General features: G+C 38.8%; 2 protein-coding genes across 6 annotated transcripts; both read left to right on the top strand.

Moving 5' to 3' along the window:
- The first annotated feature begins 12,367 nt into the window (after positions 1-12,367).
- cdk5rap1.L (CDK5 regulatory subunit associated protein 1 L homeolog) lies at positions 12,368-34,341 on the top strand. 4 transcript variants are annotated; one of them, XM_018234660.2, is made up of 14 exons: positions 12,368-12,467; positions 17,313-17,580; positions 18,211-18,314; positions 19,742-19,776; positions 22,931-23,028; positions 24,160-24,370; positions 25,155-25,275; positions 27,265-27,495; positions 29,427-29,524; positions 29,932-29,987; positions 30,842-30,972; positions 33,193-33,342; positions 33,556-33,690; positions 34,042-34,341. In XM_018234660.2, exons 2-14 carry the CDS (start codon positions 17,334-17,336, stop codon positions 34,120-34,122), a joined length of 1,698 nt encoding a protein of 565 aa, XP_018090149.1. In that variant the 5' UTR covers positions 12,368-12,467; positions 17,313-17,333; the 3' UTR covers positions 34,123-34,341.
- An 11,154-nt stretch (positions 34,342-45,495) lies between these two features.
- Positions 45,496-130,554, top strand: mmd.L (monocyte to macrophage differentiation-associated L homeolog). 2 transcript variants are annotated; one of them, XM_041576057.1, is made up of 7 exons: positions 45,496-45,904; positions 113,086-113,167; positions 122,729-122,889; positions 124,010-124,084; positions 125,076-125,177; positions 126,699-126,768; positions 130,228-130,554. In XM_041576057.1, the coding sequence occupies exons 1-7, from the start codon at positions 45,771-45,773 to the stop codon at positions 130,429-130,431; spliced, it is 828 nt and encodes a 275-aa protein (XP_041431991.1). In that variant the 5' UTR covers positions 45,496-45,770; the 3' UTR covers positions 130,432-130,554. The 2 variants fall into 2 exon arrangements, with proteins under 2 accessions (XP_041431991.1, XP_018090616.1); XM_018235127.2 differs by lacking the exon at positions 45,496-45,904 and adding an exon at positions 95,090-95,292.
- The last annotated feature ends 13,625 nt before the right edge of the window (positions 130,555-144,179 follow it).

Raw genomic sequence — 144,179 nt, 5'->3', positions numbered from 1 at the left:
AAAACAATTAGCTGGCTTGCTGTTAGGTGCAAATACATATATTACAATGTACAAATCTCAGAGTGTTAATTAAGGTTCCCATATCGAACTGTTCATACAATAAACAATATCAATTAAGTTTCCTGTATACCCACTCCTTTCCTCCCACACTTAAAGAAAGATTGTGTATATAACTGCACCACCCTCTATGTGGGAGTTCAATATTTAGAAGTAGATTCCTACTAAAACGTAACTTTTATATAAAGTAATTGAAAATATTGATTATGGGGTTCGCCAGTTGCAGTGGTATATTTCGGATCTCTCATCCTGTAACACTGCCAGGCTAAATGATCCTGAACAGAAGAACAGAAAGTAATAATAAACCCCTACGAGATTCACTGCATCAATGTCATTGACTGGATAGAGATTCTCAGGTCACTATAGGCAGAATACCAGCAGGGTTATAGTAAAGCTAAAGGTCTTTAGCAGTAGTCAGGCAAACCATGCTGCAACTTGTGAGGGCCCTACCTATGTTTGGTCATAAACCATCAGACTTTGACCTAAAAGGGAATGGGTGGTTTTCAGCAAAGTATAGCCATGACAATTTCTGCCCTCTGATCAGCCTACTTAAACCTATTGCTTCCTAAGTATAATGCCCATAGAAGTCTCATCCACCTAGCATCAATTAAAGAATAAAAACAGTGACACGTTTCACCCGCAATGCATGGGCCTTTCACAATAAAATGTTTCAATAAACACAATAAAAACATATTTGCAGTGCTGGATTCTTGTAAACTACCAACGAGAAGCGAAGACTTCGGAAAACGAATCGCTCAGAGTTCCATCCTGTCGGCAATTTACATTCTAGCCTGCGGGAAAGCAGGGGAAGGCAGTTCGTGGGAGATTAGTCCCCCCAAAGAAGGGGAGTTTTGTCGACGGACTACTAATCTGCCCGAATCTGACCGTGTCTCTGCCTTTAAAGGAGAAGGAAAGTCTATTTGCACTTGGGAGTGCCAAATGTTAGGCACCCCCAAGTGATTGCATTGACTTATCTGAAACCCCAGGCTGGTGCTCCTATTGGCAGAAAACTGCACCGGCTCGGGGTTATACCAGTGAGCAGGGGCGCTCCGCCAATGAGGCGAGCTGAGCCGCTCGCCTCAGGCGGCAGCGCCAGACAGGATTCCAGGGGCGGCAAAAAGCCGCTCCTGCACCTTTAAGAGCCGAATTTCCGGTTTTTAAACCGGAAATTCGGCTGCGCTATTGCTAGAGAGCGCAATTGCGCTCTCCGCAATCGTGTTCCTGCCTCCCCTCGCCGACAGGTAAGTCGGTGCGGGGGCGGCAATGCAGGAGCCAGAAACGGCGCTGCCAGTGAGCACCACAGAGAGATCTCCTTCCTGCTTCCTCTTTCTTTGCGCGGTTGTGTATGAGCAGTAGAACGAAAAGCTGAACTATTTCGTTCTACTGCGCATGCGTTTGCCCGCAGAAATTTGAAGAAGGAAGATGATCGCCCAGTCTGCTAGAGTGAAATTCCGCCACTCTTCATTCATTTCTATGGGATTTTGAAAGGATGAACTTTCACTTTCGCATATTGAAAAAAAAAAATTCAATTTTAAAAATCCCATAGAAAAGAATGGAGAGGGGCGGAATTTCACTCTAGCTGACTGGGCAATCTCTAACTTTACTCTGATAAATATGCCCTTCTGAGTCTTATTTTTGCTTGATTTGTTGCTGCCCCTTTTGCCTGTTTAATCTATGTGTCTTCTGATACAATCCCCGGCCTGTTATTGAGTGACTGCTGCCTGTATCGACCTCAGCAGGTTTCCTGATTACATCTTTGTGCGTCCAAATAAAGACCCCAGTTTATAGAGGAGGAGCTTTTCCTTCCTTGTCTTTGGAATTTTTCCTCTGTTGTCAGTGATGTTAGTGCATATGTGCACTAACATAAAGGTAGGAGCACTATATGGCTACTAATTTTAATAGCCTGGTTTAGTCTAATACCAAATATATATGGTAGTTAACTATAGGACTGTCTCTTTACCTACTTAACCCAGCTGGTTACATAGGAGAAAGCGAGCAGATAACATACTTCAATTGAGTAATTTAACTAAAATGTGCAGTATAGATGAGATCCAAAATTAGGAATAACTTTAAATGTGAGGTTTCAAGTTTCTTTGAGTCTGAATTAAAACCAGATTTTTGCAATTTCAACTAAGTTGAAACAAATGTAGGAGGTATCAGAACACTGACTATAATCCAAGTCTGATCCCCCAACAACAGTGTCCAACCTAACCAATGCTCTTGGTGGCTGGGTGAAAAAAAAAAACAGCCACAAATATTCTAGTGGAAACACTTCACAAAAGAGTAGAGCCTATTATAGCAGCAAAAGGAGAAGTTTGAGAATGAGATGTCTGCATTCTTTTGATTAGATAGTACATTTAACTAAGAGTTTTATAATTAGACAAGCAGGAAAGGGGATGGTAACAGGATAGTGCCCAGTTTTATGTGCACTTTTAAATGTATGTACACTGTTTGTTATATTTGAACTACAACTTGCCTGGTAAGATATTTTCAGTAATAGGTAGAAAAATGTGCAGCCATGAACTACCAGAGCTGTAACATGTTTGCCTGTTAAAGGGAAATAATGCTCCATGTTTTTATTCATTTGTGCTTTAATAAATGAGGATTCTTAAAAAGTAAGTTAATTTGTGCTAGAAGAAACTCTAAAACCACACAAATCCACTTTTTGATAAACAGGACTTCCTGGCTACTAAAGTAAAATTTGCCCCCCAAAGTTACCGCACTACTACAGGACGTCGATTGCAGCTCTAGCAGAAGAGAAGGAATGAGCCGCAGACTGAAAACCATTTTAAATGTTTTATGAATTTTATAGATGAATTTAAAATATATAGTAAAAATTAAGAAAATAAGATTGTGATACTGCTACTTTTTAAACACTTATTATTTACTCATGGCCATTTCATATAATACAACTGACAAACAGCATTTTCTGCCTTAGTTGCTTGTTCTTGCTTATTCAGATCAAATTTTCATAGACTCAGTTCAACAATTTGGGCCAAGTTAAAAGTGATTTATGAAATAAAGATATCATCTTGGCTCCGTTAGCAGCCCTAACCATACAAATTAAATGAACTCTGTTGGAGCCATCTAAAGAGCTTTTATGGGATAAAAGTAAGTAACTTGAACTGTCTCCTAAGGATAACAGTCAGGGTTTGAGCAGCACGGTCATGTTTTCTTCTGTGATTTTATAAAGCCATGGCAGTTTATCAGATTTCAAACAATGTTCAGTGTTGTTTTTGTATGTGATGTTTGCAAAAGATTCTGGATGTGGCCAAAAACATGTTGCACGTGTTACAAGGACACATTCTGCAAAATTCTGATTCAAGAGTCTCTTTTTTCTATCCCTTTTGTTCTAGTTCTATATTTTGTTTTTTCCATAACCAAATAAAATACAATTCTATACAACTTTCAAATATACATTCATTAAAAATATTCAATGTTTATTTGTAAATATGAAAGCAGTATTTGGTTATCCCTTTCTGTTCTCTGGGTCTGATTCTTCACTCTACTGTATGTAACAAGAGTCAGTTCTCCTATAGGGTATTTAATCAGCCTGATTATGTCCTGCACCATTATTATTGCGGGTGCATTCTTTGGGGCAAATTCACTAACTTTGGGGCTAATTCACTCAAATCCAAAGTTGCGTCCAGGGCGCCAAACTCTGGTGAAGTTGCGCTAGCGTTACTGCGCCAAACGAAGCAAAGTTGCGCTACCTTTGGCTAATTTGCATACGGCGGGAAGTTAAAGTTGAATGGATGTATATGTTGCAGCAAATACATTACACTACACAAGCCCAGAAAACTTTAATAAAATAAAGTTGTTATATTGCCCTACACATGAGCCCAGTGTATAGTTTATGTGCCATATGTTAGGAAATGTAGGGGGGAGCCCGGGTACACAAAAAAAATGTTTGCAGCCTATCACCCTGAAAAAGTAAAATACGCTAGCGTTTTTTGGGACTTAAAAAATTTTTCAACTAAAAATTGAAGAAACCCTATACATTCCATTGCACTTCGTCTGGCCTGAGCTGGAGAAGGCAAGTCTGGCAAAACAGGTAAAGTTGAGTAAAAGGCACATCTTAGTGAATTTGCGAATTAACGCTCTGTCTTATTTTATTTGCTGTTGTACTGGCAAATAAAATAAGACAGCTTCAAGAAAACGTTGGATGCCTTTTAAGAAAAAAAAGTTACTGAAATTAAATTGTACTATAAAGTTGATCCAGGGACTGGTCCGAAAGCTATCTTGGAATTAAGAAAGAAATTTATTCCTCCTTTAGATACAAATTGGAGAGGCCTTACAGAAAAGAACTTTACATTTTCAACCTGAATTTGTTATTCCATAATCTGAATTTATGCAATACTGTATAAACAACTGTCTCTTCTATCAAGTGCAAGGTACTGTTTTATTATTACAGAGAAAAAGGAAATCATTTTTAAAAATTGGGATTATTTTTATCATGATGGAATCTATGAGAGACGCCCTTTCCATAATTCTGAGCTTTCTAGATAACGGGTTTCCGGATAACGGATCCTATTGAATGGATGTTATCCTTTATTTAGATGTACATAGAATGTAAATCAGTATCAGGGATGTGGCACTTCTATAAAAGATGTGACTTTTGGGTATTGGATTAAACCTTTTATAACTAGGTAGCCGTTAACTAGCAAGTCATTACCACCACATAATCCTACATGTGTAATAAAAGATACTAAGCATGCCCAGGAGCAGAAGGAAACATCTTATTGTTTACTTCTGGGCAAACAGAGTGTCCTTTTAACATATGGGGGCATGTCACTGTTCAAATCTGGTAAATTATAATCATAAATAATTGTATTACCTTATATAAAACATGTATTTGAAAAAACATTAATAAAGCAGTATAAAAATAAATAATGCATTATGTAATAAGAGGCACTATGTTTGCACAGAAGCAGTAACCCAATCAGAGCAAACAACTTAGTGCCTTTTATTATAAGAGGGACTGAGAGGAACACCAAATATATATAAGACATAATTTTGTTAACTACAAGGCTTATCAGTTACAAGTACCAAAACAATTACAAAAGCTATTTAGAAAGAAACTGCTGTCTGTTCTCTGCCAGTTGTGATTACGTGATACCAACAATTGTTATCAGCCTGGCCAGGATGTTGAAAGGAGAAGGACGGAAGGTTTTTACTGGACATTGATATAGCCCAATAAAAATAAAGAACCTATTGAGAAATGCAGCTTACATGCATAGTTTAAGACAGTAAAAATGTGTTTGTCCTGTAGAACATTGTCCTTGGGCAAGGAAATTGGAAGTTTGGTAAGCATTTGTAAATATCCTCTTAGATTGCCTGTTAATGATGTGTACTTCAGCAACACCACCCAACCCCAAAGTTATGGGACAGGCTGGCACCAATGCTGTGCTGGGAAAAAAGATCGGCTGTGAGATAAAAAAGAAAAAGAGGACGTTCCAGACACAGAATATCTGAAGCAAGTATTAAGCATTTTAAAGGGTGTGAATATGACAATGGGTTATTGACAGCAAAGCGTCACACTGGCAGGAAAAGGGTTTTCCTCTGTCTGCATTAGAATCCTTTCTTTTGCCATAGAAATGCACAATGAAAATTGTACTACAGACGTCAGAGCATAAAGGAAAGGGATTTTTTTTTGTAGAGATTAAAAGTATTGTATTGAGAAGTACAGCACTGCACACATTTTTGGTGCCATTTCCCAACTGACAAATTACCTCAGGTGTTTTGCACGAATATTTTTATGCACAAAAAAAAGTTCCCAACATGTTTTCTATTTTTATATGTATGTGCCTTTCCATGCTGAATGTGTACACCATAAAGAATACCTCTATTAGGGTTTGGGATCTGTGTTACAAATAGAGATGTTTAGATTCATTAAAACCATTAAATTGAAAATGTTAATTATAGATAAAAACAAAAAGGTATAGCTATGTGACAGGAGTGATATAGTATACAGCAAGGGGCCCATTTACTAACAATCAAATGTCATTTTTATAACAAATTGTGGTTTTCCTATTTTTTTTTTTTTTAAAAGCTCTAAAAATTCTAGATTTATTAAAACCTCAAAAACCTCTAATACAAAACGTGCCAGCAGTGGTGTAACTAAAGTGCACTGGGCCCCCCTGCAAAAATATCTTCAGAAGGGCTGGCGCACTCCGATCTCCAGCCTCACGCCCACTTCCTGCCCCGCCTGCATCCCACCCATGTCCCACCTCCAGCCTGTCCACTACCCACCCCAACTCCACCCACTCCTACCGACTTGCCTCTCAGGTAAGAGAGCTGCGGGAAAGGAGGGTTTTTTTTATTCGCTATAGAGGAAGCAGACCCGACAGTCCGGGCCCCGCTGTCCCCGGGCTCCCCCTGTGACTGCAGCCTCTATAGTTACGCTACTGTCTGCAAGTTGTCAAGGTCCTACAGAAGTCAGTGGTAGCTGTGCTGATCCTGTTGGATTGTTTTAAATCAAATCAGAATTTTAGAGGTTTTCGGATTTTTTTTCCATTAGGAATAGTCCGAAAAACCTTTTAGAGGTATTCATAATTTTAGCGCATTGTTCAGAGTAATTTTACATTTGTACTTTTTTTATTCGGATCTTTTAATAAATGTTATGACATTCTGTAATAAAAACTTACCCCGGTGGGGGTCGGCGGGCACCCCCGCCATGATGTTCTGTGCCGGTTCCTAGGGCGCACGCGGTGCGCCTCCTTGCATCTTAAAGGCGCAGGCGCGCTGACGTACGACATCAGCGCGCAATGGCACGAAATTTAAAAGTACTTAAAGGTACATTTTCTTTTATCACATTGCCGTTATAGGAGTTTGTTCCTGGTGCTTCCTGAGCTTTTGCTATTCCTGTTTTGAACCTGTTTGTTTCCTACCGAGGCCAAAGGCGGTCACACTACAGGTGAAGCGCGAGCCGAGACCAGGGTGCTTGGCATTTGTTCTGGTGTTGGGTGCCGACCGTTACACATTCGTAGTTTTAGAGAAAGTGAGTTTAGTCGTGGTTTGAAAAACCTCTAAAACCACTAAAATCTTACCGATCCGTTCTTATAATCCAATGTTTTACAATTCTCCCCTTGACACTTTTTCTATATTTCAATATTTTTATTGTTTTACAACACTTAGAAATGCAATGCAAAACAGTTATGATATTATCCATATAGTATAAGAAAACACAAATGGAAAATTAATATACAGATCATTTTCCGTATAAATCCAATCATAACAGTATTACAATAAACAATTTACAACCAACCGTTTCATTAATTGTTTCATAACAATGAAACGTTCACTCAAAACCTAGTATTGATACTATAGGGTTCATACACTAGAAGAGTAACACAGTAGAGTAGTACTTAAATGCTCAAAAAGGCTATTGGATAATCCGCCCCATGCCTATATTCTAGCCAAGGAGTCCAAACTCATAGAACATTTTGGTGGGAGTCCAATAAGATACTGGACAGTTTCTCTTGACCCATAATCCAGCCCTTGACACTTTTTCTAATATGAACTTAACGGTTATCAAAAAGGGCTTAACGCCTTATATAGTACCAAAAATGAATTATATCAATGTGAGAGAAAGAGAGGCGAATATACAATCTGCAGAATGCTAATGAAATTATAATTCAGAAATCTGACAAGGGAGAAAGTTTTGTGGTGCTAAATAAAGGTAATTATATGAAGGAAGCACTGAGGCAGCTGTCTAATGTGGATCATTATTGTAAAATTGTACATTAAAAAATGATATAAAACTATTTTTGGAAGATGCATGCCTATCAGCAGTAACTACTCCTGAAATCTAGGAACTCCTACATAAAGAAAGCTCAAGGGACTATTTATGAAGCCTCAATTTTTCTGGTTTAGTTTTTGAGGAGGAAAACTCAAATTTTTAGAGGAAAGAAAAACTCGAATTTTTAGAGGAATGAAAAACTCGGATTTTTAGAGGTTTATTATACCCTGAAGCTGCTAAAAATCCATACTACTTCAGCCAAAAACTTTCGAGGTCATGTAGAGTCAATGGCAAGATATCCTTTTTACAATTTGAAAATCTTTCTTCACATCATGATCTGTGCTGGATAATCCGAAAAAGTTGAGTTTTTTGGGGCGACAACTTAAAATATTGATTGATTAGGGCATAAAATTTGAAAACGTTTTATGATTTGAATTTTTCACATGATTTTGTCGAGACTTTTCCAGCACCAAATTTTTCAAGCTAAATGAGTTAAATTTGTGGATAGGCGTTAGGTCGACTATCGGATAAATACGATAAATACTCCCACAAGAGTTCAAATTTTCTACTTGTTACCTAAGGTTCATAAAACTATAATACATCTTCCAGGTAGACTGAATGTTTCAGTTGTTAATTCATTACTTCATCCATTGGCTGTATATGCAGATACTTACCTACAAGAGATTTTACATAAACTGGATGCATGCCAAAGGGTTACCACTCAAAACAAATCTTTAAAAACTGTAATGTGAATACACGATCCCCCATACTTTTTACCATTGATAGTAAGAACCTATACACATTCATGATTAAGGGATTGAATGTACCTGGGAATATTTAACTAAAGAAAAATTGCCAACACATGAGATTAGTTTCCTATGTGATTGCCTTGAATTTGTGCTAAACCGTCTTTATTTCTGTTTTGACTTTTGATTTGGACAGGTTTCAATGAATTATTGTTCCAGTTTTACACATACTCATAATAGACTTCATGAAATTATAAAATTTACAAGTGTGGGCCCTTTAAGTGTTAACTACATTGTTGTACAGGTAGGGGCAGATTTACTAAGGGTCGAATATCGAGGTCGAACGATTTAGCGCTAATCCTACGATCGAACGATTATTCGTTCGATCGAACGATTAAATCCTTCGAATTGAACGATTCGAAGGATTTTAATACAACGATCGAAGGAATATCCTTCGATCAAAAAAGCACAGGCAAGCCTATGGGGACCTTCCCCATAGGCTAACATTGAGTTCGGTAGCTTTTAGCTGCCGAACTAGGGGGTCGAAGTTAGTCGAACGATTTTTAGTTCGAATCGTTCGATTCGAAGTCGAAGTAGTAGTCGAAGGTCAAACTAGCCCATTCGATGGTCGAAGTAGCCCAAAAAACACTTCGAAATTCGAAGTTTTTTTAATTCGAGTCCTTCACTCGAGCTTTGTAAATGTGCCCCGTAAAGTTTGCAGAGGATAGTTTCATCACAGATCTTTATATGGTCTTGTACTGATGGGCGTTTCACCCTGCATTCGCTAAGGCTTACAGTCAGTTTTCTTGCGTGCCACAGCAGGGTAGCGCAGGACCAAACACAGTCTGTATTTCCCTATAATGCTGTGCATCCAAGTGCAGGGCGAGTACAAGCCTAAAAAGGCAACTGATAGAAATACTATATTATGTAAAGGCAGCTTTCATCCAGCAGGGATCAATAGGAGTTTTCCCAAGAGACAATTTATAAGAACTACAAGGATCACATCATCTGATTTTTGAAAAAAATAGACTGATTATTTAATTTACAAATTCACAGAGTGAGGTTATAACAAAGCACACTTACAAGTAAAGGTATGTGATCTGTTATCCGGAAACCCTTTATCTGGAAAGCTCAAAATTACGGGAAGGCTGTAAAATGATTAAAATTATTTATTTTTTCTCTATAATATTAATAAAACAATATCCCAACTTAAATATAATTCATCCTTACTGGAGACAGAACAAACCTATTGGGTTTAATAAAGCTTCAAATTATTTTTTAGTAGTGTCTTTAAACTTAATTTCTACCCACACTGCACTACATGTGATTACTGTTGATTTTCTGAGCAACACCTAATCATGAGATTTTTATGCCATTATTTCTAGATTTCAGAGCATCCACAACTATTTTCTAATCTATCACAGATTCTCTTCTTTAAATTACGTGTTTACTACTTTCCAAACCTATGGATATTTATATCCCAACCAAGGCCCGTTTAAATCATGTTTCCTCTACATATTCCCCAGTCTAGCCATTACGAAGGAGTGGTTGCACTCCTCTTGCTTAAAGGAACAGTAACACCAAAAATTGAAAGTGTTTTAAAGTAATGAAAATATCAGGTATTGTTGCCTCGCACTGGTAAAACTGATGTGTTTGCTTCAGAAACACTACTATAGTTCATATAACCAAGCTGCTGTGTAGCAATGGCGGAAATTGAAAAAAGGCTATATAGCACAGGTTAAATAGTGGATAACAGATAACACCATTATGTTCTACATAGTTTATCTGCTGTGTAACCTGAGCCATTTCTCCTTAGAATGGCTGCCCCAACTGCTACACAGCAGCTGATTTACATAAACAATAGCAGTGAAATGCTGCATTATATTTTCATTCCTTTAAAAAACTCATTTTTTGATGTTACTGTTCCTTTAACTGCGGCGAATTTACCCCACCCACCCTAACCTGTGTCAGTCCAACACTCCCTTGTCACCCCAGCAGTTCCATTAAGTGTATATTGCGGTGCCCTTACCCCCTCTCCCTCCCACCCAGACCTGTCTAAGTTCAACACTCCCTTGTCACTCAACCCATTCCTTTAAACATATATTGTGGCACACTCAGCACCGCCTCCCCAAGAATCTATTTCAGTCCAACAGTTCTTTGTCACCCCAGCCATTCTATAAGGCTACTCTACAAAATGGTTACCCTCTGGACCATCCCCTTATAAAAGCTAAGAGAGCCACAAACACAAAGTCACATTTTCCCACCCACAAATTATGACAGCCAATCTCAGCTCAGTAGCAGCAATGTTCCGTTCACCTTTGGCAGCACCTGATGTACCACCGCCAGTGGGGTAACTACCGGGGGAGCAGGGGTGCGATTGGGCAAGGGCCGGCACCCTCTCAGAGCCCCCCGGCAGCTTGTGCGCAATGAATCCCGTGCAGTTCCAGCCGTACGGAGGGGGGCCCGGCAGCGCGTCCTGCGCCAGGGCCCGCCCCCCTCTAGTTACATTATTGACCGCCGCTCTCAAGAGAAGAGATTGGCTGATATGGTTTGTGTACACGACTAATAGACACATAGCAGGTGGGGAGTAGCACTGCAGGCACGTGTTGCGGTTGAATAGGGACAGTGCATGGTTTAATTAGGTCTCAATTATCTGCAGGGTTAGATCAATAATAACCAATATATACAGTAGTTTAGAAACTGTCTCGTGATTTGAAATCATTAGAAGAAGGATAAAGGATAAAGTTTCACTCCCTGGTATAAACTGCTCAGAACTGTGTTAATAGAACACACATTATAAATAATATCTCTCAGCTCTTTGCATGAGTTTCTTGTCTCATAAAGAAAGCATGGAAAAACAATATGAAAACATCTGTGCCCACCTCTCCCCTGGGCACGTACGCAGTCACAGGGTCTGCTGTATGCTAGTTACACCACTGTCTTGGATCAGACTGGTGGAAGTTTGGACTACCCTGCCATTAGGGTTGCCACCTGGCCAGTATTTTACTGGCCTGACCAGTGAAAATGATGCTTGACCCCAATGTTATTAACAGGGAAAAAATCTAAATATATAGGAAGGGCGGTATTTTTTTCCAACCCTACCTGTCATAGAATTACAATTATAATAAGTGGAGGTGGCACCTAAACATGTACAGCACCCCCTTGCCCAGTGCTTTGCAGCCTCTGAGGAGATCCCTGAGAAGAAGCGGCAGTGTTCCTCACACCATCAATCCATTAGTCTGCCATAAAAGTGCAGAGGAGCGATGCTTTTATTCATACCTCCCAACTGTCCCTTTTTCAGAGGGACAGTCCCTCTTTTGACAACTCAACCCGCAGTCCCTCATTTGTACTGGAAAGTCCCTCTTTTCTCTGCACTGAACAGCCAGAAAAAGAAACAAAGTTTCTCACTTAATTGGCTTTTAGCAGAGAGCCCAGAACAGCTAACAGGTGCAAATAAGATACTTTGTCACAATTCTGAGACACAAAAACACAGTTTAGATAAGGAGAAATATTTTCAAACTTTCATAACCTGCCAAATTTTGTAAAACAAACATGGTAATTAGGGGTGTGGCCACAGAAAGGGGTGTGGTCAAAAAAATTGCTGCGCTACGTGCGGGAAAAAATTTTTTGTCCCTCTTTTTACTTCCAAAATGTTGGGAGGTATGTTTTATTTAGTGGAAATGCAAGTGTGCCTGACATGTCCGGTAAGAGCTTAAAGCAGCACTTTTAGCCCAGGGTTACTCCACACAAAGCTCCTCTGCCATGTTTCAAGTGAGGCAGCAGAGGGAGCAGCTTTTATTTTTCATGCGGTGTCTCCCCCTCCTCCTCCCCCTTCTTCTTCTCAGCAGCAGCAGGAACAGGAAGAGCAGCCTGTTGTTTCCAGAGTGCCGGCACAGGGAGAGCACAGGCAGCCACTGCAGCAAGTAGGTATTAGCCCTTCATAACAAATGTGTTTGTTTTCACAGATGTGATGAATTAGCTATAAGAGTTCTCCATTTATACAAGTACCCTGGGTGCCAGCAATTGTTATCTTTTATGTTTAAACATCTGCTTATTGCACTTGAGGCATACGAGTTACACAGAAGCAAAACATGGTTTGTGTATGAGGGGAAGCTTTAGGCAGGAACTTGTATTTCATATCCTAGTATTGTATACCCTTGCTCTAAATCTATAGGCTTGCTATTGTCCCACAGGAAGTGATCATAACTGTGAGACAAACTCTGCAGTAGCAACCCAAGTCCCACCCCCTGCATCTCTTTACTGCCCATCATAACAAACCAGACAGGTGGCAAGCCCACTGCCAGTGCACATACATTTTTCCTTTATAAAAATTATGCATTGTACTGCTGAAAATGGAGAGCAGCAGATTAGATTTTCTAGAAATGCAGAGGAGAAAGCCTTGGTCAAACTGCAACTTTACCCCCAATCTGTAAAGTTTTACTGTCCATACCTCCCAACATTTTGAAAGTAAAAAGAGGGACAAAAATTTTTTTCGCACGTAGCGCAGTGAAATGTGTTGACCACACCCCTTTCTGTGGCCACACCCCCTGATTACCATGTTCATTTTACAAAATTTGGCAGGTTATTAAAGTTTGAAAATAATTTTCATTTTCTAAACTATTTTTTTGTTTCAAAATTGTTACAAAGTATCTTATCTGCACCTATTAGGAGTTCTGTGCTCTCTGCCAAAAGCCAATTAAGTTAGTTCAGTGCAGAGAAAATAGGGACTTTCCAGTACAAATGAGGGACTGTGGGTTGAGCTGTCAAAAGAGGGACTGTCCCTCCAAAAAAGGGACAGTTGGGAGGTATGCTGTGCCCCATTATCAGCTGTTCTATCTTATTCCCAACACTTCGGTTATTTGTGTATGTGTTGTTTAAATGACACATTTATGCAGCACTTCATGGAACTTATACATACCACACATACTCTAATTGCCTGCCCCAGTAGAACTCTCAGTTGAAGGACCCTTTCATATTCACACAGGGTAGGGTTGCCACCTGGTCGGTAAAAATGATGATTATTAATAGGGGAAAAAGATAAATATATAGGAAGGCCAGTATTTTTTGCAGAAAAAGTGGCAACCCTAACACAGGGTAAGGACATCTTTATCAGGAGCCAATTAACCTGCCTGTACAGGGTTGGACCGGTCCCAGACCCACTCCTGTTCCTGCCGCCAGGAATCTCACAACCCGCTCCCTACGCAAATCCTTTTCCTGGCCGGTCGCGGCAAGAGCACACTACATGAAAGTGCAGCAGCGGGTTGGTTAACAACGATTACGCCCAGCGGTGCGCCATAAGACAGCAGCCCTTCGACCCTGTGCCTGTATGTTTTTTTCAAGTGTGGGAGGAAACCAGAGTAACCAAAGGAAACCAACACAGAAATGGGGACAACAACAACATACCAACTACTTGCAGATAGGGTTGCCATCTGGCAAGTGTTTTACCGGCTAAAAAGAATTAATATAGAAAAAAAAAATATATCAAGCCTGGTATTTTTTTCCAGAAAAGGTGGCAACCCTACTTGAAGATGGCGCCCAAGCTGGAATTGACTTCAGGATCTTCACCCCTAAACAGTCCTAAAAAAGTCCCTTTTAAACAAAACAGGGATTGCTTGTCCATATATTACAATATATTCAAGCTGGCCAACTATCATTCCTGATGTGGCCCGCCCTATACTCACTTTCATCTGATTCAGTAAATAATCAATATTTCATTAGGCCCTTCTATAAGGACTAAATTTTACCTGCAACTCTCTTTCCAAGGTTAAAACTGCCAAACGATTGTTCCTTTTATTGGAAACCACAGGAATCACCTGACAGAAGTTCAGAATTTTCTGTCAGGTGATCCTTGTGATGTCCAATAATAAGGGCAATTATATGGGAGTTTTAGGGCTCTTAAAGATGAGCATTTTTACCTGCGCTCCCCTACATTCCTGTTTCATGCATTCAGCCGCAGGGGAGCGCAGGAGTAGACGCACTAATTTATTTTCAATGGGGCTTTAGTCACAGACGCACAGAACGCAGGAAAAATGCAACATGCTGCGCCCCAACCGGTGTTCGGCACTTACATGCGTCTGTATGAGTACAGCCACATTGAAAAGAATTCAGTGCGTCTACTCCTGTGCTCTCTTGGGGCTGAACGCATGAAACCAGAACGCAGGGGAGCTGAGGTAATAACGCTCATCATTAAACGTAACAGAGTATAATGATGCTGCCCTTCTCCGATTTGCAGGTGACTGGCTCCACCATAGAAACGTTTTCACCACTATTTCCTTAGATGATACACTCTCAGAAGGAATCTCACTTAACTGTCTATTACATACACCTCTCAAAGATATCCCAAAAAACATGAAAGATAATCCACTATTTATCCACACATACAACACCTGGCACAAAATTCGGAAAAAAATCAACATCTCTCAATTCAACTCCATACACTTGACCTGGATGGGGAATAAAAACTTTGCTCCTGGTCGCTCCAATACTGTCTTTAACATATGGCAAACGCATGGCCTACAAAACATAAAAGATATGGTCACGGACAAATTCACCTTACTAACTACCTCTAACCTAATACAAAAATACCCATTCCTACAACCCCATCAATTCGCATTGCTACAAATAACCCACTTCGCTACTCAGCACCTGAACAAACTCACTGAAAACGACAAAAATAACCCCCTAGACTCCCTTTGGCTGAGACAAGACGCAGTTAAATCAACATCCCAAATCTACAGACAAATCAGGACGACCCTAGATATTGCCAAATCCGCTTTCAACTTTACAAAATGGAAAACGGTAATCCCACAAGCAGAAAATGAAGACATCTTAAACTACCACACACACGTCATGAAAAGTCTGCCCGCCAGCACATACCAAGAGATGGCACTACAAATATTACATCAAACTTATCTCACACCTGTAAAGAGGTTCCACATCGGAACTGCCACCTCGGACAGATGCTTAAAATGTGGTGCTGACAGAGCAGATTTAATTCATTGTTTATGGTCTTGTCCACAAATCAAAATATTCTGGGAGGAAATCGCCAGCTATTGGGAAACTATATCCGGGAAAAAGATGCCCATCACAGCCGCATGGGCCATATTCAGCAAATTCCCGTCAGACATACAATCCCCCAAACCAGGAAAAATCCTAGCTGAACGCTTAGCCGCAGCAGCCAGAAAGGCCATACTCCACAACTGGCTCTCTCAATCCCCCCCACCCATGTCTCTAGTTTTACAAAAGCTGCAACACATTTTCCATATGGATTGGATTGAAACCCTCACGGACAAAGAAAAACACACAGAAAAATTTATTAACACGTGGTCAACATACATAGACACACTACCACCAACCACCAGACAACTAACAATACAGACTTTTCAACACACTACCTGGTACGAAACTGAACTGCTATGCGGATCTGCATCTGTCCAGGAGGCTGAACAACTGTTCATCACCTCAGTAAGTCAAAGCTTAACGGAACCCCCCAGGAGTCACCGTCTCAATAGAATATTATCGAGTCAACCATCAAACCTGCAAAATACCGATTTATGATTTAGCACTGCCACCTGCATGAAAGAAGACTACGGTTGTATGATATGATTGAATAAGGGAACCAAAGATACAATTGTTGGTCGTTTTGGTGATACTTAATATCTTTACCTAATCATGACTCGTGAAGTCACAACTCTACTACCTCACTTGACTTTTATTTTGTTATACTTGTGTGTTTTTTTTTTTTTTTTTTTTCTTTTGTTTGTTTTGTTGTTATTTACATTATTGTACCTGCAATATGCCATTTAACATGTAACGCATATAAATAAATAAAAACATTATTGAAAAAAAAAAAAAAACGCTCATCATTAAGAGCCCTAAAACTCCCATATAATTGCCCTTATTATTGGACATCACAAGGATCACCTGACAGAAAATTCTGAACTTCTGTCAGGTGTTTCCTGTGGTGTCCAATAAAAGGAACAATTGTTTGGGAGTTTCTGGAGGTCTGTAAGAGCCCTTACCTTGGAAAGCAAGTTGCAGGTAAAATGAAGCTTAAGAATATTGCCCTGTGCTAAGTCTATAAATATATCTATATATATATCTATATATATATATGTTATATATGTTATATGCATTTCACATGTATAAATTGCTATAACATTGTGCATACTGTGTTTAAAACAACACCCTAAAATTAATCCTTGCTGGTGTGGTATTTGGTTTACTTGTATAGCACAATTTTGTAATGTATTCAAATTGATAAATCGTGTGCTCATGAATATGAGCCCTAGTGAAGCAGCACATGTAAGAGGGAAGAGAAGTACATAAGGGATGGGAAGAAAGGGCAGCACACAGAAGGAGGAAAGTGCTGAATAAAAGGAGAGGGGCATGAAGGACAGAGACACAGGGAAAAGGTGAACAAACATAACATTTGAGGCAGCTGGAGTAGAGAAAAAAAAATGAGTGAGGAGAAAAAGGGGATTTGTAGGGAAGGAGGGAGCAAGGAGTCACTGTGCCATTTTATATTGGGGGGGGGGGGGCATTGTTGATGTAACAAGACCGAACATGTACAAAACTATCTGCTTTATATATTAAACCCACACACAAGTGCTGAAACCATAAGGGGCATATTAATGCCATCAAATTTCTACACAAGACTGGATCGCTTCTAAATAAGCAAGTACAGGGCTGCATTTAACCCACGGTGCTCTGCATCTTGCAGGATTCAGTCTCCATTACTAACACTCCTGTGTATGTTTTAAATGTAGGTTTTTGGACTCACCGAGCCAATGAAGTACTTCAGGCTATTTTCCAGAGCTAGGCTTTGGCCGTGCCATAGGTGTGTTTTTTCTACTGCTTCCGGTACTAGAGAAACGCTAAAGAAAAAAGAGGAATTAATTTCAAGATTATCAACTGGGCCACAACTGAAAGACTTTTTCGTCAACACCAAACCTGCTAAAACAGTATCCCCAGCTGACGATGATGATCCTCCTCCTTATATTACACCTTTATATCCACCGTCACAGAATAACAAAAGTATGTGTGCTGCTTTACCTCTGTATGAAAGCTAGCTGAACTGAACTTCCAAAAATAAATTGAATTTTGTTTCTTACACAGATATACTGGGACTTACTGGTCCCTCTTATTTCCAGGGAATCTCTGCACCACCCAATATGGAAGGCAGAGGGACTTCAAGTTCCAGAATCTATCACAATACAATGGAACAAAGTGAGGTAGGGATTGGATGACTCCATAAACCTACCTGGGGGTGGGGAAATAGTTTCTGCGTTTGTTATATTTTAATCTCTGGAATCAGGTTTTTCAGTTTAAAAAAAATTATGTATTTCTTTTTGGAAGTTCAGATCAGTTTATGCATCTTTCTACATAAGTCCAACTGAATTAACTTATTAAACAAAGGGATTGTATAGTTTCCCTTTGACTGTTAGCAGGTTGCTAGGGTAAATAAGCCCTAACAACTAGAAGGCAGTTAAAATGACAGAGCTGTAAAAGAAAAAAGCAAATGAAAAATGCTACAGCAAATTGATATCTGCATCATATTAACAGTTAATTTTAAGATGGTCTTCCTTTGTGTTATTAACCTTTTAATGTCCCTTGATATTTTGCTTTGCTTGTTATTGTAAGAAGCATTTGTTTATATTTCCCCAGTATATTTGGAGACCTATGGCTGCCAGATGAATGTTAATGATACAGAGATTGCCTGGTCCATTTTGCAACAGAACGGTTATGTCCGAACACACATAGAGACCGAGGTAACTGGAGTTAAAATCATGAACGATTACATTGGTGTTGTCATCATTCTATGCTGAGCCCTATAAATTAGCAAAAATATAATACCCCTTATTATAACCTTTTTGTTTGGTATTCTGCTTTCCAGAGTGGGACATCTCTGGTGCACTGCCTGTAAATTTTTTTTTTATGGCATGTATCCAATGGTGCCTTTATTTTATATACTGTACATCATTATAACTTTAACACACTTTAAGGGTAGGGGCAGACGGGCAGATTCGGGGAGATTTAGTTGCTGAAAGGATAGTCTATAGATTATCAGAATCAAAAATAATCACCTTGCAAAGTGGAAAAATGGTCAGAGATAGAAACTGCTGCCTTCAACAAGAAGAATGACAAGTTTGGACAATATGCAAATGCTTCCAGCAGCAGCAGAATCATTTAAACACAGTTGGGCAAGTAACTATACAGGTGCGCTTCATTTTCCAAAGTCGCCGGAATAAAGCGCTCCGAGTGCCATCCCACCGATTTACATTCTAGTCGCCCTGAAGAAGAGGAGATTAGTCACCGGGCGACTAGTCTCCCTGAATCAGAGCGCGTGTCTCTGCCTTTAGGGTAGGGGCAGACACTCTTCTTCGGAGCGTCAATCTCCCCGAACTGCCTTCTTCCTGCCTTCCGCCTGCTTGAATGAGAAAGCACCAGCGCAATGCACTCGTGGAGCGAAACTTCTGGCGATTTCATTCAAGCAGGCTGAAAGCTAGAATGTAAATAGCCGGTGGGATGGCACTCTGAGCGCTTAGTTTTCCGATGTCGCCCGAACTTTACTTTGGGCGACTTTGGAAAACGAAGCGCACCTGTATAGTTACTTGCCCAACTGTGTTTAAATGATTCTGATAACCTATAGACTATCATTTCTGCTCTATATTGTGTATTATGCTAAAAACCCATAATGATATAATAACCTATTTATCAAAGGTCAAATTTTAGAGCTCTCTGAGTTTTTTTTAGACCTCCAATGGACTGGAATGGTTTCTAATTTTAGAAAAAACTTGAATGTAAAAAAAACCCGAATCTGTGTGGCCGGGGTAAAAATCTTGGGAAAAAAACTTGAATTGAGTTGCCAAAACCCACCAAAAAAACTTGACCATCGTAAAGGTTATTAACCTTGAACCATTGACTTCTACATGACCTCAACAGGTTTTAGATGGTGTATTTTCAGGTTTGAGCTATTTTCAGCTTCGGGGTATAATCAATCTTGAAAAATATGAGGTTTTTTTTTAACCCAAAAATTTGAGTTTTGACGGAAAAATACCTTGGAAACGCGAATTTTTGGTGGGAAAAAACAACTCTACCTTTAATAAATTTGCCCCTTAATGTATAATGACAACCAAAATGACATGTTGGATCCACATTAAAAGTAATGATCTTTCTTTTGCTATTCTCTTTTTAGGCTGATGTGATCTTCTTGGTTACTTGCTCAGTCAGGTAAACACCAGCCATTGTTTTGTTCTCTGAGCAGATTTGTTATTCCAAAATACAGTTTTTACTGTGAACCAAGGGACCAGATGTGTCATTATTTTAATATATAGGCAGTAATGTACCTGTGCTGTTATCAGGATATATACCGGACTGAGAATTAAAATAGGCCCTGGCATTTCCAATCAGCCCACACAGAGGTCCAAACAGCCTCCACCAGCCCACTAAATACTGACTTTCTATGGAACCTTATAGCAGCCCCTCTGGCATTTGCCAGAACCCACAGATTGCCAGTCCGGGTCTGGATATAAGACTTTACCCAGGATTGTTGTGATCTTATAAATGCATGAAAATAATAAGTTTCATAACCATATAAATGCACAAGGACACAGGCTTTGATATACAAGCAGTGTTGCTCACATAAGGTATAATGTCTACATATTGTAAGTAATAAAGCTCTTACAAGTCACTGAAGAGGGTCATGGCGATATAAAGACACAAGCCATATAGTTTTATAAAGATTATGGAACTGCATAGAAACTTCTAATATCCTTATAGATGATACAGGCATGGGATCAGTTATCCGGAAACCCATCACCCAGAAAGCTCCGAATTACTGACAGGTCATCTCCTACAGACTCGATTTTATCCAAATAATCCAATTTTTTTCTGTACCTTGTACTTGATTCCAACTAGTATATAATTAATCCTTATTGGAAGCAAAACCAGCCTATATGCTTTATTTCATATTTCCATGATTTCTAGTAGACTTAAGGTGTGAAGATCTGAATTATGAAAAGATCCCTTATCCGGAAAACCCCAGGTACCGAGCATTCTGAGAACGGGTCCTATACCTGTACTTTGTCTCTAGTACAGGTATAGGATACGTTTTCCGGAAACTTTTTAACCAGAACGCTCTGATTTATGGGAAGGTCATCTCTCACAGATTACATTTTTTAAAATTGCCTTTTTCTCTGTAATAGATAAGACAGTAACTTGTATTTTATCCCAACTAAGATATAATGCATCCTTACTGGAGGGAAAGCAATGATTTTTAGTAGACTAAATATTGAGACCCCTTATCCTGAAAACCCCTGGTCCTGAGCATTCTGGATAACAGGTCCAATGACCTGTTTAGGTCATGTAGTGCAAGACAGGTGAGTTTACTAAAAGTCGTCAAACACCAAGGTAACTTCTAAAAGGCTCATCATTTTAAATTGGTGGTTACATTTATTTTTTTATTATACATACGTTTTAATGAGTTAGATGACACACGTGCCATAACTAAGCTCCAACTGTTCAATACTATAAACACCATGTATTGGGATATGGTATACAGGACCATGAATAACCTGTAAAATATAGCCTCATAAACATTATATAATTGGTGCTCTTCGTGCTGCTCATTTCATTTCCGGTTTTAACGTTACTTTATGTGGTTATGGAACTCACTGGTGACTACCAATATCCTTAATATATGGTATCATATTCCTATGCTATGATATAATATGTGGTATTTAGAATAATTAGCTCTGTGCACATTACCAATATAGAGCTTTTTATACTATATTACTCAGCAAAACTAAATTATTTCTAAAACAATTAACTATCTAGTATAATTTTTATTTTGAAGCTGACTCACTGAAATGATCACATGACCCCCGCTCTCATAGTCCTGCACCTGTATGGTTTCCTATGACTGCACAGACCTATTCCATAGTCACTCAGCCACAATTGTTATAGGAATTATAGTTATACCTTTTCTATTTCTCAGACATCCATATATGTGGGTTCATTTTATACAGCACCAAACTCATTAGAATATTGGAAATATATGATTTCAACCATACAATTGGGGACAGCACTTTATTACATGTGTACAAATATCTGGATGAAGAATCTATACATATAACAGGACTTACTGTGCAGCTATCGCCACATCGACATGCCCTGTGGGAGGCAGTTTAAGCAGGTAGTGCCACAATCTAGTGAAGATTCCCTTGGTTTGCCAGTACAGTTTGTCGATGACTCCCATTAGCTCATAAAAATAGACAAACCGAAAAGATCCACTTATACTGCCATTGATACATGCCATTTGGTAAAATCATAGATATCAGCCAATCAGTCAGATGCTCTAATGCGCAATTGGCACATGGCGGAAACTCACATTTACTCCTGAAAGTCCACCATTAAAGGGGTGGTTCACCCTAAGTTAGTACATTATAGAATGGTCAATTCTAAGCAACTTTCCTATCGGTCTTCATTATTTATTTTTTATAGTTTTACCGACTCTTTCCAGCTTTCAAATGGGGGTCACTGACCCCATCTAAAAAAACTAAAGCTGGCCATAGACGCAAAGATCTGATCGTACGAATCTTCGTTTCGTACGTTTTTCGGACCGTGTGTGGAGAATCCCGACATTTTGCGTCCGGCGGAGATCGGTCATTTGGTCGATCGGACAGGTTAGAAAATTTCTGTCGGCTGACAATAATATCTCTGCGTGTATTGCCGATCGTACGATTTTCAGAGGGAGACTGTCACCATCTTTGTCAGATATAACTTTCATATGATTGCTGTCAGGGGCAGGACATCGGCTGATCTGTTCTTTTACTACTTTATTTGATCTGAATGGTTAGACTTTGATCTTAATGGTTAGTGGCAGGTTGGGAGATGGGAAAGTCCGATCATACGTTGATTCGTACGTTCTGATCTTTGCGTCTGTGGCCAGCTTAATGCTCTGTGAGGCTGCAAACATATTGTTATTGCTACTTTTTATTACTCCTCTTTCTATTCAGGCCTCTCATATTCATATTCCAGTCTCTTATTCAAATCAATGCATAGTTGCTGAAATTGCAAACTGGAGAGCTGCGGAATAAAAAGCTAAATAACTCAAAAACAACAAATAATAAAAAATAAATACCAATTGCAAATTGTCTCCAAATATCCCTCTCTACATCATATTAAAAGTTCACTCAAATGTGGACAACCCCTTCAAGTAAGAACTGAATGCCCAACCAGTGACCAAGTAAATAGTTTCTATACAATTTCCAAATCTACCAACAGCCTGACTGAGAGTTGTAGGTCAGCTACAGTGGAAGAGATAAAATTTGTACAGTTAGGTAATAGTTTTCAATCTAAACATGACCCAGGTTTTTAATTGTAGGGAAAAGGCAGAGCAGACAATATGGAACAGACTACAGCAGTTTGCCACGCTAAAGCGAAAAAGGAGCAAAGACAACAGGATGAGGATTGGAATATTAGGTAAGATGCCTATCTGATCTTTGACTGACCCACAGAGGTCTGTCGGGATTTTTATTTTAAATATCTATATTATATTAAAGGGTAAGTCAAGCTGTTTACTATAATTATAGCATGTTTTAAAGTGCCATCCCACTCCCCAACTGTATTATAAAAAATTCCCAACACCATGTCTTCAGTTTCTTGTGGATTGTGGCAACAGTATTGTAAACCCACGCAGTGATGACTTGCAGGCTACCCATGGCACCCTTGGGACACCATTTAAGCAAAGCTGCAAAGGAAGCCTGGCAATGAAGCACTGCACATGGGCTAGGGACCAAAAGGAAGGGACAAAAGGAGCTGGGAAATGGCAGTCCCTGCTGCAGCAGAAAGTACAGGCTTCCACAAGCTTTATGAAGACAAGGAAGCATAGAAGTATGGGAATGATTCTTTACTGGTAGTACAAATAGGATTTTAACAATTGTTTTGAAAAAATGTGGGTGTTTACTTATTCTATGTTGCAGTGTTCCAAATTGGGGCAACTGCCCAGGGCCTCTGATTAAAATTAGAATTGTTCTATTTTTTTTTTTTTTAACGATGTATTTGTTGTGGCTTGTTAAAGGGATGGTTCACCTTCAAGTTAACTTTTCTTGTGTTATAGAAAAGGCTATTCTATATTCTAAGCAACTTTTCAATTGGTCTTCATTGTTTATTTTTTATCGTTTTTGAATGAATTGCCTTATTCTTCTGACTCTCTCCAGCTTTGAAACGGGGCTCACTGACCCCATTTAAACAACAAATGCTCTGAAAGGCTACAAATATATTGTTACTGCTAATTTTTATTACTCATCGTTCTGTTCAGGCCTCTCCTATTCATATTCCACACTCTAATTCAAATCAATGCATAGTTGCTAGGGTAATTTAGAGCCTTGACATTGCAAACTGGAGAGCTGCTGAATAAAAAGCTAAATAACTCAATTGCAAATTGTCTCTGAATATCAGTCTCTACATCAAACTAAAAGTTAGATTTAAAGGCGAACAACCCCCTTTAAAAAGTCATTGAATAAAATGGAGAACAACTCTTTTTAAGGAACGTTAGTTAAAATAAGAAACGTTGGTAACATTCACTGCCCCCATCCCTGTGTGTTTCTATAGGTTGCATGGCAGAAAGGTTGAAACAAGAGATTTTGGAAAGAGAAAATCTTGTGGACATAGTTGCTGGCCCAGATGCCTACCGAGATCTCCCGAGACTACTTGCAGTGGCAGAAAGTGGACAGCAGGTGGCTAATGTGCTCCTTTCTGTGGATGAAACCTATGCAGACATCATGCCAGTTCATACATCAGCCAGCAGCAAATCTGCCTTTGTGTAAGTTCAGCAAATCTGCCCCTGTTGCTACTGGACTACATGTATATTGACCAGTTCCGGTATTGCAGGACATATTGACGTTCACACTAGATACATGTACTAATAGGTATTACAGTGTGTAGACCTAAGGTTAAAGGGGTGGTTAACCTTAAAGTTAACTTTTAGTATGTTATCGAATGACCAATTCTAATCAAGTTTTTTAATTGGTCAGCATTATGTATTCTTTATATTTTTTAAATTATTTATTCTGACTCTTTCCAGCTTTCAAATGGGGGTCATTGACCCCATCCAAAAACAAATGATCTGTAAGGCTACAAATGTATTGTTATTGCTACTTTTCATTACACATCTTTCTATTCAGACCCTCTCCTATTCATATTCCAGTCTTTTATTCAAATCAGTGCATGGTTGCTAGTGTAATTTGGCCCCTAGCAACCAGACTGGTAAAATTGCAAACTAGAGAGCTGCTTGAATAAAAAGATAAATCACTCAAAACCACAGATAATAAAAAATGAAAACCAATTGCACATTGTCTCAGAATATCACTCTCTACGTCATATTAAAAGTAAATTTAAAGGTGAACAATCATTTTTATAATGTTTGACATTAAAGGTTATGACTTTGCTGTATCATTGAGAAAACACATCACAGTAATTTAAGACAATTACAACTACTGTATTGCCAAATGAGCGGTTCTGTCGTTCTACAGAAACAGGTCAGGTCAGAAAAATATAATTGATAGTTGTTAAAATTGTCTTTTCTCTTTTTCTTTTTTTTAAAATAGCTCCATCATGCGGGGCTGTGACAACATGTGCACCTACTGTATCGTTCCATTCACCCGTGGGCGTGAGAGGAGTCGCCCTTTGCATTCCATCATAGAAGAAGTCCGAATGCTTTCTAGCCAGGTGAGTGGCTTCTTAAAATTCATTTAATATTGCCTTTGGTTGCATTCAGGCTTCAGCTTAAAATTCTCTGAATTTATTTTTTTAATGGAACTCTGTCTCCCATGACTTTTTTTTTTATTTTCTATTTATTTTTATATATATTTTATATATATTTATATATATTTTTTTATTAGAAAGGTTAGATTATGTCAGATTTCTTTCCTATAACTGACAGGTGAATTTTGTCTAGGAGCCAAAATACCTCAGTAATGGCTCACATTAGAGTAATAATGCAGGAAAAAATGAAGGCTCCTTCTGCTGTTGCACCAAGCTGCAGAAATGTTTTTAAACTTGGCAAGATTGTAGTTTGACCAAGTACATCTCCAAGTACTGGGTCTCTTTCTCCTATCAGAGGTTTCTTGTAACTATTCAGGCACCTGAGCAGCCGTTATGATCTGATGTTGAAGATGGCAAACGCTGCAGTAAAATGTTATCTAAGATGGACTAAAGGACAACCAAATGCTTGGCAAAAACATAAAAAGGAACTATCGCAAAAATTTAAATATAATATAAGCTTCAGCATACAGTAATAAGAAGTTTTCTAAATATAATCAGTTAAAAATTCTGTACCGTTTCTGAAATAATCAAGTTTATCTTCACTATCCCTAGCTCAGAATCTGTTTCTCTTCATTCTGTATTAATTTAGGAGATGGGTGTCAGATATTGATTGACAGTTAGATCCGATATATTTTGTAGGGGGCTCCTTTTGCCTAGAAGATGTATTAGAGCTCACTCTATTAAAATCACCAGACATCGTGTCTCTCTACATGCAGGATTTGTGCCCAATGCAGTTATTTTGTTAGATTTTGTTTGTACTGAAATCATTGATTTGAGTGAGCTCTAATTCATCTGCTAGGACACCCAACTCATGCATGAAGACAGAAAGAAGAGAAACAGATGCTGAGAGAGAAATAGTGAACATAAACTTGATTATTTCAGAAACAATGCAGTATATTTAATTGATTATATTTAGAAAGTTTCTTATTTCAGTATGATGAAGCTTATATTAAATATTTATTTTCCCTATAGTTCCCCCTTTAAAAATGCTGAAAGTCCTTCTGAAATTTACTTACATTTTTTGAAAGTTGTGGGACACTGCTATATATATATATATTTTATTATAAAGATTTGAACTGATACAAAACATTTTTCTTCGAAGTTACTCCACTGTCTTTGCAAAGTAGATAATTACCAATATACATCTCCCAATCTTCCCCCGGTTGTGACTATTTTGTTCTGAGGCAACTGCTATGCTTGGGGATTGATGGTGCACTGATAATCTAATTATCTACCATGCAAGAACCAAACATGGAATCATTTTAATTCCCCTGTTTAGATTAAAGGAGAAGGAAAGGTTAAAACTAAGTAAGCCTTATCAGAAAGGTCCATCTAAATATACCAGTAAAACCCCAAAGTAGTGCTGCTCTGAGTCCCCTGTCAAAAGAAAAACTGCATTTCTTTCCTTCTATTGTGTACACATGGGCTTCTCTATCAGACTTCCTGCCTTCAGCTTAAACCTCATTGCCCTGGGCAAGAGCATGCTCAGTTTGCTCCTCTTCCCCCGCCCCCTCCCTTCTCTACTGTAATCTGAGCCCAGAGCAGGGAGAGACTCAGGCAGGAAGTGATGTCACACCACGTTAATACTGCAGCTCTTAGCCTAAACAAACAGAGAGTTTATAGAGCTGTTTACTCAGGTATGGTAAAACATTCTACAGAATAAATATAGCATTCTAGCTTGCACTATTGCAGCTAATCTATTGGCAATAAAATGCCTCCGTAGCTTTCCTTCTCCTTTAAGAAATGCCAAAAACCATAGATTTGTGGTGATTAAAACAGCAGGCAAAAAGTATTTTCAGCATAAGCTCTATTCATTGAGCTTGTGTTGAAAAAGTTGGTATAGTGGGTTCTAAATAAATTTCATGGTAACTTACCAATGTAATAATTTTTCAGGGTGTAAAGGAAGTCACTTTACTCGGTCAAAACGTCAATAGTTATTGTGACAGTTCCTCAGTCCAATTCCCTAATGTTGGGAGCCCTTCCCTCAGCCGTGGCTTCAGCACAATATACAAGCATAAAAAAGGTGGCCTGAGGTTTGTAGATCTCCTGGATAAAGTCTCTCAGATTGACCCTGAAATGAGAATTCGTTTTACTTCTCCCCATCCCAAAGATTTTCCAGACGAGGTAAGAATGTATTTATGTTTTATCTTCCTCTTATTACTTTCTTGCATCCTGCTGAGCAGTAATATTGGTTTTTGTTTACTTTTCATATGCACTCAGCTCATGAGAGCTTTATACATGTCAAGCTGGAACTGATAGTTTCACCACAACATGTTATTACTATATTAGGGATGCACTGAATCCAGTATTTAGGATTTCTCTTCCAATCTTTGCTGGATTTGATCAATTCGTAACTGCCTAGCTGAGCCATGTCCAAACCCTTCAAGTTTTGTGATTGCTGGAAAACTCTTAGGGTAGTGACACATGGGGAGATAAAAATCGTGTTTGGCGATAAGCCATTCGTCTTTTTGCAAGCAAGGATTTCAGGCAACTTCAGCTTCCAAGCGATTTGCATCCCATAGTGCACCACGGTGCTTTCTCTGCCCACACGGGCTGGACTTTCTTCAACAATATAAATGAGCCAATCTGTGTCAAAGAAATGCTTTAAAAAATGAATTTTCTGCATCGAATTGTAGCATGAGTATTGTGCGTATCTTCATGTGAGAATGAGGAGTTAACATGTGGTCGCTGGAACAAAGAATGCGAAATTGCTGCCCTAGAAATTATGTCCATATGCTCTTACCTACTTACGACATACAAAAAAAATTGCATAGTATTGTGGCTACTAATCTTCTTGTGTGTTTTGTTAGCGCAGATTTTTTACTACTTCTGAATAGCCGTGCTATTTCTGATAAATCGCTCTAAAAAGGGTCTCTGTGCGTTTTGGGACTACAGTCGATTTCAAATAGCATTGTGTGTTTAGTCGCTGGCAATTTACATTTTTCTCTATGGCTAGACAAAACAAAAGACTTGTCTCCGAAACTTGCTTTTAAAAAACACGGACGACAAATCTCCCCATGTGTCACTACCATTAAGAACTCTTAAAAACCTTTTTTTGAATATGCAAAATAATGTTCAGATTATTTTAGGTGTTTAGCTAGTTGTTTGGTAAAGGTTTTTTTTTTTATCTGCCCCATACCTTTAGTGGAGGATTTGTCTAAATTAAAAAAAATATGGATTTGGTGCATCTATCGAAATATATACAGTATAAACCAAAAATAAATGGACTCTATTAATGATGAAAAAAAAACATCCTAGGAATCTGCCACTGGGTTGTGTTTTATTTCTTATTTTCTGTTTTAAGTGTGGGGAAATGTTTACCTGTTTGTCCTTTAGCTTAAAAGCAGCTTCTTATTGCACCTACCACTTGGCAGTCTCTGCTGAGGAATCAGGGGTTGTAGCGACTAGGTAAATTTAGGGGCAGATTTATCAAGGGTTGAATTTCGAGGGTTAAAAAACCCTCGAAGTAAAATCCTTCGAATATCGAATTTGAAGGATTTTATCGCAAAAGGTTCGATCAAATAAAAATCAAATGATTCAGACGATTTTAATCGATCAAATGATTTTTATTTGATCATAAAAAGTGCCCAAAACCTATCTACAATGTCCCCATAGGCTAACATTCAACTCGGTAGCTTTTATTTGGCGAAGTATTGAGTCGAAGGATTTTTTAACGAGACAGTACTTCGATTATCGAATGGCCGGACGATTTTTACTTCGAATCATTCGATTCGATCGAATTTGACTAATTCGATGGTCGAAGTACCCAAAAAAATACTTAGAATTTCAAATATTTTTGCATTCGAACTATTCACTCGAGCTTAGTAAATCTGCCCCTAAAAGTATGAATGAAAGAATATTCAGCTGCAAAGTTAAAGTAACAAGATAAAGTGTAGTAGTTTCTATAAATCTCTGTCACAAAGGCAAAAAGTCTCAAAAAAGACTCAAAAAGTCTTTGAGTGGTAGTGTGTGCAAATAAAACATCTGTGTATACATCACACATTCATGATTGCATATTTTTTGGGCTATCATAAGTAGTATACATTCTATTACAGGTTCTCCAGCTAATTGCTGAACGTCACAACATTTGCAAACAAATCCACATCCCGGCTCAGAGTGGAAGTAATAGAGTTCTGGAGAGCATGAGAAGAGGGTACGTTTACTTTAAGGGTGGTGGCACACGAGGCTACTGGGGGAGATTAATCAGACAGTGACAAATCGCCTCTTCTTCAGGCGACTAATCTCCCCTAAATTCCTTCACGCTGGCTAGAATGTAAATCGCCCGGGGGGATGGTACTCGGATCGCTTCTGCTTTCAGAAGTCGCCCAAAGTTTCCTCGTGAGGACGAAGTTTTCCGAGTACATTCTAGCCAGCGGGAAGGCATTTAGGGGAGATTAGTCGCCCGAAGAAGAGGCGATTTGTCGCTAGCAGACTAATCCTTCTGAGTAGCCACGTCTGCCACCACCCTAAATCGCCAGTTTAAGTCACCTGCAAGCAGATTTCAAGATTATAGTTTGCTGTCCCACTGTTAACTGTTTTTCATTGGTTTGTTCCACATAGGTACAGCAAAGAAGCTTATCTGGATCTGATTCAGAATATTCGGGAATCCATTCCAGGTCAGTAGCAATAATTTGTTAAATAATAGCCAAAATGGGTTGTGTTATTCTCTGTTAAATTAACATAGTAACATAGTAAGTTAGGTTGAAAAAAGACACACGTCCATCAAGTTCAACCTTTTGAGTCTATATATAACCTGTCAGTTGATCCAGAGGAAGGCAAAAAAAAAACATTTGAAGCCTCTCCAATTTGCCCCAGAGGGGGAAAAATTCCTTCAGGACTCCAAAATGGCAATGAGCTAGTAAGAATAGAAGTTATTTTATGGCAGCCATAGGAATTCTATGTAAAGAGTAGAATATCAGTTGTAACTGAGAAGAGTTTGGAGGATAGAAGCCATGATTGTCACAAACATTACACAGAGATATTAATAACATTTGTTGCAGCTTTTAGCTACAGCTTCCTCTTGTGGGATTAGTCAAAACAATGTACACATATTATTTTGGGGTTAGCCAGCCAGAATCTTTGGATGTTGTTGCATGTTCTAGCCGATTGTTCAAAAAATTCCTTGTCAAATATATGCTCCAATACAATAAGTTCATGGGTGAGTTTCTTATCTCTTGCATTCAGAACTATTGCCATACACTGGTTGAAAAAACTTACATGAAACTTTAGATTTGGGATTATTGTACTTTTTTTTTATAATTGTTGTTGCTATTCTGATTCACATAAAGTCTGCCCCAGTAAGAACAAACTGTGCTAGACCAGTAAAAGTCGACTGCTAATTGGGTGCTTCCGCTATTAGGACTAGGGCCAATTTTCAAGTGTCTGCGTTATTTTAACATGTCATTTTGTACATTATAGTAGCACATTTAGTAACTGAGAATGTAGAAGTTATTGATGAAATCATTTCTAGGTGTGAGTCTCAGCAGTGATTTCATTACGGGCTTCTGCCAGGAGACAGAGGAGGATCATCAGCAAACTTTGTCGCTCTTACGGGAGGTTTCCTATAATGCAGCCTATCTGTTCGCCTACAGCATGAGAAAGGTAACAACGCAAAGTACCGTTTTAAAAGTGATATAAGTCCAAAACTGAATTAATGTAACCTTATTTAGAGTGGTCCTCTGAGATTCCATTAAAGGAAAACTATATCACCAAAATGAACACTTAAGCAACAGATAGTTTATATCAAATTAAATGGCATATTAAAGAATCTTACCAAACTGGTCTATATATTTAGGTAAATATTGCCATTTTACATCTCTTGCCTTGACCCACCATTTTGTGATGGTCTCTGTGCTGCCTCAGAGATCACCTGACCAGAAATACTACAACTCTAACTGTAACAGGAAAATATGTGGAAGCAAAAGACAGAACTCTGTCTGTTAATTGGCTCATGTGACCTTACATGTATGGTTTGTTTGATGTGTTTGTGTGCAGAGTGAATCGTATGATCCCAGGGGGCGGCCCTTATTCTTTAAAATGGCAATTTTCTATTGAGGATTACCCAATGGCAAATGCTACTAAAAACGTTATTACGTTAAAACTTATTATGAAAATGGTTTATTTACATGAAGCAGGGTTTTACGCAATAGCTTTTTATAGAGACCTACAGTACATAGTTTGGGGGGTATAGTTTTCCTTTAATGGTGTGTTTCTGTTTTTAGGACTAGGGCCAATTTGCCATTGTCTGTATTATAGTCTTTTTTGGTAAATATGTTACTGAGATTCCATTAGTGTAAACAATAATAGAAAGGGAGCCATTGCTAACATGTGTTTCTTAAATAGTCTGTTACCCTTAAACGGGTTGTTTGCCTTTAAATTAACTTTAAGTATAATGTAGGGAGTAAAATTTTGTGATAAATTTCAATTGGTTTTCCTTTTTTAATTATTTGTGGTTTTTGGGTTATTTATCTTTTTATTCAGCTTCTCTCCAGTTTGCAGTTTTGGCAATCTTGTTGCCAGGGCCCAAATTACTCTAGCAACCATGCACTTGAATAAGAGACAGAAATATGAATAGGCAAGGCCTGAATAGAAAGTTGAGTAATAAAAAGCAGCAATAATAATACATTTGTTTGCTTTTTAGATGGAGTCAGTGACCCCCCCCCCCATTTGAAAGACGGAAATAATCAGAAAGCAAATAATTCAAAAATGATAAATAAATAATGAAGACCAATTGAAAAGTTGCTAAGAATTAGCCATTCTATAACAAACTAAAAGTAACTGGATGTTATAGTAAAAGGATGGTGACTTTCAGAGAGATGGTTTAAGTCGAAATCCTGGTATTAGCAAAAGAGAAGTAGTCTGAGAAAGTTTCCATCAATTACTTTGTCCCAATCAAAATAATGGATCCTAAAAGCATATGACAGGCAGAAGCCACGAGCAGAAGGGATGTAGCTGTTTGAAACAAAGCTAAACATAACAAGTAGGGATGCACCGAATCCACTATTCGGGATTTGACCAAATCCTTTGTTAAAGATACGGCCAAATACCGAACCGAATCTTAAATTGCATATGCATGCCTGGAAAAACAATCTGAATCCTAATTAGCATATGCATGCCTGGAAAAACTGAATCTGAATCCTAATTAGCATATGCATGCCTGGAAAAACTGAATATGAATCCTAATTAGCATATGCATGCCTGGAAAAACTGAATCTGATTCCGAATTAGCATATGCATGCCTGGAAAAATGAATCTGATTCTGAATTAGCATATGCATGCTTGGAAAAAACTGAATCTGAATCCTAATTAGCATATGCATGCCAGGAAAAATGAATCTGAATCCTAATTTGCATATACATGCCTGGAAAAACTAATCTGAATCCTAATTTGCATATGCATGCCTGGAAAAACTGAATATGAATCATAATTAGCATATGCATGCCTGGAAAAACTGAATCTGAATCCTAATTGACATGTGCAAATTTGTGTCAGGAAAGGAAAAAGTGGAGAAAATTTCTTTACTTCCTTGTTTTGTGACGAAAAGTCACATGATGTCCTTTCCCGCCCTTATTTACATATGCAAATTAGGATTTTTGGATTCAGTTCTGACAGGCACAGGGATTCTGCCAAATCAGAATCCTGCTGAAAAAGGCAGAATCTTGGTCGAATCCTGGATTTAGTGCATCCCTAATATTGAGAGACAAGCATCTTCCCCCAGTGAATCTACTGCCTTTGGTTGAAATGTTTAAAATAAATTAGTATGCTAGCATTCGGTGCATACAGTATTTAAGAAGCAAAAATATGTCTAATCCTTCTTCCTAGAAAACAAGGGCATATCATAGACTGCAGGATGATGTTCCCCCAGAGGTAAAACAACGGCGGTTGGAGGAGCTCATTTCTGTCTTCAGAGAGGAGGCTGAAAGAGTGAATAAGAGAACTGTGGAAAGTACCCAACTGGTGCTGGTAGAAGGGGTATGTATGTCTGCTTTACTTGGAGTGAAAGGAATGAACAACGGGTGGGTTTATTACTAAATCAGCTGTTCCAAACCTTCTAATGGTAGGTTACAAGATGGCAGACAAGACAAATCAAATCGGTTTTTTATTAGATTTATTGAACGTTTACTATTGGTTTCCTCAAACGCCTTTCCTAACTGTGTGTATTTTTTTTATTGCTTTCTTTCATAGCCAAGTAAACGTTCTCCAGCAGAACTGTGTGGCAGGAACGATGGAAATACTAAAGTAATATTCTCTGAAACACCAAAAGCAGATAATTTAGCACTGGAGAATAAAATCCAACCTGGAGATTATGTCTTGGTGAAGGTACATAAAACCGTGCCAGATACTGTCAATTCTCTTTAATACTCAATTAAACAAAGCGTGTTGTACTTTTTTACTGTGCCAATACAATAGCCCCACAACACATCACCACAATTATAAACCTCCACAACTGACAAACAATAAATGCTAATAATAGGAAGGTGGAGCACTTTGACCATTCACTTATCAGTCAATCAGATGAGACGTTGGCCAAACACTCACCAATTAGCCCTACTTACAGTTTACAAATCTACCAGTAGTTCCACCTGGGAGCAAGTTTTTTTTTAGTGAAATTTACTTTACTCCTAATGTTCTTGTGTGCTGCTAATCATAACTTCTGGATTTCTTTTCTAGATAACATCTTCCAGCTCCCAGAGTTTAAAAGGGACTCTGCTCGGCCTGACCACCCTCCAGAAGTCTCCTGCTTACAGCTGATTATAGATGTGCAATGGAAGCTGATTACTGTGCCGCTCAATGAGCAAAACAAAGACTTGTTTGTATTTATTTATTATTTAGCCTGTCACAATGTTACATAAATATTTATTAGCAGAGCAAGGAGCCAGATTCTGTAATTTTTCTGCTATCTCAATCTTTCAAATAAATTTATTTTTACAAACAGCAAATTATTCACAAATAAAGACCCCCTAACTATAATATTTGGCACTGTTGAAGTCTCTGTGGCATATTTACTAAAGATAAAGAAGATATGGTACAATAAACTGGTATAAACTTCATGATCGTTGTTTGGGGGGGCTGCGGTTTTTACATTTTGATAACTATGCCCCTCATACTCTAAGGTCTTATTTAATCTAACACATAAAATAAAAGCCCATGTAACATGCCAGGAAACAGTGCATTTTTCGGGCCAGGGCAGCTCTGTGACATTTGCTGCTAGCCAATTTTACCTTGTATGTTTAAGGGACACTGTCTAATGTAAACTTACCCTGCTTTATTGTATTTAGTATGTTGAACAGATGTTCCATGACCATCAAGTTTAGGTTGTTATACACCCATTTACAAAAGTCCTGCTAGCGTTTTGTATAGCCTTTTGTCGCCGGGGCGACTGAATCCCCCCGATTCTCCACGTTTGTCTCTGCCCTTAAAGTTTACACATGGCAAGCAGACACAGCAGGCAGACTTGCATGTGGGGGCCACACAAGGGGGTCTGAAAAAAAGGCGCTTGCGAGGGGACATGATTACACACACTTTACAAGTACATTAGAGGACATTATAGACAAATAACAGGGGACCTTTTTACCCATAAAGTACCAGAGGCCATCCCTTCAGACTAGAATAAAAGAAATTTTATTTGAAGCAACATAGGTGTTGTTCACAGCCAGGACAGTGAGGTTGTGGAATGCACTGCCGGGTGATGTTGTGATGGCTGATTCAGTTAATGCCTTTAAGAATGGCTTCGGTGATTTCTTGGACAGACATAATACCAAAGGCTATTGTGATACTAAACTTTATAGTTAGTATAGATATGGGTAATTGGGTATATATAATTTATGTGAAAGTAGGGAGGAGTGTGTGTGTGTGTATGGATGCTGGGTTTTCATTTGGAGGGGTTGAACTTGATGGACTTTGTCTTTTTTCAACCCAATTTAACTATGTAACTATATGTAGTACATCTTAGAGTGGTCCTGATAGGTGTCCTATGCTCTGTTCTGCTTCCCTATGCTTCCTGTGTGTGTCATACTCGGTCTGCACTATGCTCCCCTGTGTGTCATACTCTGCCTGCCCTATGGTCCCTGTGTGTGCCATACTCTGTATGTCCTATGCTCCCTGTGTGTGCCATACTCTGCCTGCCCTATGCTCCCTGTGTGTGCCATACTCAGCCTTTGCTATGCTCCCTGTGTGGGAAACAACCCGAAATGGGAAACAAATCCCCATTCCAAATTTAAAACAAAACCAGCTGTTAGCAGTCACACCACCCATGTGTACAGCCTGAATGTTAGCAAACCATTACCCCCTACTGAAATATATTTGGACAGTACACAAGTATAAGTTGTCAGTACAAAAATGTAAACTACTAAACTTCAAAGCTCTGTTTTTTACGTTACACACTTATCTACCAAATGCCATTTAGGTACCAAAGTTAAACATTCTAAATGTAAATGGCAGGAGTTTTTGAACAGTTTGATGGCCAATATGCAAAGGATTTTTTCCAGATGCACTGTTGGTGTTTAGAAGAGTACAGAGAGGTCCAGTCATATGTAATCAGTAGATAAACACTATACTTAAAGGATGCAAGAAGCTATTTGACTTCTGAGTATTTTTGCATACCATTATCGCCAGAGTCGGACTGGGGTCTGGTCTTACCCCTGAATTTCTGTCCCCTCTTGAAATAGTGACTGAAAATGCAGAGTGAGGGCAGCGGAACTCACAGGCACCATCTTCTTCTCTGCGGTAATCTTCGTGTCTTGCCTCCCCTTCGGCAATTTCTGTCTCTTTCTGCGCATGCGCAGTTGTCACGAACCGGAAGATTGCTCCAACTGCTCATGCGCCAATATGCCGCTCACTTCACTAAGATTACCGAAGAGACGAAGATGGCGTCCGTGAGCTTTGTTGCGCTCACTATGCATGTGAAACCACTATTTCAAGAGGAGAAAGAATTCTGGGGTAAGACTGTGCAGGGGGGCAGGAAGGGGGGGCAACAGAGGGGGCCAGTGGGGACTTAACATTATGGGGGGCTTAGTTCTCCTTTAAAGGAGAAGGAAAGGCCTATTTACTTGGGGGTGCCAAAAGTTGAGCACCCCCAAGTGATCGAAACCCTGGGCCGGTGCTCCTATCAGCAGAAAACTGCACCTGTCAGGGGGTTCTTCCAGTGAGCACCACGGAGCGACTGGCTTCCTGCTTCTTCTTCCTTTGCATGGGCGGGCATGCACAGTAGCGCAAAAAGCCCAACTTTAACAAAGAAGTTGGCTATATCGTTCTACTGTGCATGCGCCTGCCCTGGGAAATTTGAAGAAAGAAAAAGAAGGAAGCTGATTGCTTCATGGTGCTCGCTAGAAGAACCCCCTGACAGGTGCAGTTTTCTACTGATAGGAGCACCGGCCTGGGGTTTCAATCACTTGGGGGTGCCTACATTTTGAAATGTAACTACAGCCCTTCCTTCTCCTTTAAACCAGAGAACGTCTTGTTGGATAACAATGGTCATGTGAAGATCGTCGATTTCAGCCTTGTCTGCACCAGCGTTTTCTGATATATGGCCCCAGAGGTGAAAATCCTAGTTTCATACAGTTACACAGTCTCTAATGTCTAAGCAGCATGTTGAATTGTTCCTATATAACATGGTCTGCTAAAGCTCAGGGCCTAAGGGACTGTCTCAGTCACCTTGTTCTTGATCCCATCTTAGATAAATTACATTTATTCATTTACTTTGTTGGTCTTCATTTACCCATGTGCATTTTCACCTTACCATTTTCAACCGCTAAGGAAGGAACAGGAGCTAAGGAACAGGCAGAAAGTATTATGAATGGAGAGACTAATTATGCAGAGTCCCTTTCTGTTGAATTGCGTGACCTCATACAGCAGGTTAGTAAAATGGGAATGAGATTTTCACAGAAGATTTACTGAATGGTCACAAGGTAGAAACGTTTACTGATACCTGTTATCCAGAAAGCTCCAAATTACACAAAGCCCGTCTCCCATTGACTCCATTTTATCCAAATAATCACATTTTTTAACAAATGATTTCATTTTTCTCTGTAATAATATACCAGCACCTTGTACTTGATCCAAAATAAGATATAATTAGTCCATATTGGAAGCAAAACCAGCCTATTTGGTTTATTTAATGTTCACATGATTTTCTAGTAGACTTAAGGTATAAAGATCCAAATTACAGAAAGATCCATTATCCAGAAAACCCCAGGTCCAGAGCATTCTGGATAGCAGATACCATACTTGTATCATATATATATATATATATATATATATATATATATATATATATATATATATATATATATATATATATATATATATATATATATACATACTAAATAGAATGTAGCAACTTCTATGCAATACTTTAAATAACTATTAAATAACTACCGGTATATAATATGCTTTAACACTTGAAGAAAAAGGCAGGCAAACGCCTCGGGATATATACCATGTCTGGGACAACCCAATTTTATTCCACAATTGATTGGATGGCAGTGAAGAGAAAAGAATTGCTGCCCCCTGTACAGCCAACTCCAGTAAGTTCATAACTATAATATGATACCGCTGAGCATTCACCCTGAAGTGAAATAATACTTTCTCATCCCTTCAGTGATTCAGTCTGACAGAATGAAACATGAGCTCTTTGCCCCATTCTGGCTTTACCCTACACTCATGCCAATTTATAATGATAAATATCACCATGGCTGGAGGGGATAATTATATATATATATATATATATATATATATATATATATATATATTATATATATATATATATATATATATATATATATATTGTATAACCATGCTTCTTTTTATTTGCTACAGATCTCAACTAAGGGACACAGCAGGTCAGTGTTGGACTGGACTGGCGGGGGCCCACCGGGTTTTTTCCCCGTGTCCTGCCGGGCCATTCCGACACTGACCTGCTGTGTCCCTTAGTTGATTTCTGTAGCAACCCTTCTCCAGATATTTAGAATTTCAAACCTACTTCCCCATTTCCCCTTGTTAACCTACCTTCCCATTTTGCTCTATTAACATCTTTCCCTCTTAAAGGAGAAACAAACCATTAATTAAAAAAACCCCACCCCCCTACCCTACATTGACTTCCCTCCCCCCAGCCTAGCTGCCCCCCCAGGCAAATGCCCCTAACTCTTTACTTACCCCTCCGTGCAGATTCTGTCCAGCGCAGTTCACGGGCGCCATCTTCAGCCATTTCGGTAATCGTCAGAATGAGACTGGCGCTTCGGCAATTTTCATGTCTCATTCCGAAGATTACCGAAGAGAAGAAGATGGCTGCCGTGAACTCAGCTGGAGAGAACATTAGATGTAAAAGAACATTAGATGCAAAAAAAATAGATGTAAATTAAGAGCAGCCACAATGCTTCGTTTGTACCCGCTGATCTGCTAAGGGAGCAACGAGAGAACAGGGCTATTGCAAAGCCATATAAAACAATAAATCAATGACTTGAAAAAAATCAAATATTCTTTCATTTTAAATAAACCAACCATTTAGCTTTACAAAAGAAAATCACATTTAAGTGTATCAATGTTGAAAAAACTATACATTTTTAAATACGCTCCAAAATACCTGATTGTCTAGCAAAGCAGTATTTCTGGCATAGATTTGGTCTACACTGTGTTAATAATGGGAAGCTGGCCTGGTTAAAAACATCTCAGGAGGATTCTTTCCTCTGTTGTGGCCTTGGATGAAAGCCACTAAGGGATCCCTGGAATTACTGGCCGGTCCAGGCTTCTGAAAGATGTGGGTTTTCTTTGTGCCTGTGCACACTTCCCTCAAATTCAACATTGTTGCTAACTAACTACTAGTTGATCCAGAGGAAGGCGAAAAAAAAACCTGAAGCTTCTCCAATTTGCCTGAGGTGGAAGACATTCCTTCCTGACTCCCAAGAGGACCAGTCCTTATACTAAGAGTTAATTTTTAGTATTTTTTCTCTTGTCATTCTAGCAGTTATTCACATGAGGGCAGTAGTCTATATCTCTTGCTGTTTCTTCCACATTGCAAACTAATCGTTTTTAATTACAATAACCTATAAATTGTCTTTCCTCCTGTTTAATTTATATATTTTTTATAAAACCCTATTAGTAACAAATGTGTCAAACCCACATTAAATTTAATGATTTTGCATTTCATATTCTCTTTTCAGGCTGATGGGATTTTCTTGGTTATTTGCTCAGTCAGGCAAAATCTGCCCTTAGCAAATTGGGTAGTTATTCCAATTACTATAATTGAAAGGGCTTACCCTAGAATAAAGGAGGGTAGCTCGTATTAGGGCTCATTTAGGCCTGCAAGTGCATAACACAGCTACATGTAATGTTTCTATGCATGGAGAAAGAACAGTCCCCCCCAAGCTGCTTCATAAAATGGTTGCAATAACCCATTACAACCAATCAGCATTAGGGACATAATTATTAAATAACCGGTAACACAAAAAAATGGTAAAAATTGTAACCAAAATATAGTTTATATAAATTGAGCTGTTGTGTTTACACATCAGATAACAGAAAAAAAACTGTGTACAACACAATGGTTTTAGGTCTTAAATAGAAATATACACAAGGGTAAATAATGAATATCTTGTTGCCAAGAAATACTTTATTTTGGGAGGTTCTCAATCAACAGGCATTACTGGCCCTTTAACATTCAGATTTCTTCCCCTTTATTAGCTTTATATTTTCCAATTTCTCCAAAACAATGTATTTTTTATGTGAAACTGGAAGAAAAACTGACATTTTCTAAGGGGATTAACTGATTTTATATATATTTTCCATTTACTACAATGGAATTAAAACAAGTCTGAGCTGGAGATCAACCTGAGGTAGAAAAGTAGTTCCAACTTTCACAGCTTCAGACAATTATTTGGAAAACAAAAGATCATTAAAAAACACAATGGAAATGAAATAAATGTTGCTTAGAGTGAGTGAAAATGAGAATTTAGGTTTTATTATACAGGTATATGATCCCTTATCCGGAAACCCAATATCCAGAAAGCTCAGAACTACGTAATGGTCTCCCATAGACTCCATTGTATCCAAATAATCCAAATTTTTTAAAATGATTTCCTTTTTCTCTGTAATAACAAAACAGTAGCTTGTACTTGATCCCAACTAAGATATAATTAATCCTTATTTAAAGCAAAACCAGCCTAATGGGTTTATTTAACGTTTAAATGAATTTCTAGTAGACTTTAGGCATGAAGAACCAAATTATGGAAAGATCCGTTATCCGGAAAACCTCAGGTCCTGAGCATTCTGGATAACGGGTCCCGAGCAATCTGGATAACAGGTCCCATACCTGTACTTTATGGAGCACTGACATATTCCTAAACGCTTTACAAATGTTAAATATCCTTCACATCAGTCCCTGCCCCAGTGGAGCTTACAATCTAAGTCTGTATCATATTTATCGTATCTGGTAAATAGACCCCCTTGGAGATTATCAGCCTGGCAGTTAAAGGGTCAGTCCACACAAGCAGATTCAGGGAGATTTAGTGCCTCACGAGTAAAGTTCGGGCGACTTCGGAAAAAGAAGGGCCGCGTGTGCTTTAGCGCAGGCGACTTTTCATTATAGCAGACAGGAAGACACGGGAAGGCAGTTCAGGGAGATTGGCGCCCAGAAGAAGAAGCGATTAGTCGCCAGGCGACTAAATCTCCCCGAATCTGCTCGTGTGGACTGACCCTTAGAATAATGACAGGCCACAGTTTGAGAATAGGTTGAAATGGAAACATGCCTTGTTGGCTTTCATGATGCAGGATAATGAGTCGGGACACTATTCTTCTTTCCAGCACCCACCGAAATGGCAGATAATGTCTCAGAAGAAGATAATGGAGTGAAATGCAGGACATACTGCATAAGGAATCATTGCAAATTGCCTTCAGCACACATGACTCACAACGGCACTAATATACCCGTTGCTACGGAGCGTAGCTACACTTTCCAGTTAATAAGTCTTCATTATGAGCATTCTGATTATTGTGACATATTAGCTAACAGCTCTGTGACCAGCCATAGGAAGTAAAAGAGAAGCATGCCTTCATAAGAGCTCATAGAACAAGACTGCTACAGTTTATATAGATAAACAAATACAGGTATGGGATCCGTTATTGGACACCCGTTATCCATAAAGCTCTGAATTACAGAATGACCGTCTCCCATAGACTCCATTTTATCCAAATAATCCAATTTTTTTCCTTTTTCTCTGTATTAAATAAAACAGTACCTTGTACTTGATCCCAACTAAGATATAATTAATCCTTATTTGAAGCAAAACCAATTTATTGGGTTTATTTAATATTTACATGATTTTTTAATAGACTTAATGTATGAAGATCCAAATTATGGAAAGATCCATTATCCGGAAAAACCCAGGTCCCGAGCATTCTGGAGAACAGTTCCCATTCCTATATACCACACTTAGGTTACCATCTAGATGAAAAATGTCCCATAAGGAACCTCAGAGGCATAAACCCAAAATATAAGTAGATGTCCAGCTCTTTGTAAGTGTACTTCCATAGACAGCATATTGGACAGTCTTGAACTGGGAGAACAGTAGTGCAGGGATTAAATTCGTTAGCATAGAACGAAAAAAAAAAACACAAAGACGAATTAAACGTTTAAATCTTTAAGTCTTTATTAAGACTCCTCTTGTGCTCCTCTTCAGAAAAGGTGACACGGCGACTAACCATCATGCAGAAAAATCGAGCACCGCATAATGGATCGCCGGATCGCCTTTCCTGAAGAGGAGCGCAAGCGGAGTTTCGGTAAGTTATTTCTTTAAAAAGACTTCTTGATTTAAAAGTTTAATATGTCTTTGTGTTTTTTTTTTTGTTCTATACTAACGATTTTTTTTCAACAAAAAATTAATGTTACTGGTCATTTAATATGTAAGGGTATACACCTGGATGTAAAACGTTGCAAATTACTTATGGGTAGGACTACACGAACGATTCTGGCGCGATCCAACACACTGCGACAAAACGCAAGCGACAAAAATAAGGTAAGAGATAGAATTGTTGCATGGTGTCGCAGCGTTGGTCCGAAGCGACACAACTTGTCGGATGCAGCGGGCAACGTCTGCCTCCGACAGTCGTGTCACGTCTGATCACCGCTGCGACACCATGCGAGAATTCTATCTCTTACCTTATTTTCGGAATCGTTCGTGTAGTCCTACCCTATTACCTGACTGTATTAGGCAAATCCATATTGGTGAAGGACCTTGGGGTACTTGTAAATAATAAACTTGGCTGTAGCAAGTGATGGCAGTCAACAGCTGCAAGGGCAAACAAGGTCTTGTCCCAAGGGAAGGCTGGTCAAGTAGAGATTGTTTACATGGCAGAAGAGGCACTTAGGGCAAAGCCAGACGTTGCGTTTTTAAAAAAGAACGGCCAGGCGTAAATACGCCACTGAAACCACACGCGACAGTCAACATGCACTTTTCAGCACGTAGGTTTCTTTTCCCAACATGCACTTCTCATTGAGAATCTGGACGCCATATTTAAAATATGCTGCGTATTTACGCAAATTGTCGTTTCAAACGTGCAGATCTCATAGAGTACTGATTTGGTAGTTTCTTGACTGAAAAACGCCAATACTGGCGTCCTGTGGCGGATTTCGGCTTGCAAGCGCCCTTTGTGAATTGCCATAGTGCGTTTTCCATTAGTTTCAGTGGTAGTGCAGTTTGTGCGTATATACGCCTGGCAGAGCTTTTTTAAAAACGCAACGTATAAACGCCACGTCTGGCCTTGCCCTTAAGGGGGGGGATATAACTATGTATAGATATAGATGGGAATCCTATAACTCTCTAATACATGTATCACATATAGTGAATAAAGTACCCCCTCTTGTAAAATATCAGGATATTATAAGTTACCGAGGAGTTTCATGACCATGTTTTTATACAGGTCATGGAACTCCGAGGTAACTTCTAATATCCTCATATTTTGCAGCTGGGGGTACTTTATTTATTATAATACACAAATTTCAGTGAGTCACGTGACAGAAATGACATCAGAACTCACCGTTTATAACTGATGACATCAGAACTCACCGTTTATAACTGATGACATCAGAACTCACCGTTTATAAGGATATAATTTACAAGATATTCATGGCTTTTGTGTATTATATACCAATACAGTCCCTGACTTTTTAAAGGGGTGGTTCACCTTTAAGGTAACGTTTAGTATGTTATACTAAGAATTGCTTAGAATTCTAAGCAACTTTTCAATTGGTTTTCATTATTTATTTTGTATAGTTGTATAGTTATTTGCCTTTTTCTTCAGACTCTTTGCAGCTTTCAAATGGGCGTCGCTGACTCCCTTCTAAAAAAAACAAATGCTCTGTATGGCTACAAATGTATTGTTACTTTTTATTACTGATCCTTATATTCAGGCCCTCTCCTATTCATTTTGCAGTCTGTTATTCAAATCATTGCATGGTTGCTAGGGTAATTTGGACCCTAGTTACCAGATTGCTTAAAATGCAAATTGAAGAGCTTCTGAATAAAAAGCTAAATAACTCAAAAACCTTCAATAATAAAAAATGAAAACAAATTGCAAATTGTCACTCTCTATATCATACTGAAAGTTGCCTCAAAGATGAACTACCCCTTTAATAGGGGTGGTTCACCTTTAAATTATCTTTAAGGGGCACATTTACTTTGCTCGAGTGAAGGAATAGAATAAAAAAAAACTTCGAATTTCGAATGTTTTTTTTGGCTACTTTGACCTTCGACTACGACTTTGACTTCGAATCGAACGATTCGAACTAGAAATCGTTCGAATATTCGACCATTCGATAGTTGAAGTACTGTCTCTTTAAAAAAAACTTCGACCCCCTTCTTCGCCACCTAAAACCTAACGAGGTGCAATTTTAGCCTATGGGGAAGGTCCCCATAGGCTTTCTAACAATTTTTTGGTTGAATAAAAATCGTACAATCGATGGATTAAAATCCTTTGAATCAAACGATATTCGAAGTCAAAGGATTTACATTCGGCAGTCGAATATCGAGGGTTAATTAACCCTCGATATTCGACCATATGTAAATCTGCCCCTAAGTGTGATGAGTGATATCCTGATACAATTTACAATTGTTTTTAATTGCCTAATATTTGTGTTTCAGCAGCTCTCCAGCTTGCAATCTGAGCAATATGGTTGCTAGCAGGCCCGGACTGGCAATCTGTGGGTTCTGGCAAATGCCAGAGGGGCTGCTATAAGGTCCCATAGAAAGTCAGTATTTAGTGGGCTGGTGGGGGCTGTTTGGGCCTCTGTGTGGGCTGATTGGGCCTCTGTGTACCTGAAATGCCAGGGCCTTAGTCCGGACCTGGTTGCTAGGGTCTAAATTACCCTAGCAACCATGCATTGATTTGAATTAGAGACTGGAATATGAATATTAACAATAATAATATATTTGTAGCATTACAGGGCCTTGCGTTTTAGAAGGGGTCAGTGACCCTTTTTTTAAAGCTGGGAAGAGTTAGACAAAGAAGGCAAATCATTAAAAAACTATTAAAAAAAACAAAACAAACGAAGGCTAGTTTTTGTTTTGAAATAGCCAGTCTATATCATACCAAAAGTTAAGTTAACGGTGAACCGCCCCTTTAACATGTATTAGGATTTGGCCAAACCTTTTGTGGAGCATTTCGACCTACGGGCAAATTAAAGAATCGTCATTTTTAGCTCAGTGTTAGTCTGTCTGGGAAAGTCTTCCACAGTGATAAATAAAGTATCTTAAAGGAAATATCACTTTCCTACATGAATTACTTGCAATAAGGCGCCCAGGTTAATTAACAGTGGTAACACCCCAAAGCAAACTTTGTTCGTGTTATAACATCCCCTCCCCCCCAAATATTATTTGCAAAACCCGGTTTCCATCATTAAACTAAAAGCAGTGCCAGTCTTAATGTTTAATCGCATCTGACCAAGAAAGCTGCATATTGTTTCCCTTCAAATAGACAACTGCATCTCCTATGTGATTTTCATAGAAGGGGATTAATGTATTAAACTGAGCAGCTTTAATCATGCAGCCTAGAAATGAGTGGAGAGGATTAGATGTATTTTTACCGCACAGCCTGTCCATGTATTAAAGTCTATTGACCATTTCCTACCATCTCCCCAGTGACTCAGTAGGGTCAGGAACTCTTTCTGTACCATCGTCTTGTAACATGGGCCAGGATGGAGTTTTACCTGGAAATTGATCCGGTCACTCTGAATTTAATCATTTTAGTGGCTAGTTATGTCATTCTGCTGTTGGTATTCCTGGTATCCTGTGTACTTTATGACTGCCGGGGGAAAGACCCCAGCAAGCAATATGCTCCAGAGACTGTTTCAGAGAACAGGTCTCCCATCCGCTTGGTGGTGATGCAACAAAGTGCGACTTGGGGGAAGCAGTATGAAAAGAATTCTGATGTTCTGGAGAAAAGAATCACTGTTGTCTGAAGACCAGTCTCTCTTAGCAACGCTCAGGAGCAGCCTGGCTGCCACAAGGATGCCTGCTTTCAGTTTGCAGAAGACGAAATTCGCTAAGTAAGTGGATTCATGTTCCTTTTTTATAACAGGAATATTTCAAAATGTACGTTTTTATCATTTTTTTTTTTTAAATGCAGGTGCAGAATAGAAGGGGTAGGAAAGAAGGAAAAATAAATGAACTTTCATAATAGATATATGTCAAGAGCATGGAAACAGGGACAGTTTTAGGGTAAAGCCGTGATCCCCAACGTCAGAATGGGTTGCCTTAGAAAGGTGCATTCTTATCGTTGTAGTTCAACTAATTACAGAATGGGCATCACAGAAATCTTTATTTTATTTTGTTCTTTTGTTAAGGAAATAATGACCTGCCCAAATACAAATTTGTAACCCAAAGCATAGGGAATGCCTAAAAGTGTCCTTTTGATGTTTGAAATATGTGTCCCAGATATGTTCTAAGACTATATACTGTTCTGCTATATTCTGTACATATTTTCTGATAAGATAAATGGCACTATACACATATTGAATGTTCTGTTGTTGATGCTCAGCATAGCCGTCAGTGCCAAAGCCTTTCATCTCTCTATATACACGCACGTAAGCAACAGATTGCTTTGAAGGATACAGTTCCCCTTAGAAAACCGAGCAGCAAGATGATACAAGTGTGTTTGCTATTGCTAGGCGTCAAAGCAGATTCATGGACTTGTTTCACAGTGTTCTTTTTTTCCTATATTTCATTGCTGGGGATATGGCAGGTGGAACTGCAAACACTGGAAAAGCTGACAATGGCTAGCATATTTAGCTTCCATTACAGAGTACATGCTAAATATGAATTCTGTCTAATCCTCTCGCATGTGAAATGGATGAAAAAAAACAGTGTTACTCTTTCAGGAAAGACAGAAACCAGCACCACATTACATAAGGAGAAGGGGCAGACAGCTTTCTCTCGGCTAATTTGTTTATGTAACCATAGCAACTCCAGTTAAAATCTGCTTCGGATTTATTTGGAGGCAGCGCGTAGGCTGATTGATTGCCAGGCCTGTGTTTGTTGCAGTATATTGCCAAAGAGGGTTCAGATTATCAAGGCTCTTCTATTATTCAACAATAAAGCAGCAGCCTATTCTGCAGCAATATAAGAGGAAATAATAATAAAAAGATCACAAAGGAGCAGAAGGAGTGCTTTGTACAGATGAAATAGCTGTGTGATACAGAAGGTATAAATGGCCTTCCTTCTTAAAGTCTTGAAACTGAATTCAATAGCAAGATCTGTTGCACAGGGAGTTTGGAACGGGACCTTACTAATTTTTACTAATTTGTAGGGATGCACCGAATTCAGGATTCGGTTCGGGATTCGACCTTTTTCAGCAGGATTTAGATTCAGCCGAATCCTTGTGCCTGGCCAACCAAATCCAAATCCTAATTTGTTTATGTAAATTAGGGGCGGGTAGGGAAATCACATGACTTTTCATCACAAAAGAAGTTTTTTTCTACTTTTTAATTTCCTGCCCCTATTTTGAATATGCCAATTAGGTTTTGGTTCGGTATTCGGTCGAATCTTTCACCAAGGATTCGGGATTCTGCCGAATCCTGAATAGTGGATTCGGTGCATCCCTACTAATTTGTATTTGCAGTTGGTCTGGCAGTTTGCCTGAACGTGGTGACACTTTCCTCACCACCAAGCATGTATGGCAAATCTGGTTGGGCATTGTCAATAGACCATCACAACAAAGTCAAACTAAAAATAGCCCTTCTTGTGCCTGGGCCATCAATAGATATGGAAGTGAGAGGGGCTGGACTACGGAAACAATGGTATTTGCCCATACCCTAGGATGGCCAAATCACATTCTATCCATCTATTTGGCCCTACTTCATGTATCTGAGCAAATTACCTGTTATTCCCATGGCATCCAATGAGCAGAATACCCATATCCAGCACCTAAAGGGCCTGAAAGCAAAATCATTTTAGGGCTCTCAAATCTTCAGTACAAGAACCATTTTGGCAAGCATATATTGAAACTGCTTTTTAGACAAGGTTGCATTTTCAGGGTCACCTGTATTAATGTTTCTTCCACCTCATTAGTCCTCCTCATAGGATCATACAGTATATAACTAAAGGAGAACTCCAGAGTCCCTTCCATGTACAAGATATTAATAAAGAACCATACAGAACGCAATATAGAGGAGGCTTCCAAAACGGAGAAACCTGCAACGCAAAAAATATTGGGGAATTTATGATCTGCAAAGGAAGTGGGTCACCACTGTAATCATTTCTGGAAATCACATCCTTTATAAGCAGAAAAGTTAAAAAACAGAGAAGCACACTAGTCAAATAATGTACCCAGCTAAAGAAGAAATATACCTTCAGATAACAGATACAAATGACTTTCAGATGGGACATGGTTCCCCCTTATTCCGGATCCCAGTAGCAAAGTACAGTTGTGAAGGTCACCATAGATATTACTCATTTTACAAACATGTAGAGCTGAATCGTCAGATATACAGGTAGAAGCAATAGAATTTTACCTGTATCTGATGATTTAGCACTAACAATGGGTGATGTGCAGGTGTGTTCAAAGGCGCCCAATCAAAATTTTATCAGTCGCTCGTCTCCCACCATAATGAATATCGTGCATAGATTTGTTTTGTATGATATTATCAGTGCATCTATGGCCACCTGAAGAGGCATCATCATTTATTTATATAGTGCCAGAAAGTTACACAGCACCACATCGACCAACCAACAGTGGTCTTGCAGTAATTTAACAAACAAGGGTTACAGAGTAAACAATTGGATCAGAGGATTCCAGATATATGATTCAAGGTAGCCTAATGCACTATTTGCTGATACTGGATTCCTAGTGACCGCACGGCTGTGACTGAATCAACAATGATATAAAAATATAGTAAAATATATAAAAAATTCCAGATTTGTACTACACAGCATGCTCAAGAAGCAAAATCTTCAGCATCCATGTAGCACGTGAGTCCTATAGCTCTTTGGGTTTTTAAGAAATAGGTCTGGATCCCAGCAGCCCCAGGGAACAGAATGAAGTGTTACTTAAGTCACTGTAACTGCATAATAATCACACTTTGTACCTTCCATGAAAAAAAGCCATGAAAAGAATGTCCTTAAAAATCATAATTCATCTTTAAAATGGCCATTAATTCAACTGATGATGAAACTCTGTGGTTCAAATTCAGCCAAACAGTGTAAAAGCTGTGTAAAATAAATGGTGAATAAATTGGTGAATAAATTTGTTTTATTTTACTCCATGCGAACGCCAGATTTTCCAATGTTATTTTAAATTGCTTCCCGCAGAAGTCACGCGCAAAAAAGTTTTTTTTTTTTTTACACATCTAATCCTGGTAATATGTGGTGTATTATCCTGCTGTTTTTTACACCACATAATAAATATGCCCCTAAATGTATAAACATTCCCAGATATGTCAAGAAAATGTGCTTTTAACTTTAAAATATTTTAAAGTTATTTGTAAATGCAGTTACCATTGAAGCAGTATCTGTTTGCCCTCTGTTATTCTCGTCACTGCTGGTGCTGACTACATGTACCACTGAAAAACTGTAAGAGGCGTCAGCTCTCATCTAGGCAAGACTCCTTACAAGACTAACAGATCTGTAAATAAGGAGATTCACAGCTAGTTCTATGTACTGAATATAAATGTCCAAAGTGCACAATATACAAATAGCCCATTTTTGTTAAACATAACCTGCCCTTTGTACAGTATGTAAGTTGCCATTAAAGTGATACCACCAAATTAGAATCATTCTCCATCTCATACAAATGTTAAAAAAAAAACAATTCACGCACCAATTATTCAACAGCTTCAAAAATCTCTCAAAGGGCTCTTACAAACAAGAGGTTTTATCTGCGCTCCCCTGTGTTGTGCTTTCTTCCGTTCAGGAGTAGACGCACTGAATTATTGTCAATGGGGCTGTACTCACACAGACGCATGTATGCGCCAAACACAGGTAGAATGCAACGTGCTGCGTCCCAATCTGAGTTTGGCGCTTACATGCGTCTGTGTGAGTACAGTCCCATTGACAATAATTCAGTGCTTCTACTCCTGCGCTCCCCTGCGGCTGAACGGAAAAAAGTGCTACACAGGGGAGCCCAGGTAAAAACCGCTCGTCTGTAAGAGCCCAAAAGGAGACATAAAGGAAATATAACCCCCCCCCAATCTTATAGGCAATAATGAATAATACATGCCACTGGTTTTACTTTGGGCTAAAAGTTAACACTAGCTTTAAAATACCCCCTTTATTGGAGCTCCCTATTGCTCTGCTATGGTCCCTGTTTGTGCTTCCAAAACGTTGTGTTTCACCAGGTTTACACAATCAAATTAACAAACCCTTACAAATTGTCATAAAGATACAGAAGTGATTATTGCTTTGATCTGTTCCACTGGACAACCAATGCTTTGTTTCAATGTTCTTTTCAATGTTGCAAGTATAATTCATTGCTGACAGCAGTAGCAGTAGGAAATAGACCCTGTGGTTGCAGGGGGTCAGTCTGCGTCCTCTAAAGCTGAAAATAATACCCCCTCCCCAGCTGCTTTCTTTCTTGGAGAAGGTGGCCAGGAGACTCCAGCGTAGGCTGGGAGCAGACAAAAGTGGGTCTGGGAGTGGGCAGACATGGTGCTGGGAGTGGGCGGACATGGGGTGGGGAGTGAGCGGGCGGGCAGGAGGGCAGTTGGGGATCACATGGTCAAATTCTACAGTCTTATGTGCGTTCATGGCCAGACCTTAAGACCAGAGAGTGGGACAAAACAAGGCAAGAAGCAGGGCTTCTCTAAAGAATTTTTTTTTGCAGGGGTTGTTACTCCATTGGCTGACAGTGACAACTTTTCAGATTGACAAGTAATTATTCGTCTTGTTTTGTCCCACTCTCTGATTTCATGGTCTGGCCATGAACGTACACAAGGCTGCAGGATTTGGCCATGGAAGAAGAAAGCAGGGGACAATACTTTAGAAAGTAATTAGAAGCTTCATAATTTTCCTCTCCACTTTATAATGCATATTTGCTACATACCCACAACCCTTGAGCCTTTAGGCTCTTGCATGGTTTCTTCCTTTTAGTACCCAAAGTTTTGCATATCTGGAGGCACCAGAAATTGCTTGTAGTCTACTAAGGTAAATACAAATTAGTGTACCTTATATAAATACATCAAGCACAAATTGTGTTTTTCTGTAATCAGAGTGGGTGACTCCATTGCCAAAAATGCTATTAGCATGTGATTCATTAGGTGCAAGCTAGTTGCGTGTTTAAGTGCAACATGCAAAAGGAGGACATATACCTTCTAAAGGCAGGTGTTCATTCCAGTCTGCATGCCCTATTGTTTGCACCTAGCACTTAAATCAGAAAAGCAGGGTTTTTAAACTAGGAGTAGGCATAGCAATAATTAGATTTGGAAAAAGCACCATTCTGCAGCTGTTCTACCAGGGAGCTTACAGCAACAGCTATCGATTTGAAGGTTGTCTGTCTTGGAATATGTGATCCTTGCCCTTCATGATTTCCCAGTTTACCCCACACTAGTAACAAGTTCACTCTGTGCTATTGTTGGATTAATAACATCCTGAATTCTCTCCAAGCCTGAACATGTGTTAAAGTTGGGAGTTCCCTGAGGGCAAGCGGATATCTGCCATTTATGTGCAAGGGGTTATGATTCATGGAACAGCTGTGATTCTGAAGATACAGATTCAGTGTGATCTTTAAGCTACCACCAAGGGTGTTTATGCTGGATTGCGAAAATGTTTATTATGTTAAAGGTGAAACCACCAAAAATCCAAATATTAACAAAGGGATGTTGACTATTCAGGAATGTTGGAAGGAAGCTACTGTTCACATTTAATACAAATAAAAAACCCTAGAATTCTGTTAATTATCTGAAAGTTACCAGGTCCAACATCAAAATCCTTTTTTTTGAGGAGCTTCCTGACCCACACATCCACATTGAAATTACACAAAGCGATTCCCAACATCCCCTCGAAACTCTCTGGTCCCCAGTAGCCCCTAGATCTCACTGTATATTGTCTCTATTGTTATTCCTATAATAGTGATGCTCAAACATTAACCCTCATTATTTATTAAAGGAGTTGTTCACCTTTAAATTAACTTTTAGTACAACGCAGACAGCAATATTCTGATACAATTTGCAATTTTTTATTATTTGTGTTTTTTGTGTTTTAGTTATTTATTCAGCAACTCTCTTGTTCACTAGTTCAGCAATCTGGTTGCTAGGGTCCAAAGTACCCTAGCAGCCATGCATTGATTTGAATATGAGACTGGAATATGAATAGGAGAGGACCTAAATAGAAAGATGAGTAATAAAAAGTAGCAATAACAGTAGCCTTACAGAACATTTGTTGTTTTTTTGATGGGGTCAGTGACCCCAGTCTGAAAGCTGGGAAGAGTCAAAAGAAAAAGGCAAATAATCAAAAAACTATAAAAAGAAAAAAAAAGAAAAATGAAGAATTCAAATGCTGCTTAGCGTTGTCCATTCTATAATATTCTAAAGGTAAAAAAACACTTTAAGGAGTGATATGTCCAAGATTCAATTAAAAAAGGGGACTATAGTTCTGCTTCTGGCTTTTGTGCTGGTGTGGCTTTCAAAATGAAAATCAATAATACTGGTTTATTACAGAGCTTATGATATGCCATAATTGTGGGTTCCTTAAATACATATTTATTATTCTAATTATTAAATTTCATATAATGTGACAGGCCACTATACCTTTATTTTTATAAATATTCCCCCCTATGGGTTTGAGATGTCCATTTCGAAAAGCGGGATTTGTATCTTTTTGTTTCTTTTGTTTCATTACTTCTAAGCTTCTATGAGGGTATCACTGACTCAACTGGTATGTTAAGCCATGGCTAAGAAGCCATTGTCTCCTGCAGGTTAGCCGTATGTTTCACCTACAATGGCTTGTAAAGAAATATACCATATTTTTGTCTGCATTGATATACCTACTGTATATTTAGGATATAGAAAGTCAATAACACAGTTCAATTGTACCATAATGCTGCTTTTGGAATTTTCATCCAAGGCGGCAACTCCAGAATGCCAATGAGCTGATTTTGGCACACTACCTCCCCATTACATGAGACTAACTTAATGGAATATTGTTTATGGCATTTCCTAGAAGCATAGATTATTCAAATGAAACAAGCTCAGACTGGAAACATTAATGCGTATTATTCAGAGCATCAGGGGAAAATACACCAGATTGTTTTTACTTGGGTCTACAGAAACAAAGGTTTTTCACACTTAAACCAATGCACGAGATGCAATTCAGTTCAGAAAAACGTATCTCATGGCTTATCATGTGAAAACTCTATTGAAGTCTATGAAAAAAGCTGGAACTGACTTTGGAGAAAAGTTTTGTTTTTTCCTCAAATTGAATCTCGTCCATGTGTTGTCACGCGATAAACCGTAAGATAACTTTTTCTCACTGAATTGAACCTGGCCCATACTGTTCTAAAAAAAACAGAAGCAAAAATGCAGCCATCACCATCTATATAGTCAGGTAGATTGTAATTGAAAGGGTAAAAGAGTGAGTTAGTTTGTATGTTATGCGGATACCAGTGTACCACTTTAAGTGTGCACATGTGTAAAATTGTGTATTGCACTGTGGTTGTTCTCATAGTCTTGTTATGAAAGATAAAAATGCAATGTAGACCCGCCCTTTAGCAGGTTCTTAGCACCACGTTATAAAGGACACATTGGGTCATTTAATAACACTGGGCAAATGTGCCCATGGGCAGTAACCCATGGCAACCAATCAGATTACTACTTTCCTTGTTTTACTTGCAGCTGGCTTTAAAAAGCTAATCACTTATAGGTTGCTATATGTAACTGCCCATGGGCAAATTTGCCCAGTGTTGATAAATGAGGCCCATTGTGTCATAACCAGTAGCCCAAACCCCACATTGGAATGGCTAGAAGGGCCACTGGGTCAATATTTAAAGTATAACTAGGAGGGAGTAGACTGGTAAGGAGACTAGAAGGATGCTTGCAGAAAAAGAGTTGATTTAGCCAACATAAAGTAAATGAGTTCCTTATTACTGAAACAGGCAGGTTAATGAAAAGAACAAACTTACTGGCTCAGGAGTTCAAAGTTAAACAAAAGGAACAGGCATACATTAGACAAAAGGGAAACAAGAACCAGGAATATCAGCATGGGAGAGAGTCCTGGAACAGGGTCAGACTGGAACTAGGAAATCAGGAACGTAAGAACATAGACCGGGTGTCCAGCAGGCAACAAGAACTATGGCCGGGAGATGATTCCTTATACATGGCATGGCAGACACAGAGGGCATTATTGGAGTCCTTCAACCTTGCCATTATAATACAATCTGTAATCCCTCATACTAAGGAGCTGATTTTTCAAAAGTTGCGTTTCTTTTTTACCTTGAAACTCAAATGGTATCTTATTTGAGTACGCAAGCCAAAAACTTGAATTGATCTTGTTTTCCGCGAAAAAAAAAAAACTCGAATGGCTCGAATCGAATGGCTCGAGTTTCCTCTGAAAAAATCTCAAACATCAAGCATGCTCTTCAAATGGTTCAAGGGACCTCTGCCATTGACTTCTACAGAACTCGATCGATTCAAGTTTTTTTTATCCTGAAAATGTGAGTTTTGAGCAAATTATGCAACTTAAATTCTCATGGAAAAAGCAACTTGAACCTTAATAAATCTGCCCCTAAATGCATTGGCACTTGGGTCCAGAAGCTTTAATGACCAGGGCAGTGTGACCATATTGTTGGCTGACCATTGCTGCACATATACACTCCTCTGGAGTTGTTTTCATTTGCCACCCTCCAAATCCTTCAAGTTACATCCAGACTCAACAAATAAATTTAGGTTTCATTTACATCAACAAGTGCAGTGTGCAACTTGCTCTTTTCCCCACAGTGAATTGTGCCCATGGGGTGTAACTACAGAGTAAGCAGACCCTGCGGCTGCAGGGGGTCCAGGAGTTATAGGGCCCCATGAGGCCCTAATTCATATTCAGTTTCAATAAATATTGGTAAAACCCTTGGACATTTGGGGGGCCTGATGGAGGGAAATCCTGCAAAAAATGATTGAACTCTAAATTGCACTTTGCTTACTGCGTTTAGGTAGATAATCTATTGTTGATTTTCTTAGAAGTGATACGTGACAAACTCACTCATTTTACTTCTGAAGTTAATGTTTCCTTGAAGAATGGTGTTTGGAGATGAGGAATTCCTTTGCTGACATAGTTTTATGATAAAACCCAGGGAGTTGTCTCTGCTATGAAGAGTTCCATTAGTTGCTGAATTCAGTTTGCTACACCCCTAGTAATACTATACAATGGCCCCTGGGGAATAAGGCCACACTCCCTTCTGGATCTTGTTAGGGGATGACACAATAGAAAAGCTATGGGAAGTATTCTTGAAGTTTGTGTTCAACCAGCCTGTCAGCTGAAGCATGGTAGGACTATTAAAAGGTATGAAGGTTCAAATTACGGAAAGACGAGTTATCCAGAAAACCCCAGGTCCTGAGCATTCTGGATAACAGATCCTAAGATCCCATACCTGTATCTTGAGAATATCTTTAGTGTATGCACATACAAAGGACAATTGTTAAATGATTCACAATGCAGAACATTTGGACAAGGCCAACATTTGTTTTTATATCTACACAGTACATTGTACAGTTAACCATAGCAGATTTGTTTCAAGAATATGGGATTCTAACAGATGCCAGTGCCTGAAGTTTCCATGGAAACTGCTGGGAAAACTCTGGACCTAACACTTTAAGTGTCTGTTTTAGCTGCTCTCATGTCATGGTGTTATATAGAGAATAATAATAATACCCCCTGAATAAAGGTGCCAACTGAAAGATAGATAGACGATTGATAGATGACAAATGAATTGATAGATAGATAGATGATAGATGATAGATAAATGATAGATAGATAGATAGATAGATAGATAGATAGATAGATAGATAGATAGATAGATAGATAGATAGATAGATAGATAGATAGATACATAGATGCAGACAAGCCAATAGACTCGCACAAGCAGGTAGATACACACACCTAAACATAACCTGTCCTGCTTTTGCTTTGGATGGATTGGTTGCCATGTGAACATACAGGTAGACTAATAGAAAGAGTGGCTGCAATAGCCAAACACTTGACACTTTCCTGATATACCCATCTTGAGCTGAGCAATACTGAATCTTTCGTAAGTAATAGTGAATCTTTCGTAAGTAAATGCAGGTCGTTGGTCGAGAACTGAATCAATTGGGGGTCATTTATAAACACTGGGCAAATTTGTACCTGGACAGTAACCCATGGCAACCAATCAGATGATTGCATTCATTGTTCAACCTGCAGCTGGCTGATAAAAGCTAATCATCGTTGCTATGGGTTACTGCCCAGGTGCAAATTTGCCCAGTGTTTATAAATGACCCTTAATGAGTTGATATGGTCCTGGCCCAATGGGAAAATCAAACCTGCCTAAATTCGATTACATGCCATTAACCTGCCAACTAAGTCCAGAAGGACCGAGTCATCAGCCCATGTATGGCTCTTTTACACCCTTCTTGTGGATTACAACAAGCTTTAACAGCAATGTTACATAGTTACATAGTTACATAGTTAAATTGGGTTGAAAAAAGACAAAGTCCATCAAGTTCAACCCCTCCAAATGAAAACCCATCATCCATACACACACCCCTCCCTACTTTTAATTAAAATTCTATATACCCATACCTATACTAACTATAGAGTTTAGTATCACAATAGCCTTGGATATTATGTCTGTCCAAAAAATCATCCAAGCCATTCTTAAAGGCATTAACTGAATCAGCCATCACAACATCACCCGGCAGTGCATTCCACAACCTCACTGTCCTGACTGTGAAGAACCCTCTACGTTGCTTCAAATGAAAGTTCTTTTCTTCTAGTCTAAAGGAGAGGCCTCTGGTACGGTGATCCACTTTATGGGTAAAAAGGTCCCCTGCCATTTGTCTATAATGTCCTCTAATGTACTTGTAAAGTGTAATCATGTCCCCTCGCAAGCGCCTTTTTTCCAGAGAAAACAACCCCAACCTTGACAGTCTACCCTCATAATTTAAGTCTTCCGTCCCTCTAACCAATTTAGTTGCACGTCTCTGCACTCTCTCCAGCTCATTTATACCCCTCTTAAGGACTGGAGTCCAAAACTGCACTGCATACTCCAGATGAGGCCTTACCAGGGACCTATAAAGAGGCATAATTATGTTTTCATCCCTTGAGTTAATGCCCTTTTTTTTTTTTTTTTGTGCTATTGCCCTAAGGTTTATTAAGCCTTTTGGAGGTGGTTTACAGTGAAGGCCAGTAGTTTAACTGTATAATCACTTAGTAATTCAACCCTCTTCAGGCTTTACTAAATATTTTTTGTATATACCAAAAAGAAATGGCTCAGTAAGGGTGGCTCACATTTTCCTACTGGTTCATTATACACCTATAACAAGAGGATGGCGACGCTGGAGTTGGTCATGGTCAAGGTTTGATCATTTCTTTACTATTCACAATCCTTATATGCAATTCTTCTCCCAAACATAAAACTGCCACAACACAATAACACAAATTCAATAAACCCAGAAGAAATACAGAGGGTGATTCTGTGAATAGAAGAAGTTGGCTGTTAGCAAGAGGCTGAAAAGAAACAATAGTAAAACTGCAATACAAAACTTGCTGAAACATATTTGGCTTCAAAAAAGCTCTTTATTTAGTAGAACATTAGGTGCTGTGTCCCGAAGGGTTAAAGGAGAAGGAAAAGTAAAAAAAACATATATATACTTTATCTGAAAGGTCTATATAAATACACCAGTAATGCTGATCTGAGTCAAACAAAACACATTTCTTTCCTTTTTTGGTGTACACATGGGCTTCTGTATCAGACTTCCTGTTTTCATCTTAAACCTCCAGGGAAAGGGTTTGAGCATGCTCAGTTTGCTGAAGCCCAGAGCTATGAGTGAGCAGGGAAAGACTCAGGCAGGAAGTGATGTCACACCAACCTAATATGGCAGCTGCTATCCTAAACAAACAGAGCGAGCTTCTAAAGCTGTTTACTCAGGTATAGTAAAGCATTCTGCAGAATAATTATAGTGTTATAGCTTGCACTATTGTGGCTAATCTATTGGCAATAAACTGCTTTGGTAGCTTTCCTTCTCCTTTAAGAGCTAGCAACAACCACTTACATTGCAACAGTTCCTCTATTCTTGCAAGTGTATGTGTGAAATCTCTTTTGCTTTATTTACCAGTAGGTCCTTCCAACAGACACAAAGGTATCCATTTTGATTAGAAGAAAGGAGATTCCGTCATAATATATGAAAAATGTTTACATTGAGAGCAGTGAAGTTGTGGAATTCTATCACTGTATCAGTTGTACTGGCAGAAACATTCAATTAGCTTTAGAAGGGGTTGGATAGCCTTTTAGAAGTATCAAAATACATGGTAAATTGAATTACTTTTAGTATAAATCTGAACCAGGGACTGGTCCGATTGCCTTCTTGGGAGTCAGGAAGGAATTCCCCCCCCCCTGAGGCAAATGTGAGAGGCTTCAAATTGGGTATTTTGCCTTTCTCTGGATCAACTAGCAGCTAGACAGGTTTCATTTAGACAAAAGTTTGTACCCAAAGGGCAGGTGTCTTTTTTTAAAAACTTATTTTAAATTGTATTTACAGCACCATGTAAAGTTCCCCAAAAATCATAAAAATTGTCTTCACAACTAACACAATATTAACCCAAACACATTTTAATGTTTCATACAATTTTTAATATGTAACAATATATTTTAGGGTTGAGGTTCATATGAACGGATATAAAAAAAAAAAGCCCAAAATATATTTTTACATATTAAAAATTTTATGAAACATTAAAATGTTTGGGTTAATATTGTGTTCGTTTGTGTAGGCCAGAGATGAATTTAGGTAAGGGTTGTTTCCTCTAAATGTGATGGGGGTCGATGTATGCCTCTAAATGTAAAGTAATCATAAGATCTGTTCTCTTAGAGCAGGGGTCCCCAACCTTTTTAACCCGTGAGCCACATTCAAATGTAAAAAGAGTTAGGGAGCAACAAAAGCATGAAAAAAGTCCCTTGGGGTGCCAAATAAGGGCTATGATTGGCTATATGGTAGCCCTATGTGGACTGGCAGCCTACAAGAGGCTCTACTTGGGACTATAATTAGTTTTTATGCAATTAAAACTTCATTTCAAGCTTGAAATTCAAAAATAAGCCCCTTCTTTGAGGACCCTGAGAGCAACATACAAGGGGTTGGAGAGCAACATGTTGCTCACGAGCTACTGGTTGGGGATCACTGTCTTAGAGCATGAGACGGGTGCAAGAGCAAGATAACAGAACTTTGCTTTCAGTTTGATGTGTTTTTGTTCTTTTTTTATTGTGAGGGTGTGAATGAATATGTTGAATTCTAATTGGTCACTTGTTCAAGCATGGAATGTGTGAACTGCACATGTGTATGGAACCTTATTGAGAATTTTCTTCATCAATTTTTACATAAGATATATGATTAATGGATGCAGTCGCTTCAGCTGAAGCCTATGGTATATTCATCCAAGCACAGCATTTATTGAAATATACTAACTATAAACATTAAAATGCCCCTAACATCTCTGTAGTCATGAGGCCCAACAAGGTGCTCTTAAAATGCCAAAATGGGAAACTCCACTAGGTCCAATATGGAGCATTTGCCTTCTGTTGCTTCTCAGTGTAGTATTTAAAGTGTTCTTTGGTTATACTATAAGTGCATATATTAATATATTCGAAAGAGCAGGTTTTAGTACTTGCTGTATATAGATGTAATGTACAGTGTTCTTTTCTTAAAGACTTAGATAGGAGAATCAGCAGATTTGGAAGTGAGGGCTAGATCTCCTTCTTACTTCTGTTCCAAACTACTAATATGGTCCAACAGTCAAACAGAGCATAGTTATTTGGCCATCTGTGTGGAGACTAAATCAAATAATATCAATTGTTCAGCCCCATGGTTGGCTACCTATTCTACACCACATACTGCCTGTACTGCAATGCTATTGCATTCAAGCCAAATAGCAACATAGAGCATAGAAATGCTAATTTTCAACTGTCCCTGCTGCAAAAGTTCTCCTTTATTGCTCTGCTCATTTACAGTACGAGCAAGGTGCAGAACATAGTAGCTATGGCAATTAATTAATAGCATAGAGGACAAAGTACTAAGTTCAAATACACAGTAGATAGCATGTGTTTTGGCACTTTGCACCCTGCCTTGCATATCCCAAATTACCCATATTCTGACAAAATAATGCAAATTTAAACGCAATTCTCAGGTATCAATGTTGAAGTTAAAACAGCAAGGTTATAACACACCGATAAATTTTATAACCTCAGCCATTCCCCAGAAGATTTTCTGATGGCATCTTTAATTTCTTGCAAGTCACAGATGAAACGTATCAAATGAAAACAGTGTTTGTGCAGTCAGTGGTACTATAACCTCGGTCGCTCCGCAGGGTTGCTTTAATCACTGCACTTTAACCCCAAGATACAGCTCTGAGTTTCAGCAGATTATACACAGCAATAATACAGATAAAAATTGCTGTAATGTCAGAGGTGATTTTGCTGTGTAAGCAATTAATCATAAACTCGCTAATAATCCTCTGTAAACCCATGGTGTGATCCATTAATGTTTTACATTTTTGCTCTCCTTGTAATAACCTTGTTAGGGAGAAGACATGGCCTATGGATGGGCCCAATACTACATAGCTGATAAACAGATTGGGGGTCTCCACCATCAGTCATGCACCCTTAACAATCATAGCCATGAGATACAACTCCAAGGGTGCGATCATGCTTATCTCATTCTTTTTTTTTTTTTGCCTTATGTTTATTTAGTCTGGTCAGCTCTATTCATTTCATGCACCACTGGATTTAAGTTGCATGGTTAAACCTAGCTGACATCTCATGAAATTTATATCGATTTTCTTAACAATTTTTTGGTTACAGCCTTGTTTTCTCTTGTTTATGCCATTAGCTAACTGCCTTAAGTATCAAAAAGATTAATAATCTTCAGATAGGGTACAACCACTTTTTGTGCCCCTTAGTGCCCTTGTGTATGCACCCCCAGTGGTCAAGGATGACCCCCCTTATGCTCTATTTAGGAGAAAGCTAAGGCGAAATAGAGCCTTCTTAAAAAGCTCCTTCTTCATTTAACATAAGGCAGACAGAGCTTACTGGAAAAATGACGGAAACCAAAGGCAAAAATAGAAAACCACCTAAAATGGAAAAGTTAATTACAAAAAGTGTAACAATAAATCAGGCAGGCATGTCTGTAAACCAAACAGAGATGGATTACATTCAAGTCCTATAAGAGACAGTATACACTTATAAGAACGATAAATTACACAAGTTTTTTTTTATTATTTTTTTGTCATTATAAGGCCCTAATTTGAATGTTTGGCTATGTTCACTGAATACCCCCCCCCCTTATAAACATGGTAATATATTCAGACCTCTCTATCTATTATCTATGAACAAACAAACCCTCCCTTTTGTAAGCAACAGCCTTGGAAGAGCTCATTATCAGGTGTTTCACAGTGGACTGGTAATTCGTTTTATTAACCATTCTGAGGTTATGCAAGACAGGAAGTGGCTGGAAGCAATAAAGTGAAACTGGCTTCATAATCTTGTTTAGTGTCAGAAATAACAGATACCATAGATATGTTTAATTAATAAAGCAATAGGTAAAAAGAACATTAAGCACATGCCCTATTCATTATTTGAGTTCATGCTGAAAAGGAGCGAATACTATCTCTTAAGGGTTGTGACACATGGGCAAATTCGGGGAGATTTCGTCGCCTGCCGACGAATCGCCTCTTCTTCTGGATGGCAATCTCCCCGAACTGCCTTTGCGTGTCTTCCCATCCGCTATAATGAAAAAGTCGCTAAATCACACACGGCACTTCATTTTCCGAAGTCGCCCGAAGTTTCCTCTTGAGGCAACTTGTTAAGACCTTTGCAGAACTTAGGGTTCCCATCTTTTCTGGAAAAAAGATACTGGCCTTCCTATATATTTATATTTTTTCTCTATTAATAACATTGGGATGAACCATCATTTTTACCGGCCAGGCCGGTAAAATACTGGCCAGGTGGCAACCCTAGCAGAACTACATACAACACACAACAACAAGGCATTGCTGATGATAGGGCTTATCTTCTTGTACATATTAGTGAACCTCAATCATTCACAAAGAAAAACACGCCAAGTTAGCTGTTCAGTTTCCAGTAGATAAGAAAAACTAAAAACATAGACATTTAAAAGTGCACCACCTTGTAAAGTAAATCCTGTAAGTGACATGTTTTGACCTCATAGTCCCTATAGCTGCCTCCTAGCACTGCTTTTGGCTTTGCTCTTGTAGCATCTCACAACTCTTCTATGGGTGCAGGTTCTTGTAGATTATAAAGAGCTTATAGACTGTGGAACCGCTGCAGTTTAAGCACTATGGCATGTATCTGCATGGCACCCATTGCTCTAGTTTTAATGGCACAGTGGGTGGCGCATTGTGGGACTGAAAGGGTCATTTCACACCAGAAAGTGGATAGGGCATGTGTTAACTGTCTTGGCCTTGGCAGACCAGGGGCATGGCTTCAATTACATGTAAAGGTGTCAAGACCTTTGCAGAACTACATACAGCACATAACAACAAGGCATTGGTAATGATAGGGCTTATCTTCTTGTATATATTAGTGAACCTCAATCATTCAAAAAGAAACACACACCTAGTTAGATGTTCAGTTTCCAGTAGATTTAAGTCTAAACAACTGGAGTTTGAGTTTTCTTGAGGATGTTTTACCACTCAACCAGGTGTCTTTTCCAGTTCAACTGGGTGAAAGGAATTGCCCACTCAAGGTATTCTAGCAGAAAAAAATGGCACTCAGGACTTCATGCAAGCGGGCAAAGCCCTGCGTGTTTAATGCAATGTTACGTTTCGGGGTGTGCCCCTTCGCGCCCTGGTGGGTTTTGGAAATTCCACTCAACATATTTACACAACAGTCACCAACATCCAATCACTGTGGTTCCATTGCCACTTTGACGTTTAAAAATCCCATTAAATCAAGAACAGCGTCAGTTTGTTGATGCAGTCCTCGCACCGACCGCCTGCAGTTGAGATCCGAACATTGGGTCCTAGGGCCCACAATCGGATTAGCACAATATCGCCCATTCAAGGCGGTGATATTGGGGTAAGATCCACTCGTTTGGCGACCTCTCTTCACAAGCGGATCTGCTCATGTATGGTTACCTTTAGCTGTTGTGGCTAAAACACACAAATCCAGAATGTTTTAATGAATAAAACAGATGTTTACAGGGTGTGCATTGCATTGAACACTTACTGTAACGTGACAGACCCGGGCTCCATTATCACGAGGATTCCTTCATTATTCAGGTACGCGTTTGGTACAGTACAGATAATTTTCTATCTGTCTGTTTTCTTAACAAGATTACATTGTAGCATGCAAACTCCAGGGAATGCAATTGTCTGCCATAAGCTGTGCCGGTGTTGATGAACCCACAATAACAAAAGGGAATACAAACTCACAGGGGACTATGGCTGTGTTGTAATCAGGCGCTAATTATAGTGCAGGTAATTAGCAGCCTTGTCATACTGTGTCACATTCATTATTCTGTAGTCCAGCGCTATCTGCCTGAGATGATTTGGCTGTGTCAACCTTTTTTTGAGTGTGTTCTGCCCTGAAACTATTTTGTGCAGGTATGGGATCCGTTATCTGGAAACCGGTTATCCAGAAAGCTCCAGATTATGGAAAGAATGTCTCCAATAGACTCCATTTTCTAAAAATTATTACCTTTTTCTCTGTAATAATAAAACAGTAACATTGTACTTGATCCCAACTAAGATATAATTAATCCGTATTGGAAGCAAAACCAGCCTATTGCGTTTATTTAATGTTTACATGATTTTCTTCTAGTAGTATGAAGACCCATATTACGGAAAGATCCGTTATCTGGAAAACCCCAGGTTGCAAGCATTGTGGATAACAAGTCCCATACCTGTAGATAAAATAAGAAAATGCAGAGTTCCAGAAAGTCAACTCTCTGCTCCTTACCACCCAAAGTGACATCCACCTGTTATTGGGAACAAAATGGATGTCATTCCTGGCCATGCTGCCGACCATGCAGTGCTAAGGAACTGACACTAAACACAGCTATGGCAATTTAATGTATACATTTCTCCCAACCCTAATTGGTTACCAGGGAGCCTGGAGAAATGCTAAGTAGTCAAAACCACAGTCTATTCCGTGAGCTGGGTAACTGCTTGTTATGTATATCAAATATATTGCCCAAGGCTATTGTGTGCTGTTGTCTGGGAGCAATAAACCGTACAAAGGCTTTATCACGGTTCGTCTGTTCCCTTTGGTCAATTTTTATCTTGTGTGTATTTATTCACATGATGGCGGATAAAAAGAACTGGGAACAGTGCCATGGACCATTCCACTTTCATCATCATCATCATCTTATGCAAACTAACTAATGCCGACAGAACTAGACACAGACTGTTCCCCCCCAGAGCCCATATGATGTAAAAAGGACAATATACAAATGCTATTGCCTTCCTCAGTCCCTCTGTTTTACATTTCTATATGATTTATTTATGGTAGTAGCAGAAGCACCGTTTCCATAGATGAGAGGCAGGTGCATGAGCTTCCAAACAGGTCTTTGCTGGTGTTTTATTTCACCCAGAAAGTGCAAACAGGAGAATAAAAGTGCAAACAGAAGAAAGTGCAAATAGAAGAAAGAAAGTGCAAACAGAAGAAAGAAAGTGCAAACAGAAGAAAGAAAGTGCAAACAGAAGGATCAGTGGTGTAACTAGATGTTACTGGGCCCCACAGCAAATAGATTGTAGGGCCCCCAGAAGAGGTTGTCCTGTTTTATCAATATAAATTGAAATTGCTCATTAATTAGGGCTTCATGGGGCCCCCTATACCAACTGTGCCCCCTTCTGCTTCCTCTGTAGTTGGCACCTTTGCTAACAGGGAGTCCTGCTATTTTTTACCTACAGGCACAATTAGCGTAAATTGGATCCGTCACAACAAAGATCAAAATGACTCTTACTACAAGGGCTTATTTGCAAGGAAAATTCGTTTTTTACCCACAATGCAGCCGCTGTCCTTTCATTTTAGAATAATTGTGGCGCTGTGTCCAACACAGTTGCAGCCTATGATTTAAAATGGTTGCAATTGCATTTTAACGTAGATTAGGCTCAATTTTGCTGAAAATCATTGGTTTTTGCCCCATTGGGCACTTTATACGCAGGTGCACTTTGGCCACGAAGAAGCAAGGTGGCAAAACACTCATATTCATATCAGTACAGAATGTCTCTTTACATTGTTTATTTTGCCCTGCCTTCTAATATAGGTTACCACTATACCAATATAAGGTTTAAAGTTTTTTTTTTAATCCTTTATCCCATTTTTGTTCTTCTTAATTTGAGTTTAATACTGTCTCACTGTCAGCCATTATGTCCTCCCAATTACATTTTTCTTGATCTCTTTCCTTTTTCCCCTATTGAACCTATTCTCTCACCACTCCCTTTTCTTTAGCATTCGCATAACTCATATTCAATGGTTGCAACCATGTAAATATAAGAGAAATTCAAAGAAACATTTTCTCCTTCTGCAGAAATCTTGCTTGTTCATGGGCTATCAATTAGCTGATTTCTGCTACATTGTAGCTGTACAGAGAACCGGCAGTGCAGAAGGGGACAAAAAAAAATGTACATTTCCATGCAACTTTAAGACCACCGAACATTTGTAGATGAGGTATATTGTAAAGTTGCTTGGAATTAGAGTTCACATTCCCGTTAAACACTAGCCATGTATGTAGGCAATTTATGTAACACACGGGCAACTAGTTCACTTCACGTAGTGTGCAAAATACACATACTATCTTTTATTACTTTAAAAAAAATCCCAGACATATAATTCTTCTTTCAGAAAATCTGGTTGACCCGGTTTAGCAGGGGAAAGGATTTAGATGTGCTCACATTGATTTGTTTGATTTGGCTCGGTGGCTGTGCTATTGCTGTGAAATACTTAAAGTGTGCAGTGGAATCTGGTTTCACTAAATGATGTACAAAAGTATTCCCTGTTAGTTTAACATAAGACAATGTAGGGAGAGTCTAATTAACACAATATGCGACATGCTTGGAATGGGGTCTGATTTTAAACCTTGTGTAGCAGAAACTGTGAAAATGACCACATATTGGGCCACGGCTAGGTGACCTAAGCACACATCTGCTATAAAAAGATAGCCACGTGCGAGATTCTATCTTCTTCTACTCACAAAACATTCCTCTGCTCAACTCGGCTGGGAAGTGACAACATTTTTGTCTTCCTTATGTACTTGTATAATTGTATTTTTTGCCTGGGAGGCTGCATTTCCACAATCAGTAGAACAGAACAATTCCTTTATGGCCGATAGCCAAATCTGGGAAAAGTAAGCAATATATTAGAGGGTGACTGGGTCTAACCATCTCACATGTCTATCTTGGGGCTGATTTACTTTGGTAAGTGTCAAAGCAGTTTGAAATTATAAGTTACTCCACTCCAACTTGTATTGTAAAACAAGACACTTTGACCAGCTAAGGTTACTCCAAATTTTCAAGAGAACTCTTTTGAACTAAATGATAGTAATGTTATCTGACCATACACATAAGGATTATATTGTTTGGCAAGGTCAAAGCCCAGTGTAGGCGAGATCAGCCTGATCCGATCATTTGGGCCCCTAGGTCAACAATTGCTTCATAATCGCAAGAGAACCACATAAACTCCACCGTGGACCTTGCCCAATGGGATTTTCAAAACGGACAGATTTTCAGGCAGAGAGACATTTGGAAAGGGACCATACAGGGGCAGAGATGCTGCCAACTCACTCTGAAGAGGCTGGATCAGTATTTTAAATCTGCCCATATATGACCCGCTTAAGTTCACCAAGCTCGATCCTCCTCCACTGTAAATCAAGCAAGGGTTTTAAAAGTGCTTGTTAAATTTCATATGATTGGGTTTTCCAGCATCACTCCCTATTGGCACATCTTTAATGTCATGCAATATGCTGCTCCTTATTGGGAAAATTACAATCATCAGTGGTAAATTGCATAATGCATTGACCTATGGCAACCAATCTTTGTTTTCTTTTTCTAGCTTGCAATTGTCCAAAACGAATTGCTGTTTATATCCCAGGGGGTAACTGTAGAAGTACAATTAGAACCCTTTTGAGTTCTTTCCATAGCAGATGTATGTAATAACCTTACATGAGTCATTTGATGGCCTTGGATATCTGCAAGGTTAATTTACTTTGAACATCTGTACCTCTGGTACTGTCCTTGACTCAAATTTCCAAGGATTACAGGTTATGTGATATCTCTTTGTAAATAATGGTTTTTGCTTTAAGTGAATTACCCAATACGTGTATAATTAAAACCTGTATCTAGCTTTATTTTTTTTCATATTGAAAGATGCGACTGCAATGGTTACAATTCAATGTAATGGGTCCCCACAGAATTAAAATGAAAGACTTAATAAACATACCAGACACTTTACTCAAAACCAAAGGACCGTTCAAAGCTCACCTTCCCTGTAGCTGTTCCGTATGTTCCCTATCAGGTGCTCTGTCCGCAGCGTCCCCACTGCTAGAATCCAAATCAACACCAAAGAACTAGACAGCACTCTGACCAAAAGGAAAGCAGGTTTACTGCAGGGATCCTACGCCCTACTCGTTTCGGGATTCAATCCCTTAATCATAGGCATTGATTAAGGGATTGAATCCTGAAAAAGTAGAGGGATAGTGGTTGGTGCAGTAGAGTCCTGGGGGGATCATTGAAAGAGGCGTAACTACTTATACTGGGCCTGAGTTTACCAGTCCAAATGGAGGGATGTGTGGTTTATTTAACCTTCTTTTTAACTTGGGTACGTTTCTTTTTACTCTAGTGCAGTCATATGGCACAAATGAGAACAACGCATAGCAGCACAAACACATTACTAAAGCGGATAGTGTTACAGCCCTAAGCAAGCTGACAAGTGGTTTGACCAGATATTTAGCATGTTGCGTTTCTGACACCCGATCCGCTCACATTCATGACTATTATCAGGCACTCTATGGTAAATACATTTTTAGGTACAGAGCCAGCAAACAGGGCAATTATTCACCATTTAAGTGAGTCATATCCTTATTATTCCTGTGCTTTGGTGATTGTTGTGTCTCGCACGCTACTAAATGGCAAAATCATACAGTCCTCAAGATAAGAGAAGTACGGCATAATCTTACGGGTCGTGTTACACATTTGGCTTTCTTGTAGCGTTTGAATAACATGGAAACTCACCCAAACAAAACAAATTGTCCCTTATCAGTTGAGGTGTTTGCTACAACAACAGGCTTGAGGGCGGTAAATCCATGATCCAGATACTTTACACAAGTGATTGCATAATCATTTACATAACCGTCATGTACAGCAGGGGTCCCCAATCTTTTTTCCCCATGAGCCACACTGAAATAGGGTTGCTACCTGGTCATTATTTTACCGGCCTGACCAGTAAAAATCATGCTTAACCCCAATGTTATCAATAGGGGAAAAAATCTAAATATAAAGGAAGGCCGGTATTTTTTTCCAAAAAAGGTGGCAACCCTACATTCAAATGTAAAAAAAAAAAAAGTTGGAGAACAAAATAAGTATGCAAAAGTTCCTTGGGGTGCCAAATAGGGGCTATCAATAACCAATCACAGCCCCTATTCTTACTGGCAGTCAATAGAAGGTTCTGTTTGCCAGTAGGTCTCATTTTTATGCAACTAAAACATGCCTTTAAGCCAGGAGTTCAAATAGAAGCACTTACTTTGAGGCCACTGGGAGCAACATCCAAGGGGTCAGTGGGTAACATATTGCTCATGAGCCACTGGTTGGATATCACTGGTGTTTGTTCAAACATAATGACTGTGTTCCAACTGGCTAAGACTCTTTCAGGACCTCCTGACACCCAGGTCCATATTTTTTTGTATATAGGCACCTGAGGATTTATATAAAAGAAAAAAGCCCCCACTAGCCCGTCACTGGCACTTACAGCTAAATCTAGTGGAAGAGTTGGTACTCCTCAGTGCCTAGGGCAGCACCCAACCAAAACAGCACAGCTGAAGCTAGGAATGAGCAAACTTGACTTTAAAATCAACCAATCAGACCAGGCCCTCCCCTGTCTGCAGGCCCAGCCAGGAGCTGCTATAAGATGCCACAGACAGTCACTATTTAAGGGGCTGGGTATTTGAAATACCAGGGCCTTTTTTTTTTTTTTTCAGTTTCAAAAGAGCTTTATTGGAAATTAGCAGTGATACAAAAGCTGTAACACATTAACAGCACCAAGCTACATATGTCTTAAACAGTGGAGCAAACATCTACATCGTCACATACAAGGTTGCCAATGGTAAGAGTTTGCAGAATGACAAACTAACAAGTGCGAGTCAACAGTGTTTCATATCAGAACAGCTAGGACTCCTAATACTCCAAAACAGAAGGAGATAGACGTAAACGAAACAACAGGAAAAGTGTAAGTGGGAAAGAAGGTGAAGGTGAGGGGGAGAAAGGAAAAAGGAGAGGTGGTGCAGCGGGATGGTACTGAGTCCACAACTCAGGAAAGGTAGGTTTTATAAAGATCCGTTTCCTTAAATAGGAACCATCTCATCCAGGTAGTAGAAAATTTCGCGAATCGATCAGGGGTATGGGATGACATTTCCTCGAATCTGCAAATTTCCGCAATTTTGTTAACCAGGGCCTTTTTGAATCCCAGTCTATTCTGTCTAACATGCTACACAATCTTGCAGCAAGGGTTTTTTTTTTCTATGAAGAATAGTTGTAGCATAGGGGAAAGGAGCTTCTCTATCAAGGTAGAGCAATGTTTATGCTATTGCAGAGAAAAAAACACCTTAACCTCATGAAATTTCACCCTACCATTGACTCCAATGCATTTGCTGAATTCTTTGGCAGTTTCGTGAATATTTCTATGGTTTTTCTCATTTTTTATCGAAGCAAAAGTGGCCAGTTTTGCTTTTCACTAGCTGACATATTACTCTATACAATTTCAAACTTAGTGGGTTCAAGCCAGCATTCATTCACACAACAGCAGTACTGCCTTGCTTTATGGCAGGGGTTTTAACTATACATATGCTCTGCATCACTTGTCACACAAGGCACAGTGCGGGATCAGTTACACTATATATGAAAGTCTCAGCTATGTTTGCTGCATTGCTACCCGGATAAGTTCCTGCCTGGTTAAGTTGCTGCCCAATTTAGCTATGAAAGTGGAAGAAATAAATGGGCTCTTCCAAGAATTGCCATACATCTTTTCCCCTTTTTTGCACCCAAAGTGCACAGCCCTGCTCCTAGTCACATCCCTAATAACTCTGCAACAGGACAAACATACCAGTTAAAATATATAAATACATGAAATCTGAACTTCTTAGGTGACATGAGTAAAGGGTTGTAATTATATGACAATACGGGTGTCTTTAATGACAGATTTACTAATGAATCCTCTAGCTTTCTGTTTATAGGAATTCTGTATCAACCCCTTCCCTGTTTCCTCCACTCTATATTTAGAGATTCATGGGTAATGCCAGCAGCACTTGGTTTTCATTCCAGCCATAAAGGAAATTAAGGCATTCATAAAGCTAGGAAATGTTATGCAAATAAGACATCAATGAGTGACAGAGAGAACAGGAAACTTATGCCATTTATTGGCTATTTTAGTAGAATATAAAATGGAAGCTTTCAGGATAAGGTCTCAGATGCAGATTAGGGTGATATTAGTGATATTCATATCAGGACGTAAAACTTGTCACTATGTAGGTTGCTTGTAGGGGTTTGAATGTCTTTTGAAGAATTTACAGTAAGTAAACATATTCAGAATACATATCTGAGTACATTTACAATAATTTTCTATTTTTTTTTTGTGGTTGCTGGCATGTTTGCAGTTTGAGACTGCTAATGCCAACAGCTCTCTTCCAGAGTTAGAAATCGTAACCAACTGTCCATAACCTGCATAGTCAATTAATCTCTGAAAAGCAAAAAATAATTAATTAACTGCAGAAAGTTTGGCCAAAGAAGCAACCCATAGCAACCAATAAAGTGTTTGCTTTTAAAATTTTAATTAGATTTCATGTTTAATTTGAATAGGACTTTTATCATACAGATTTTTGTGTCTGGGTGACAGGTCGTCATCCAGACACAAAAATCTGTATGATAGAAGTCCTATTCAAATTAAACATGAAATCTAATTTAAATTTTTTATTAAAGCATTCATGGCTTTTGTAAGCTAATTTAAAAATATCAGCTGTCAATCAAATATTATGGACCCTCCTCTATGCCTAGGCATAGAGGCGGGGCAGATAATAAACTTTCACTTTCCATTCAGCAATTCCTAGATATCACTGCTCTGCACAAATTCCCCCTCTCTCTTCACCATTTAATTGTGTAGCCAGGGCATGGGGTCCCCCATTCTGGTGCATAAACAAGATTCTGAGATGATACAAGGCTTGTCTTAAAAACAGTGTCCACAAAATGGCTCCTGTCTGCTTGCCATAATTATGAATTCCCAGACTGAAAGAAACAAGATTCAAATAATTTATATTGTGTAATTAAAGTTCATGTTGCTTGACTAATGTTATCAAATAGGATTTTACAAAAAAAAAAAAAAATGGGTGAAGGGTCCCCTTTAAACAGGTGCTCAATAAATGCTACCTAGTTGCTATATGTGATTATACCTGTAGCAAACCGTTCACCTGGTATTATACAACCCCAAGCTATAAAATTAGCTAACTGCCACAGTTTGATTCAGTTGGATCAGATTGTGTCAAATTAAAGGAAGAATCAATGGAATCAGCAAAAAATGAAATTGTCAATGAAGTTATTGGTGATTTGCGCTACTCTGTACACAATCTCTAATAGGAAGAAGGAAGAGTCATAGTAGCAAGGACGTCTGATGTATGTGATGGATTCTAGGGGCAAAACCTACAAAAATTATTGCTTGACAGCAGGGGGGGGGTGGACTTAAAGGGACAGTATACCCAATTTTCAACATAAGTGCAATGAATAGAGCCTGTGTTAACATGTTGTTTTTATTAATCGCAGAGAACCTATGTTTTTTTTGTTGTTGATTGAAGCTACACCATGTTTGGTCCTTGTATACAACCTCACCCTCTCCCTCTTTGTTGTGACTATTTTGTTAGCAGTAGTCCAGTATGTATTGTGATTGTCTGTGCACTGGTAATCTAATTATCTTACTCACAAGGACCAAACATGGAGCGGCTTTAATTTCCCTCTTCGCACTATTTAGCTCAAGACATAACACCCATAGATTTTGTGTGATTAAAACAATAGGCATGCTGATAAAGGGGGTCTCCTGCCCCTTGAGTGATCTCTTTAGTGAGTTGCTACAATAGCTGTGTATGGAAAAACACTGGCAAACAAGAGACTCCTATTACTCATGCTGGGCACCTGGCCAGCTCCACCTGGCAATCACTCAGCAGGTTCCTGCATTTTGCCATTCTGTAACAGGTCGCAGCAAACTGACATTCTCTGTGACAAATAATGCAAAATAAACATTCCTTCTACATCAGCAGCTCTCTCAGTGTTAATCTTTCCATGTGAGCTCAAAAAGAGAATAAACGTGGCAACATATAATACCTCTGGGAATTTTGAGATAAAACCACAAAACAAAGGTACAGGTTTAGGATCTATCATTCGTAATGCTTGGGACTTGACGTCTTCTGGATAAGGGGTCTGTTAAACCCAGTAGAGTATACAGAAAAACAGAATCATTACAAAAATAGGCTTTTCTTTTTTGCATAAAATGGACTATTTCAGAGCTTTCTTTATATATATATATATATATATATATATATATATATACACACACGAATAAGTATATTTTGATATACAGCTCATGGTCATGGCCGTGAGTGTTTTCTCTGGACTACTGTATATATATATATATATATATATATATATATATATATATATATATTTATATATACACATATATACATATATAGTTCCATTACAGAAAGCACTCACGGCAAATCAGAAAGTTTGAGCAATGCAGTAGAAAAACACTTTATTCTTCCATAAATACACATATATATATATATATATATATATATATATATATATATATATATATATATATATATATATATATATACATATACAGGGCAGCCATCGGGGGGAAAGGGGGGGGAGTTGTAGGGGGCCCCGAGGGTAAGGGGGGCCCGGCCACTCCACACTTACTTGATTAGCCGGGCCCCCATCTTTCTGAGATCTGCTGACTTCGGGAAGGCATGGACGTTTAAGGGGCCCTGGCCACCAATTTTCTCATAATGTGGGGGGGGGGCCTGGCTACCAATTTTGGCCACCAATTATTTTTTTCTCATGTGGGGTCCTAGCCACCAATATCTTTTAATGGGGGGGCTGGCCACAAATGTTTTTTTATGGGGGGCCCTGACCACCAATATCTTTTTATTTTTTATTAACATGTGGGAACCCTAGCCACCAATATTTTTTTTGTTTTTTTACTGTGTGGTGGGGGGCGGACCTGTAGGTAGGGCTTGCGGTGGGTGCAGCCCAGGGGGCGCAGGAAATTTTGTCGTATGGAGCCCTCCGATTTCTGATGGCGGTCCTGTATATATATATATATATATATATATATATATATATATATATATATATATATATATATATATATACTTCCAGGATTCACCGGCACACACAAACAAGAAAATTATTCAATCTAAATCACTAATTATAAACACATGGCTAAGGATCTGTGATAGAAAATGTATTTCATGCTATATCCTCCATACATTCATGCATTTAATTAAAGGTGACCTGTCGCCCTAAGAAATAATTCCAAATTATTGTCTGTCATGTTAGTTGAGCAAAATAACCTTTACTTAAACTATATTTATTATTTAAAGTTTGTTTCCATTAGTCTTGGAATTACACAATCACAGCATACAGTCAGGTGCCATTTTGTGTTATTAAAACAAATTATGTATCACCCCAAAATCTTGTGTATGTACGAGAATGGGGGACCTAATGCCTATACACAGTGCCCTACACAATTATAGAGCATGAGGAGGGAAGGGGAAATGTGAGGAGGGCAGTGACATGTAGGAATTGCTGAATTGAAAGTGAAAGTAATTAACTGCCCCACCTCTATGCCTCAGGCATAGAGGCGGGGCAGATGATATTTGATTGACAGCTCCGATATTTAAACACCTTTATAATAGGTATGGATGTTTTAATGAGAAAAAAGAATTTGTGTTCCATGTGTAATTTGCAAAGGACTTTCATTATACAGCTTTTTATGTATAGGCGACAGGTCCACTTTAACATAACAGTATCCTACATGTATATTTAGCAATTTAAGGCTTATAAATGAATTTATTGTGCCTATTTAAGAGGCTTCTAATCTATTGTACACACTTACTATACAAGTATTTTATTGGAGTATAGGTATGGGATCCGTTATCTGGAAATCCGTTATCCAGAAATATCCGAACTACAGGAAGGCCAACTGCCACAGACTCCATTTTAATCAAGTTACTAACATTTTTAAAAATTATATAAATATAATCCTTATTGGAGGCAAACAATCCTATGGGGTTTATTTAATGTTTAAATGGTTTGATAGTAGAGAACCCCAGGTCCTGATCATTCTGGATAACAGAATAACAGAGTTATCCATGTCAATCCATAGGCCATTCTAACATTGAACTCAATTAATGCACTCCATTATGTGCCATTTTGTTTAGCCAGCTTTCTCTCTATCAATTTAATTTGCATCTGCCTGCTTTAGATTTCTATGTATTTCTTCTATGTCAGCTGAGCTCAATATATATTTTAATATATGTATATATATATTTATATATTGCAGGAGACATTTTATGGGCCTCTTGTATTAATGAACTATATTGATGAACTGAGGATATGATAGATGGCATTTTTCCTTTCCTACATCACCTGGCAGCCTGCCTTTTTAGAAGGAGCATTGGTTTTTTTAATGATTTATAACTGGCCAGTGTAGTGGATATTTTCAAGGGAAAGTACTTATATTATAACCTATAGCTTTTGGTTTTATCTAAAAAAAAAACATGTTCCCTTTGGGCCTTTTGTGGGTTAAACACCACTTGCTCCCATAAGTGATACTACCTTGAACCACCAACAGTAAATGTAATCTTAAGTTAAAAATAGTAACCGAAGTACCCTTTAAATGTATATTGAAGAGCCTATGGTACCACTTCAGATTCAGTGCCTCAATATGAAAATGAGGAATTGGTAACTGAAGTGTTAACAGCACAGTGATACACAGTGGCATTAGTACCAGGGTCAACATAAACCTAGTGGTATATTTTACTCCTTCCTTGCACTCTGCTCCCAGTAAAAAGTTCCATCTCTCCGTCATTGCATAAGACTAATCCACATTGCTCTACACTCAGTTCCTGTATTCATTATCGGTGCAGATAATCTGTATTGGTACACAGTGTGAAGTTTACATTTCCAGTGAGTAAATATTGTGGTTTGTGTTCAACATCACACACTAAAGCTTCTTATGTACTTTGAGAATTGATAAACGATAAAAAAATAAATAGTGAAGACAGATTAAAAAGTCACGCTTAGAATTAGCCATTTTTTAACATATTAACTTAAAGTCAAAAAATGAAATAGTTTGAAAGTAATGAAAATATAATGCAGTGTTTATATATATATATATATATATATATACCAGTAAACCCCCGATTCTCTAAAGAATCGTTAATGAAAGAATGGTAACAACAGTGAGGCAGCAAAATGCGATGGGTGCTGATTCACTCGGCATCCCCAGGCAGCAACTGGCGACGCTAATTTGTGGGGATGTAGAGTGAATCTGTGCCTATTGCTTGTTATTACCTATCTGCTATTAGAATTCTTAAATTTTGAGTTTATTGGTAGTAAAGTGTTACTGAAAAATTTCTTTATAAACAACATTTTTTGTGAAAATGTTCTCCTGTCCTTGAATGAGTTCTCCCTGGTGAGCTGTACTTAAAATCTTGACTTTAACATCAGATGAACGCTGCACTCTTGAAAATGCAACATAAAGTTGACCATGACCAAACACAGGCTCAGATAGGTAAATGCCGACTTTATCCAATGTTTGTCCTTGTGATTTGTTGATTGTCATGGCAAATGCAGCCTTAATGGGGAATTGTCGTCGTTTAAGTTTAAAAGGTAATTCCTGGTCAGAACTGGTAAGGTCAATTCTGGGAATCAAAACAGTATCACCGCTATGGGATCCTGTAAGCACTTCTGCCTTGATAACATTTTGTCTCATGCTCTTCACAACCAACCGTGTACCGTTACATAAACCTTGCTTAGTGTTAGGGTAGGGGCACACGGCGCGATTTCGCCGCGATTCTGCGCTGGGCGAGTTGTCGCTGCGTTTTTTAAGCCGAAATAGCTTTGCTAACTTTGGCGCTGGCGTCAATGCAAATCGCGGCGAAATCGCTGCGCTAATTCACACGCGGCGATTCTTTTTCTACTGTCGCCCGGAAACGCTCAGCGAGGCAACTTCGGACGACAATAGAAAACGAATCGCCGCGTGTGAATTAGCGCAGCGATTTTGCCGCGATTTGCATTGACGCCAGCGCCAAAGTTAGCAAAGCTATTTCGGCTTAAAAAACGCAGCGACAACTCGCTTAGCGCAGAATCGCGGCGAAATCGCGCCGTGTGCCCCTACCCTTAAGGTTTCTTAACAGCATGACTATTGTTCCTACTTTGAGTATAAGATTGTGTTGTGGTAATCCAGCATTGTTGATAGTGTTTAAATATTCTAATGGGAAGTTAAGTTTCTCACTTTCGTCTTCAGAATCAATACAGTCAGTACTCAGAAAGACACAGCTTTGTCCAGGAAGTAATGCAATCACTTGGTTGTTTATCATGTCAACATCAATATTTTTGGAGATAATATAGCCCGTTTTGCTAAAAATGGCCACCCACGCAGGTACGCAACCGGTTCCCCTCCTAGAGTGACGCTAGCGCCGCCATTAGACAAACTTGCAAAGGAGTAGCAAGATGGCCGACGCTTATACAGACTTTAGTGGGCGGATGACAAACTCGCAGAGGAGTAGCAAGATGGCCGACGCTTATACAGACTTTAGTGGGCGGATGACAAAGTCGCAGAGGAGTAGCAAGATGGCCGACGCTTATACAGACTTTCGTGCAGGTACGCAACCGGTTCCCCTCCTAGAGTGACGCTAGCGCCGCCATTAGACAAACTTGCAAAGGAGTAGCAAGATGGCCGATGCTTATACAGACTTTAGTGGGCGGATGACAAACTCGCAGAGGAGTAGCAAGATGGCCGACGCTTATACAGACTTTAGTGGGCGGATTTGGCAGTGGGCGGATGACAAAGTCGCAGAGGAGTAGCAAGATGGCCGACGCTTATACAGACTTTCGTGCAGGTACGCAACCGGTTCCCCTAGTGTGACGATGAGCGCATCTGCCTCCCTAGATCCTAACCTTCCAGCGGTCGCCGCCTGAGTGAGCAGGAAAGAAGAGGCGGCGGGAGGCAGAAGGAGACGGTGAGCGCATCTGCCTCCCTAGATCCTAACCTTCCAGCGCATCTGCCTCCCCGATCCTAACCTGTTCTGATCCTAACCTTCCAGCACATCTGCTAATCGAAGGCCGCATCTATGTCTTTCGGCTGAAGTTGCGCGCGCATCTCATAGATCCTAACCGAAGTTGCGTGCGCATCTGCCTCCCCTCCACTCGGGACATAGATAGGCCTTCGGTTAGTATATAGGATATATATATCTATAAATATATACACTGCTGTGTAGCAATGGGGGCAGCTATTCAAAGGCTCAGGTTACACAGCAGATTAGCTCTGTAGAACAGGAGTGCCCATACTATACTCATGCGAGGTCTACTTTTAGTGATGTTGTCCAATTATGATCTACATCTATAAAAGCATTGTTAGTATTTTGTTCCATGGAAAATATGACTTAAATATTAATTTATGAGACAATGTATATTGTTATATTTAACAAACAACTATTTCTTATGTAACCTTGATAATAAGCAATATCTGAATGAAAAACATGAAATAGGAGGGTGATTTAGAGAAGCTGTTTGTGGACAGTGTCTTGAGATCTACTAATCACCAGCTAAAGGTCTAAAGATAGATCCCAATCTACCTTTTGGGCACCCCTGCCATAGAACATAATGGTATATTATCCGTTATCCACTGTTTAACCTGTGACATTTTTTCCAATGGGGCTGTACTCACACATGCACATGTAGGCGCCGAACGCAGGTTGAGACGAAACATGCTGCATTTTTCCTGCCTGTGTGAGTACAGCCCCATTGGAAAAAATGTAATGCGTCTATTCCTGCGCTCCCCTGCGGCTGAACGCAGAAAAACGGAACGCAGGGGAGCGCAGGTAAAAACGCTCGTCTGTAAGAGCCCTAAAGGTGAATCACCCCTTTAGGTGTGCACTGGTAACCCCAGGGGAATATAAAGGGGATGTAAAGGCAAAAAAATAAAATCTCATTTTTACTTTCTTTAATGAAATGAATATACCTTAATACCTTACCTTAATACCTTAATATACCTTAATTAAAAAATGTCTACTGTTTTTTATAATAAACCTGACTGTATGCAGTGAAATTACCCCTTCATTTTACTTGCTCTAACTGCTGAGGATAGGAAAATTCAGACAGGGGGGGAGCCAGTTCTTGAGCAGCTTTGTTTGTTTCCCTGTAGAGCAGCCGGCGACTGTGTAGAAATATGTATCCACAGAGCCAGTGCTGGCTGCATATTCTAATTATTAATCAGTCTTGCTGTATCAACTACTATGGCAGACATTATTTGACTTGTGCTTTCTTGATAATTTATGACGATCCCTAAACTTAACCTCCCTTTGTTTAATTAATCTTCTGGTGCAGTAAGTTCATGTTTATGTTTAGTATGCAAGATACAGCATTTCTAGCATATTTTCTATTTTAAACTTTAATTCCCCTTTAAAGGGACGGAGACAAAGCTATATCTTGGGGCCCAAGAGCCTTAAGCTACACCACTGGTCATTGAAATACAACAGGGGAAGAAATTTGTTAACCAATGAAGGTTCAGTAAAAGGCTTTATGGGGAGAGACATGCAAAAGACTCCTTAATGTCCCTGTGGCCAACTAGACACCCAGAACCACTGTTTTAAAAACACGGCCAACAGTTTCCTTGCAAGCGCCTTTCAGAGGGTCACACCAAACTGGAACAAAGTACCTTACCACTGTCAGCTTGCCACCATGTACAAAAGCAGAACAGATGCTTGGGAAGGTTTAGAAAGAACCCTGAGTCATTTGAGTCTAAATTAAAACCATACCTCCTGTGCTTTAAGCTTGCCAGAGAAGTGATAAGCTGTTAATTACATTATATTCGCATTAGTGATGATTCACTCTGCAGAGCTCGGAAGTAGGTCTGATAAATGTAAAACCAAAAGGAAAATGACACACAAAAAAACTAGAAAAATATATTCTTCAGCACTGTGGTTGCCGTGTGCGAGATGGTTAATTCTGGGCATCAGAGTGTCCTGGTTTTTATGATGGGAAACTGATGGTTATCAAATGTACAACTCATATCTAGCTTTTAAAAATGTAATTAAACACAGAGAAGAGAGCAGAGTGTTCAGTAGGGGAATTACGTAATAGTTATTAGGATCATATTGTCTGCCAAAGTCCAAATGATCTATTCGCATAATACCCACTCTGCATTTAAAGGGCCACCATAGCTAGATATCTATTTTCCTTTGTCCAACAGAACTAGAATTATCCCTCTGTGAACATGTTGTTGGCTCACCTTGCAGTTGCCTAAGCTACCACTTTGTGAATAAAGCAGTACCCAACACACAAGTTCATGTTATGTGTATATTCTATTTCTAAAACTTTTATGTCTAATAAATTAGTACATTAATGTAAATGGCATAATGGACACATTAAAGGCCAACTAAAGCCCCAGAAAAGCAGTGTTTATATTTTACAGGGCACATAGCCCAGTCCTTGTGGCCAACTATTCACCCTGAACCGCTCATTTAATAGCACATATGCAGCCTAAGAGTTCACAGGGGTGGGCCTGGAAAGGAGTGAAGCAGAAGAACAATATACAGTAGGTTAGGGGGAGAAGGGCTAAAAAGAGCCAAAGAGCCCATCTGAAATTCTGGACATGCACTGAGAGCCTTCTTAAAACAAAAGGTATTTACATGACTCATTCAACTCACATAGGATTTAAAACCACTGCATGACTTGCATTTGATAAGGGCTCTTGGGCTCCTTTTAGCCCTTCTCTCCCTAACCTATAGGTTCGCTGCGTTCAATGTACAACTTCAGAAGTGTTTAAATATGTTGCACCAATGAGATCAAAGGAGGAGACTGTATCTTTGATATTTAACCAGCATTTCTGGCTGCATAGTTGGCCACGTGAACATTAAGAAGTCATTTGCATGTCTTTGCCTTTAAAGTAGTGAAGGTTAGAGCCTCTTGTTTTTGGTTTTAAAGGCAGTACTATGTGTGTAGCATAAGGCATGTAAATACATTCTGATTTCAGAAGGCTTTACACTGTATATATTGCATTGGAGAAGGTTCCTTTTCTCCCCAACCAATATGGTTCTTCTGCTGGATTTTTGTTGAGCAACATAATTCAAAAAATAGGACTTTAGTAAGGCACAACCTGTGGATTCATATCTGCTGCTAAAGGAAAAAAACAGCATCTTCCTTCTGATTTACCATTTTGTTTTTTTAGCAACAAATGGGGAAAAGGCTTTTTCTCCATGCTCTAAAGCAGTGGTCCCCAACCAGTGGATTGTGAATAGTGAAGGCGCGAATTTGCGCTATTCACCGCCGGCGAAAAAAATTCGCGAAACGCCCGAGAAAATTTGCTGGCGTCAAAAAAAAAATCGGAAAAAAACGGACGCCGGCATCGAAAACGGCCACTACGTGAATTTTTCGCTGTTTCACGAATTTCGCGGGAAATTTGCCAATTTTTCGGCAAATCGAAACAGCGCAAATTCATCCATCACTAATCGTGAACAACATAAGTCTGACAAACCCATTGGATCTTGCTCTCAGTGGCCTCAAAGCAGGTGCTTATTTTTAAAGTTACTGATTTGGGAGGCAAGTTTTATTTGCATAAAACCAGATGTACTGCCCAACAGAGCCTACTGTAAGATGACTATCCACATAGGAACTACCAAATAGCACTTCACAGCCCTTATTTGGCACCCCCAGAATCTTTTTTCATGCTTGTGTTGCTTGTGTTGCTCGCCAACTCTTTTTACATCTGAATGTTGCTTATGAGTAAAAAAGGTTGAAGACCCCTGCTCTAGAGGAATCTAGACGATCCACCATTTTGCCAAAAAATTCTGTTTTCGCCTTACCTACTGTAGTTCCACCCATGCCTTTCACGTGTGACATCATGAGTATGTAGCATCTCTAGTTTGAGAATAAAGAATTAGAACAGGGTTGACTAGAGACTCCCCTACCATGAAATTAACCCAGGACAGCTTGGCAAATAGAGTGCAATCAAGGTCTACCCCATCTTAAAAGAAATTAGCCCATCAGGTGCATTATGGTAACCGGTTCTGTCAATGGTTCTCTTCAACAGGATACCAGTGGGCGGAACTTAATGGGATTTTTACGTCGCACACACTATCTATTGACCCCTTCATAGTAAAAATGTAATTGACATAATGGAAAGAATGTGCACAGGGTGCAATGGAAAGACAGATGAGCTTTCAAATATATCTATAATTTGCATTGAATATGTTTTCAAGTAGACGTGGCTTAGCTGTGAAATAAAGCTAGTTTCAGATGGTTAGATTTTGACTTTCAGTTTCTTCCTAAAAGAGTGGCTGCTGAGCACCCATACATCTCACAGGATGCTCTGTTTTTCATAAAAGCTTTTTTAACCTTACACTTTGATGAGCGCTAATGCACTGACTCTGTGGCTACATTTATATGGCTTTGTTGTTTCTATCTGCATCTCTGTTCTCTCAAGAGATGTGAATTACAACCTAATCAAAATCAAGGGTTGACACTACACCTTAGGCCCGTCTTCCATTTACAGTAAGTGCCATTAGAAAATTATTACAGAATTGGTATTTTATTGCTCAAATATGGATTCCAAAGGCATTTTATTTGTTTGAGAAAAGTCATGATTTAGTGTTTCAGCAGAGGTTTTAATGTGCCTTAGAAAACTATTATTTAAGTTATATATATTTTCCTTTTCTATGAGCACTACCCTACCCTCAAATACTGTACGCTTGCCAATTCAGTTTTGGTTGACTTCCCCATTTCAGTTTGATGTCTCATATGGTGGTTAGTTGGGGAATATGCTCTCAGTTTCATAAATTTTTTTATCTGAGTTTTTGTTTGATCTGAGTTCTCATCTGAGTTCTGTATATGTGGCCTATGTGAAGTTGTGAACCAATAGAATATCAGAATGGACAGAATCTTGGATTATCACAGCACAAGAATGCATATGTATACTCACATACAGATGGAGCAGATGTAGACATTTAGGGTCAATCATTTATATTGTATTCTATTTATATTAGTCGGAAAACACAGGCATTGTTTTCTCCTCTAATGCAATAAGGTGGAAAAATAACCTCAAGATTAGTATTTAGCCACAAGGGAGCAACATGGAGCATGGAAGCAAACATGTCAAGAAGCATTGCTAATCTTGTGGCTAAATAGAGTATAATCGCTGTTTCTGGCGGACCAAACATTGGGCCTTTGACAGTTGACAACAACTGCTCTTGACTGTCTGAAGGCTGAAATAAAACAACCAATTTGCAGCTTGGGCAATGTATATTAAATGATTCTACAACCATATTGGCCTACTAGACTTTCTCTTCTTCAGTTCCTGATCTGCCGTCTGCACATCTATAACCATTTGTATATCCATGGGATAACTACATGTGCTACGATTGTCCCATAACTTAATGTTTCCTCATTATCTTGTGTGATTTTCAGCAGCAGGTCTGGTATAAGTGCCAGGGAAACACAATTCTTGGAGAGCACTATTTTCAGAAGTGATGAGGTGGCGAGATGCCACAAAATGCGTCAAGCATATGTTCCATGACATAATACGCTGTTGTGCCATATGGATTTTAGGCGGTTATTTATTAAGGTTCAAGTTGATTTTTTTTGGCGAAAACTGGAATTTTTTTCGAGTTTTTTTTTTTTAAAAAAAACCCTCAAATTTGTCAAGATTTATTTATTGAATCGGAAAATACGCCATCTAAAAACTGTGGAGGTCATGTAAGCAGAGGTCCCTGGACAATTAAAGGTGATTTTTTATACATATTGAGGCCCATTTATCAATGGTTGAATTTCGAATATATGTGAATAAACTCAATTACACAATTCGACTGGGAGGTTATTTAAGAAAAAATTTAAATGTCTAATATTCGATCGATTAATCCCAACCCAAAAATTCTAATCAAATTCAAATGTACGAATTGAGTTTTCCTCTGAAAAAAAGAAACTCGAATGTCAGGAAGGCAATTAACATGTATTCAAATGGTTCAATGGACTTCTGTCATTGACTTGTAAATGAACTGGGCAGGTTTTAGGTGGCAAATATTCTAATTAGAACTGTTTCCGTGGTCGAGGGGTGATACATCTTACATTCCAATTTACATATTGGGGGATTCAAATTTAAATATGTGAATTTTGAGCCCAAAAAACTATTTGAAAATTTGAATTCAAATTTCAAATAAATCTGCCCCATAAAATTTTTTCCTGGTGTGCTGTGTTTTCCAATGTTCTTGCGTTTGTACTGGCCTGTTGGGAGTCAAGCATACATGTGCAGCACAGGATTAAGTTGGTCATTACGGTAGTTGCTCATTGTATTTGACTTTGTATTCACTATTATCAGAAACGCCTTCTTGAAAAGTTGAAAAGTTCTGAGAAAATGTTTAAATACAGTTCTGTAAATGTAAGAAAAGTATCTGGTATAGTGTTCATGTCTGCAATCACTTGTGTCTGGCTATCCATAGGCTCCCAATGAAGGCTCTTTCTACTTGCCTGTTATACTTACGCAGTCTCCATTTACTATTTATTCAAAGATTGTGATGGTTATTTCACTTTAAAAGAAGACTTTTTTTTTTTTTGGACACCTTTGATTCACTGCCACTGTTTCATGCAGCTTAGCATCCATTCTGCAAGAACATTTATTAGGGAATATTACAATGGCATTGAATATCTCTAGAGTACAGCGAGGGTTCTGTTATAGTACATAGAGTACATAGAGTAATTGTTAGAATGAAACCTGCTTAAACAACATTTACTCCCAGAAGGAAACAACGCTGCTATACACTTCCTCTAAATGAGTGTTTTTCTTAGACGGTGATGCAAAAACAATGCTATATATAGTTTACAAAAGAAAACCACAATTTCCATTACTTCAGGATGTTTTTAACATTGTATACTCTGCGTCAGGTGCTGAGCCAACAAACCAATTGGAAGACAGACTGTGTATTTTCTAGAACAAACTGTCAGCTAGAAATACAGAAGCCACACAAATTCCAGAGGATAGCACCAAGTTTGCTCAGGGAATATTGCATCTAAGTGGACTTTTTATATTTAAAAGAACAGTGTACTTTAAATCATATTGTGCTTACTTCAAATAATTAACTATGCATTGTTGTCAAATGCAAGGGGTTGTTTCTATTGCTGCTCAGCTTAAGGGAATAGTACATCAAAAAATGAAAATGTTTTAAAGTACAGGTATGGGACCTGTTATCCAGAATGCTCGGGACCTGGGGTTTTCCGGATCTTTCTGTAATTTGGATCTTCATACCTTAATTCTACTAGAAAACTATTTAAACATTAAACAATTATAACCGTAATAAAAATATAATGCAGTGTTGACCTGCACTGGTAAAACTGCTGTGTTTGCTTCAGAAACACTTTGTATAAATTAGCTGCTATGTAGCAACGGGGGGCAGCCATTCAAAGGAGAAAATACTCAGATTACAAGGTTACAGATAAACTCTGTAGAATATAATGGTGTTATTTGTTATTCACTATTCAACCTGTGCCATATAGTCTTATTCAACTTCCACCATTGCTACACAACAGCTTGTTTATATAAACTATACTAGTACTTATCTGTTATTTACTGTGTATCCTGTGCCTGAATGGCTGCCCCCATGGCTACACAGCAGCTTGTTTATATAATCTATAGTAATGTTTCTGAAGCAAACATCAGTTTAACCAGTGCAGGGCAACAGTACATTATATTTTCATTACTTTAAAAAACATTCCTTTTTTGGTGTTATTGTTCCTTTAAAATTGTCCATTATTTATTATTTTCTTCTAGCCACCCCACCAGATAAACATTTCCTCATCCACTAAGTCATGCCCATGATTGGTTTCTTGTTAAAAAGAGCTAAAGATAATTGTGGGCAGACTTGAGTTCTTTGTGAAATCTGGCCTGGATGTGCATCGACAGGCGGATGTGGTTTGGACTGGAAATGGCCATAACATCAGCTATGGTCGTATTCTTTTCCCTGGTTTCATTCAGGCTTTTGCCAGAGGAAATAAGTAGGAATTCTGAAGGCTGTAGTCTGTCCTCCATCATATGCACCAGATGCAATTTTAACTCAACCCCAATCATTTCAACTGATGGGCCAGTCCACACATATTGCATTAAAATAGGTACTATTTATATCAGTATAGGTAGCCATACATAAGTCAACCTGTAAAGTACGCCGACCAATCAGATCTGTCAATCGGACAGATATAGAACAAGGGGCAATGCATATTTGTGATGATCTTTATGTGGCCCTCCAGAGGTAGTCATGTATATTATTGGGCACATATATTTAAGGTAGATCGTGTATGGTGGTGAATACTGTATTTCAGGTGGATAGTATATGGTAGTAACTACTGTACATAAGGTATGGTGTAGGGTATGGTGAGTGGATACTGTATGCAAGGTGTATAGTACATGGTGAGTGAATATTGTATATGAGGTTTATAGTTACTGTATAGAAGGTGGAACGGGTATGTTGGTGATAACTGTATAGTAAATGAAAATTGTATATAAAGTAGACATAGGATCACCAGTAAGTCAATAGGAATTTCTCTGTTTAAACTGCTATTCTCTGCAAGTCTTTGTACTGCCTACCAGTCATAGATGGAATTTACTTCAACATTCTTGTACTAACTTGCACTCCATAGTGTTGCACCACCGTTCATGAATTAGCAAATCCACCGCTTCAGTACATAACCTTCACTCTGCACATAACAATTTCACTCTTTCTCAGTTATTACATCTTCAAACTCCTGCATCCAGGACTACTCATTTTCTATGCACCAATAATATGTCCCATTGGAGATTCCCAATCCTACCAGGCCTTCAAATGCTCACTTAAAAGCCACCTCTTCACCCAAGCTTATAATCTAAGCCAATCAATTTGCCCATCTTTCATTATACACTTACTCAACACGAACACACACTGATTTACTGATTTTCAGTACACTTACTGTCAATATCTGTACACTTACATCAGTACACTTACTGACAAGATGCATATAACCATATAATACTCAAAAGCTATGAACATCCTGTAAATTATATTCTTATAAACGGAGAGTTCTGATGTCATCAGTTATAAATGGTGAGTTCTGATGTCATCAGTTATAAACAGTGAGTTCTGATGTCATTTCTGTCACATGACTCACCGAAACTTGTGTATTATAATAAATAAAGTACCCCCAGTTGCAAAATATGAGGCTATTAGAAGTTACCTCGGAGTTCCATGACCTTCGGCCTCTTGTTTTCATACAGTCATGAAACTCCTCTGTAACTTATAATATCCTTATATTTTACAAGAGGGGGTACTTTATTCACTATATAATACACAAGAGCCATGAATATCCTGTAAATGATATCATTATAAACGGTGCTTAGTGATGTCATTGGTTATAATCTGAGTTTAGTGATGTCATTTCTGTCACATGACTCACTGAAATTTGTGTATTATAATAAATAAGGTATCCCCTGTTGCAAAATATGAGGATATTAGAAGTCACCTTGGAGATCCATGACCTGTATAGGCCTTCAGCCTCATGCTTTTATATGGTCATGGAACTCCTCGGTAACCTCCCTAATGGCTTTTAACTCAGAGTGTATCTGCTTCTGTACAATGTCACAGTTTGTCAACTGTCAACTGTGTTTATATCCCCTATTCTGAGTATAATCATACTATTTATTAAACAGAGCTTGGTGAGTACTGAATGTTAGGTGGAGTCTATAAAGTAAACATATGGTAGTGTATGGTAAGTGAATACTGCATGTAAGGTAACCTATGTTTACAATGAGCCTCTGCAACACTGTAGATACACAGAGAAAGGGAGCCATTTATTAGACTGCTGTGACATCAGTTTTAGTTGAATGGTCAGTGAGTAGACACAATGTCCTTTGTCCTGTGAATGAATACAGTATGCTACTGTCTCTGGTCCTGGGAACTGCACAGTAAATGAGCAAGCACTGTGGGATTTTTTTATGCCTTTTTCAGCACAGTTCTCTTCTTATTTGCTTAGGCTAGTTTCTGAATAAAGAAGATGTGGTTATGCATCATGGCTTTCCGTATTATTATTGTATATAAACACACAATACACTTATATACTGTAGTGCTGTTTACCTTTGTGCCCATCATATCTTTATAATATATCTCTATTTTTAAGGTCTGTCGTCCTGTAAACTCATTTACTATTCTCCCCTGCTATCCTTCTCTGTTGCCTTCTGCCCATGCAGGTACAGCGCCTTCAAGTCCTACAGAGCAAATATGGCAATTTTCCACCTCTAACTGTGTGGCATTCCCTCAGATTAACAAATCTTCTTTACAATCCCAAGGAAACTGGAATGTGTGCGGAGACCTCTAGACTATATGAGGATTGAGGCAAATGCATGTAACAATGATATCAAGAACGCAGCCACACAATGTGATGCCTAATGGCTGTCTCCAATTTGGAGGAAAAATTCCTCCCTGACACTAACAGTCTCTGGATCAACTTTATATTAAGAGGCATATTAAATTTAGGATACAGCTGTCAGCCATGCATTGTGCAGTCTCCATGTTATCGCCCTCTTGGCAGAGGATATGATGGATACCAAAAACGTCCTCCTTTGCTTTTTGGTTAAACACTCTTCATTATCATTCTTTTTTTGGTCAATCAACAGACTTCATGACTACCCAAGTGCCAGTGCTGTTCTCACCCAACAGAATTTTTCAACCTGCCTTATTATAGCCAAATATCAACTAGGCAGATCACTGGGATAGCCTGTTTATGGCTCCATTAACATTAGTTTGTACACTCACCACCAACATACTCATGATGTGAGTCCCTGACAGATTTCACCTGCACAGACTAGCAGTCAGTTGCAACAGTTATAAAACAAAAGCAAAGATCTGATTGCTTTATAATTTCAATAAATATTGGTAAAACAGGTCAACCGCTAGACATTTTGGGGGCCTGTGGGGCCCAGTCATTTCTAGTTACACCATTGCTGGCCCTACCTTCTCCTACAGATAATTACTACATGGCAGCAAAGAACCAGTGCAACTAGCATCAGAATTTAATAATCAGCCCTGTAGCATCAGCTTATATTACAGACCAACCTCATTTTCTGCTGGATAAGTTGTAACTACCCCTAAGCTTAGCTTCTCAACAGCTGCTCAGAGCCCACTGAGATGGAGACCCGCTGTGACAAGTTTGAAGTTCTGGATCATTTCTGCTATTGACAAGCTGAAACTTTAGTCTGGCACAATAAGTTCAGTATATAAAATATGGCATTTTTAGCCACATTCATTATTATGGTTTAGTTCTCCTTTAAAAGGCAGCAACCCTGAGCCACAGCTCATCATATATGTGTGTGTGTATATATATATATATATATATATATATATATATATATATATATATATATATATATATATATATATATATATATATATATATATATATATATATATATATATATGGGACACTACACTTTCTGTAACATGGGCAACAGAGTGACTTCAAATATATTGATATTTATAGCAGGAGATACATTATTATAATTTTCTGATGTACAGATCACAGAAAAATTCAGTTTGGAGGATATGAATTTAATAAAAAGCAAGTTAATTGAGTCACAGTGGTGTGGACTGACCCCCATTTTCTTAAACTAAAGTTGAAGCAATAAATGACCCCTTTTGAGTTGCTGATAGATATTTTATCTGATTGAATTGACTGATTCCAGCAATTTGGAATGCAATATCAATGACTATTTGGGTGAAAAAACACACAAATAATTATCTTAAAAACGCTAAAAATATTATTTGTGATAAATATATGTATTTTTTTATTTAGTCCTGTATTTTATTCAGGCTATATTCCCTTGAGAAAGGTCACAGTCAGTGAGTGAAATGTTGGGTTTGCAAATTAAATTAAAAAAAACATATTTTTATTTGCACAAGACCGGTACTTGTGGGACTATGTTTTTATTTATATAGCACCACTTATGCATGCAGCACTGCACAGCAGAACACTAATATTAAATACAAACTACTACATCAAAGAATAAGAGCAAATATCAAAGAGACAAAAGGAAGGAGATCCCTGCCCCAAAGAGCTTACAATTTATGTGGGTGGGTAACTTCCAGACACAAATAGAAGGAAATCTGTCCTGCATTCTAAAGCATTTATTATTATTTATTATTAAGCCTTTGCATAATTTGGGCATGTTTATAATGCAGTTCTTCATTAACTTATCTTCTTTTGCATGAGGAGACATTTAGGGAAAAAAAGCCAAAGTCAGTAAACAATACATAATATCCATTAGGTTCCCCTAAGGCTCTGATTAAATAATTAGTCTGCAGGGAAATCTACCTACTGTGTCTGCTTTGATGGAAAAAAAAACCTGTCAAACAGCAAGCTTGTGTCCATGATACATTTCTGTCTGTGTTGTATTCTGATGCAAGCAATTAATAAAACCTAGAATTACATTTACCAGTAGCTCTTAATCATTCAAATTGGGAATACAGGAATTGTAAATGTGTCCTTTAAAATATATATATTTGTTATCAGCTTTGCTTATAAAAGATATGCTACATTAGGGTTTCCCAAACTGTGAGATTGGCTCACCAAGATAGCCAAAAGCTGTAGATGAGTAGACTGAGCCTAAAAGCCAAGCTGTATTAAGGCTTAATTTGGATACTACGGGAATCTGTTAAAACAGCAGTTCACCTTCCAAACATTATTACTGTTTGTTTTCTCATAGTACACCAGAATGAATTACATTTTCCATTTGCTTTTTGTTTTTTATTTTCAAATGTTTTTTTCAGTTAAATGTTTCCCATTTTACAGTCTCATGATTCTCAGAAGCAGCTCAGTAAGGGGGACACATATTGGTCGGTACCTTTCTAAACAGCAGCAGCTTTATCCCCTATTGAGCATGTTCCTTTGCTTTAGTAAAATTGTTTCCCCCACAGGAGGTGCAGACCAAGTCCAAGCTCCAATTGAGGTGAAAAGCTCACCTTTAAGAGCCCTAATGCCTTAGTATATCATCCCTGAGAATGAGACATGAAGACTTGCATTTTTATATAAATATAGTATCATGTTACTGCAGACACTTATGTCTCTGTAATGATGTTCAGCAAATGATCTAAGTTAATTGCTAAGTGTATGGACAGGAAGCGGATTTAAACTGTAACAATATATGAAAAAGTCACAAGAAACATTGGTTAGAGCTGCTTCTGACAACTGCACCTGCAGACACATTTTCTGGTTCAATAAAACTGAAAAGAGAAGGAGGGAAACATATAATTTCCCGGAATTCTGCAGTCCCTTACAAAAGAAAAAGGTAGAGCAGTGTAGGGAACATGGGCTTTAATACTGGCATGCTCTGTGATGCATTCATCCTTATATGTTAGCAAACCTCAAAAAGTCAAGAGGGTTATTAAAAATCTGAATGGCACCGATAATTACTTTATGTTCCTCCCTACAGAAGTGCCCACCAAAGTGTTCTTGTGCAACCAACTGCTTGAGTTATACTCCGTCCCTCTGCCACTTACACTATGGCTTTAGGTTCTCTTTCGCTTACACTATGAACTGGTACCAGAGGACTATGTTCTGCTACTCTGCTTGACTCTATGGTATCTATTATAGACGTAAATAGGCCATACAGCGATAGATCTTATTGGGTGGCGAAGTTGAACATTTCTTATGAGTCCTATACGGTGTATGCCTGCCAGTGAGCCAGTAAAGCATGAGCGTGTATCGATACAGAAGCACAGGTTTTGTGTTAATTAAACATCTAAAACTGCCGGATGCTCTGATGGCAGCTTACAGGTGGGAAGAATGAAAAAAGAGAGAGTGGCATCTTTTCTGCTATATTTGCCATAAACAGGGTTGCCACCTGGCTGCCAAGGCAGGGGCGGGTATAACAAATTTTCCGGCAATGTAGTTGCCGTTAGTTTGAAATACACTTAAAAAAAGCCCTTGGCCTGCCCCCAATTCGCTCAGAACTTATTTTTTTTTCAGGCTTCAGGCCATTGCGCATGTGGCTCCGCCCCCTTTGCCAGTCAGGATGTGGCCCGCCCCCTTTTACATCATGGACCGCCCACCAGCTGTTACCATTTTTTAGAAAAGGTGCCAACCCTAGCCATAAACAATATTTTTTTTCTTTGTATTTGTGGATGACCGCATGTATGTGCATTAAGGGAGGGAATACAAGGTAATAGAAGATAGCTCATAGTACAAGTTGATCCAGGGACTGGGCAGATTGCCATTTTGGAGTCAGGAAAGAATTTTTTCCCCTCGGAGGCAAATTGGAGAGGCTTCAAATGGGTTTTTTTGCCTTCCTATCAGTTAGGCAGGTTATATATAGACTTAAAAGGTTGAACCTAACTAACTATGTTACATTTACAGTGATACAGGAATGGAAAAGACAAATCAGATTAAGAATGCTTCATTAAAGGGGAACTACGGCTTAAAGAGGCCCACATAACACAGAAACCCCTAATATACCCACAGTTACCCTTTTCTTCAAAAAGTATGAATAAATGCCATTTTATATGCTGAAATCCAGCTGTTTAACAGCTCTTTCTGCATTATTTGAAATCCTGGCAGGGAAGGAGGGACTAAAACACTGATGTTACAAATTGTAACAACTTCTCCACAGTTTACAGACAGCATTCAGGAACTACATAACCCACAATGAATTGCACAGTGATGTTCCGTTCCTTATTAAAATCACATGTACGGGGAATTGTTGGGTTTGGAGGATGCAGGCTAAGGACAGATGGCTGTTGATACAAAGTAACAGTAGTCAGCCAGCTCAGCAAAGTAGTCAGACAGATCAGAAGGAGACCAGGGGGCTAGACTTAGGGAACTGTTGCAAACCGTTAAAAAATCATGAAAAAAAGCATATTTTTTAATTGATGTATATTGCAAAGTTGCTCAGAAGAGCAGAGCTTGCAGTCTATTTAACATGTATTCCATCATTATTATTTCTGTGTAGACATCCCAGGGAGCCAAGCTGCAAGTTCCCTTTTATGTCTTTCCTTCCTGTACAGCTAATGGGGCAGGAAATAAAACTGACACTGTGTGTAGATCAAATGGAAGTCTCCAGTGAGACTCTGTTTCTCTAGTACACAAGAATGTCCCAATTCACATAGCGTCCAGTATTGATTAAAAGGCCCAATTTCACTCAGCGAGCCAAAAATACCTTGGACAATTGAACATACAAAAATGATGACACTACTCCTCCAGTGATCAATAAAACATACGGTAATGTGGCTCGAATCTGCTCAAGATTCAATATCTTTTTTTCAGTCCATTCCCTGTTCATCCCTGTTTTATTTTCAGGTGCAGTGGGCGGCGGACTGGCCCGGCGGGATACCGGGGAAAAAACCCGGTGGGCCCCGACCCTTAATGGGCCCCCCGACGGGCTAGTCCCCTCTCCTGATCAGATTTGGGGGGGAAAGGGTTTTCAGGCGCAGCGCCATCTGTGCATGTGCGCAGCACCTATTGATTTAGGAGCACCGATCGCCGCCTTCATCATATTAGGGGGGCGTGGGGTCGTCGAGGGGCCCTGAACATTAGTCCTGGTGGGCCTTGGGCACCCAGTCCGACCCAGTGGCCATTTTAAATTTTTATATACAGTATATAGGTATGGGCTCTATTATACAGAATGCTTGGAACCTGGGTTTTCTTCGGATAAGGGATCTATCTGTAATTTTGCTCTCAATACCTTAAGTCTGCTAAAAACATTTAAAATAAACCCAATGGGATTGTTTTGACACCAATATGGATTCATGCAGTTTAGTTACTATCAAGTACAAGGTACTGTTTTATTACAACTGAGAACAAAGTAATTGTAAAAAAAAATTGGAAGATGGCCTTTCCGTAATTTGGGACTTCCAGGATACCAATTTTTCAGATAGGGGATGTCAGATATATAGTACTTAGATAGATACCCGCGTGAACTTATTACAACCAGGAGTCTTTTATTATTCAGGCTTTATAAACAGCTTGTCCCCATTATCACTCATACCCTGCATTTGTGATGATGTGTTGGCTATTTTATGCTTTTAATTGTGGTATGGGGTCCCCTTAAGTCCTATGACATAGGTGTGGTGTTGCTGTTATGCCCATCAGGTTTTCCCAAGTGGGACAGGTATTGCATAGGTACCACTGTAGATAGCCCTGGACGAGCCCCACCAGAGCCTCAGTGAACACCAGTAAGGAGATCTGAATCAGCTCATAGCCTCTTCCCACTGGGCCCTACTTATAAGTCCATTTCAAACTGTAGCTGCACCAGTGGTGGAACTACTGGGGTAGCAGAGGGTGCGATTGGGCCAGGGCCTGCACCCCCTCAGGGCCCCCCGGCAGCTCATGCACCACTGATTCCGGGTTGAAAATCGTGTACGGAGTGGGGTTGGGAGGGGTCAGGCTCCACGTCCCGCATCAGGGCCTGCCCCCCTCTAGTTACGCTACTGAGCTGCACTCATGATTGTGTGTCCTGGTGTATTCAAAATGTGCAATTAATGCAGCAAATTTGGGCTTTGCAAATGTTTGTTTCTGCAGCAGGCATGCCTAGAATATAGAAAACTAAATAACTTTGCTGGTGATGTTTTGATCACCTTGCCCAGGTCAAACACAGCAGGTTTGTGACATTATTTATAAGGTGGTGTTCCCAACAAGAAATGATCAAGAACAAGTTGTTCCTGTGGCATAAGGCGGGTGTGATGGTAGATATCAATCCTGACTGTAGTTCTGCATAGAAAGATCTTCATTTCACAATATGAAGTTTCTTGCTCACAGTAAGTTTCCGACTCAGAAGTCTCCGCTGTTCTTCCAGTAAATACGCCCACCCCCCTTTTTTGTGCATGAAGAAAGAGAATGGATTTCGAAGCAACTTTCCAATATGCAATAATTACAGTGTTTTGAGGGGGTTAATCCGTTAATTTTTTATATTTGAAATTGTAATTGCAATTGCAAGCACTATTTGTTCTCCTTTATGTATGTAAATCAGCTGGCCTCTGTTTGCATTGTTTCAGGAGTCAGAACCAAGAGTGCAGAGAAGAAGAAACAGACAAACACAGCTGCCAATGGTACAGCATAGGGCCAGTACCAATCCCAATTTATGAAAGTTTAACTACAACTCCCAGCAGCACAAGACTCTATGCATTGACTGCTGAGAGGTAAAATAAAAATGCAGCTCGACAGAGCCGATACAGTGCGATCAAATCGCTGCCAGACACCTCAGCTCTCTGCTTGTCACACACACACACACGATTGTATTGTTTAATAAATAACAGCAAAATCACGATACAAAACGCTCTAAATGAAAAGGCTGCCGCCCTGGGAGCTGCAGATTTCCCAAGACACTGTCAGACAAGCCATTAATCACACATAGGAAGCCCACCCAGACAGCTCGCTGGATTAATAAGTAGCACGAAGGCGGGCCCAAGTCTCTGTTAACTCATTGGCTGCTCTCTTTCGTCACTCTCTAGTGGGCGGGCTGTGCACCCCTCTCGCCTGCTATGGGACGAGGGCGGGGTTTGTGATGTTGGCGGTGGGCCGAGGACTGGGAGGGATTTTCGGCTGGTGACGGGGCCGGTAGGCGGGACATGGACGGTTCGGAAAGAGTCGAGCGCTCAGTGGTGCCAGATGAAGGGTCCTGTCCCCTCTGTCTCACCGCCGCGCTGCATGCCGGGAGCTGCTCACACAGACTGACCCCCCTCAGCGCATTCATGGGGGCAAAGGATCTCAAGCGGTGAGTGTTGGGCGGGTGCATCTCACTGAACTCCTGCCAGCCTTTGTCTGCCGCTGCCCTCTGCCCTGCTAAGGCTCCATTCATTCAGTGCAACAGAACATTTTAGGCTCTTACCCCATAATTGTCTCATTTCCTCTCCTCCCTGTCATGTCTGGACAGTTCGGGGAACACTTCCCTTGGCTTGGGGTCTCATTGGCTCCCTTGCCCTGGGTGGGGTCTGTGTTCCTCCCCTTTCTGGGGGTCAGTGCCCCACACTCGCTGTGGCTCTGCTCTTTGTTCTCCCCCTGTTGCTGGGGGCCTGGGTGTCTGTACCTTCCTTTTGTTGGGGACTCTGTTCTTCCCCCTTTCATGTGGTCTCTGCATCTCTTCCTTTTACTGAGCCCCTATCTCCCTCTTCCCTGGAGTCTCTTCCTTTATACTGTGGTCTCCCCCTTTCCTGGGGTCTCTGACCCTCACCTTCCTTGTGGTCTCTGACCCTCACCTTCCTTGTGGTCTCTGTCCTTTTTGCCTCTGTTCTTTGGAGACTCTGTGACTCTTTCCCATGGGTCTTTGCACCTCCCATGCATTAGGGTGTCCAGGTTCATCTTTGCATATGGGGGGCCTCAGTAGTGCAAAGCCATCTGAACTGGTATGGATGTCTCAGAGCCTTCTGCTTTTCCTGTCTGACTTCTCATTGATTTAGTATTTGGTGTTATCAACATCATCGTCATATCCTGCATGGGTACCACTGTGTTGTTTTTATAAATGTATGGCTGCACACTTTCCCTGGATGGTATCTCGGCAGCCTTGCTTTTCTTCATCCACTGTGCCACCTCACTCTGCATGCATGGGATCTTGCAGCCCTGCACTGCTTGCAACTTTGCATTCCCCTAGAAGCTCTGGTCAAAACTTGAGCCCTGCTTATCTTCATCTGCATGGTGACTTGTAGGCTCAGTATGTCCCTGCTTCCTCCAACCTCGCTTTTCTCATAGCTTCACTCTGTCCTTTAGCAACCTCCGTGCCTCCCTGCGGAGTTATCACAGTCTTGTTATCCTTCCCTATATGGTGTCTGAGAACTGTTGCTCTTGCCTTTGGGGATACCTTGCTTTTCTCCTTATTAAAAGGCATATTGCAGAATAAATGAGTTTGTCTCATTTATAAAAGTCAACGTAAATGATTTCCGATATACATTTTCTACAAATTTGCAGTGTTTTTTTTTAAAGTTATTTGTGAATGTAATTGCTATTGAAAGCAGCATCTGTATGTCCCTTTCTGTTCTCTGCATAGACTTTGGAAACAATGTAGCTGGTCACAGCTTTGTGAAGAAGTGCGTAAGGTTCTTACTGCTACATATTTTCAAGAGAGAACCTGCAGCTAAACAAAAAACCCTTTCAATTGAAATTACATAAACAAAAAATTTGGAATCCATTCATCATTATTGATATATGGATTGGAACGTATCTTAGAATTCCTTTTATTGGGCTGCCTATTCAAAAATGTTTGGTTTTTAATGTCTGCACATTTGCTCATTTTGTGAATGTCACAATAAGGGCCGTTACTTGTTTTGAAAGGGTGTCTGTACTTGTGGTTGTGGTGTAAATTCATGAATGGTTTATATATACAGCACCAATTAGAAGGAAATGGTAAAAGAACGAGGTTCACTTTTGATGTACTGGCATACTGCTTATGTAGCCACAGCTTAGGGTCTTGCATGGGTCAAGTCTGATAGACCTGCGACCAACCCAGACCCTTTTACCAGAGCAAAATCATCACTATCCAAACTGGCCCCAATCCAAATGTCAACTTTCTGACCTGCCTCCCTGCTGTGCATAGTGGGACATAATTATGTCACTATAACCCAAAAATGAAGTCACATCAGGCCAGATTGCTGGAACATAGGGGGAATTTTCATATTTGTTGTTGTCCCCTCAACGCTGCTTATTTTCTCTGTTTCTACTAATTTTTTTAAGGAGAACTGAAGAAAAATTATTACTTTAAATACATTTCCTCTTAAAGGCAGGGCTACTGAAGGGAAATTAATATGCAGGGTTTGCTTTCATTGTAGAGAGATGACTTGTGCCTCGTGACTGCTGTTCAATCCCTCACAGACACAAAATACAGGTGTCAGAGATGCTATTTGAATACATTGTAAACATACAAATAATTGTGCATTGCAAAGCAGGGAGAGTAGCCCACTCAGGTCACTTAAAAGAACAGTAACACCAACAAATTAAAGTGTTGTAAAGTAATGAAAATATAATGTACTGCTGCCCTGCACTGGTAAATCTGATTTGTTTGCTTCAGAAACACTACTATAGTTTATATAAACAAGCTGCTGTGTAGCAATGGTGGAAACTGAAAAATGCTATACGACACAGTAGATAACACCATTATGTTCTACTGAGCTTTTCTGCTCTGCAACCTGAGCCTTTTCTCCTTTCAATGGCTGTCCCCATTGCTACACAGCAGCTTATTTATATAACAAAAATAGTAGTGTTTCTGAAGCAAACACAGTAGTTTTACCAATGCAGGGCATAACTGCATTATATTTTATTACTGTGCTTTAAAACACAAATTTTTTGATGTTACTGTTCCTTTAAATGTTCTGTTCCCATTGGTGAGAGAGAGAGAGAGTTCTGTGTTTGGGGGGTATGACAAAGGGGGCTGTTGTACTTGCATGGGTGTACATTGTGTACAAGTATAGGATCAGTTACCAGAAAACTCTGAATTACAGGAAGGCCATCTCCAATAGACTCCATTTTAATAAAATTAAATTAAAATTAATTAATATTTAATTGATTTTTTAAGTAGACTTAGGGTATGGAGATCCAAATTACAGAAAGATCCCTTATCTGGAAAACTCCAGGTCCCATGCTTTCTGGATAACAGGTCTCACACCTGTATATGGCACAAGTAAATTGCATATCATGTTAATGGAGGGCTTCAGTTGTCCTTTAATTACAAGTTTTCAACAAGATAATAATCCAGTCCTAAACTTGCGATGCCTTTTACAACTTGTTGCTATTGAAAAGGAAAATCTCTCTAGGAGGGATCATTAAGATAATATAAATTAATGAAATTATTATTTACAAAAAGGGCTATAGACTAGAGGGCACTCTGTGAGACCAATCAGGGGGATACAATATTTTACTTTGGGTTTCCTGGAGCCAATAAATTTACTTGGCTTTTCTCTTGCCTTTCCATATTTGGCTTAATACTGTCAGGGTGTGATGTAGTGGTTTTCAAATGTTTCTGTATTTCAGCATTTATTTGGGCTCCTGCTAGTCATAACCCAACTATAGCCCCAGCAGTACATAATTCAGTCCATTATAAAGACTGGACCCCCTGTCCACCCTGAGCTCTCCCAGTGTTTTAGTCTAGTGCTTGGGATAAAGGTAATAGAGTTTAAAACCCCAAACATTAAACTTTAGCTGATTAAAGTCTAACGCTAAGCAAGTTTACAAAATACAATCATTAAAATTAATCGAAAGCAGTACCTTATCTATACTTGGCTGTGTCTGCAATGCTTGTTCTCATTATTAAGACAATGTACTGTAGCTGCAGCCAGCTGATTAACAAACATATTTTGAAGCAGCATACTGGGCATTGTGGGAATTTGAGTCTTGGTTGTTGAACTGACTCACAGTTCTGTTCTGGTACAAAGGCTAGAAAAATACTTTTTGCACTTACAGACATAAAACAATTTATATATTTTAGCTATATAATCGCTTTCATTAAGAAAAATTTTATTTTGGGGTTTACTTCTCCTTTGAGGATGAAACACTTGAATCAGCAAGACAATGACCTGTCTAATTTTCTTATATAACTGCTGCACATTTAGATTCTCGAATTTGGATACTTTTTTGTATGTTTTACTACTTTTGGAAAAAAAAATTATCTTTTCACCTATCAATGGCTATTGATGGCATCAGTTTCAGTGTGCAAATGGTGGGACAGGACACTTTACAAACAAATAAAACACGTTTTTTAAATGATTTCCATTTTCTCTGCAATAACAAAACAGTATCTATTTTTAGTAGACTTAAAGAAGTTGTTCATCTTCCAAACATTTTTTTCAATTCAATTGTTTTTAGATTGTTCCCCAGAAATAAAGACTTTTTTTCAATTACTATCCATTTTTCATTTTTTACCATTTTTTCCAAAAAGTTTAAGTTTTTCTTATTCTGGTGTTTGAGTCTGACAGCTCAATAATTCAAGTGCTGAATCTAAACGGTTACAATTTTGCAACATTTCGTTAATGCATTTATCAGCAGCATCTGTGCAATATTAGCAACTATTGTTGTCAATAGGAAATGTATCAACTAAATGTATCAATTTAGTTTACAGAGTCGCCACCCCCCCCCCCCCAGTTACTTTAGAAGAAGGTGAAAAATTAAACTTTACACTTCAATATTAGAAAAACAGCCACACATAGAAAATAGAAAGAAATTGGAAAAAGTCTTTATTTCTGGTGAGTTATCCAAATTACAGAAAGGTCCCTTATCCGGAAAACCCCAGGTCCCAAGCATTCATACACACTCCACAGATGGACGGCACTTCTGGGCAAAAAATATATTGGCAGGTCGCTGTACAACGCGTTTCGGGAGTATATACCTTAATCATAAGCGCCATACCTGTATGGCTGATTCATTGAATCTGACCAATATCCGTATACTCTGGATATATGGTCAGTATTCAACCCTGTTTAAAAAATATTTTCTGCTGGCTGCCAGCAGGTTAGGGAGTGACAAAGAGATGTGGCTCCTTCAATTCCTTCTGTTGTTCTTGGTGTTGGGCTAAATGCATGGGACAATAGTATCTGAGCAATCAGCCAATGGGGCAAAACGAAGAGATACCATACATATGCCTCCCACTCCTCAATTCAAGAGGGACAGGAGGAGGGATATAGGTGTAATGCCCCCCCCCTAAAGGTCTGGCCACACAGGTTCGGGGAGATTAGTTGCCAAATCTCTTCTTTACGGCGATTAATCTCCCCGATCATCCTTCCGTCGGCTAAAATGTAAAACGCCTGGGGGCAGGCACATGGAGCACTTCGTTTTCCAAAGTTGCCCCAAGTTTCCTCGCGAGGCAATTAAGGGGCGACTTCAGAAAATGAAGCGCTCCGTGTGCCTGCCCCCAGGCAATTTTCATTTTAGCCGGCGGAAGGCAGGGGAAGGCAGATCGGGAAGATTAGTCACCAAGAAGAAGAGGAGATTTGTCACCTGGCGACTAATCTCCCCGAATCTGCCCGTGTGGCCAGACCCTAAAGCTGACTCCTCGAACAATCGGACTTCCCCATCTCCCAAACCTGCCACTAACCATTCTGATCACATAAAGTAGTAAAAGAACAGATTAGCCGATGTTTTGCCCCTGACAGCAATCATACGAAAGTTATGTCCGACAAAGCTGGTGACAGTCTCCAACTGAAAATCGTATGAGATATTATCGGCAGCCGACAGAAATCTTGTAACCTGCCCGATCGACCAAATGATCTATCTCTGTGGTCCGAAAATCGTACGAATCTAGGATTCATACAAACAAATCTTTGCGTCTATGGCCAGCTTAACTTGTGGAAATTAGGGTGTTGGAGGAGGCACAGGATCCTGTCCTTACAGCCTGTGCCTCTAGATACCATAGGCAGATTTGAGGCTCATTTCAGTAGAATGTTCTGTTTTGCCCTAGTCCTGTCCATTCAGAGCAGAATTTGAAGGCATGGGATCGGTAAGTGAGCATATTTTAAAACGGCCGTCTGTATGAAGTAGATGTCAGGTGCTTAACATTGAAAGAAAGCGAACATTTCCAGACTGAGAGAACCATAGCACTTGAGGATCAGATCAGTATTTTTGTGTGTGTGTCTGGACTATATTTCCAGATGCTTGTTAACTTCAGTAAACTCCAGTAACCTTTAGCACACTTGGATTACCAAAACCTACTGCAGAATTCTGCTTGTGACGTACGAAAGATAACTCAAAAGACTTCATGCCTATTTTTGTTTGTTTCCCGTTGTGCAATTGTGACGGTTTCCTGGATTATTCCAATATTCTAGAATATGCAAGATTTTTTTTGAGCCAGGATGTTTAATTTTTTTGTTACAATTAACAAAAAAATCCTAATCTGATGAAAAAAGACAGTCTCAGATGTAAGGCTTTTCTATTGCCTTTGTAGGTTGCTCAGATACACTATATTTGTGTGTTTGTGGGGGGGGGGGGTTCTGGCACATGGATATTTATAGGATTGTGCCATATCCATATAGAAGTATCCCTACTAGGTGGAACCAGGACAATGCTGGCAGTTTTAGTTCCACGGTGATTGGTGGGTTGCAGGTTGGGCACCCCTTGAATAAAATACTGGTCAAAATTGCTTTAAAGGAAAACTAAACCCCCAAAATGAATACTTAAGCAACAGATGACCTAACATGTATGGTTTGTTTGTGTGCAAATCATAATCATAAATCATAGGATCCCAGGGGTCGGCCCTTGTTTGTTAAAATGGCAATTTTATATTTATGATTACCCAATGGCACATAAAAGTATATTATTATGAAAATGGTTTGTTTACATGAAGCAGGGTTTTACATATGAACTGTTTTATGAAATATATTTTCATAGAGACCTAGATCGGTCGGGGGTATGGTTTTCCTTTAAGTAACACTGAACTCACAACACACAGCATGATTACCTGCCCATCAGGCAGAACAAGTAAGCGCAGTGTTATATTTTCCTAGTCAATTTCCTTTCCTTTTGACTGTGGCGTATGTTAATAAGAGTTCCCCTGGGATGCACAGGTAGATCAATATATAATTTAACTGACAGATCTACCTGTGCTATGTATTGATGCATGTCTGACCCTTTGTCGATACTAGCGAGGTACCTTCTGTGTTCAAATGTGAGGAGCTCAGTCCTAGTGCTGCAAAAGAAATCTTTACATTCAGAAGCACCCAGTATGGTCCCCCCAGGTTGCTTTGCACTGGAAAGTTTTGAGGTGGAATGTATGTATGTATGTATGTATATTTTTATTTATATAGCGCTACTTATGTAAGCGGCAATGTACAACAGACCGATTCACCCGAACAGCATACGCTGATTGAGATAAAGACTGTAGCCATACACTGGCACATTTTAAGCTGTCGCTTCAATCCCTATCAGACCATCTCGGCAGTTTGTCTGCCAGTGTTTGGGGAGCTGCCATGGGGCCTGGAGTCCAAAACAATACTCATCATTTTTTGCCACAATGTCAAAAGCAAAAATTTGTGTAAGTAGACATTGCTTCTAATTAACCCCTTAATCACCTGTTCCAAAAAAGTAGTACATTTAAATACTTAAATCAATCCTTGCATGTTGCTTTCTAACCCCTTGGATGTTGCTCCCAGTAGCCTCATAGCAGGGGCTTATTTTTGAAATCCAGGCTTGGAGGCAAGTTTTTCTTTTATAAAAACCAGGTGCACTGCCAAACAGAGCCTCAATGTAGGTTGACAAACCACATGGGGCTACCAAATGGCCAATCTCAGCATTTACTTGGCACCCTAAGAACAGTTTTCATGCTAGTGTTGCTCCCCATTTCTTTTTAATTCTGAATGTTGCTCACGGGTTCAAAAGGTTGGGAATCCCTGTCCTAGACTGATGCTCTTATCTCCACCTCATAGCCCCACCTCATGATAACAGCAAGCTGCCCCGCAATAGCACTGGCACGTCCCCCCTGCTCGGATCACATGGCCCCCGAAAGATGGCAACCTTAGTCAAAATGCCTGTTGCCTCTTTACATAGCAGAGTATGGCAAAGACTATGCTTATAGCACATGGAGATGGGGACATGCAGTCTCCACGCTTTGGGTTTCACAGCACATTTACCTTGGAACTTTACCTTTTCTTTTCCAGTAAGAGATTGTTTTCAAAGATATGGTTGCCAGTACTTTCTCATCTGAAACCACTGCATAAACCAATACGCTTTTGTGTTTGACAATAACTATAGGCTGCAGCGTGCCCGTAGTTAATGATCAGCCAGGTGTTTGCAGATGTTCCTATTTTGTTGTCCTTATTCCTCTTGTCCTTCTATGCCCTCCCTGGATTGAACCAGTATTAGAGGAGATACTGATTGTTTCAGGCAGTTTAGGGCTTTCTACAGTTAGTGAAATGTGAGTGAGGGTGGTTGCTGGTACTCATGTTCTTTGCTCAGGGTAGAGGAAAAGGAGCAGGACACAAAGGAGGAACCTGGGAGGCAAATGAGGTGCTAAAACTTGGGTTGCTTAAATAATCTATCATTAGGAAGTGATAGAGGTTGTCTTCCTTCCTTATTTAGACACTGAATAGACTATTCACAGGCTACCTGAGGGCAAAATCTTGGCAGCATATTTACATGTATGTATTTTATTACAGACATTTTTAGTCCTCAGGGTTCACTTTGTGGCTCAAACATTGCAAAGCTGTAGGGCAAGGTCTGAAAGACTAGTTAAAGGCAATGTGCAGGTTATGAGAATTTCTGCTGGTAGGAAACTTCAAATTGCTTAATTGTGCAAAAATACATAGAAAAGGTTTTTTATCTGCAGTGATTTGCATAACATGCCATGGTAAGGGGCAGCGTAATGACATGGTGATAAAACCTCCTATCTGCCATTGACCTTAAGCTTGCTCCTTCTTGGGAGAGGGTGTCCCACGGTGACATTATTGTTGGTATGTGGGTAGTTAACAGCTTAGCACACACATCTGAAGCTTTTTTTGTTCACCTGCATACTAAATCCTTTTTTTTAAACAATGATAAAATATGTATTGTTTTGGACAATGTGGGGCGATTAATAATAATTTGAACTGGGGAATCCTAAATGTCTACCATTAGTTGGGATTACATTATAGTTACTAAATATTTTCATTACAGCCAGAAAAAGTGTTTAATGAATTAATAAATATATGCAATCCGTATATACATTTGCTTTGAGCCATTTTGTTCTTTGGGCTCTAACAAGCCTCCAATCATTAATCGCCAAATTAGAGCAGTGCAAATGAAAGGGGCACTACCGATTTGGAACAATTCCTTCCAGTGTGCAGAGTATTTGGTAAATCTGACAGCATCTGTGTTTTACCAAGTGGTAATCTATAATAAGCTTCTACGAATCTCCACTAAGGAGGGCAACTTGTACCCTACTTATTGTATTATACTGGTGTGTTTTTCCTTCCTCCAGTCTATAATAAATACATATGTTTCAGACAACAGCTCAGAATACCGAGCAGATGTATTTATCCTTGTCATGTTAGCCAATAGCCCCATAAAAACAATTTCAGTCATGGCAAAATAAAATCAGTGTATAGTGTTGTTGATCCTAAAGGCTAACTAATACAGTCACTTTAGTGATCACCATAAACCAAGCTGCCATGTATGCCCCTCGCCAATCTTCCCAGTACCCAGGGGAACCCCAACTTCTTACATTGGAACACAGAAGGTATCTCCCCTGTTCAGCAGCCCCGAAAACTCATCTCACATACGCTGCCCAATGTTTCCAATTCAAGTGAATAGGAGCTGTGGGAGCTTTTCACCCTGCTGAAATACTGTAGTCTCAAAAGTGCCCCATGTGACATAGACACCAATGGAAAATGTCTGCTTCTAAGCAACACCCTCAGAGCTGACTTTCAAGCGCATGATTGAAAAATGTCATCCTAAGGGAACAGTTGATTAGAAACAGTTCATAGAAGTAGGTTATGTTTTCCTATTTCAGTAACACTTTACTCAATTCATTAATCTAATTAGCAAAGTAATTTGACTTCTTAGACGGTAGATGACCCACTTACATTTACGTTTCTGGTCTTCTGATAAATTCTTACACCCAAATAATAGAGAATGTGATTTTTGTTTTCTCTTGTTAAAATACACATTTGTATTTTGTAGGTTTGTTGTTAATGAGGTTGTTAACCTTCAAACATTTGTTTTTGTTCACCAGAAGACATTTTCCAATTACTTTCTATATTCAATGTGTGACTGTTCTTCTAATAATAAAGTGTAAAGTGTAATTTTTCATCTTCTAAAGCAGCTCTGGGAGGGGTACGCTGACCCTGTAAACTGTTCTAAATTGATCCATTTAGTTGATATATTTCTTGTCTTTATCCCCGCTGAGCAGAATCCCTGAGTTTCATTAAAGGCAACTGTTAGAATTGATACCATATTTGCTAATACTCCAGAGATGCTGCTGGGAAATGTATCAACTGCACTACCACTGAAACTAATGGAAAACGCACTATGGCAATTCTCACAGGGCCCTTGCAAGCTGAAATCCGCCACGGGACGCCAGTAATGGCATTTTTTTTAGCAGAAATGGCAATAAGTCAAGAAACTACCAAATCAATAGACTCTATGGGATCTGCAAGTTTGAAGCCATACTTTATGTAAATATGCAGCGTATTTTAATTATGGTGTCCAAATTCCCGCAAGATAAATGACGCATATACGTTGTACGGCTGGTGACGTAATTACGTTGCGTATTGACGAATATTCCTGCTCCATTTTGCATGTAAATAGTTTTTTCTATTTCTAAATAGCTTTTCTATTTCCAGCCAGTGGAATTATGGGGAACGAGAACAATGAGAAGTGCATTTTGGGAAAAGAAACCTATGTGCTAAAAAAAAACGCATGTTGATGGTCGCATGTGGTTTAAGTGGTGTAATTACTCCCGACTGAGCTTTTTTAAAAACGCAACATAAAAACGCAATGCCTGGCCTTGCCCTAAAACTTCGTTTTTGTAAAAACTGTAAAAAATAAAAAATGGAAAGTAATTGAGAAAATACTTTATTTATGGTGATCAATCAGGAAACAATTGAACTGAAAAAGTGTTTGGATGGTGAACAACCCCTTTAAAATTCATAAAACCCATACGACATTGTAAAAGGTTATGCAGCTCTTACTAAAAGCGTCTTTAAATGATTTGCTGCACAAGATGATATTTTACAGTAGAAATGTCCTCTCAGTGGCTACGTGGAAATGGACCTTTAAACATTGTACTTGTTTATCGGTAGGACAGCTTGATAAGCAGTTTGGGGCAGAGTACATGTGGTTAGGATCTCTCTGCCTGGTAATATCATTCCTAAGGTCTATGTGATGTGCACAATGCTAAACTGAATAAAAAGGCCAGATTATGACAATCGTTTGGGGGCTATTAAGTAGAACAGATTTGGGAATGTCTTGTACTGTATATAAAAGGGCATTGGCTTGATGGATAAAGTCATTGGCTTGCCTCATTTCAGATCCTTGGTGCACCTTGAGTAGCTGTTGTACAGCGTTGTGGAATATGTTGCTGCTTAGGGAACATTACTAGGTATGATGTTTTATGGCTGTAGCATAAATAGGCACTGCAAGTAAGAAAAATAACCAAAATTCTGATTCGGGAGTATGACAGAAAGGCAAATGCAACCCTAGGTTAGTTTCTTAAGCTCTTAGCTTTAAAAGCAAAAGTAACAGAAAAAAATGAGAATGACAATATAATTTACTATTGCCCTACAGTGTTAAACTGGTGTGTTTGCTTCAGAAACACAACTATAGTTTATATAAACAAGCTGCTGTGTAGCCATGGTGGCAGCCATTCAAGAACAGGATACATAGAATCCCATTGTATAATACAGAATGGATCTGTTATCTGCTGTGTATCCTCTGCTTTTCTCCTTCTACTATAGTAGAGTTTCTGAAGCAAAAACACCAGTTGTACCAGTGCAGGAAAACAGTACATTATATCTTCATTATTTTAAAACATTTTTTTGGTGTTACTGTTCCTTTAAGAGCCACCTGTTTGTTGATGTCACTAAAGGAACAGATCTTTGCCTGCTTACAAAACTGAATGGCCCTCGGGGCAACGTTCAAATCCTAACAAAGGGCAATGCAGGCTGTCGGGCTCATCCGATGGGATTTTTACAGCTGCTCGATTGATATCTGACCGATTTTCAATCATACATCAGTCGGGAAGGGCCCTTACACAAACTTCCGACTCCAGGGGCCAAACTTGGTACAGTTAGTTACTAGTAGTGGCTTTTTGCTACCCCTGAAAAGTACCATCTGATCTGAGCCAAGGTTCTCTCCATGCATCATGGCAAAAGCACCCCTCTATTGCAGTTCCAACTGCAGACAGAAATAGAGACTGTCCTCTACATTCATTCTTCTTGCCTTCATTCTCTTGACATAGTCACACCATAGTTCCATAGCACATCCTGAGAGCATATCAACCTTTCCCATTTTCTACCACCAGATGCATGCAAAACTATACAAATTCTGAGCTGTTTATACTGTAAAATACACAGACAAGGGCTCAGTAAATAATCTGAGTATGGCTGATGCATTTGGTTTGCCAGACACTGTTCTAGTAGTATTGACTGAATATACAAGTAATATTGAAACTATATAAGGACAGCCTTTTAGGGTGGCCATACATGATAAGATCCACTCGTTTGGCAAGATCGCCATACAAGCGGATCTTAACCCGATATGCCCACCAAAGGCAGGGTGATATTGGGTTAATCTGATCGTTCGGCCTTAGAACTGAACGTTCGCATTACAAGTAAGGAGATGGGTGCAGACGGTACACCAAGAAAAATCAAACCTGCCCGATCGATATCTGCCCCATTTTTGGCCTGATATGGATGGGGGAGACCCGTTGAAATGCCCCATAATCGGGTTGATAAACTGCCGAATTGGTCTAGAGGACCAATAGCATCAGCTTTAATCTGCCCGTATATGGCCACCTTTAGTTTATTAAAACGCTTGCATATTAAAGGCATTATATACTTCCCTTATTGGTAAGCTTTGTATTGCTTGCTTTTCAAATACATCTGAGTGAAATATATTTAAATTAGGGATGCACAAAATCCATTATTTTGGATTTGGCCGAAACCTTCACTAAGGATTTAGCCAAAAATCGGGTTTGGGAAACAGATATTGAGCTAGGTCTTCTCCCCAGGCTATTGGTGGGCAGAAGTAAGAATGTAGACTGATGTCCCAAGCAGCCATACCAGAATAACAGATCCTATAGCTTGTTGCTAACTATAAGGGTTAAAAAGCAACCCCTGCAGCTGCCAGAGAGATCTGTGCCATCATGTGGCACAGGGCAAGTTTTATTATATAGCATGAAGCAAGCAATGGTTTGGAGACCTGCTGATCCTCTTCAAAAGAATGTTAGGAATCTATAATAATTAAACAGAGAATTCTATACTGTAAGGAAGGAAAAGCCATAATACTAATCTCAGATCAGGTTTTTATTAAATCCTGTATAATCTGCCTTGGTTTTTCCATGAGCAAAGACGTCCTTTACAAATTCCTTAATAATAAGTTAGCTCACATGAAGAGTTGTTATCCGGGTGACCCAAACAGCCGGCCTTTGTACGGCAGGCAGCAGAATGCTTGCAGGGAAATCGCTTTCCCACCAAAAGACAAAACTTCTTGTTTGTTGAGACTTAATGCAAATGGAGGCACGTCCTTGGCAAATTTCAGATGCGTGAATAAGCAGTAAAAGGATTATTTGTGGAACTAAAAGAATCTTTGTATACTTTGCCGGCTTGGGAAAATAGGTTTCTTTCTTCTTCTTTGTTGATAAATACTACTGAAAAGGGAAAGTCTACAAAAAAAAATACTATTTTCTGCCGACGTTGCTTTTGGTATTGTCATTTCTTGTGACATTTCCAAATAAGCCAATTGAATTGGAGTGCCATTGATTTTCACTATTATGCCAGCAGAATAAATGGTCGAATAAATGACTATATACATGCTTCGCATTTTGTAGACCAAATTCTGTCCACTGAGAGACAGAGATTGTTCTGAGCTGATCTCTGTTTAAGAGCCAACATTGAGTACATTAAAGGTTGTAGGTGTCCCCGTTCCCATAACTTTTCCCTGACATACTGCTGCCTCATTGGCTGGGAAGGGAGAGAATAAAAATCTCAGCTTTGGAAAATTGTATAACAACACAACAAAAATTGAAAATCAAGGATTTAATGTAAAGGGGTGGTAAATATGTTATAGAATGGATAATTCTAGCAACTTTTCAATTGGTCTTCATTTTTGTTTTGGTTTTTGAATTATTTGCCTTCTTCTGATTCTTTCCAGCTTTCAAATGGGGGTCGCTGACCCCATCTAAAAACAAATGCTCTGTAAGTCTACATATGTATTGTTATTGGTACTTTTTTATTACTCATCCTTTTATTCAGGCCCTCTCCTATTCATATTCCAGTGCCTTGTTCAAATTATTGAATAGTTGCCAAGGTAATGTGAACCCTAGCAACCAGAATGCTGCAATTTCAAACTGTTGAATAAAAAGCGAAAACTCACAAACCACAAATAATAAAAAATGAAAACCAACTGCAAATTGTCTCAGAATATCACTCTCTACATCATACTTAAGAGTTAATTCAAAGGTAAACAACCCCTTTAAAGGCAGATCCATTTCCAGTGTATATTGCTCCTATACTCGACAACTCCACCATAGGCACGCACTCCAGCAACTTCTCAGACGCAACGTAAGATCAAAAAAAAAAGTCTTTATTTCACATCAGATAACACCCAGCGCGTTTCGTGTGTCTCCACACGTTGTCATAGGCAATACAATGTGTGGAGACACACAAAACGCTTTGGGTGTTATCTGATGTGGAATAAAGACTTTTTTTTGATCTTACTCTGCGTCTGAGAAGTTGGTGGAGTTGATGAGTGAAGTATTTCCCCCTAAGCTACAGGTTCGGGGCGCAGCACCCGGGCCTCAGATGATAAGCGGTGAGTGCTTCTGATCTTTAAAGATTGTATCCGATTGAGCGGCCGGTTTGGGGCAGCAACACCCGAACCACAGCGCCAGCTTGGTGAGTGCTTTAAAAATAGCTGAAACTATAAAAATATGTTGTAGCAACCTAGCCGCTAATTAATTAATTGAATAAGCCTGCAGCACCTGTAGATTGTTGGTATGTAAAGGGAAAGTCTACAAAAAAAAATACTATTTTCTGCCGACGTTGCTTTTGGTATTGTCATTTCTTGTGACATTTCCAAATAAGCCAATTGAATTGGAGTGCCATTGATTTTCACTATTATGCCAGCAGAATGAATGGTCGAATAAATGACTATATACATGCTTCGCATTTTGTAGACCAAATTCTGTCCACTGAGAGACAGAGATTGTTCTGAGCTGATCTCTGTTTAAGAGCCAACATTGAGTACATTAAAGGTTGTAGGTGTCCCCGTTCCCATAACTTTTCCCTGACATACTGCTGCCTCATTGGCTGGGAAGAGAGAGAATAAAAATCTCAGCTTTGGAAAATTGTATAACAACACAACAAAAATTGAAAATCAAGGATATAATGTAAAGGGGTGGTAAATATGTTATAGAATGGATAATTCTAGCAACTTTTCAATTGGTCTTCATTTTTGTTTTGGTTTTTGAATTATTTGCCTTCTTCTGATTCTTTCCAGCTTTCAAATGGGGGTCGCTGACCCCATCTAAAAACAAATGCTCTGTAAGTCTACATATGTATTGTTATTGGTACTTTTTTATTACTCATCCTTTTATTCAGGCCCTCTCCTATTCATATTCCAGTGCCTTGTTCAAATTATTGAATAGTTGCCAAGGTAATGTGAACCCTAGCAACCAGAATGCTGCAATTTCAAACTGTTGAATAAAAAGCGAAAACTCACAAACCACAAATAATAAAAAAATTAAAACCAACTGCAAATTGTCTCAGAATATCACTCTCTACATCATACTTAAGAGTTAATTCAAAGGTAAACAACCCCTTTAAAGGCAGATCCATTTCCAGTGTATATTGCTCCTATACTCGACAACTCCACCATAGGCACGAACTCCAGCAACTTCTCAGACGCAACGTAAGATCAAAAAAAAAAAGTCTTTATTTCACATCAGATAACACCCAGCGCGTTTCGTGTGTCTCCACACGTTGTCATAGGCAATACAATGTGGAGACACACAAAACGCTTTGGGTGTTATCTGATGTGGAATAAAGACTTTTTTTTGATCTTACTCTGCGTCTGAGAAGTTGGTGGAGTTGATGAGTGAAGTATTTCCCCCTAAGCTACAGGTTCGGGGCGCAGCACCCGGGCCTCAGATGATAAGCGGTGAGTGCTTCTGATCTTTAAAGATTGTATCCGATTGAGCGGCCGGTTTGGGGCAGCAACACCCGAACCACAGCGCCAGCTTGGTGAGTGCTTTAAAAATAGCTGAAACTATAAAAATATGTTGTAGCAACCTAGCCGCTAATTAATTAATTGAATAAGCCTGCAGCACCTGTAGATTGTTGGTATGTATATTGCTCCTATAACTATATGCAAAATGCACCCAAGTAAGCTAAACTGGTATAGAATTCACAATAGTCGCAAAAACCAAACACTGCCAATTTTTAACTTGTACAGATTTTGGTTCTAGCACCTTTAAGCAAGATATGATAGAGGTTTTGTTATAAGGGTTCATGGCCTGCCTATTGTACTTGCGACTGAAGTGAATATTACAAAGAAGGTTTTGAAATAAACACATTGCGATGTGTTTGTAGAAACAGTCACTGTTTTTCCACAGCATCATGGAATTTTCCACTAGGATTGTCTTGCACATGGGCGTAAATCCTTTTTGCCACCGTCTCTATATGACGGCTCTTCTGCAAAACAGACTTCCTGATATTTATGTTGAAATGTTCAAAAGGGAAATTCAGTCAACTGAGAGTTTAAACAGTGAACGGCATCCAATGATATTTTTCTATGCCATTTTTAGAAGCAAACACCCAAGAACGGACAACCTGCAGCCTTACAGATATCACTAAAACAATAACCAGTTTTGTGCAGTTGTTGGGTTGCTGGGTGATATGATTCAGACAAATTTGAAGGACCACAGTTTCACTGTACAGGTATGGGACCCATTATCCAGAATGCTCAGGGCCTGGGTTTTTCCGGATAAGGGATCTTTCTGTAATTTGGATCTTCATACCTTAAGTCTACTAGAAAATCATCTAAACATTAAATAAACAGGCTGGTTTTGCTTCCAATAAGCATTAATTACATCTTAGTTTGGATCAAGTACAGGTATGGGACCTGTTATCCAGACTGCTCGGAACCTGGGGCTTTCCGGTTAATGGATCTTTCTGTAATTTGGATCTTCATTCCTTAAACCTAAACACAATAGGTTGGTTTTGCTTCTAATAAGGATTAATAATATCTTAGTTTGGGTCATATACAAGGTACAGTTTTATTACTACAGAGGAAATAATTCTTTAAAATTTGGATGATTTGGTTAAACTGGAGTCTATGGGAGATGGCCTTTCTGAAATTCAGAGCTTTCTGGATAACGGTTTCTGGATAATTGTTCCTATACCCGTACAAGGTACTGTTTTATTTGGATTATTTGGATAAAATACAGTCTATGGCAGACAGCCTTTCGTAATTCAGAGTTTTCTGGATAAAGGGTTTCAGGATAACAGATCCCATACCCGTACAAGGGTAAGTTGGTGTATTATGGGGCTTAGCCTGCGCTATGCCAACTGCAATGTACTACAACTATAAACACTTCCCCACTGGCATAATGATAACAGGAGTATTCCTCAGACAGCCTCTGGGATGAATATTTATTTTTCCTGCTCCAGGCTTTGTGGAGAAGGTACAAAATGTAACCACCATAAATTGAATGCAAAATTAATTAAGCTCAAATGGCCTATTGGTTTCAGATACAAATTCTGTGCTAGGCAGTCCCATACTACATCATAAAGATGTAGAAAGCAAGGAACAATGTCAAGGATGTTAATGATTCCATAGTGGCTTCCATCTTGAATAAAGAATGTAATGGTGTGACTATATCTTTCATTTTTTCCCCCCACAGGTTCATGAACCATAGAGCCCCAGCTAACTGTCGATACAAGCCGACATGGTATGAACATGCAGCCAACTGCTACACACACGCAGTAAGTAACATACACACATTCCCTCCTGCTTCATAAAACACAATTACATTGTGTAATCTTTCATTAAATAGTTCCGGGAGCTCTGGCGGCAGAGCTTGCAGGCAAGTGGCCAAACCAGAACAGAGAATAAACGCTTTGTTTTTTTGATACTTCACAATTATTCTAGCCTTTTTTTTTTCAAAACAAAGGCCTTAAATACCAGCGTGTGGAAGTGGCTTTAAATATCAAGCAACTCCATTGTTGTGATTGTTGTCTGGTTTACAATAAAAGAGAGTGTTTTTATGCCTCTTTGTCAGTCAATGCTTGTTTAGATTGTGTACCTTTTGTGTATTTAAATGGATTTGGTGCACTTGGTTTTGATTCTACTCTTCCTTAGACCGGTACCCTGTATGGCCAAAACCTTAGGGTATTAATATCAAGTTGTCCTTCTCTATGCTGCTGAAACAGCATTACCATCTACTTTTCTGGGAAGGCTTTCCCATTCCATTAGATGCTGGAACATTGGAAAGTTGGGCAATTCTCACTTATCCCAGTTAGGTTGAGGTCAGGGTCCTGTGCAGGACAGTCATGGTTCTTTTACTCCTGTCTCTGCAAACAGATTTTTTTTTAGGACCTTAATTTATTATCCTATTCAAATAGGAAAGGTCCCCAAAACATTTGCTATAAAGTAGAAAGCACATAATTCTTAAGAATATTGTTGTATGATGTAGTGGCACAGGTGTGACTTAAAAGGGGTTGTTCGCCTTTAAATTAACTTTTGGTATGATGTAGAGGGTGATATTCTGAGACAATTTGCAATTGGTTTTCATTTATTATTATTTGTGGTTTTTGAGTTATTTAGATTTTTATTCAGCAGCTCTCCAGTTTGCAATTTTAGCAGTCTGGTTGCTAGGGTCCAAATAATCGTAGCAGCCATGTACATCTGAATAAGAGACTTGAATATGAATAGGAGAGACCTGAATAGAAAGAGGAGTAATAAAAAGTAGCAATAACAATACATTTGTAGCCTTACAGAGCATTTGTTTTTCCATTGACTCCCATTTGAGTCAGAAGAAAGAAACAAATAAATTAAAAGCTATGAAAAATAAATGATGAAAACCAGTTGTCAACCCAAAAAATACAATTTTGCCTAAGAAAAGAAAACATAATTCTAAGCAGCTTTGAATGTGTGTTGTTATTGAAAGCAGTGTCTGTCCCTGTCTATTCTCTGCCCTGATGACTCAGACTGTTGAAATAACTCAAGACAAGGCAGGTGATTAACAGACCTGTCTTTGCCGGGGAACTAAGACTTTTGCAACATTGCTTAAAGGAGAAGGAAAGGTATTTTTCCTCGGGGGGGTGCCAAAAGTTGATCGCATGTACTTTCCTGAAACCCTGGGCCAGTGGCCCTATTAGGAGAAAACTACACTGGCCTGGGATTCTTCCAGTGAGCATTACTAAGTTGTCAATAGCAATTGTTTTTACAAATAACTTTAAAAGCACTAATTTTGAAAAGTTGCTTAGAATTATGATTTCTCTGATTAGGACATTTATTATTTTTGGGTTGACGTGCCTTTTAAATAGCCAGTTCCATTAGTTAGGAGAGATGACCACATACTTACAGTATATATACTTTACATATAAATATATAATTTGTTAAGTTCTTTTTAAGTGGAAATATAACCTGTTTCTTCCAACAGCTGTGTATACATGACTGGCTTTTTAACTATTGTTCTGTTCAGCCTCAGACTAAATCTATTTTCTTGAGCATTTGCTTCTGTGTGTGTTTAATGTACACACACACTGAAAAATAACTTGCCGATTAAAAAGCCTTTTCTTAAAAGCCATGAGTGAGTTTTAATGCTTAAATGTGTTGTAACATTTGCAACATTATCTGTACTCGATCCAGGGACATTTTCTTTGGTTCCTTAAAGGAGCGGTTCAACTTTAAGTTAACTTTTTGTATGTTATAGAATGGCTAATTCTAAGCAACTTATATTGGTCTTCATTTTTTTTTTTTTAAGGGCTGAACTCCATGAGGCGGTCTGGACTGATTTCTCGCCAGATGATGACACGCATGCAACGCGTCGGATGGACAGAATATAATGGGACTGATCATGAAATCCAAGGTACAAACTACATGTATCCGACTGTCGGATGTGAACAGTGCACCTTGCGTCTTCATCCGACAATCAGATAAATGTAATTTGTACATGGAATTTCACTATCAGTCCCATTATATTCTGCCCAGCCGACGCGTCACATGCGTCTGGCGACATTTGGTCCGGATCTCCTTGAGGAGTTCAGTCCTTATAGTTTTTTAATTATTTGCCTGCTACTCTTTCCAGCTTTGAAATGGGGGGTCACTGACCCCAGCTGAAAAACAAATGCTCCGTAAGGCTACAAATGTGTACTCATCTCTGTTCAAGCCCTCTTCTATTCATGTTCCATTATCTTATGCAAATCAAAGCATGGTTGCTAGGGTAATTTGGTCCCTAGCAACCAGATTGCTAAAATTGCAAACTGTAGAGCTGCTGAATAAAAAGCTAAATAACTCCAAAACCAATAATAAATATTGAAAACCAATTGCAAATTGTCTCAGAAGATCACTCTCTACATCATACTAAAAGTTAATTTAAAGGTGAACAACCCCTTTAAGAAAAACTCATAAGGTATTACTTATTGATTATGGCCCAGTAGCACTTAAATTAAAGGAAAACTAAACCCTAAAAATTAATATGGTTAAAATTGCCATATTTTATATACTGAACTTTTAGCACCAGCCTAAAGTTTCAGCTTCTCGATAGCAGCAATGATCCAGAACTTCAAACTTTTCACAGGGGGTCACCATCTTGGAAAGTGTCTGTGACACTCACATGCTCAGTGGGCTCTGAGCAGCTGTTGAAAAACTAAGATTAGGGGTCGCACAAATTATCAAAATGAAAATGAGGTTTGCCTGTAATATAAGCTGATACTACAGGGCTGATTATTAAATTCTGATGCTAATTGCACTGGTTTCTGTGCTGCCATGTAGTAATTATCTGTATTGATTACTAATCAGCCCTTTATTGTGACATTTCTATTCTATGTGTACTGTATATTGTGAGTGGGTCCCTAAGCTCAGTAACTGACATCAGCACAGAGCATGTGCAGTTTATCAGCAGAAAAGAAGATGGGGAGCTACTGGGGCATCTTTGAAGACACCGATCTTTACTGCTAAAGGCCTGTGGTTGCCTTGGGCTGGTACAGAAGCCCAAAACATAATTTACAACATTTCTTCCCTACTTCTTTAGTTAAGCTTTAGTTCTCCTTTATAGGGAAACTCTTACTAACTCTTTGTATGATTTAGACATAGACCTATTCAGAGGCAGTTTGCACTTGGTCTGCTTTTTTTTTTTAGTGGATATTGCATTTTTTTCAGTTGCACAGCTGCCACCCAAGGAAGTAAATGTATTCCAAAGTTGCCTACAGAAAAAGACCCCTAACATCACAAAATGTGCATTTGAGAAAAATTGCCTGCACAGAAAGGGTTAAAGTACCGCTTTGATTTTTGCTAGAAAGTAAAATACATCAGCAGCCAGTGAGAAGCTTGACAAGTTCAGCAATGGATATCACCCCCCCCCCCCCCACTACTGTTAAAAGGTTCTTTGTGGATAAGAAATGTAAATAATTAAACAAGATTTACACGCATGGTTTCCTTCGCTTCTTCTAAGCAGCATTTGTTAAGGGGACAAGGAAACTAAAAGTCAGAGATATCAGTATATGAAAACATATGGGGTAGAAAGAGTGTGTAAATGTTTATTGACATAGATATTGAGATTGACAGGCAAGGGATAGAAATGGATGTTTCTACCTGTAGCTTTTGCATATATGCTATGTGACTGTGACAGAACATTTACATATAAAGAGAATAATTATCAAGGGATAACATATAACCCACAATGAAGCTTTCTGTACCATTCATCTACTACTAGGGTTGCCATCTGCCAGGTATTTCACCGGCCTAGCCGGCAAATCAACTACTAGGGTCAGTGCCAGTCTCTTATTTAAACCACTGCCTGGGTACTAGGGTAAACTGGACGCTAGCAACTAGCTGCTGAATAAAAATTAAATTAAAGGGGACATTTAATATAAGCTTCCTCATACTGAAGTGAGAAACTTCTAAATACAATTAAAAATTCTGTATTGAGTCTACCGCAACCGATTCGATACCCAACTACCCACACCTTTCAAAACACAACATGGTATGATTCAGAAACTTTGAGAGGTAATACACTATTACAAGAAACAAATCGATAAACTTAAGATACACTTCAAAGGACTGGAATGATTCCCCCCCCAGGAGTCACCATACCAATAGACTTTTGGCTTCTTACTTAAAGGGGATGTAAAGTAAAAAAATTAAATTCCTGTAACGGGTCCACTGTCTAAAAATAAACCTATCGTCAATATACTTCCATTAAAAATTCTGTACCCTTTTCATAAAAATCATGATTTTCTGTGCTCCAGCTCCCCCTTCTCTCTATGCGCACGGACCTCAACCAGCATAAATTCCTTAACACGGCGGGCTGGCCTGTGGCTGCTTTACTTCAAAACAATCTCCCCTCCTCCGAATTCTGTAGTGTCAGGGAAAGCATGTGGAGTTGTCATGGAGGTCAGCTTTAGGAACGAAAAGATAAATTAACCCGAAGTATCTCTTATCTTGAAGTAAAGCAGCCACGGGCCGGCCCGCCGTGTTGAGGAATTCATGCAGACTGAAGTCTGTGCTCATAGAGAGAAGGGGGAGCTGGAGCACAGAAAATCATGATTTTTATGAAAAAGGTACATAATTTTTAATGGAAGTATATTGATAATAGGTTTATATTTAGACAGTGGACCCGTTAAAGGAATTTAATTTTTTGACTTTAAATCCCCTTTAAGGTAAATCAAATATAACCTGTGAAAATTGAAAGTTAAACTCTGAACTTATTTCTATGAATATACTTTACAATAGTGATCTTGTTTAAATGTTATATCTTCTTTACTTTTCACTCTCTTTTCTTAAAACTTAACACATGCAACGTCAATGATTTGTATGACTTTTCAATGTGACTATGCAACGCCCAAAAAATGTAATGCATGTTTGGAAAATTAATAAAAACAAATTTGAAAAAAAAATTCTGAATTGTTTCTGAAATAGTCAAGGTTATGTTCACTATTCCTCTCTCAGCATCTGTTTCTCTTCATTCTGTCTTCATGCAGCAGTTGGGTGTCCGATATTTACTGACAGTTAGAGCCAATATATCTTATGGGGGGGCTTTTCTTTTCCTAGCAGATGAATTAGAGCTCACTCAAATAACTGATTCCAGTACAAACAATATCTAACAAAATAACTGCCTTTTGCACAAAATCTGCATGTAGAGAGACATGATGTCTGGTGATTTTAATAGAGTGAGCTCTAATACATCTTCTAAGCAAAAGGAGCCCCCCTATAAGATATATTGGATCATTCATCTGACACCCACTGCTGCAAGAAGACAGAATGAAGAGAAACAGATGCTGAGAAAGGGATAGTGAAAATAAACTTTATTATTTCAGAAACGGTATAGAATTTTTAATTGATTGTATTTAGACAATTTCTTATTTCAGTATGACGAATCTTATATTAGATTTTCATTTTCTCGATAGTTCCCCTTTGAATAAAAAAACATACAAAAATGAAAACTCATTGCACGGTTTCTCAGAATATCATTGCTTACATCATACTTCAAGTTAAACTAAATTTAACTACCATTTAAAAAGAAAATCAGCTTTTTTTAAAAAAAACACGTTTCCTTCCTTATGTTAAAGAAATATGCTGACTTTACTGGCGGTTTTCGGCTGTATTGCAACCCTAGAAGTCACACATGAGGGAAGCGTGAGAATTGCAAGCCTGAGACATTTAGGGAGGGGCTTGTGGGTTAGAAAAGAATCCTTTCAAAAGCCCAGATACTAATCAGTACCAACAGTGAACGTATATTGGAAATAAATTTAACAACAGGTGCAATGTTTGCTACAGTAATAGGAACCAACATATTGGCATATAACATTTACAGGTATGGGACCTGTTATCCAGAATGCTCAGTACCTGGAGCTTTCCAGATAAGAGGTGTTTCTGTTATTTGAATCCCTACGTTTTAAAGCGATACTGACAACAGAAATAAACCTTTTTTTACATCTATCATCACATTGCCTTTGCATATTATTTCTAATTTTTCCATAAAAGTATTTGCCCAATGCTGTTGCATTTCCCATCTCATCCCCATGTTACTCTACGAGGAGGCTGCCATATTTGGGCAGCAGTAGTTTGTTAGCATCAGAATCTCTAACAAAGGTTTAGAAGGGACAGTCAGGTTGGCAAAACAGTCAGGATAATGAACTTAATTATTTACAAAAGCAGCCCTTTCCGCGAAAAACGATCTATAGGTAACTTTTAATGGACATTAATATTTCGAATAGTAGAGTTTTAGTGCCAGTTATCACTTTAAGTCTACTAAAAATCATAAATTAAAGCCAATAGGATGCTTTTACCTCCAATAAAGATGAATTATATATATCATAGGTGGGATCATGTGCAACGTTTTATTATTACAGAGAAAAAGGAATACTTTTTAAAAATGTGAATCTATGGAAGATGGCCATCATGTAATTCTTAGCTGGATAACGGGTTTCCAGATAATGGATTCCATAACTGTACTAATCTGCTGTTTGAAGTTGAACATTTGATTGATTTGATTTGGGTGTTGGCTTACTTAAGCTTAACAATTAATTATAGAATTATTCTGGTATCTTTCCCTGCCCAGCCAGACTACATCAGTGGTGGGCCAGGCATACTAAGTAGAGGGGACATGTATATATATAAAAAAAAAAAAGAGTCAAACCCAGGCCACACCCCAGTTTTGCCAGATACGTTCCCGGTTCAGATAAACAAAGTCAACCTGTGTCCAACCCCACGTGGCCCCACTTGGGTTCTGTTCTCCAGGACTTTCCAGACCCCACAGTTACAATAGGGCCCTTGATCCCCATGGCTGCCCTGGCCATATTGCCTAGTGCTGAGATTTCTACCAGAACAATTTTGTATGTTCAGCCAGGGATTAGCGTTTATGCCGTAGGGCTGCATCTAACAGCATTTTCCCAGTATTTATGTGGTTGGTAAGGGGAGGGAATGAAATTGAATCCAGAGCAATGTGCAAGGCTGATGTTACATGTCCTTAAAGACGCCCTACTGCTGTTTAGCAACTGCTACATGTTCTGATAAGCAGAGCCAAGGAGCTGTGCCACTTTCTTAGAATTTGCTGCATGTAGTACTACAAGCTGACGATTGTATGAGAAGAGCAGGCTTTTATTTGAGACAATAAATGCTTTCTTTATACTCGCCTAACCCTTTTGTAACCCAGTGGCAATGTGACTGACAAATATTATCAGAGAAATATACACAGCCCTCTGTAGTAAGATGAAGCTTCTGCTTTAAAGCAGTTGTACTGTTATGATTCCTAGAATCTCCCTGCTATATCAGTTTATAGGGGGGATGTTGAATGACTTATTTTACAGCTGGAACACAAAATACTAGGGGGGATATTTACAAAATCTCAAATCGATCTCATATTTTTATTAAAACAAATTCGACCTAACTCCCATCCACGAATTAAACTCATTTATCAAAATCAGCTCGAAATAGTCGTTACGGGAAAAGACTTCATATGCAAATCTGTATCATACAACTTTTTTCTAATTTGACGTCCGAAACATACAATCTTCTTGAGTTGTCGCCTGAAAACCCCCACTTTATCGGATTATCCAGTGCAGATCAGAATGTCAAGATACAATTGCAGGGACATCTGCCATGGACTTCAACAGGAGCTCGACAGGTTTAGCTGGAGTATTTTCAGATTCAATTTTTAACAGTTTTGGGGTAAAATAAATCTTTAAAAATGAGAGTTTTTCCTCATTTATAAACTCGACCAGAAAAAAAAATGGAGCCTTCATTAATAGGCCCCTCGGAGTCTGTATTTTCTGTATATAGAGTTGGCGTAGCTGCTAGAAAATAGTGTTTTATACACAGTATACTAATAAAAAGGTTTAAGTAATTTATGTGAATTATTAGTATTAAAGGGCCGCTATACAATGACATTTTTCATACAGCAAAGGACATCATCTGATATCAGCCGGACCTCTGATCTTTGAGTTTGATAATTTTTATTGAATTCTGCATTGTTCTTGATTACTTGTTTTAGTCTATAAATTTGTGTACAGTATTTTCATTTTGGGCCTCTATAAGCCATATAATGTAGATGTCTAATCCTGTGAAGACCACGGATATTCAATATTTATGATGTATCATTTACATAAGGATATGTGCGATACAATGCAAGCTTTCAGACGATTTTCTGACATTTCAGAAATATCTATCCAGAGCTTTGCAGTTTGGTAGTAGACCCAGTAGAATGTACCCATATTGAATTCTGCAAAATGTGTACTAAAATACCATTTCCTCCATTTTAAACTTTTTTTTTTGTAGACCCACCGATTCTAATGCATTTTAATGGGTGCTATTCCCTGCTTTTGCACCAACATTTTGTCCACTAATAGCAGAGCTTTGATGTTTCCCATTCTGATTTAGTCAGAATTTTTTCCTTTCCTAAATGATAATGGTTTCCTGGGTTAAACCCAATAGTTAATGGCATTTCTGTTTTTTTTTTTTTTTATTTAGAAAGCAGCTCATCACTTGCATGATGCAATCTTTAGGTTCTAAGAAAAGTTCTGTTTGTGCAGGTTGAATCCAAAGTCTGACTCATAAAGCATAACGTGTTACCTCTCTAATTGGAATGTAAACCATAGCAGAAAGAATGAGTGGCATCATTACATCCGGCTTTTAAAGGGATACAGTCATCTAAGTAGTGTTCCTGTATACAAAAATCATGCTAGCATTGCCATAATTATTTTAAATTACGAGTAACTTTAATGAATAACCCAGCTCTAAGAAGGATTAATAACCACAATTACAAAGCATCTGAAAAGCTAAAAAAAAAACAAGTGGCTTCAGCTCTTTAACCTGAGATTCAGTACTAGTATTATTATAATGGCTCCACTCCTTCTTCCTTTCCTCTTGGACATTATCTGTGCAGAGTGCAGATTTGGGAGCCACAGAAGCAAATTTATATACTACATGGCATGTACAAGTGATACATGGGGGGACGTTTTTATTTTCTTTTTATTTAATGCAGAAGTGAATTTTTTATACTTCAGTTGCTCTCTGTCCACATTAGTTATTTTACACTGACACCTATGCAAAGGTGTCTTTTGGCATTTTGTTGTTCCGGCTGGGTGTAAGGTATGCCATTGCTCTAGTGGGCTGTATAATTTTAATGATAATAGTCTTTTTTTTTTCTAATGATACAAATTTTTTCTAATGATATAAATAGGCACAAGGGTTCTGATGATTTTTGGCCGATTGGGGCTGGTGCTACTTTTTAGAATTATCATTCAGAAAATAGCCAAAGATGTTATGTGGGTGTAGTGATTTCTGTACTAACTATAAGACTTTGTTATTTGTCTTTTTCCCAGTTCCTCATTGTCCCATCTATTGTGGGTAGCGCACTGCTACATCGCCTGTCCGATGATCGATGGGAAAAGATAACGGCCTGGATTTATGGTATGGGCCTTTGTGCCCTTTTTATAGTGTCCACTGTGTTCCATATAGTTACCTGGAAAAAGAGCCACCTAAGGTATGAATGATTGATAAAGATTGACTCCTGATTTCAGCCTGATATTTACCTGCATATTTTATGTATGTGTGTGTGTGTGTGTGTATATATATATATATATATATATATATATATATATATATATATATATCCAGTCCACTATTATGGAGAGCTCGATACCTTTAAAAAAAAAAAAAAAAAAAAACTTTGTTGTGGTGTCAGGTGCTGAACTGGAGGACCCACCCCTGCCACTGGGCCATATGTACAAAACGAGTTACCAGCACCACACTGTGTGAGTTGTAGTTGTGCAGAAAAGATGTATTCAGCCCAAAAGCATACATACAATGTTTCGGGCCTACAAGGCTTGATAAAGGATTGCCTAATTTTTTGCCTTATTGTTGTATTCTTTTGGGCTGAATAAATGCGTATGACTTTGTTCAGACCTCAGGAGGGCAGCACCACAGATACCGGAGCACTAGCTGGTCTTTACTCGAGAGTAATTAGAGGAAAACTAAATGACAGTGAAGGTAGATTCACAGATACAGTGTCCTAATTTTTTTACTGCTTGTCTAAGGGAAACATGTGATATGATCCCTACAGATACATATTAGGGCTCATGTATATCCATAAATGCAGGTTCAGTCCTGGCACTTTCCCTGCAGTTAGTTGTTACACCACTTTCATTAGAGGTTCTTGCGTCAAAATGTGCAGTATAGTATAGGCAGGGCCACCTTTAGGTGGACACAGGGGGGACAGTTGTCCCGGTTTTTGTGTCTTAGGGGGGGTCCGGTCATTTTTCACTCACTTGATTAGCCGGGCCTTCCTGCTGTTAGCCTGCTGCAAGCTTCAGAGAAGAGGACAGGAGCTCCGGTGCATGCAAGATTTTTCTCCTATTCAGAGTTCTCTGTACCCTCATTGGTCACTTAAGGATAAGTCCCGGTAAAGCTGTACAGGGATGGGATAGGTGAAGTAGGAACTTCCCCTCCAGCCTATACAATACCAGTGGATTTTAATAACTTGTGAAGCGCTTGTGTGTGATGTAGCATTAAGCTACATTTATCATTTATTTCATATACGGTATCATTTCTAACGTCATCTGTCCTTACAGGAATTTACAAATAATGCTCCCTTGTAATTACAGGTCAGTTGAACACTGTTTCCACATGTGTGATCGGATGGTCATCTACTTTTTCATCGCAGCTTCCTATGCTCCATGGTAAGTTTGATTCTCTTTAATTAAAAGAGAACACTTGCCTAACCATGGTTCCCACCATCAAAATAACATCAGCTAGCAGAGGAAACTAGGAGGTGTAGTTAGTAATGAAAAACAAATGCATACAAGGTAGTTTTTATTATGATGTCATAAAAGAGAATGCACCCAGTTTACATGCCTGCCATTCCATGATTAGTCACTAAGAATATTGGGCTCCTACAAGTCTGAAATGCCTGCCAAACACCTCAGAAACAATAAATTGCATTCATATGCATTTTTTATGCACACGGGTTTCCCTGTAAGCTGAACAAATATCTGTCTGAATAATATGGAATCAGTAAGCTCATGAGCGTTGGTGTGCTTAGACCTTAAGAAAAGTGGACATTGCAGTAACACCCCAACATTCTATTAAGCCCCACCCCTGTTATGACTTGAATTTTTCTTAGTTGTTCATGTACAGAATTATTGCCCTGCTGCTCTGCTCTCCTCAGTGCATTCAACAATTTATTTAGCTGATGTTCCCCATCTTGGAATCCCAGATTTTGTTTTAATTATGACATCATACAGTATAACGAAACCCTGACCAAACACCTGAATAAGGAGCTAAGCATTGCTAAGCCCAAAGTCTTCATATTATCACATGTTTGCTGTTGTTTTATGTCTCTTTTGTATCATGAGTCCCCTGGCAAAACCCCAAACTTCAACCCCAAGTTATATCATTAACAATTTTATCCAGGGATCCAGGGATGGGGAGTCCAGGTTACAAACTGATTGAGTGACAATCTTTAGCCATATCTTTTGTATGTTCCATCATCATTCTCATCTGTAGTAAATTGCTGACCTACCTGTGTGTTATAAGAAGCTTACATTCAACTAGTGGGAATTGTTTGTGCACCACACTGCTTGTGTGAAAATAGCCATGCCTGTATTGTCAGCTTTAATGAATGATACAGTATATGCATAGGCTGAATTCTATCTCTCACTCTTCTTCTAGGTTGAACCTACGTGAACTTGGTCCTTTGGCTTCGCACATGAGGTGGTTTATATGGTTAATGGCGGCAGGAGGAACCGTTTATGTATTTTTATACCATGAAAGGTAAGAATTTTTATCCTTTATCAGCATGGCAGCCTCACTTTGAAATCTAATATTGAAAATCTAATATGATTTATATATATAAAATTCAGAAATACAGATACTTCATTTAGAATACCCCCTCCCTTGAAAAGTAAGCGCCAATTTTAATATAGTCACTATTGTATTATGGCCATGTTGTGAGTTTTATCACTCTCTGATAAATATATAAGCCTGAGAAGCAAAGCAGCACTCATAAAATAGACTGACTGTTATTTGTCATATATTTAGATATGACAAAGCTAATGTCTGGGTGGCAGCTTTTTGACCTAAGATTTAGTTCAGAAACCATGTATATAATATGTTGTTAAAGAATTTATTTCAAGTAAAGGTTTCACTATGCTCAAGGGAGAACATAATGACCAAACAAACAGTTGTGCAACTTGTTTTTTTGGTCCTAACCCTGGTTTAAAGTAAAGGCATATACAGTATGTACCTGCTTTGATTGACCGGCTCTTCCATGTAAAATTCCTACAGGATTGGTGCAGAATTGGAGCCACTGTCCATGTGGGCCTAGTGTTTACCTGGACACATAAGTGCTTTTTTTTTGTACATATTTTTATGTAAGCAAATCACTGTGAATGGTTGGACTACAGATTGCCAGTCTGCGCCTGGATCTCCCCCTCTGAGGCAAATTGGAGAGGCTTCAAATGGGTTTTTTATCTTCCTCTGGATCAACTGCCAGTTAGGTTAAAATGGAGTTAAAAGGTTGAACTTGATGGACATGTGTCTTTTTTCAACCAAACTTACTATGTCATTAAAGGTGCTGCATTAATTAAACACAATGTAGAGTGCCTCTACTGAGGCAAACAATATGCTGCCTCCTGCACCTCCTTACATTTTCCAATACAGTTACACACTGTTCTCTCCTTACAATCAGTTGCATCATCATAATTTACTTTCTGCATAAATGGAAGATTGTTTGGGCAGTCAAAGCAGATACAAGCTGTGCACTTGTTAGGGCAGCATGGTCATGAGGCCACATTTCCCTTGTGATTCTTTGGTTATATTTTTAGTTTGATTTGACCTCGTGCTGCATGAATATTCAACTTTTAGTGACCCAGCTGTTTGAGGTACATCTCCTTTCATTTCCCTTGCCAGCTGATCTATTGGATTGCGATGATCTGCCCCTTCCAGTTGAGCTGGAGGGGGATTCTGAGAGTTCCTCAAAAAGCTGGAGCACTGAACTTTGGCTTTTTCTCTTCCACCATATTTTTGCTTGCCATTTAGCTAGACACTTACCATTTTATTATAAGGCACTGTTACCTGTTCAATATGATTTATTTAATATATGGAAAGCACAGATGTATACACAGCTACTCTCTGGCACATCTGGTATGGTGTTATAGGTCTGCACAAGATGTATTTAAATTACCGAGCCAATGACAGTACTAAATTAACCAAAATGGCACAAGGACTTGGGGGTGTGAGGTGATCCTGTGGTTATTAACACTGAGCCATAAAGAATATATTTTATTCTTTTAGGTATAAGATTGTTGAACTGCTCTTCTATTTAGCAATGGGATTTTCTCCTGCTTTAGTAGTGACGTCAATGGTAAGAAATTACACGTTTGTGTAAAACCACCTTTGTTTTACCTTTGTTAGTTCAAGCAATAACATATAAATCAATAAAATACAAAATGACAATGTATCTGTTGAAAAGCCTACCCTAAACTTGGCCATACATAACAATAACAATTACAATCTTTTCTGCGACCATTGGTCAAAGGAAAGATCGTTGGTTTTCATTACATTAAGAACTGAATCCTCAGATAAACAAGTAGAAATAATATAATTCTACTTCTATCTGACAATTCAGCAATATCCTCTGCCCTTAAAAGACACACAATCAAAATTTTCTGTCTTGGCCGATCGACGAGCCAGCCGATATCGCATTTTCCCAATTTTGGTCGGCTTGTCTCCCAACATACACGTAACTTTGTTTAGTATGGCCACCTTAACAAAGAACTCTTTGAGATCCACAATCTTCAATGTCACTCCTGCTAGGAGGCAAGGTGACATTGCTCATGGTGGCAGTGCCTGGCACTTTACATTACATTCACTTTATAGTTTTGGGATTCATCTGTTTGCAATGCATTTCTGTAGCACATGCGGAGGAGAATCATAGCAAACGTATGCATAGGGCTTTAATTTTATTTTGCCTAACTAGACTGTATAAGAACTTAGTGTGTGCAGTCTCTGCAGTTATACATAAGATGGCTTATCCAGTAACAGGGCTAGTATACTAGTGTTCTGCTCATACCTTAAAATAAGTTTTGACACATTGTGTGCTTATTGGAAATAATCCCTACAGAGAGAGAAAATGAAGTTCATATTGGCAGCAATAAATTACTGCAAGCACAATCAAACCCAGACAAATATATGTCACACAGAACAAGAATTGGAGAAATGCAGACAATTTGTCCTAGATTTCGCCATTGTTCTCATATTCCCCCCCCCCCGCCAATGATTTAATGGCCTTGAATATAATACAAGAACTGGCTAAGGCTTTCATGTTCTAACATGTTGATTTTGGTGCCACTGGTTATTATTGGCAGAGGCATACAAAGCAGTGATAGCGGAGCTCTTGAGGGAGTCAGTGAGCTGTAGTTCAACAGCAGCAGAAGAGCCACAGGCACAGTATATTTCCATGGTTTGGAACAAGGGGCTGTAGCTCCATTATATTATGTCAAAAAATGCATAAACAGGTTCATAACTTGTTTTCCAGATTGATTCAATGAATAGGGTGTATACTGAACATACTCTTTGCCTGTTGTTTTATTCATAAAAACATTAATGGCTTGTTATTTGTTGTATTAAATGTCTAAATCTGAAATTGATTTTTTTGTCCTTGTCTGTATGAGCATAGTCAATATCAGTAGTCCACTGTGAAACCCTCAATATAAACAAACCCCTTCCTTTCCAGCTGCAGCCTATTAGGCTTTCAAATAAGAAGGAGCTCATTATACAGAGGCTTCTCAGTGGACCCATAATGGTGCCTGTACAGACAGGATATATATGTGATATGTACAACAAAATCCATTTTTTTTAATGACAACACTAGGCAAAATTATGTTCTGCATAATCCATATTCATTGAACCAATGCTCAACTTGTTTAAAATACCTACCTAAAATTGCTAGTTTCCATATGCTCTAAGTAAGCAATTAGAGCTCTTTGTAGGTTCAATCGGATCCTGTAGTTTAAGTTGAATATCCCTTTGGGCAAATATCCCATAATTATTACAATTATGTTCTGCATAGTCCATATTCACTGAACCAATGCTCTACCTGTTTAAAATACCTTTATTTGCTAGTTTCCATGTGCTCTAAGTAAGCAATTAGAGCTGCTTGTGGGTTCATCCTGTAGTTTAAGTAGAAAATCTCTTTGGGCAAACATCTCTTAGGAAGGAAAGGATAGGGGCATAGATTTATGTTTGCTCAGAGCATTCAGTGTGCATATATTCAGGGTACAGATTAGGGATCCACGAAATCCACTATTTGGAATTTGGCCGAATCCCTTGTGAAAGATTCGAACCGAATACCGAACCGAATCTGAACGAAGGAAGGAAAGAGTGTAAACATTTTTTTCACTTCCTTGTTTTGTGATGAAAAGTCACGTGATTTCCCTCCCCGCCCTTATTTACATTTGCCGGGTTCGGTTCGGCCAGACACAAGGATTCAACCAAATCCGAATCCTGCTGAAAAAGGCCGGGTCCTGGCTGAATCCCCAAACAAATACAGGATTCTGTGCATCCCTAGTATAGATATAGATCATAGAATTATATTTAAACACTGTTATTGCCACTATGGATACTGCTTTATTGAAGTCTATGGAATGACAGCCGGGGTGCACAATGGCAGCTCACATGGGCTATAACAATAGGAGGTTCCAGGTTTGGTACCACTTCGCTCACTAGTGATCCATTTTAATTGGCTGATATTCTGAAACTACTACCACTTATCAAACTGTCCAAAATTGCACAGTATTTCACATTCTGAAATGAGGTGAAGTTATGATTGCTGCTTAATGCTTTTTACATGTATTAGAACGGCACTTTCCCTGTATCAGAGTGTAACCTGATCTGTAATTATCTTTGAGGTCACCAATTGTGCACTCCGGCGAAATACATTTATTTCTTCGGCGTTCTTACAATTTAAATACATCTTTACGCTAATGGTTATCATATAACATATGTTCTTAGATTGATCTGCACACAGGCCTGACCACCACTGTGTTTAGTCACTACTGTCCTCCCATGCTTAAAGGAACAGTTCAGTGTAAAAATAAAAACTTGGCAAATAGACAGGCTGTGCAAAATAAAAAAAATTCTAATATAGTTAGCCAAAAGTATAATCTATAAAGGCTGGAGAGAACAGATGTCTAACATAACAGTACAGAACAGAACTTCCTGCTTTTTAGCTCTTCTGAGTTAGTCAGTGACTATAAGGTGGGCCACATGGGACATAACTGTTCAGTGAGTTTGCAATTGATCCTCAGCATGCAGCTCAGATTCAAAAGCAAACAGTTATGACTCATGTGGCCCCCCCTCAAGTCACTGATTGGTTACTGCCTGGTAACCAATCAGTGGAAACCATGAGAGCTGCAAAGCAGAAAGTAGTATTCTCGCTATTATGTTAGACATCCAGTCACTCCAGCTTTTATAGATTACATTTTTGGCTAACTAACTATATTAGAAACATTTTGTATTTTGCACAACCTATTTACCCACATTTTATTTTTATACTGAACAATTCCTTTAAACATCTGAATACTAATTTACTGAATAACTAACCCAATGTTAAAAATCTAGTGTAATGCAGTGGGGGCCAGATGCACCATAAAGTGCTCATTTATTAGCATTATACTTTATTGATGTAGTACATTGCAGAGTTTATATATCATTCCCATCACTCCCTGCCCCAGTGGTGCTTACACATCCGTATCACACAAACCCTATTGTGATTTTAATACTGTGTATCAGGCTAATCGTTTGTTGTGCTTTTTGCCCACAGAACAACACAGATGGTTTACATGAACTTGCATGGGGAGGGCTGATCTACTGTCTAGGAGTGGTATTCTTCAAGAGCGACGGAATCATCCCCTTTGCTCATGCAATCTGGCACCTCTTTGTTGCCCTGGCAGCTGCAGTCCATTACTATGCCATTTGGAAATACCTTTATAAGAGCCCATCTGCAGACCTCATCCGGCACTTATGACAGAACCTCTAACACTAATCAGTATTACTTGACACGGAAGGAATGAATGGTCAGGCGAGGGAGGGGTCGAACGGTATATTATATATATATATATATATATATATATATATATATATATATATATATATATATATATAAACAAAGCGCACTGACCCAGTTCTTTACAGACAACTACTGTGAACTGTGTGTATCCAGGTATTAATTTTTGTATAGCAGTTAAAAGAAAGCCCATTCCATGGCCAATGTCACTGCTGGCCAGTCCGTTCTAAGGCTTGTCGTGGTGCCGACAACCAGCCGGCAGCTGTGAAAGTGAAATTCCCGGCAGCCGCCTTTAGGAGGAGACTGGGAGTATTTGCAATTGGCTTATCTAATGTTTACAATAGAGATTATTTTGTACTTGTAGTTTGACTGCGTATACTTTATAAAAAGAGGCAAAAGCATTTCTTACTGAAAAAAAAAAAAATACAAGGAACCAGTGTAATTGAGATATAACATGCCAATTCTAAAGAGGGTATTTTCTTTTTTTATAGGCACTTAAAATACATATATACATTCCAAAACTACGCCTGTTGGTAAGAGTGGGACAGTAGTCTAATACTTTTCTAACACTGTGCCCCATGATGTCTTGCTTGACGGTGTTGGATTAACATGTGGTGATTGATCTGTGGAATTTGTTTAAGAAGTGGACCTTTCCAAGATTTTTTTTGTATTCAAATCATGCCTCTGCCTGTAGATGTAGACGGAAACCAATGAAGGCTGCAGAAATGGTTGTATTTGGTCATTCCAAGAGTCTGCCAGCAGGCACAGATACTGGAAGTGCACCATTTCCATGGAATCATGAATATCTTTCTTATTCTCTGAAACATAGTTTGATATGATAGTGCTGTTTCCAGTATGAACTGAGTAGCCATTTGGAACTGTGAGTTTTAGTTTAGACTGTGAATGGCTGCAAATACACCAGTGCAATGCAACAGCAGCCACTGCTTTATTGTGGATTGACTCCAATGACCTGCTTAATCAACAGGGCATTGAAGGAGAACTAATCCCTAGAAATGGCATATTTCTAGGAACCTATTGCATTGGAAACAGGTTAAGCCGCGCATACTCTTAACCCTCCCTCTGCAAAACTGCCTGGTGCACAATGCAAGAGGGTACGGCAACCCCACAAAGTTTAAATGGAAATAGGAAACACTGGCACTCAAGGCAAAAGAATGCAGGGTTATCCCTTGCTGTTTATTTTGTGCGAATGTGCAATGTTTCGGGGCAAGCCCCTTTATCAAGCCATGATTGATAAAGGGGCTTGCCCTGAAACGTTGCACATTCAAACAAAATAAACAGCAAGGGGTAACCCTGCATTCTTTTGCCTTGAGTGCCAGTGTTTCCTATTTCTATAGGAACCTATTGTACCAACGTAGAGGTTCAGCAGCTCTATAACAGAAATGATCCAGTCCTTCAAATTTGTGCTCGGGGTCACCATCCTGAATGATGTTAGGGGTTTCAGTGACTCTGCACATGCTCAGTGTGCTCTGGGCTGCAGAAAATTAGATTTGCCTTAAAAGATGATGCTACAGGGCGGAATATACAGTTCTGGTGCAAATTGTGCTGGTTTAAGAGCTGCCATGTAATGAGAACCTGAATTATTTACTATTACTGAATTATCAGCCTTGCAGTGTGACTTGTTTTTTTATGCAGTATATTGTGCATCGGTCCCTAAGCTCAAGTAAGGGACAGCAGGACAGAGCTTGTGCAGTAAAGCAGAAAAGAAGACAGGGAGCTAATGGGGGCATCTTTGGAGGCATAGATTGATATATCTGTGTTTCTTTAGGGTAGAGCAAGGCTGAAAGCCTAAATCAATACTAGAGCTGTTTCTATTAGGCTGGGATATCAGAGGTCATTGTGAATATATCTACTGAACTCCTCTGATTCTGAAATTAAAACATTTAATATAAAAAGCCAGTTTCAACAAGAAATTAGGATTTTTGTTGCCACTGATCAACAGGAAGGCCTAAAGCATGACCAGTATTATCTGATCAGAAAAAGTCAGCGCAACTTGGGGGAAAATGTATGTGACTTAAACTTTGTTAGAACTGCGTGTTATTTATTAATGCGTTTTATGTGATGCTGGAGTATTTGGTATTTCTGTCTCCAGCCGGCAATTTAACAAGAAACATGGCAAAGGAAACCGAGAATGTGGAATTCTGTGTTCACTGTAAACATTTCATGCTTTTTCCGGACTGTCCCACACACCCCACTGGCTGGATATTTAACTCCAAGTCAGTCTGTGCTTCTGTTGCTATTAATCATGAAGTTGATTGGTCGGTTTCTACCATCCCTGCTCCATGCAACATCCATTACAAATAGAGCCGGCTGATGGGATTGCTAGATAAACATCAACAGGAAGCAAGTTCTCTATCCCTGCTTTAGCCACTGCTTATCTCTAGCTTTTCTGCTAATAGGATCGGCATCCTGCTTGCCTGCATTTCTTACAACATAAAAGGAAAACTGTTCTAAAAACAACTTGTTTACTTAACCCACAAACTGTCTGGCAAAGAAATTATGTATATCGTTCAGTATTTTAATGGGAAATGGTTTTGAAGTTGTATTTTACCAGCTGAAACGACCATTTATGATTTTGTTGTTCCCCTCTATCTCAGCACTGAGCCAAACAACATGGTGCCTCCCAAAGATTATAAAAAGTGGTAGAACCTTTGTGGAGACAAGAAGAGCTGAAATAGAGAATGAGATTGTCTAGTTATATTTGCATTTCTTTATTCTGATGCAGAATATTTACCAGGTACCATAATCCTGTATAAAAACAGTGTCTATTTTCGGGTTATTCCCAAAGGTCCTTAGTGTGTATAGCCATAATTTTGAGACATATGCCAGTTGCCTTATAAGGATGATCCTTATAATGACGGTTATTATGGAAACACTTTAGGACCATTGATACCTGTAGTTGGACAATCTCTGCTTGACAGATCAGGTAGTAGGTATAACATCTCTATCAGTAAATGTATGTCCTGCCCTGGTAAGACCCTGAGTCTAATGTCACTAAGCTGTGGTTCTTTGCCTGATTTTTGCCCCAGAATCGACAATCAGCAACGCAGATCAACATTCCCCCACGATCTTGCTCATAATAAAGTTCTAGCAGTTGCCTCTCTGGTCCAGTCTATAGGAAATCCCTATTTTAGGCACAGATCCTTTTAAGTAGGACTAGACATACTGAGGGTCATTTATCAACACTGGGCAAATTTGCCCATGGGCAGTAACCCATGGCAACCAATCAGATTGCTGCATTCATTGTTCTACTTGCAGCTGGTTTCAAAAAGCTAATCACTGATTGGTTGCTATAGGTAACTGCCCATGGGCAAATTTGCCCAGTGTTGATAAATGAGCCCCAGTGACTGCAATAAAATACTTTAACAAGCTTCACTATATTTAAGTATTCGCCATGTTTAATGTATTAAAATGGACTTCAAAAACCAAATCTAATAGACTTGCATGGAAACTAGAGTAGTGCTTAAGATTATTATGGGATTTTACTCACCATTCCTGTTCCTATGCAAGGTTCTCATACACAGCAATCCACATTGGCAAGTTCATGACGCCGGTATACTCAATTTTCTAAAAAAAACAAACAAATGTACCACAAATTTTAAAATTTGCTCCCACTGTGTTTTTACAACCAATTTTGCACTTTTTTTGGCTTAAATTACCTTTGCAGCTATATAAATATGCCCCCCAATTTTTTGTTTTGTACTAAACTATCAATAAAATACAGTAAATAAGGAATATAGCACCAAAAGATGGCAGCACTTTATAGCGATTGTAACTGTGGGGAGGGGGTCATTATTGCCATATTCATTGCTGGCGTTTTCTCTGCATTCTCTTTTCCCATTACATTTGTTTTCATGGTGCTCCGATGCTGTATGAAAGGGTTAAAATACTGTGACATGGTTTACAGAGATGTTTCCAGCTTTCAGTTTGGCCACACAGACTGTGATTTATTTAGGAATTCCAAATGTTCTTTGTGGATTTAATGCTCTGTGACATTTATTAATAGATCCCAATGTTTTTTTTACTTACTAAAAATATTTTCCACTTAATTTGTACGTGCCGTTAAGCAACACGAGATGCTTGACGAATTTGTATCAAATGTTTCAGGGAAAAAAAAGGTTTAAACACTGATTCTGGCTTTTGCCAGTGTCAGTACTTTATAGCTATGTGGTTTATTTATACTTAAGGGTTATATTCATTCTCTACCTCCTCTAAAAATATACACACACACACACACACACACACACACACCTTTATACATATGAGTGGGAGCATATTGCACCTAATCATAACCCACCCTTGCCCAATTTGTACCCAGCCTGCCCCTCTATGGTACCACTGAAGTGTGTGGGACAGGTGCAAGTATAAAAACAAGCAGCCACCCTCAAAAAAGTTATTTGCCAGCCCAAACTCATGCACAGGTGGTCCCAATGGATATGCTTCCTGCCTGCATGTTTTATGGGGCTCTTTGCAAGGGTTCACCTTTAAGTTAACTTTTAGGGGCATAATTATCAAGAGTCGAATTTGTAATTGAAAAAACTTCGAAATTAGAATTCAAAAAGACCAACCAAAATATAGGTCCGTATTCTAATCGAAGGAATAGCACATTCAAATTCTATTCAAAGTTTTTCTCCCCAATTGACTCCAAATAGGTTCTTGGAGGTCCCCCATCGGCTAAAATGGCAATTCGGCAGGTTTTAGATGGCGAATGGTCGAAGTCAAATTTTTAATGAGACAGCACATAAATTTCAATATTCGATTTTTCGATTTTTTTTTTTTCAAATTCGAATCGAACACAAAAAATAGCTTGAAATTCAAATTTTTTGCATTCGAAAATTCAACTCGACCGTTGCTAAATCTGCCCCTAAGTGTGTTGTTGAATGGCTAATATTATGTAACTTTTCAATTGGTCATTTTTTCTTTATTTTATAGTTTTTTCCGACTCTTCTAAAAAACAAATGCTCTGTAGGGTACACATTTATTGTTATTGCTATTTTTTATTAAACGTCTTTCTATTCAGGCCCTCTCCTATTTATATTACAGTCTCTAATTCAAATCAACACATGGTTGCTAGCATCATTTGAACCCTAGCAACCAGATTGCTGAAGTTTCAAACTAGAGAGCTGCTGAATAAAAAGCGAAATAACTCAAAAACCACAAATAATAAAAAAAAATGAAAACCAATTGCAAATTGTCGCAGAATATCACTCTACATCATACTAAAAGTTAATTTAAAGGTGAACAACCCCATTAATATATTGTGCTACTATAGACGGACATGGATATAAAAAAAGAGAGTGGGCTGCTTCTTGCCTCTGCTAAGCCAAGCATTGTAGCAACACACACACACACACACACGTCGTTAGTCATTTCCTTTCTATCTAAGGGGACATTATGTGAGATAACCCTTACTCAACATAGCGACAAAGAGAAGATCCCCTTTGAGATTCTTACTATGTTATCCCCAGAGACAATTCTGTATTCTGTGACCAGCGCTCGTTACGGAAGCAGCCTGTAAGAATGCCCGGTGCCTATATTTTCTATTCTTCATTTCATACCAGTTCATGTACTGTTTTAACAATATGGTGTAAACCACTAAACGTTGTGTAGCTGCTCACTGTGTGTTGTGATTATTGTAGCATTTCTAGATTGTCCTTTGACCTCTGGAAGTATTAACTGTAATTGTATATGAATCTTTTCTTGTTTTCTGTATGCATTTGTATCGGTCATCCTCATACATTTGAGTGTACAAATAAAGTTTTTGTTAAAAAGACTGGCATCTTTGTGGTTTATCAATGCTTCTTTATTAAAGAAAAGCAGAAGAAGCGTATTGTGTGCAGAAAAGCTCCTTATGTAATTTCCTTTATTCACTAAGTGAGTGGTAATTTACTGCTTCCTATGAGAGTTTCATACAAGGGCTTATCCAGACCAGCATTTTCTATACTGTTTCCTGTAGAACCAACTGACCTGAAGTCGGATCTTACTGCACAAATTGGCCGTTTAGACCTGCACCCATGGCTTTACTATTTCATTGATCTGTGCTAGCAGATTCAACTGCCGGCAACAACAATTTACTTTTAGGAAAAAAATGCACTATCCTGGGGAACTTCCTAATTGTCCCAGTAAATAAGTGTTTCTTTCTCCTTTAAATGTATTCAGCCATTACCAAGGGGCATCCACCCATTACCATAGTGATGTCTTGGTTCTGGTTGTGAGATTAAGGTGGGTAAGTCATATAATATCCTTTAAGAGGGAAGAGCACAAGGCCTGGAAAACATGGTTTTTACAAAATCCATCAGTTGATAACACTGCTCCAGCAAAATTCTTGATGAAAATCCATTCTTCAAAACAGCAAACAGATTTTAGAACCTTACCCACCCCCAGCAGCCTATCAACAGAACAATGGGAAGGTACCCAAATAACAGCAATCTGACACCTGCTTGTCTACCATGACTCCTCCAGTTACACTGAGTGGGAAAAACAATAGCTTATCTGAAAGCAGTTATATCATGGAGTGCTGGCTCTTCCTGAAAGCACAGGATCAAGCACAATGACCTGAGATGGCTGCCTACATGCTAATTTTACAACTAAAAAATACATTTGTTGGTTTAGTATAATGATATATTTTGTTGGTTTAGTATAATAATATTTTATATGTTTGAGTGAATTACAGTATTTGTAATGTAAACAGTGTAATTTAGTAATAAAACAGTGTAATAAATAATACAAACTACACAATAAAAACCATGACATAATCACTTAAAGTCTACTAAAACATAAGTTAAACATTCATTAAACCCAATTGCCACCAATAATTATTAATTGTACCTTAGTTGGGATCAAGTACAAGTTACTGCTTTATTATATTACATATAAATATGAAATAATTAAAAAAAAAATGGATTATCTGGATAAATTGTTCAACAGTGAGCTGCAAAAGACCCATCAATGTTTCTAGCTATTTGTTTTGTGTTGATGACATCAAAGCCAGATGGACTGACAGCTGGGAGGAGAAAAGCCTGTGGGATTAAAGGCGAGATCTGCAGATCCCACGTCAGCTATTTTTGAAGGTTTTAGGATTGCTGTGACTCCACGTGTCCACGAGAGACAAAATAAAAATCTATGGCAAGATAGATGGAAACCTAACAACAGTGATGGATTGAAATCTAGTCTAGTTTTCCTCCGGCAATAGGTTCACGACAGTTGTAGTACAGGCATCAATGATCATCCCGTACTACATATAAAAAAAAAGAGGATCTAAGACAGAGGCTTCAGACATAGAAATGTTGGTTGGGTCCGCTGCCCTAGTAAACCCTGATGCAGCTCTTGACTTGCCTTATCTTCTTCTACCTTAAAGGGGAACACCACAAAATCATAAGCTTTTTGAAAAGTAAACATAATTTAAATATCATACAAGCCATGTTAATGTCTCTTTCTGCACAGCTGTTTGAAGATCTCTGTGCAAGTGAGGGCACCCTACACAAATGATCTCTTCTCAACCAGCAAAACAAATCTTTTATTTCGCCACTTGCTGCTGTTGTATCATAAATTGGATATTGAAACCTCGTGTGGCAGCATCCATGATGATCAGCTTGCTGAACGGCATTGTCTTTGCACCGCCAGAACAAATTGAACAATATGGAGGTGGTATTGTATCTGTCCAGCCAGGTAATCCAGAGGATTGACCAGTGTATGGTCACTCTTTAGAGTAAAGGTGGCCATAGACGCACAGATAATATCGTACAAATCTAATTTTCGTACAATATTCGGTGCGTGTATGGTGGGAAACAAGCCGACTGATATTGGCAGAAAACTTGGATATTGGTCGGCTCGTTGATCGGGCTGGACGGAAAATTTTGATTGGTTGCCTTTGAAGGCACACAAACATCAGCCATTGTTAGTGCTGAATCATCAGATACAGGTAGAATTCTATTGTTTCTATCTGTATATCTGACGATTCAGCTCTACACGTGTTTATTGAAACAAACGATCTTTCTTGGAAAGTTATTTTCCAAGAAAGATATTGTTACGTCTATGGCCACCTTTAGTCTGTGTTACAAATCTGTGTGTGTATATAAAATATTAATTTGATATTTTGGTGGTGCAGAATTATTATTATTATAACAGACCTTTACTCATATCATTCCTTATTTTGTGTAAATATTAATCTTTGTGGTTTAGGCTGCTTTCTGCAAAGCAAGAAGCAGAATAAAAGAGTTAAGAATTGTGGCTTAAATTAGATGTAAAGAAGTTAATAGGAATGAAAAGAAAGAGGGGGCAGAGAGTCAGAAAAGTCTGATGCTAAGTGCTCTAAAGCATCATGCAGAAAACTAAAAATAGAAAATAAGGAATTGATTGTTTCCCAAGCAAAGACTAACCCCTCAACAGTTTTCTTTAAGTATATCAGTTGTAAAAAGACAGAAAAGTTGAGAAAATGGCTCCATGAAAAAAATTAGATATTGTAGTTACACTGAAAAGTAAATGTACTTAATGATGTTTTTTTCTCAAGGTATACAACTGAGGAGTCCAAGTTAAAGGACCAGCTCTATAAATGTGGTCATGGCTCCAAGTCAATGGGTAAAGGCAGCAAAATATCTTTAAGCAAAATGAATTTGAAAGAGGGCTCAGGAATATACCCTCAGTTACTTAAAAAAAACCCATAATTTTACTAATTAGTTTAACTTAAACCAGATCACTTTTTCTGATTTTCTTGCACCCCCTTTCATCTAATATGGTAACAATAGATGAGAGTTAAACAGGGGTAATTCCAATATTGAAAAAGTGATTACAATTTAAACCTGGCAGTTACAGGCCTGTAAGTATGACATCTGTTCTGGGCACGCTTTTAGAGAATGGAATGTCTTTCGTTTTTTTTGTTTTTTTTTTACTTTTTGAGATAAATTGGAGAGGTTTCATCCACTATGTACAGTCATATGAAAAAGTTTGGGAACCCCTCTCAGCCTGCATGATAATTTTCTCCACTTTCAACAAAAAAAGATAACAGTGGTATGTCTTTCATTTCCCAGGAACATCTAAGCACTGGGGTGTTTTCTGAACAAAGATTTTTAATGAAGCAGTATTCAGTTGTATTGAATTAAATCAAATGTGAAAAACTGGCTGTGCAAAAATTTGAGTAGCCTTGTAATTTTGTTAATTTGAATGCATGTAACTGCTCAATACTGATTACTGGCAACACCAAATTGGTTGGAATAGCTCGTTAAGTCTTGAACTTTATAGGCAAGTGTGTCTAATCATGAGAAAAGGTATGTGCTTTGGACTGATGAGGCAAAGATTTAGATATTTGGTCATAACAAAAAACACTTTGCAGGGCAGAAGTAGAACACCGCATTCCAAGAAAAACACCTGCTACCTACTGTCAAATTTGGTGGAGGTTCCATCATGCTGTGGGGCTGTGGGACTAGTTCAGGGACTGGGGCCCTTGTTAAAGTCGAGGGTCGGATGAATTCAACCCAATATCAAAAATCTTCAGGATAATGTTCAGGCATCAGTCACAAAGTTGAAGTTACGCAGGGGTTGGATATTCCAACAAGACAATGACCCTAAACACACTTCAGAATCTACAAAGGCTTTTATGCAGAGGGAGATGTACAATATTCTGGAATGGCCATCACAGTCCCCTGACTTGAATATTATTGAAAATCTACGGGATGATTTGAAGCAGACTGTCCCTGTTCGGCAGCCATTAAATTTAACTGAACTGGAGAGATTTTGTATGGAAGAATGGTCAAAAATACCGCCATCCAGAATCCAGACACTCATCAAAGGCTATAGGAGGTGTCTAGACCCTGTTACATTTGCAAAAGGAGGTTCAACTAAGTATTGATGTAATATCTCTGTTGGGGTGCCCAGATGTATGCACCTGTCTAATTTTGTTGTGATGCATTTTGCATATTTTCTGTTAATCCAATAAACTTTATGTCACTGCTGAAATACTACTGTTTCCATAAGACATTATATATTAAAAGGAAGTTGTTACTTTGATAGCTGAGCCAATGATAAACAAAACTCCAAAGAATTAAGAGGGGTTCCCAAACTTTTTCATATGACTGTGAAAGTTACTAGGTTATTCTATGACTGTAGTAGGAAGGTACATTTTTGTAACAATTAGCTTTCACTTCTGGAACAAATGATTATTTTTACATAACCCTAAGAGAATTGCACAGCTTTAGCCTCAAATTTTAGCTTTAGATGGTGTGTACATGGGGCCTTATACTTATACTAATGGAGAATGGATATTGGCTGTGGATCTAATAGGGTGCTGTGCTGCACATACATACTTCAGTATTTCACTGTAACCAACCAGCTTCTTTAAGATGCTGCATACATGGTTCTCAAGCTACTCCTTACAACAGCAACAGCTTTGAGGTATTAGGGGATACATTGATATGGTATAATATAAGTTCAACAGCAGCAGGGGGTAGCTGCAGGTACAGCTCTTTAGGTTTATAAAGAGGATAATACTGTTTTAAAGGGGAGATATAATCTTAAATCCTCCAGTCCTCTTCAGCTACAACTCCCGAAAGCCCTTATCTGGGAGCTGTAGTTTAGCAGTGCACCTTAAACATTTATCTGTTTGAGCAATGGAAAAGGTCTATTGACCAGATAATCTATGCTGACACCTAGTGGTAAAGGAGCATCTATAACCGTTACATTAGTAGTAAGTTATTTTGTTTGCATACTATTTATAACACACACACACATATATATATTTATATTTTTTAATTAAAAATAAAATCTTTGGGGAACTCCATAAATGAATCAAAAATCAAGGTTGCGAAAAATGCGTCCCATCCACAGTAAATTAAGCTTTATCATCATAAGCCAGGCTTTCAAACAGGCGACCCATAAATTATTGGCTGCTATGCTGATTGGCTGCTATGGGCTAACAGAATTGATACCTACTTTACCTGTAGTATTACAGACAGGTCAAGATGCATACCCACCCCTCTATATTCAGCCAACGTTGTCCAGCAGCGGACGATTAAGAAATATATATAGGCACCTAAATGCTACCCAAGACATATGCCTTCAGGTGCCTATACAGGTATGGGATACATTTTCAGAAACCCATTATCCAGAAAGCTCAGAATTATGGAAAGGCCGCCACCCATAGACTCCATTTCATCCAAATTTTTAGAAATTATTTCTTTTTCTTTGTAGTAATAATAAAACAGTATCTTGTACTTGATCCAAATGAAGATATAATTAATTCTTATTGGAGGTTTTTTTAATGTTTACATGATTTTATAGTAGACTTAAGGTATGAAAATCCTAATTACAGAAAGAATCGTTGTATGGAAAACCCCAGGTCCCTAGCATTCTGGATAACAGGTCTTATACCTGTATATTGGTGCAGTCTACTATATGGAAAAAAGTGCTGCAGGGCTATCATCTACATTTTGTTTTATTGTTTTCCAAACAAAAATCTCTCCATCTCTTGCTCATGGCATTACACTTATTTTAGCCAACAAAACACAACTTCTGCTGCTTTCAGTCTACTTATGGTGAGTTCCAACTAACTTACCAATCCACTAGTCTTAACTACCAAATACCCCCTCCTTCTCACCCCCACCTGTTTGTCCGATGACATTGGGTCCCTAAGTTTGAAAGTAAACTCTCTGAGTTTCACTCAGACCAAAAAGGTTGAAGTCAATGTACGTTGTCTTTTTCCAGTCTATGTTACTTTATAGTAACAGAGTTATTGAATGGTTTGATCAATGTGCATTGGCATCAGGGGGGGGGACACTTTCTGTGCTGCCATCCTAAGGTTGTCAACATTAACATAACTAAACATTTAATAATCCAATTTAAAACAAAAATCACTTGATGCACATTCAAAAGGCAATTAAATAATGGGTTTCCTTTGCACAAAATGCATGTAGTTGCATTTAAAAAGTCCCATATAAACACAATATGGGCATTTTTTTATACCCAGCACGTATTTGTAACCACATAAAAAATGTTTTTGTGTAAGAGCCCTAAAGGCTCACTGTGCAACAAGAGGGGCAGTTCTGATGAAAATAAACAGTATTGCCCAGATTTACACCAGATAGATCTATAATCTACCAAAATTAAATTTTTAGGTAAAGATGCCCTTTAAAATGGAGGTGATAGAGAGGTGAAAGGCAGACATAGGCATAATGCTATCAACTAAATTTGAGAGCTGCTTGTGAAAAACACTTTTCAATATGATATTTAAGCTCCATCTGTGGTACCTTAATGAGGATTATAACCAGTGGATAAACTATGCCCTCCAGTTGAAAAAATTTGGGGGGCCCCTTCCATTAGCGATGACCTGCACCATCAGCCGCTCACAAGGTCTGCTCTATGGTAGTTACACTGCTGAACTCCAACAGAAAAGGTGTACAGATCAGGGACACTCCTAATGGATAAAGTTCTAAACATGTTGGGTAGAGTTGGAACAGGTAAGTGCCCTCTGACAGTACCATGGACAGTAATAATTTTGCCCATATTTCTTAGAATACAGTCAAGAACATGCTTAGCATTCATTAAGGTTATATAGAGGCTGCTGTATCAGCCATTTGGCAGAAGAAACTATTTTTAACAGCTCAGTCTGAAGTCCCAGATTGTTACTGAAATGTCTCGACTTTCTCTTTGATCCATTGCAATGGCGCCAGAAGAAGATACACAGTTTCTAAAACGTAATTAAATAAGAGGCTTTTGGCAGAGAGCCCAGAATAGGCGGCAGCTGCACTTAGATACATTTGTAACTATTAAAGATAAGCAAAAATACAATTGTAACTATTTTAGATAAGTAGGTCTTTTGGGAAAAATGAGACTTCCCGCTTAAAGGGCTATTCACCTTTATTAGAAAAACTGTACTGTAAAAATACTTAAACCTGACCCTAAAACCCCAAAAAATGTGTTCAAACTGCCAAATTTTGGAAAATGGATGTGCTATTTAGGGGGTGTGGCCATAAAATGGGTGTGGTCCAAATAATTTTGTCAAGCTACGTGTGGCAAATCTTTTCCCTTTTTCTATTTTCCAAATGCTGGGAGGCATGTACACATACATGTGTATAAGGGTAGAACTAAATGAGCGTTTACGGTCTGATCCGATGCGTTGCGACAAAACACAGGCATCAAGAAGGATGTGACGGAAAACAAGCTAACAGCAACGTCGGATGGTGTCACAGCGTTCGTCCGACGCGACATGACTGTCGCGTCTGCATCCGACAGTTGTGTCGCGTCGGATGAATGCTGCAACTTCATCCGACATTTCTCTCTCTTACCTTATTTCCGGCGCATCCGACTTGACACCTGTGTTTTGTCGGAGACTGTCAGATTGGACCGAAAACGCTCGTTTAGTTCTACCCTAAGGGTAAAGATTGATGCAAGTCCGCATTCAGTTGGGCCCATAGCATAGACTGACACCAAAGTGTACACAGCCTCTGTAGGGAAAATCTACTCTGTATATAAGAAGGCCAAATATTCCCCAAACAGGTTCAGGGAAGCTCTGGTTATTATGTACAGGGAATGGTGTTTGATTGGACATTTCTCTCAGCCAGAGAATCTGTGGTTACTCCATTTATGTCAACTGATCCTACAGCAAAATAAAAAATGGTGAAAATCTCAGTTGGCTTTATGTAATGTTTTATTAAAGTGTCATTAATTAATACACACAGCATCATGTGAGTAGACTGTAGCAG

This window comes from Xenopus laevis, chromosome 9_10L (assembly GCF_017654675.1).
Source record: "Xenopus laevis strain J_2021 chromosome 9_10L, Xenopus_laevis_v10.1, whole genome shotgun sequence".
Classification (NCBI taxonomy): Eukaryota; Metazoa; Chordata; class Amphibia; order Anura; family Pipidae; genus Xenopus; species Xenopus laevis.
This window is presented reverse-complemented; position numbering and strand designations above follow the sequence as displayed.

Coding starts and splice junctions, on each gene's coding strand:
- cdk5rap1.L (XM_018234660.2), top strand. CDS start 17,334: ATGAAGTACTTCAGGCTATTTTCCAGAGCTAGGCTTTGGCCGTGCCAT. Junction 19,777..22,930: donor TTGGTTACTTGCTCAGTCAG/GTAAACACCAGC, acceptor TTTTAATTGTAG/GGAAAAGGCAGAGCAGACAA. Junction 30,973..33,192: donor TCGCCTACAGCATGAGAAAG/GTAACAACGCAA, acceptor CCTTCTTCCTAG/AAAACAAGGGCATATCATAG.
- mmd.L (XM_018235127.2), top strand. CDS start 95,147: ATGGACGGTTCGGAAAGAGTCGAGCGCTCAGTGGTGCCAGATGAAGGG. Junction 95,293..113,085: donor GGGGCAAAGGATCTCAAGCG/GTGAGTGTTGGG, acceptor TTCCCCCCACAG/GTTCATGAACCATAGAGCCC. Junction 126,769..130,227: donor CTTTAGTAGTGACGTCAATG/GTAAGAAATTAC, acceptor TTTTGCCCACAG/AACAACACAGATGGTTTACA.